This window comes from Pyrus communis, chromosome 3, assembly GCF_041283825.1.
Source record: "Pyrus communis isolate YQ-2024b chromosome 3, ASM4128382v1, whole genome shotgun sequence".
Taxonomy (NCBI): domain Eukaryota; kingdom Viridiplantae; phylum Streptophyta; class Magnoliopsida; order Rosales; family Rosaceae; genus Pyrus; species Pyrus communis.
The window spans coordinates 26,953,429-27,094,216 of record NC_142567.1 but is presented as its reverse complement, the minus strand read 5'-3'; the positions used below and the strand labels follow the sequence as shown (position 1 = coordinate 27,094,216).

Below are 140,788 nucleotides of genomic sequence, written 5' to 3'. Positions count from 1 at the left end.
GAGATACTTTAATAAATTTATAAATCCATGGATTTTTATAAAGTTTAATTATGACATCCCACATCGTCCAGGGAAGTGATCCTTATATGTATATTCTCATCCCTACCTAGCACGAGGCATTTTGGGAGCTCACTGGCTTCAGGTTCCGTTGGAACTCTGAAGTTAAGCGAGAAGGGGCCTAGAGCAATCCCATGATGGGTGACCCACTGGGAAGTTGCTCGTGAGTTCCCAAAAACAAAACCGTGAGGGAATGGTAAGCCCAAAGCGGACAATATCGTGCTACGGTGGTGAAGCGGGCCCGAGAAGTGATCCGCCCCGGGCGGGGATGTGACATTTGGTATCAGAGCCTAACCTTGGCCGTGGTGTGCCGACGAGGACGTCAGGCCCCTAAGAGGGGTGGATTGTGACATCCCACATCGCCCAGGGGAGTGATCCTTATATGTATATTCTCATCCCTACCTAGCACGAGGCCTTTTGGGAGCTCACTAGCTTCGGGTTCCGTTGGAACTCCGAAGTTAAGCAAGAAGGGGGCTAGAGCAATCCCATGATGGGTGACCCAGTGGGAAGTTGCTCATGAGTTCCCAAAAACAAAACCGTGAGGGAATTGTAAGCCAAAAGCGGACAATATCGTGCTACGGTGGTGAAGCGGGCCTGGGAAGTGATCCGCCCCGGGCCGAGATGTGACATTAATTGATTATAGAGATTTCATATAAAATTTTGATTCAATTTCCTCGAAATCTCATGGAGAGATGTGAGATTTGTATATGCTGAAAATACATTATGAAATTTCTCTAATTCCCTCTAATTCCTCAACTTTTTAAAATTCTTTAAAATCAATTTATAATTGAATACAAATGTTATAAAAAATTTTAAAATCTTAATTGAATACTCCTGGATTTATAAGGATTTCAACAAACTATCATAAAATCCTGATTAAATACACCTTGAATCTCAAAAAATTATTTAAAATCCTGATTGAATATCCCCTAAATTCATTAAAAAAAAATAAAATTCCTCAAAATCCCAATTTGAATATATCCTCCTTATTCTAATCGTAACTCATTATCACCGTCCTAGTCACTTAGACTTCTTAACAAGGTTAACATTAAACCGTCTCACTTTATGGTGCAAGAAAAATGGGCGCCTAATTTCAAGTAAGAAATTGTGGGCTTTCTTGTCACAAGAGATCATTATGGGCCTTTTTTAATTTTTATTTTGTGAGCCCAGTATATAAGAACAAGCTCTACTTAACTCTAAGCTTCTAATGACTTTGTTTTGTTGAACAAGTTTGAATTATATATAGTGATGATATTTTAATGATATTGATGTCCAAGTTTAGGCATTGCGTCAATTGTTAAATTAGATTTTAGAAAGAAAATGTGTAAACTATATTTGTGAGTCTGCAACAATTTGCAAATGAATATCTTTCATTGGTGGACATTATTATTCTCGAAAATATTGTGTTTTTACGCTTGGCACAATTTAATGCTATTGCATGCTTTGTGGTGCAACTTCATCTTTTGTGGTTCAGCCCATTTTGGATCCTATTTCCGCCACGAAATAGAAACTTGTTAATCTATATATATATATATATATATATATATATATATATATATATATATATATATGATAATCCATATGGTTCACAAATCAAGCAACCTTTACTCACCACTTGATTTGTCAAACGTCAAAGGTTCCTCTAAGTTGGAATATGTCAAATATATATGTACAGCTGGTGTGTAATCATCTGTTTAATAAGAAATAAAATCTTTGTAAATTACTTGGCGTAGCTATTTATTTTGCTTTCGGAGTATTACTTTTTTATTGTTCTTTTCAATAAAGTAAAAACTGTTAATTTCCTTACGAACACATGATTCTTGTTCATGATTATTTGATGAAAAAGAGCCAAAACGCAAAGGTTAACGTCGACAGTAATGAGACATAAAGACCAATACATACAGTAAAGGAACCAATAAAAAAAAGTTAGAACTTGAAAGCAATTTAACAAATGATAAGATTCATGAGAGCGCATTAAAGAAAGAAAGAACAAATGAACCAGAAAGTATAGACACATAGCTTATAAGCAAAAAAGATTGCAATATTGCCATCAATCGTCATTTTATTATGACTTATTTAAATATAAGCCCTTGCAATTCATAATGACCAAGTACACTCAAGGCATCACGAAGAACCATTCAATTCGAAACGTAAGATACATGGAAACATAACGTAAGGAAAGAACTAGATGTGTATAAACTATAAAGCAAGGGATTGAATATGTCCTTCGCTTAAAGTATAAAGCAAGGGATTGAATATGTCCTTCACTTAAACTATGAAGCAAAGGATCGAATATGTCCTTCAATTATTATGAGAAAGTTGGATCATAAGTTGTCTAAGGAAAAATATTGTGAAAGTATGGATTGAATATGTCCTTCACTTAAACTATGAAGCAAAGGATCGAATATGTCCTTCAATTATTATGAGAAAAATATTGTGAAGGTATTTAAAACCACATCCGTCGTATTGCAGCCGGCCATCGTCATTTTTTTTCCTTCTATCTACTTGAGAGAAAATTGAGAGAACAGTCAGTACTCGATCGGCATGGAAGGGAAGCTTGCAGAAACTGTGTTTACTTTTTCTGTTGAGGGAATACTGTCGAAGGTGACGTCACTTGCTGCTAAAGAACTCAGTCTCGCTTGGGGTTTCAAAGCTGAACTCAAACGGCTTCGCCAGTCATTACTCACCATTCAGGATTTCTTGGGAGCTGTTTCCGACCAACCACAAGATCGGGTCAAGGCGGTGGAGGAGTGGGTGATGAAACTTAAAGGTATAGCTCATGATGCTGACGATCTGATGGATGAGTTCGACTACGAAATGGTTCGCCGTAAAGTTGAACTCCAAAATCATATGAAGAAAAAGGTACTCAACTTCTTTTCACTCTCCAATCCACTTGCATTTCGTTTGAAAATGGCACATAAAATTCAGAAGATCAACCAATCCTTGGTAGTTCTCAAGGGTGAGGCAGCTTTCATTGGTCTAGTCTCCAAGAAAATAGATGCAACCCCTCAGGAAGCTAGATGGGACAGACAAACCAACTCACTCATTGGCAGAGATGAAATAACCGTTGGAAGGGAAGAGGTTGTGTCAGAAATAGTCACAACCTTGACCGACTCAAAAAGCAACCAAGAAAATCTTGCGGTTATGGCCATCGTGGGAATGGGAGGCCTCGGTAAGACGACATTGGCCAAGTCAGTTTACAATGAGGATTCGATACACAAGTTCTTTGAAAAGAGAATATGGGTTTGTGTATCAAACACTTTTGATGTCAATTTAATTCTACTTCAGATTCTAGAATCTATTAATCCTGCAAAAGCTCCTTCAAAAAATAATCAGAATGCAATTCTTACAAACTTGCGAGAAGAGTTGAAAGATAAAATATACTTACTCGTACTTGATGATGTTTGGAATGAAGATCACAGAAAATGGGAGAATTTGATAGAATGTTTGTCAAAGCTTGATTCTGCTAAAGGATCCAAAATTGTTGTCACTACTCGCAGTGGCAAAGTTGCATCAATTTCTGAAAAACTACTTCCACGACGTGATTTGCGAAAACTTTCTGTGGATGAATGTTGGTCTATCATGAAGGATAGAGCCCTCCCCAATGTCAGTGCTCATGTACCTCCTGAGTTCCAGATAATTGGAAGGGAGATTGCTAAAAATTGTGGTGGTATTCCATTGGTGGCAAAGGTACGTACTATTATTATGTATCTTGACATAGAATTTGCACCTTTTTTATTTTTATTTTTTTATATGTTTTCATTTATAAATTAGGACAATACTTGCATCCACACCATGGGATACACCACCCTAGCTATCAATTAAAGTAGTCAAGCGACATAATTTTGTTATGACTCAAATTGGTATTTGTTAGGCTATCTCCAATCTAATAGTTAATAGTTAAAACTTTAAAGTCAATTTTAATCTTAAATTTGACTCTAAAATTGACTTGGCTTGAACTAGGAGTAGCAATTAGTTTGGATTGGACTTTATCCTGTCTTATGTTTGGTGTTAACTTTGGATTAGAGAGAGGATGGTCCTTAAATTATTACCCGAGTGAAAATTAGGTTCGTAATTATTTTTTCGGAAAAATTAGTTCTTAGACTAATAAAAATATGCCACTTACATCCCTAATATTAGATTGGAAGCTATTATATTCAATTTTTCGTCAATTTAATTCATATGACTTGCATGTGATACAAATTTCATGATCATAACCATTCATTTTCATAATCATCATTTAAAGATGTTCATTACAAAATTTCACTTCAAGTCATAGATATTAGCTATATAATATCATGGATATTTTACTTGATACCAATATCGACAATTTGTTCAGTACATATGGATGACTAAAAGATCTTCAATTTTATTGATAGTTGATAGCAAACAAATTAGTAATTGACTTGAGTTTGAATTTTAGTCATACTATTTGCAAGATGATTGAATTGAGTTCGAATTTTGAAAGTACAATTTACGTAGATTGGTGTTCTAGAGGGTGTAAAGACTTCAACAAAATTAGTAATTGACATGATATGTACACATCACTTGTACTTTAGAGGGTGTAAAGTTTTCAAGAACCAACATTAGCAACTTATTGATTTGAACAAGACATAAGCTAGATAAAATAAATTCATTGTCCCAACAAATCAAGAATAAAACATGTTTTTAACTACTAATGGACACAAAAACAACAACAACCAAGCATTATCTCATTCCCACTAAGTGGAGTCGGCTGTATGAATCCTAGAACACCACTACGCTCGGTTTTGCATCAAGTCTTTTGTTAGCTTCAAGTACTCCATATCATTTCATATAGTCTCTTTCAAAGTCTTTCTAGGTCTTCCTCTACCCCTTTGCCTTGAGTCTCCTTCTCATAGTAACAACTACTAAATGGGTATTTTAGAAATTTTGTCAAACACCAAAAATAAGTAAACAACTACTAATATCATTTTGCACACTATTAAGAATTATACTTATTACATTAGATTTTTCCCTTTTAGGCAAGGGGATTCAAAATTAAGTAAACAAAAACTTCTTATCTTATATGAGTCCCTATTTTCTACATTGTTTTATGACACCTTTGAAACTCATTAATCCAATCAACAGGTTTTGGGAAGCATTTTGCACACTAAAAAAAGTATTGCAGAATGGTCGTTGTTTAAAGACAATAAAATATGGGACAACTTACCCAAAGGAGAAGATAGAATTATGCCAGTCTTGAAGTTGAGTTTTGACAATTTAGAATCACCATCACTAAAGCAATGTTTTGCATATTGCTCAATGTTCAAAAAAAATTATGAAATTCAAAGAGATAGCTTGATTCAACTTTGGATGGCTCAAGGACTACTCCACCCTTCACCTAGCGAAAGTAAAGATATGGAAGACATAGGCAATGAATATTTTGATATTCTATTGCAAAGCTCCTTATTTCAAGATGCTTCAATGAGTGACAATGGCATTGTTAGCAAATGCAAGATGCATGATCTTGTGCACGATTTGGCAAAACTTATATCCAAATCTGAAATCTTGACAGAAGACTTATGTGGCACTGGTAATGCAGTTGAGATTCCACATGTTGCTCGGGTTTCTACTTTTATACTAGAAAACATTCTAGAAAGAGGTGCTAGGAAATTGCGATCGTTGTATTTTTATGATGGTGAAGTTCCCAGTAACATTCTTCCACGATTCAAAGCTTTACGCGTCTTAAATTTGTGTAATGCTAATATTGAAGAATTTCCAGTTTCAGTTGGAAGGCTAAAACACTTGAGGTATCTTGACATTTCCGAAACAAGATTCAAAACACTCCCCAATTCTATAGGCAAGCTCTATAACCTACAGACGTTAAGAGCAACAAATTGTGCCCTTAAAGAGTTTCCGAAAGAACTGCAAAGCTTGATCAACCTGAGGCATACTTATTTTGATCAGAATACGAAATTTCCACAGGGGATAAGGTGGTTGACTTGCCTTCGAACATTACCTTACTTTTCAGTGGGTAATGAGATTGGTCGTCAAATTGAAGAGTTGGCTGACTTGAAACAATTGAGAGGTGAATTAATTGTTTGTAATCTGGAGCACTTGAAGAATGGAGAAGAAGCAAAGAAAGCTAAGTTGGTTGATAAGACGAAAGTATGCCATTTAAGCTTCCAATGGACAGAAGATAGGTCCATAACCAACAACAATGAGAAGGGGGATGTACTGGAAGGCCTTCGACCGCATTCTGAGTTGGAGAGCTTAAGTATTGAAAATTTCATGGGCGATCAGTTTCCATCGTGGATGATGAGTAGGTCATTACTGCTCAACAACTTGAAGAAGATTCAATTACTTGGATGCGACAAATGTGAAGAAGTCCCACCGCTTGGTCATCTACCTAATCTTACGGAGCTTAAGATTAGCGGAATGGCTAACTTGAAATGTGTTGGAGCTGAGTTCTACGGTTATGATCATGTCCACAATGTAGCCACGACAAGTAAGGAGATAATTACTTTATTTCCTGCACTAAAAGTATTATATATATCTAGCTGTGGTGATCTAATTGAATGGAAGGAAGCACCAACAATGTCAACACAGAAAGTAGTGGTTTTTCCTTGCCTCGAGAAGTTGACCATCGATAGTTGTTCCAAGTTGAGAAATGCTCCAAGTCATTTTCCATTTCTCCAAAATTTGGAGATAATTTCATGTGATAGCAGAACGCCAATAGAAGAAATAAGCAGTGGATTGACAACTCTCACTTCCCTCAAAATAAAAGGTATTAAGGAGCTTACTTGTTTTCCACAAGGGATGTTGAAGAACAACAATAATCTCTCATCTTTAGAGATACGCGCTTGCCATGATTTAACTTGTATTGCCTCAGATGTATTTGGTTCTTGCGTCTCTCTTGTGAAATTGAAAATTTGGAATTGTAAAACGTTAAGGCATTTGGCGGATGGGCTAGACACACTCCCTCATCTTGAATACCTGAGTATTGAAAGATGTCCTAGCCTAGAGTTGATTCCAATTACACAGGGCATGACATCTCTTCGGGTATTAGCCATTGAATATTGTGAAGGATTGTCAAGCCTACCGAGTGGGTTAGAGTACTGCACCTCTCTCCAGACATTGCATTTAGAAGGTTGCAAGGGTGTAACATCGTTTCCATTTTACACCCTTGCATCTATTCGCCGGTTGAATATTTGGGATTGTAATGGACTATCAGGCCCACTGAGTGTATGGGCCTCTCTCGTGGAATTGATTATAGTTGATGGTAATAATCTGACATCAATTGAAATTAAAGGCGGCATGTCCTCTCTTCAGCGTTTGACAATTATTAACTGCAAAGAATTATCAAGCTTACCTGCTCTTCCACAACAATGTCCTTCTCTTCAGCAATTGGAGATATGGAAATGCCCAAAGGTAGCATGGTTTGGTGTCCAAAGTAGCAGCATTAGTCTACAATCTTTTTCAGATTTGCGCACCTTCACCTCCCTTCGAGAACTGATGATTGAAGAATGTGAAGGATTGGAAAGTGGGGTGAGCGGGCTGCAATTTCCACTCTCTCTTGAGACGCTGGTATTAAGAGGTTTCCCTAATTTAGAGATTCTTCCAAGTTTAGACAACCTCAATTCTCTCCGTCAATTGGGGATTGTAAATTGGAAAAAGCTAAAATATCTGCCGATGGGGTTACAACGGCTCCCACGCTTGAAGAAATTGGAAGTCGGTGGGTTCTGGGAGGAGCTCGATTGCTTCCCTGATTTTCAAGTTGGATCATTAATGCACCTTACAAGCTTAGAGTTGACGGGTTGGCCTAAGCTCAAGTCTCTGCCTCAACAAATTCAACACCTCACTTCTCTAACATCGTTGAGGGTATATAACTTTGACGGAGTGGAGACTTTGCCAGAATGGTTGGGTAGCCTTACATCCCTTACTTATCTGTGTATTGGAGGGTGCAAGAATCTGATGAAGTTGCCTAGTGTCCAAGCTATGCAATGCCTCACCAAATTATATACCCTGTTGATTTTTGGATGCCATCCCCTTCTAAAGCAAAGATGCACCAAGAACAGCGGCATAGATTGGCCTAAAATTTCTCACATTCCAGATATCACAAGTAAGTTTTTAACTTCTCGAAATCATATTATAGAGTTCATGTTAATTATATTTTATATCTCTTTTGTTCGTTTATTCGTCTCAACTACTGCATCAAACTTTAAACTAGTATACCAAATTTTTTTATCCTTTTCCCTCTTCTTTTAAATCAGTTCGCTGAGTCTCACAACAGTTGGAGGGAAGGTAGGCAGCACCTTGTATTCGAAAAACCAAATTTGACGGTGTGCAAGGCCACACTTGTCCGAATGGCTCCAACTTCCACTTTGAAATTAAGCCATGTAAGCTTTTCTAATCCGCACCTCCTCTTCTCTTCTAACTGCATTCTACTCTTGACTTTTCACTTACTTGTATGTTATGTTTTCCAGTGGCATCTATATCTCTTTTGTCATGCTCAATAGTTGCAAATTGAGTACAGGTACTGATGCACAAGATATCAAATTTCTCGCTCAACCTTCGTTTCTCAATAATATACCTCAAGTTATAATACTTATCATGGTAGCAAACCTCTTAATTATCCGTTCATGGTATTGAATCTTTTTTAATCAAATATTTCCAGAACCCAAGTAAAATCATATTCATATAGTATATAGAACTGCTGAAATTTCTTTCTGTTTGTTATCATCCTTATATACGAAGATATTGCACAGATATTTTTATGGTTACTTGTGAAATCTGAACTGATTTTTTAATCGTATGAACAGTAATTACATCGTAAAATACCCTCATTATCGCAGAGATTAGATAAAAGAATCTTCAGTTGCAATGCTAGATGATATTTTCAAGCTCTGTGTACTATCAGTTGAAAAGTTAAAATTTGTTCTGTACTATATATTTCCTAAGTTGTTTTGTTGTTATATTTGACCAGGCAGAATTGGTAGTCTGGTAGAAACTCTTGACCGAACATTTCTAATTTAGACAAACGGGGAAGCACTCATCCCTTTAATTACACTGGATCAACATTCTTTGTTCGATACTTATCAGTTTGAAGGCTCGGCTTTCCATCCTATTCCCAATAAGTGGTGAGTTGTGGGCTACAAATTAATGCAAGTCTCTACTTGAGGGAGTGGAGGCTTTGCCAGATCTGTTGGGTAACCTTACATCCTTGTAGAGTTGGGAATTAGATGAATTACAAGAATTTGATGAATCTACCCTCTGCCAAAGCTATGCAACGTGTCGCCAATTTACTGTCACAGTGAATTAAGCAATGTAAGTTTTTTTAAACTCCAACCCCTTTTCTCTTCTAGTAATTAAGTTGACTTATTATATATGTTGTGTTTCCAATTGGCATGTATAACTCTATTAGCATCCTTTGGCATTTTCATGACACTCTTGCTCAACTGGAACGATGTAATGCAGTAGGTGCAAACAAAGTCCAGGTGCTGATGCAAACAGGTCCTTCTTTCATCCATTGTATGCTAGCATATAACTTCTGAATTGGCTCATAACTTTGTTGTTGAGAAATACATTGAAATCGAAGCACACTTGGTTGTTCAACCATCAGTTGATCACTTTTAGTTCTACATGGCCAGACTAGTTCTCATTATCATTCACATTGTTTTGTTCCAAAATGTTTTAAAGTGGAATTTTTCTTCTGGCCAGGTTGTTACGAGAGTGATACTATTGTTAATTTTTGTGTCTTTCCTAGCATAACATTAAAGATCTCAGGACTTTTTGGGATTCAGTGAGAAAGTTGGTGTGTTCGAATATAAACCAGATTAATGCTTTAGATGGTTATGACATAAACGTACGAATCACTTGTACAAATATATGTAAACCAATTGAACACTTTCGATTGCTATTCATTCTTATTAAAACAAACAATAACTAAACCATAAACAAGAATGTTCTTCATATGCTTACACATGTTCCATGCGTAACACGATTTTTATAGTTGTGTTGCCATTCGTAGTTGGTAATACTTTGTAAACTATATGACATGTTCATTTTACAGCAAGCCCATTAGACCTTGATTTTACTCATGAGAGTCTTCGAGGGAATTTTTTTTTTCGGTCATGGAACTCACTCTGTATCAGCAGTGGCAGGGGATATAAACTTTTATGGCCTAGGAAACGAAAATGCTAGAGGCAAGGTGTTCCTGCTGTGAAAAGTGCAACATATAAAGTATGCAAGCTTTTATGTTATGGTCATGTCAGGCTATCTGTTTTAATTAGCAGAACTAGTTTGAAAATTAATACTCATTGTAATAGTTCCAAGCTTATTATTATCAGTTGAAATTTGTTTTTTATGTTTTCTTAAGTTGTTTTGGTGTTATCTTTGTACAGGGAGAATTGGGATTCCATTCAAAACTCATGCGTGGATCAGTATCATTCTTCAACTTCAGTCATCCTTCCTTTTCATCAAATCCTAATTTGGACACAAATTGGTAATCTTTTATCTTTTCGATTCCAACCGGTCAATATTCTTTGTTGTTACTCGTCACCAAATCGAAATGTATCCTTAAGAGTTTGCAGATATTTGAATTCAGTTGATTTTTTGCGTTGTATGGGTCTTTAGAAGGTTGGGCTTCCTAGCGTCCTTTGTGCCTTGCATTGCTGTGAAAGGAGAGTGCAAGAAGCAGCCAACTGTTGAATAGAGCGAGAGCTTGAGCTTTGAAGCCGAAAAAACTTTGGTACTACCCTTAATTGTAACTCTCTCTCTTCACTTGCTTTCTAAAAGGCTCTCTCATGAGCTTTAAAGCCGAAAGAACTTTTACCACAATTTTCTGGTTTTCTCCATTCATATTCACCATGAACTTTTAGTCCTTATGCCATGATGATAACAATGTCGTAAGAGTCATTTGTGTTGCAAAACAAAGTTTCTCAGTTGCTTGTAAAATAGTAAATTCTTTTACATGGATGGAATGCCATGATGATAACGATGTCAGTGCAGGTCCATGTTGGGTACATTGGGTCATTCTTCCTGATGGTGTTCTGTCTCCGTTGTCTCAACACCTTAGCATTTTGCAGAGATTTCTTCGGGCCTTGAAGGTAACACTGTCTCCTTTGAGCCACTTTCTTATATAGAAATAAAAAATTTATCTTTGAGAATTAATCGTGTTTATATAAACCGTGCGTTGCAGATATGAAGGGAGCAGTCTGAAGCAGAAAATTCAAGCTGCAAACAAGTTACTCCTACAAACATGTGCATTCTCTACCCCAACTGTCTAGGATAAAGTATAACATCTTTCCTTTTTCTACAGCTGTGGTGGAGGACATCGGCATGGGCCTTGCAGCAGCCAAAGTTGCTGGAATGCTTTGTGCGTAATCCTTGCTAGTCATGTATGTCAAATTTTGAGGGCAATCAAATGAGAAACATGTTCACTTCATCTCTTAAAACACCAATTTCGGGTACACAGCTGAAGAAGACTTTCAAAATGCATATGCAAACTTTGACTTCTTTGGAGATTCGCCGGAGGAGCGATTTTACTTGGGAACCTGCAGAAGCCTTTTGTCAAACAGTAACAGTTTATGAATTAAATTCATTCATTCAAAGCCGGTCCTCCATCTACAAAATGTTGGTGAGGAGTCTCATGATCATGAAATTATTGAAGATGATTTCTTGAAGGTTGAAATTTCATGGAGTTTTGCTTAGTGGTTGTATATGATTCTACTTTTGATTGTCGGGGTTTACACTCTGCCCCACCCATTGTATGTTTTATCAAGTAATATAATTTGGGCGTGAGGGCCTAGCCTCCCAGCTTCGACTGGGTTCCAGCCCTCTTTAAATATATTTTTTTTAAATATATGTTTGTGTATTAAAAAAAGGCACGTTTTGAGTCTTTGCAGTGTGCACTAAAAAAACTTTGGACCGGCCTTGACAACACCTTGCAAGGATGGAGCCACCATAGGCGGCAGATGCCATTTAAGATTGTTTACCTTTTTATGGCATCTAATACTCCTAATTTGTCCGTGTAAGTTCTTGCAGCAGATAGAAAAGTGTGACCCTTAAATTGTCAAGAAGCCACTAAAGAAATTAAACTCATCCAAATGATGTATGTTGAAATAAATAAAATTCGTAAAATAAAATAAAATAAAAAAGTGAACCCGTTCAAATGTGAAGGAATGGGCATTGTGACAGTATTTTGTGTACAAACTAAATCTGAGACCAATAGGATCCCTTCTGGATTCTTGTAGTGAGGATTTTAGGAATCCATAAATCGTGTCCGTTCTTCGTATATCGTGCGGTCAGTTTTTGTCAAGTACTGTTTGTGTTTAATTTTTTAAATAAAAATATTTAAAATAATTTATAACCGCACGGTGTATGATGAACAGACATGATAGACGAACGCAGTATGAAATTCGATAGTAATCCTGATGTAGATATTCCTGTTGAAGTACAAATTAGCTCTTCAAGGGCAGTCGTTGGTGAACCTCTGGATGGTGAATTATTACATGGGCTTTTTATTGCCAAGGCAAAATAATTGGGAATCATAACCTACGAATTTCTTCCTCGGTGGATTATGTACCTTATTTCAGGTGTTGTTTTAATAGATTTTCCATCTTCCAGATTTGAGCTTCATTGTTAATTTGAGCCGGGGGTCATCATTTTTCATTCATTTTCATGTTGTTTCTGATGGTTTTTCGACACTCTGTTTACGGTCATCATTTCTTGCTCGTCAACTTTTATTTTTTGTTTCTAATAGTTTCATGTTCCCTCCAACTTATTGTACCTTTAATTTTTGTTTATCAATATATTCACAATAATGTCTTCCTATGATAGTAACAACGGAATGAATATGATAGTAATGACGGAATGAATATGATAGTAACGACGGAATGAATTTGAAATTGTTGTACAATAAAAAAAATTATGTACATTCTTATGGTGTCGTATACTCTTAGTCGACATAAGTTCTAGTGGCAAGATAAAAGTGTGGCCTTTAAATTGTGAAGAGGCGACATAAGAAAGAATTTCCCGCTAAAACAAATGGGGTATCATTAAAACAAATAGGGTAAAGTACAAAAAACTACCTTAACTATTGATGTCACGATACTTTCATACCTTATCTTTTTAAAATGTCAATGTCATACCTCATCTTACGAATTTGTGTCAATGTCATACCTCCATCAGTTTTTCTGTTAATTTTTCTGTTAAGTGCTGACATGGCTAGATACGGAGACCACTCACTAATCCAATTGGATTAAAATATAATTAAATATATATTTTAATAATTAAAATTTTAAAATTAAAAAAAAAACTTATATTAAATCTCTCTCTCCTCTCTCTCTCTCCCCCATCTCTCTCGCCTCTCTCTCTTCTCTCCATCCCCAAAACCCCTTCCCACCCGACCCCTCCCCCCGACCCTTTCCCACCGATCCCCCCCAACCTTCCTCCACCACCCTCTCTCTCTCACCTCTCTCTTCTCTCTCTCTCTGGACACCCACCTACATCCCTCAAACCCTTCCCACCTGTCCCCCCCCCCCCCCCGACCTTCCTCCCCCTCACCCTTTCTTCCATTCGCTCCCCGTCTTCCCCAAACTCAAAACCAAAACCACCCAACCCAAATCCCACCCCGCTCCAAACTCGAAACTAGAACCACCCACCCTGCTCTTGTCTTCTCCTTCTTCCCCGAACGGTTTGGACCACACCCAGATCCGACAATCCGTCAACCCGGTGTACAATGTCCAGTCGTTCGACACTGCCAACGCATTCACGGCATCCTCATGCGCCTTGACCGACTATCCAAGTCCCACCAAATCTTCAAGCTCGACGCAGCGGAGATCCAAAGGCATTTCTCGTGGCCCAATGCGGCATAGAAGAGGTTGTGGTTGACGATGAGGCAGGTGATTGAGAGAGAGGGGCAGCGGGGCGAGAGAGCAGCGAAGCAGAGGTGGGAGATGGAGAGGTCGAGGGGCTCTAGATGGGAGAGTTTTTGGAGGAAAAGGTTGCGCAGAGAAGATGGGAGCGGGGGGAAGAAAGGGTGAGGGGGAGGAAGGTTGGGGGGGATGGGTGGGAAGGTTTTGGGGATGCAGGCGGGTGTCCAAGAGAGAGATAAGAGAGGCGAGAGAGAGAGAGAGAGGAGAGAGAGGGTGGATCCACAAATTTATATAAAAAAATAAAAAAAATTATTTTTTTAATTTTTAATTATTAAAATATATATTTAATTATATTTTAATCCAGTTGGATTAGTGAGTGACCCCAGTATCTAGCCACGTCAGCACTTAACAGAAAAACTGACAGAGGTATGACATTGGCACAAATTCGTAAGGTGAGGTATGACATTGTCATTTTAAAAAGATGAGGTATGAAAGTGTCGTGATACCAATAGTTGTGGTAGTTTTTTGTACTTTACCCAAACAAATATTATAAAATCTATAGACAAATGATAAGGGTAAAAAATATTTTTTTAAATATTCGTCCCTTGACCCGAACTGTATATATTTTACTACAACATTTACAGATCATCTTTACAAAAAAAAATTAGGAAAATTCAAAACTACTAATAGTAAAGAAAATGGACGGATATACAAGAAACATTAAATTTAATCAACGGTCATATGATCTCGAATTTTGATGATTTTTTGTAGACATGATCTTTGAGGTAAGACATAAAAGATAGATGATTGGAATCCTTGAACTACATTACTAAGAGGACTCCACATAAACGTGTGTCAAAATATATGTTAAAAGCGTGTGTCACCGAATCTTAACTCTTACACGTAGATATATAAGAGTAGAGGACATTTGGATAAGGCAACTGGGTGTAATGGTGGGTGTTGTGTTGTACATAATCATTTGAACAAGAATTAAACACGAGATCTCGAATGCATAAATGAATACGATTTAACTATTTTGAGCTACAAGCACTGCTCTAACAATTCATTCTTTTCCAAAATTTTCCCATCAAAAGAAATGAACAAAAAGGAAAATTAATGAAATAATGACCGGCTCTAGATAGTCCCAAAGATTATCCTTTCAATCCGTGTGACACAAGATAAGCCATTTTTCCCATCATCCAATCCAAACAGACCTCATCTTCCTCAAGACCTCAAACAAATGAAACTGATCACTCTTCCTCTTCCACTCCCATCCACCACCACCCTCCTCTCCCCCAAACCCCAACTCCTCCGCTTCAAATTCAAACCCCAATCATCTCTCCAGACAACTATCAACCCCCCAAAATCCCCATTTCCGCCAAATCCCAAGTCCCCTGTTATTATCATCGGCGGAGGACTCGCCGGCCTCGCCGCCGCCACCCACCTCAACTCCCAGAACACCCCTTTCCTCCTCCTCGAAGCCTCCGACGCCGTCGGCGGCCTCGTCCGAACTGACGTCGTCGACGGGTTCCTTCTCGACCGCGGCTTCCAAATCTTCATCACCGCTTACCCCGAAGCCCAGAAACTTCTCGACTACCAATCCCTCGACCTCCAGAAATTCTACTCCGGCGCCCGTATTTACTACGGCGGTAGTTTCCACACCGTTGCCGACCCCCTCCGGGATTTCTGGAACTCTGTCAAGTCCCTCGCCAACCCTATCGGATCCATTCCCGATAAATTGCTCATCGGATTGACGAGATTTCGTGTTCTGACGAAATCCGACGAAGAGATATTCTCCTCCGGCGATGAGGTCTCCACCATGGAGCTGCTGAGGGGAATCGGGTTCTCCGATTCGATCATCGCTCGATTCTTTCAGCCATTTTTCGGCGGCGTTTTCTTCGACAAAGAGCTCGAAACGACTTCCAGATTGTTCAATTTCATCTTCAAGTGTCTCGCCCTCGGCGACAACACTCTCCCATCCAACGGCATTGGCGCCATCCCACAGCAATTGGCCGCGAAATTGCCCTCTGATTCGATCGTTCTCAACTCCCGAGTCGCTTCGATTGATTTCAGCGGCGACGAGTCTTCGTCGCCAAGGGTGAGATTGGAGAGCGGAGAGGTTTTGAGAAGCGAGTTTGGAGTGATAGTGGCAGTTGAGCAACCGGAAGCGGATAAGCTTTTGGCGGGAAGGATAAATGGACTGGTCCGGACCAAACCGGCTCGAAGTACAGTTTGTTTGTATTTCACTGCAGACCGGGCCAACATTCCGGTTTCTGATCCGGTTTTGTTTCTTAACGGGTCGGGCAAGGGCATTGTGAATAACATGTTTTTCGCAACCAATGTAGCTCCATCTTACGGCCCACCCGAGAAGGCTTTGGTATCGGTATCGCTTGTCGGAGGTTTTGAGGATGTGACGGATGATGATCTGACGACTGAAGTTGTTCGTGAGCTCTCTGGCTGGTTTGGGGGATCAATGGTGGGATCTTGGAGACACTTGAGAACGTATCGAATTAAATTTGCACAACCAAACCAATGTCCGCCGCTCGATTCGAAGAGAAACCCTCGGGTCGGGTCGGGTGTGTATGTATGCGGTGACCATTGGACGACTGCCACATTTGATGGGGCGTTGGTGTCGGGAAAGAGAGCGGCAGAAGCTTTGCTTAGAGATACTGCCTTGACCAGGGTTGTTTAGGTTATGATTTCATGTTTTTTTGTATTTCTTATCATACAATGGCTTGTGTTTGTAAAGGGTTGGTTGAAGCGTTTCTAGTGAAAATAGTTTTTGAATTAATCCTTAATAAAATGTAAATAAATTTTGAAAAAGTAAGTGTTTTATACAAGAAGTATTAGTTACATGTTTCTTGCATGAAGCACTTAAAGTGTATTTAGAATCCGAAAACATTTTCGCTAAAAGTACTTTCAGTCATTTTAAAAGCATTTCCAAACGAGCATTAGTTTTTACATAGAGTAAACCATTAATATTGTTGTCTTTTGGATTACAACATTCAATTGAGGGTACATGTATAGTTGGAATATATATCTGGACCCAAAATTTGTATATTCTATTTTTCATAAAATATGGAATTTAAGATTAAATTTTACAAGAAGTCCTATCTTTCTTTTAGTTAGTAGTTTGAATTAGTTTTTCTTGTTGGAAGGAATTGGCTTGAACAACAAACATGCATAATACACTCATGTTATTGGAGAAATGTGAACATGTAATTTTAAACATAAATGTACAATATGTTCTTCTCATTATATAATTGAAAAGGTAAAACATTTAATTTTCTTTTAAAATATAAATTATGGTCAAATATAAATGGAGGACAAGGTTGATACTAATTAATATTTACTAAATATCGTTTCTCATATAAATAGACGATAAGGTTTATAATCCTACCATTTTTTTTGGAGAGAACGGGTGTAAGATAGAATGGCATTTCTTTAAAGTAATTTATCTTATTCCTTCAAGTTGGATGTAATTTTTTTTGTTTCATTCTTCAACATAACTTTGAATACATTTAATCATCCATTTCAACCAGTTGTAGAGACCAAACAAGATTAAATAGATATATGTGGTATCAGTGATGAATCCAAAATTTAAACCTTGGGAGGTCCCAGTGTTAAAGGTTTAAGTTTTTTAGATAGAAACAAAGCGCAAAACGAGCAAAAATAATTCAATTTATTCACTAAAACATTTCATTGAACACTTGGTGGGGTTTGTTATCGTCTACCGAACCAAGTTCTGCACATGTCAAAAGATATTCACATATGCCGAAGCAATATGATGAGTGCTATTGAGAAAATTTGTCGAGAGTTGTAAATGCAACTTGCAAGAGGCATTTCGTCAAACACCTGGTGAATACAAAAATGGCATGTACCAAATATTTAGAAAGTTCTTGAAATACCTTCACATATATATTTCTCGGACTCTAACTAATTTTGGAACCAACTTGGTCCCAATATGCACCCTCCATCACTGTGTGGTCTAATATAACTTCATTGAGTGACGCTATATAGCGGTGTGAACTATCTGACCTTAATGGATTGAGACAGAAATCGGACATGAATTTTCTTTAAAGAAAGGGATTGTAGTGCCTATGCCACGCTCTCTAATCTCTGTCAGACTATTATCCACCGGCTCTTGTAGCTTTGGAGTATAAGCTAAGTTTGCTTCCTGATCAGTCGTTAGTTTGGTTTTTGCCAGATCGATGGCAGCCATGCATTTCAAAATAAATTAAAGCTGTCGTTTAATTCTTAACCGTTCAATATTTCCGTTGGTCCCAATTAATTGACCCTTGACCTTACATCTGGTCACGGTGCTTTAGCCATTCAATATTTCTGCTAATTAGTCGTATTATATTTAAATCAAATATTTATTAACTTAGTAAACCCTGTCGTTATTGTCATTTTGTACTACGGTATAATGCTATTATTCTTTACATGAAAGGTGTTATGCGCTAAAGGTAAATTGAATCACGTTATTGCTAGTCTATTTTAAAACAAACTCACTATTTTTCTTTTAATGTATATAATATCGGTTGTTAAATAAAAGAAGAAAAAACTTGTCATTGTTGCCTTTGACGTGAAGAAGGTTTTGTTTCTAATCGTGGCAACCCGTTATTGACATTGGAATATAATATAATATACAAAAATTGTTATTGATCCTTTAAACTTTTTATTTTTTATTTTGAATTTTTATATTTAAAAAAAAATATATGCTTTTAAAAAGTGCAAAATGAATTTTTAGAATGGTAGCAACTTAATAATATATGAAATATAATATAATGGTCAATTGTTGGCTAAGCTTGTATTTGAAGTACTAATCGAAGTTAAGCAACCAAAGTAGGTGACATGTTATGATCATCTACTCGGTAAAATCTAGCTAGAAAAAAAAGGTGTGAACACTTTCTTAGTGATGGAGGCAGTCGCGAAGCCATCATGGGGGCATGGCTTGCTGGCTGCTGCTCCTTATGCTGGTTAAGGCAAATGAGATAAAGAGACATTTAATTATTATTTTTAAATTGACACGACCCAAAATTATGTCGTTTGTGTCTTGTTTCTCTTAAAAAAAGAAGTTAAACACGCTAATTCTCAAACAAGTTAAAGATTTATTAAACACTCAAATTCCTTTCCACTCATACTTCATATCTCCTGATTCAAAACTTTTTTGGTGTTCAAGTTCGGTTAGGCACCCTACATCACATTTAGTTGTATCACGAAATCCCAATTGTATTGATTGATTGATTGATTTGGAATGAATTGATAATTATAAGTAAAGTATTTTTCTCAACGACTTCTATTTATGACACATACATTGTTTTCATAAACGAAGTCAGAAATCTGTATAGATAGGGCATTCTCAAACAACAAAGTAACAAATTAAAAACAACTTAAGAGTTCACTAAACAAAATAGTTACATATTAATCCATAAGATTTTTCATACAATACATCCACTATCCCTCGACACGTTTTCATGTTTTGAAAGCGTTGCATAACAACTTCATTATCAATATCCTCCACACTTAATCATCATTTGATAGATTATCCAACCCCGAGGTACGTAAAAGAAGCTCAATCCAGGGCTTCGCCCCTGAGTCCTCCCTTTTGCAATCCAACATATGCTTTAATCCTTCTTTTTTTTTATTTATGGTCTTTCTCAAAGCGCTGCCTACCTAAACGTTTGCGGTGGCTCCTAAACTAACTTCTCTCCTACATCTAATTGCAACCAGGTACATCTGGTCCATTGTATACTTCCCTAGCGCTCGAGGCAAGGTAGAAATGTTGGGGCTGAGCAAAGACTTCAAAGTAAACCAATACCATAAAATATATCTTTCTATCAAATAACCATTTTATCATTTATTGATTGATTTTTATTCAAATTTTTAATCGATTCCGTTAAAATTCCATGACTGAAATTGTTCTTTTAACATTAACATTAGCAAGAAGTAAAAAATAGAGAAGGATTATCTATCCTCCTATTCCCATCCCCTCATCTCATACATTGCTTTTTGTTTTATTATCTCTATAAAAAAAATCAATATATAATGTTGACATAGCTTAACCGTGACCGTTCAAATAAGAGGGTATAGAAGAGTAGAGAGATTAGGAGGGTTAACTGAGTAAGGGCTGGTTTGGTATTGCTGTACTTTGAAAAAAAACTGCTTCTGCTGTGCTGTGAGAATAAGCAGCTGTGAAATAAAGCAGCAGAGTGTTTGGTAAACTTTTTTGTAAAAGTGCTTTTGAAAGAAAAAAAAACAGTATTAGAGTGTTTGGTAAACTTTTATGTAAAACAGATGTGAAAAAAGCCGGTTTTTCAAAGCTGGGTTTTGCAGCTTCTTGTTTTTGGCTTTTTTTCACCAAAAAATGTGAAAAAAAGCTGAAGCTGTGTGTTTACCAAACACAAAAACAGCTTACAGCTTTTTTTTTATAGCAGTTTTTTTCAGAATCACCTCAGTACCAAACCAGGTCTAAGAACATCCATCCACAGGCCAGGACTTTCCTAGATTGTATCACGGGATATTAATGCATCATGCCACGAAGGGGGACACATATTGTTGTCCTTTACAGATCGATATTCAAAATATGTTGCATCATTTCAGATGGTCGTGTACAGTGGGAAACATGCAACCCAGACGGCCAACACCTAAACCTTCATCCATGAAGGTTCTCATGCTTTCTACGGTAGAAATTCTACCACATACCGGATAAGATTGTCCTTAAAGTCTGCCTACATGGTCCAGAAAAATTCTAGTGTGTTCCACTCTAACATTATATAATTCAATATTTGACTTGAACCCGTAAATGTATGGTTTTAAAATTTTGGATATTTTTAAAAGCGTATTCGAAAATTTTCGCAATTTTCATCATTAATTTTGAACCCATAAATGTATGGTTTGAAAATTTTGGATAAAAACTAAAATTTTAATGGTTTTCAGCTTTTAATCAACTATTTATGTCTTAGGAGAAAGGTGAATGAAAAAGGGTGATGAAGAGGAGGAAGAAATAAAAAGGCTAAATTGTAGCAAAGGTTATTTATAGCATGAGTTTAATTTTCGTCTTTAGTCGTCGAATGATGTCATGTGTTGTACTAGTAGTCTTTTTCATTAGCTGTGTCAACTTTTCTGTTAAGTTGATGGACAAAGTAGAAATTTTATCCACAATATAAAAATTAAAAATAATTTTTTAAAGAGAAAGATGTGGCTCAAAGATTGAGGAAGAATTCCTTTATAAAATACCTCGTTATTTTTCTACAGAATTTTGTGCTTATGATTAGAAGTCCTTAAGAATTGACTAAAAGATTTAAGTTTTAATTGATTTTTGTAGAGATGATCTTACATAGTGATTTTTAATATAAATAGTCCTGATCATAAGCACAAGCTTTTCGCTTTTTAAAATAAATTAAATTTTTTTTATGTATAAAAAGACCACTACACTCTTAAATTTGACGGAATGACCACTCATACAATACAAAGTTAAGTTAGAGAACGGGAGAAATTAATAAGAGAGTTTAGGAACAAAAACTAAATATGAGGCAGAGTTCATAAACCTTTGTTGCCACGCACTCAAATAAAAATTAAGGAATGAAAATAAAATCGTAAAAAGTATTTGGTGTTTAGCTATCATTTTGTGTGTCTTTCTTTGTCTTTACTTCTAAATTTCTCCCACCATCTTTCATCTAACTTCTTGATCCAACTAACAAAAAAAAGTTAAATCATAAATTTAAAAAAAAAAAAGTTATCAAACGAGTGGTACAAGTTAATAAAAATACTAACCTAATAGTTTTTCTAATCACATTCATACCCTTTGTTTGCCTGGTTCCCATCACACGAGGACCTAAGGGTGGGCACGGTGCGGTTCGGTGCGGTTCCACTCCTAAATTGGAACCGGAATCGAAATATATTAACGGTTCGATTCGGTGCGGTTCCACTTAAATTTATGACTAGAACATTACGGTTCGGTCTACACCGGTTCCGATTCGGTTCTTGCCGGTTTACGGTTCCTAATAATAAATTATTTGAACACCAAATCATTATGCATTCAAATACATCTTCTAAAACTGATTACATAAAGTTGCATACAACAACAACACATCTTTTTTAATGCAAATGTCTTTGGTAGTGGCACCAAGTCAACAAAAAGAGACAACTAAAATACATATACACTGGTCAATCAGTCAACAAACAAAAAAATGATGAAACAAATTGCAAGTTTTCAGACTTCAGAGAGCAAGCAAGAAGCAGCAGCTCCTGTACACAATTTTTCAACCTATTTTTCAACCTATTATACCATGACATGTGTGTGTATATATAATTTATTTATTTATTATTAATAAAACGGTTTGGTTCGGTTCGGCCGGTTCTTGGTCATTCGAAACCGGAACCGGAATCGGTTTGAACGGTTCAGTTCGGTTTTTCACTCAAAGTTGACTTTTCCGGTCAACACGGTTTTTTTCAGTTTTTTTTCTTAAGGTTCAATGCGGTTTTGCGGTTTGGCGGTTTTTATGCCCACCCCTACGAGGACCCCAAAAGAAAAACTCGAACCTGGCCCTCCCCTAGTAAGCAACTCGATCGAAACCCTAAAATAATAAAAAAGAAAGTTAATGAAAACGACTTGAATATTTTGAGTTTTAACGATAATGACAAAATAAAGGGTAAAGTGAATAGTACCAAGATTGATTTTTCTAGTGTAAAAATTTAATTTTTCGTTAAAATCAACAGCATCTTAAGCTTTTCGTTAAAGTCCAAAATAAAATGCAAAACGTGTGTATAAGCCTAAAAAAATATACTTCCCCAAAAGCAATAGGTTTCAAGATGAGCTCGAGTTGTTCTCGAATACAAATTAAGCAAACAATAGGTTTGAATACAATTAGAACTACAAGGTCAAATTCACTTAACGTGTAAAACTAAGCGTTGAAATTTTAAAACCCTAAAAAATTGCAAAACGTGTCTCCAAGCCTAAAAAAAAATATACTTCCGACAAGCGTCAAAAGAATAATTTACCTTGGAATTACAGTTCCACACGTGTGTAAATATTCTATTTTTCGCCGGGTAGAGAGGTAGCCAAGCAAGTGTTCTTACCGAAGTCACCTTTTTTTTTTTTTTTTTTTTTCACGTGCACGTTGGAGTTAACGTACAAACGCGGACGGCACGACGTGTCAGTATTCTACAGAACTGCCGTGTTGGGCCCCCAACCTCCGTCAAGCTATTCACAAAACCTACAACACGTGTACGGCAATTACTTTTCCAGACAAGTCCTGCCTACCACTTATTAAAAAAATATTATTTTGTTTTTCTTAATAAAATAAAACAAATTCAAACAAAAAACCGCCTTTTGCTATTTTTTAATTTTGGTCTCGCAGCAAACCCCGAATAAATAAAAACCGAACAAAATTATTGTTTGGTACAAAAAATAAAATCAGGTATTTTTTTATTTAAAATAGTTTTTAAAAATCACATAATTTCTTATTTTAATTCATGAGATTTAAATTCAACAAAAAGTATCATCTTTAAATAAAGTTAATACAAGAGAAACTAAATGCGTAAATAAAAGTTTGTAAACTAAATGATATGAAAGTAGATGATTAGATTATTAAAAAAATAATATTATTTATACTAAAGGGAAGGAGATGAGTTTAGTCTCACAATGAGCTAGGAATAATGTGGTTCAAACTCGCATTTGACGAGAATCGAATCTAAAACCTCTTACTTATAAGTGAAGAGGAATACCATAAGACCGTAATAATAAATAACATTATATTATTACTTAAACGTTGATAAATATACTCAATCTTATTGGTGACACGTCATTGACTTGGTAGACTTGGTAAATTTAACCTTCTTATCATTATCCCAAAAACGTTGAATGGGTGGTTTTTTTCAAACTAATAGAGAATTTTCCAGAAGAACCAAAATGTTATCTAATTAATTACAGAAGCAATTTCTATAGATTTTAAATTTATGAGATCACAGTAAATAATTATGACAAGCTGCCTATTTAACTAAAAAACCATAAAATTACTCTCCCGCGTATGGAAAAATATCTCCCTTTAAGTTAAAATGCTTCCACCGAAAGTCTCTCCATATTTTTCTCTCCTCCCACTCCTCCTCGTTCCAATTAAAACTCCCAACGTTCCTCCTTCTGACAAAAATAAAAATCCCCAAATTCTCTCTCTTCCAAGCTATCAAAACCCACAGCCCTGACCGACACGATTACCCCGGTTCGATCTCATCTCGGCATCCCATGATGCCGGGGAGCGAAGAACGACAGCCGCTGCTGGTGCCTGCGCCGCCGCAGCAGCAGCAGCGTATCCCCGACAATGCCCTGTTCGGGAAGTACGAGCTCGGCAAGCTCCTCGGGTGCGGCGCCTTCGCCAAAGTCTACCACGCCCGCAACGTCCTCACTGGCCAGAGTGTCGCCGTGAAAGTCATCAACAAGAAGAAGCTCACCGGCACCAACCTCATGTCCAACATCAAGCGCGAGATCACCATCATGCGCCGCCTCCGCCACCCCAACATCGTCAAGCTCTACGAGGTCCTCGCCTCCAAGACCAAGATCTACTTCGTCGTGGAGTTCGTCAAGGGCGGTGAGCTTTTTGCCAAGGTGTCGAAGGGGCGGTTCTCGGAGAATCTCAGCCGGAAATACTTTCAGCAGCTCATCTCCGCCGTCGGGTACTGCCACTCCCGCGGGATCTACCACCGCGATTTGAAACCCGAGAATTTGTTGGTTGACGAGAATGGGAATTTGAAGGTCTCGGATTTCGGGCTCAGCGCCGTGGCCGACCAGATCCGACCCGACGGGCTCCTCCACACGCTTTGCGGGACCCCTGCTTACGTGGCGCCGGAGATTTTGACGAAGAAGGGATACGACGGCGCGAAGGTGGATGTGTGGTCGTGCGGCGTGATACTGTACGTTTTGAACGCCGGATATTTGCCGTTCAACGACCCCAATCTGATGGCGATGTATAAGAAGATTTACAAGGGCGAGTTCCGGTGCCCGAAATGGATGTCGGCGGATCTGAAGCGGTTTTTGGGTCGGCTCATGGATACCAACCCGGCGACCCGGATTACGATCGACGAGATTTTGAAGGACCCGTGGTTCAGAAAAGGTGGGTGCAAGGAGATCAAATTCTACGACGACGATTGTTCGATGGACGACGCCAAAATCGGCGGCGAGGAGGAGCAGAAGGGCGTGACGAGCCTGAACGCGTTCGATTTGATTTCGTTCTCGGCCGGGTTGGACCTGTCCGGGTTGTTCGAGTCGTCGAGCAGCAGCCCTGCGGAGGACGGCGAGCGCTTTATATCGGAGGAGACGGTGGAGAAGGTGATGGAGAGAGTGGCCGAGTTTGCCAAGGCGGAGAAGTTGAGGGTGAGGAGGAAGAAGGATTGGGGACTGGAGATGGAAGGGCAGAATGGAAATTTATCAATTGCTGTGGAGGTTTACAGATTGACGGATAATCTGGTGGTGGTGGAGGCCAAGAGGACGGGCGGAGACGCCGCGCCGTTCAAGGAGATGTGGAAGAACAAGCTCAGGCCTTATCTGATTTGCCCAAATGATCAAAGCATCTCATCGTCCATATCAACTCCGTCGTCTTCTTCCTCCTCGCTCCCTTGCCCAGTCAACGAATGTTGATCGTGGGTGTCGAACGACAGGTCGTTTTCTGGAGTGGCAATTAAAATTAATCAAGTAATTAATAAAAAAAAAATGAAAAAAAAAAAATTGGTGATGGTTTTGTTGTGTTTGTACTGGGAAATAAATAAAAACGCAGGATTACAAGCCGATTTTGTAATCTGGGGTTAATGCTGGGATTAGCGAGAAGATATATGTGTATGTACAGGTGATAATATGTAGCCTTTGATAGGCCTCGTCAACAGAGGATGAAGGGTTAGATTCAAATCGAATCAAAACTCTGACTCTTTTTGCAATGCATCTTGTATAATTGTATTAATTCATTCTTTTTATGATTTCAATTTCTGTGTTTGTATTTGCCTGTTCGTATTAATTTCTTAGTCGTTGGTCTAATGACATGTTTATTTATTTAGAACGTGATCATAAAGTTTTGATTTCTAACTGCTTGTACGAAACTAAAACTAGAAGTGTCTCACAACAAAAACTGAGATTGAACACCGGAAAACTCGTAATGAAAAAGTCTATCAATTAAGGATTTTGATTGGTTAGGGCTGGTTGATTACATACGTTTTCATTTTCTTTCTCGTTCATAACTTTCTCAATTCATGATTTTGTCCATTCCGAATAAATAAACACGATAGCAAGAAAATCTGAATCCCAGCTCAAATTTGTTAAACGTGATGTTCACATATTGGAATGGCCTACCAAGTTTTAAATTGATTTAAATCGGTAGCCTAGCTGTAAATTGTGGGCAAAATGATTGAAAAATCACATGCGGTAGTCTGACCGGACCAATTATTTGGTCCAGACTGGTTGGAAACTTGGAATATTTGCCAATTTGCTAGATTTTAGGACCCAGTTTCATGTGCCACAATGCTATGCATCATTTTATTATTTATTTTATTTGTTGGAGTGACGTTTTGATGCCTTGTTTTGTGTTAATTGCTTCAATAATTCATCAAGAAAGTGATTAGGTCAGCCAGCAATTATACGCAATGATACAAGAAGGGACATAAACAAAATTATGGGCATCAATGATGAAACAAATAATTTCAAGGAGAAATGGCAAAGCAATTTTTTTTTTAAATTGTTTTTTCTGTCACCTTACAGTTTAATGTTAATTTTCGCTTCAACATTATAAAATATTGTGCCAAAACTATGAGATGACAGAGAGTGAATGCATAGAATCCCCTTATCATTTCTCTCAATTCAAGTAAAGAATAGAGGGTAATTGGGAGAATAGAGTTGGGAGGAAGCTAGCTCTAGATTCTATGACGAAAGAATGAAGCTTAATCAAAAATTTTTTGTGTGGACGTGTATATAGGGTACCGCACTTAATTGAGACCAAATAGAGTGAGTCAGGTCTTTTAGTAAGAGATGTCGGACGATTGACGTGGTTCAGAGTGCTGAACCAAGAATTTCTCCTTAGTAAAAGAACAAATGCATAGTATAGTATTATCGTTGTCTTACTTTTGTCTTATCTATGTGAATATGTGCATAGTATAGTATTATCGTTGTCTTACTTTTATCTTATCCATGTGAATATGGAGTTGTGTTTGTCTAATAAGAGCTCGAGGAATCACAAGCAAATGAAACCTCTAGTCGCCTATCAAGGAGAAAATTATAGATCTGTCCAGTTTGAGGACCACCCAATTCCAACCTAATTCGTATTCTCAACCATACAAAATATGTATTATTATTATTATTTTTTTGGTCATTGGCACGTGAATTGAATGATTATGTGGTACCCATTTTTCACGTTTGGTAAAATCAGTAATGAGTTTATCAAACTTGTGATCAGAGGCGGAGCCACGAAGGAGCAAGGATTGTCTTAGGTTTAGTCTGATATTTTTTACGTATAAAAGTGTAGTGTAATACTTATGATTTTCAAGGTTTTTTCATAGACTCAGGGCCCTAATCCGATGTTTTTACTTTAATTACTTTTATCAGATTTGATTTGAGGTTGGTGGCTCCTATGGAGTTTAGGTAATTCGTTGCTTGTGAGCTTTGAGGAAGAGGAAGAGAGGAAGAAACTTAGAGAGGCTTAGGGTTTAGGTTTAACTAAGAGGATGATGAGGATGACACAATACAAATGACGGTGGTAGGTTGTTCACCACATGTCAGAGTAATTTTTGCAAAATTAGGGGAGCATTTCCGATTTACACTTCTAGGCCTCTTTAGGGTTAAAATCGTAGCTCCACCAATGCTTGTGATGGCGGAGAATTTTGTACTCTTGACAACCCTCGTTCATGCAATAGGCAATGATTTCCAATAATTTCTCCTTAGCTATAGGGGCATATGGGAAAAGAACAATTACATAACATGGTACAACTTATATTTGTCCTTGTCTTACTTTTATCAAATCTTATTTTCTTTTAATTTGCACGAGAATATAGAGTCGTGCTTGTTTAATTAGACCATCTAATTAAACAAGCACGACTCCACATTTTAGGGTAGTTCTTCTTTAGTGTTGTAATGCGTATGAGAATTTCATTCTCAAATGGCCCAATTTGTAAATCCAACGGGCCGTAAACAATGTGAGCAGTCGTCACTCACACTCCTTACTTCTGAATCAGGGTTTAGGGTTTAAGCGTCCATGCCAAACACTCGTTTTACAGAGAGAACTGGCGCTGATTGCTGAAGCACTGCTCCAAATCCCAAGTCCCCAATTGGGTCTTTGCAGCGATTACAGTGCCTTTGAGAGGCTTCAGGCTTGGTCGAAAGGAGGAGTCTGGTAAGTCCCAAATGAAATTTCACATTTCAAGTTCCTTGCTCTATCCGAATCCGGCAACTGGGCACATTCGGTATTGAATTACATTCCAAGTGACGGTGTCCAAACGATGGATTCGGCGTGGGAATCTCCCAATTCAAATGCCAAATCCATGGAAACAAACATTGCCTCTGTATTTTTATTCATTTATTGCAAATGCCTTTTCTTTGTCTTTGTAGGTGGTACTTTGTGCAATTAAATTGTGAAACTTTCTGATGGAATTTATCTATCGAGTGTAATTTCTGGCTTAAATTGCTACTGGAAATGGGATTTATTGTTTATTTTGCGTATGTTTTGTAGGTCGGATTCATACATCTGCTTGAATTTCAGTATATTCAGGGTGGTGCTCTGAAGTGTGTGCTAAAATAGGAGGTTTGTCTTGTAATTTTGGGATTGGTTTTGGCTTCTGAATATTTTAAGTTGTTGCTGGGTGGGTTCGATTTTTGAGAATTCGGGGTATTTAATTGAGTGCTAGTGGTTAGAGCATGTCTGCAGAGGCTAAATTAAGGTTTAAGCTCAATAAGAAACTCAAAGCATCTATTGGAAGGCCCAAGTTTCACAGTGATGGAAAAAGGGACGATGATAATAGGAAGGGGAGCTTTAATAAGAAGGGGATAAAGTTTCATAATTCTGAAGAAGGGAGTCGTGGAGATCTTAATAAAAGGGACGATTCTAAAACCATGAATGGTGATAGGAGAAGGAAGAGAATCTATGGTGACCAAGACACAGATCGGGATTCTCAGTCTTCTAGAAATGGAGAGGCATCTTATCGGAAGCCTTTTTCTAGGAAAGGACCGAACCAAGTAAGGGATGGTTTTGATAGTGAAAGGAACGATACTAGAGCTCCTTTGCGTTCTTGCTCTAGGTGGGGTTCTAATGATTTGGGGAACACTGAATCTGAAACTAAACGTTTTTCTCGTAGGAGTCCCAGAGAGTCCAATAGAACCAAAAGTAAGGATGGTTTTGGTTATGACAAGAACGGAAGTGAATCTCCTTTGCGTTCTCGCTCTAGGTGGGGTTCTAATAGATTAGAGAATGCTGATTCTGAAACTAAACGTTTTTCTCCTAGGAGTCCCAAAGTTTCCAATAAAACCAAAAGTAAGGATGGTTTTGGAAATGAAAAGAACGCAAGTGAATCTCCTGGGCATCCTCGCTCTATCTGGGTTTCTAATGGATTAGAGAATGCTACTTCTGAAAATAAACGTTTTTCATCTAAGGATAGAGGTGCGAAAGTTTCCGGTAAAACCAAATATAAGGAGGGCGATAAGATGGAATCTGTTAATACCGATGGTGGTCAGGCTAGTGCACTGAAGAAACATAACAAATTTAAGCCGGATAAGAAAATTTTGAATGAAGAATCAGGGGTGATAGATGATCAGCCAAAGAAGAGGAAGCGAATTCGATTAGATCCTCATGATATCTCAAATAAAAGATTTGATGATACTATTGTTATAAACGGTCAGTTTATCAATTACTTCCATTTTTTTTGTATAATTTGAATTTGTATTACTACTAGTATTTTTTGTGTTTACTTTTTTAACTAAGTGTAGAGTTTTTCATTTTCCTGACACCTCGTATTTTTTGTGTTCCCTAGACAGCAAAAAGGAGAAGGAAAAAGATGAGGAGGAAAAAGCTGAAATCTCAAAAAATGCACAGTTTCGTGCAATACAACCAAGTTCCTCAATCCTATCTTATGTGGAAGATAATGTAATTTGTATGCACAGGTCTTTTGATGTTTGGGATATATGCTTTTCAATTTTATGTTTCTAAGTATGGAGACTCTCTCTATTTTCTAACTGTTCAATTCTTGAAATATAACTCTTGTTTTTTATTTATTTAAAGTTCTTGGGTCGTAGACGCTTAATAGAGTTGAGGAGGGCAGGCTACAACACTGAGCTTTCTGCCCCATTGGATAATATTCCTTTCTCTACCAGCTCAGAAAGAGAGAATATTGAGGAAAATGTATGTTTATACATCTCAATTTTCACATATTTTTCAGAACAAGCTTAAATCAATATAGTGTTAGGGTGACCCTCTGTTTACTGTTTTATGGAATCGCATTAATATGAACCTTTACTACTTTTACAGATATTTAGAAATAAATTGACATTTTTTGCCGCCGCAAAAGTTTCATCATCATTTCCACCTCCTGATCTTCCAGAGATTGCATTTGCAGGTGTGTTTTGTTTCCCTCAATGCAATCCAATTAGCTCTACTTTTGTATCCCTTTCTTAGTAGTTTAATTCTGATCTGATTTATGAGTTCATCATCCTAAGTATGTCAGTGGTTTGATCAGAACTTTTATTGTGATAAGAGACAATGAGTGATGTTGTTGGCTTCCATTTGCTTTTTCAGGGAGGTCAAATGTCGGAAAATCATCACTACTTAATGCACTTACTAGACAATGGGGTGTTGTACGAACATCAGACAAGCCTGGTCTTACTCAGGTTACAAAATAGGCTTTGTTGCTATGATTTCGTTAGCTGTTCAGTTTGTTGATGACAAATGTGCTTTTTCTGCAGACTGTTAACTTCTTCAATCTAGGATCAAAGCTCTGCTTGGTTGATCTGCCAGGGTACGGCTTTGCTTATGCTAAAGAAGAAGTTAAGGATGCTTGGGTGGAACTTGTGAGTAACAACTTTAAGTTCTTTTCTTTTCTAGAGTGGAATCAGTCTAACTCTTATATACGCCAATATAATTATTTTCTTGGACGCTTTGAAATTTGTAGGTGAAGGAGTATGTTTCGACAAGAGTTGGTCTAAAACGAGTGTGCTTACTTATTGACACAAAATGGGGAATGAAGCCAAGGGATCGTGAACTCATTGACTTGATGGAAAGGTACCAGTAGACACTTCTATAAAACTACTATTTTAATGACTGTTGGGATTTCCACAGTGGAAGCAATCACACCTTTATTATCTTCAAGTTTGGTATTCGTATATATATACAAATGCACGCTGAAATACTTGTTATGTGCATTCTGGAACTATATGGCTCGCTCTCAATTTTTTTTATGATGTTTATTACTTGATTTACAGGGCTGAAACTAAATATCAGATTTTATTGACGAAGACGGATACAGTTTTCCCAATTGATGTGGCACGTCGTGCAATGCAAATTGAAGAGGTGAGTGTGGCTTATTTATGCTGACAATATATAGCATATAAGTAGATTTTCTTCCTTAAGACTAACATTTTCAATACAACATATTTGATCTTTCAGAGTCTGAAAGCAAATAAGTCTTTGGTCCAACCTGCGGTATGCTTTTCTTTGATCAGTTGATAAGCACAAGCAGACTATTTATGTGTATCAATTCATAAAATGATGTAGTCACTCCGGATTTGGTTCTTATTTCAGGTGATGGTGAGCTCGAAATCTGGAGCTGGTATTCGATGTTTAAGAACAGTGCTAGCAAAGATTGCTCGTGTTGCCAAAGTCTAATACGTAGTGTCAGGTAAATTTTGCTTCTAGAACCAAGGGCGGATTCAAGTTCTTTCTTAATAATGTGAAATCATCTATGTTAGGTGGTTATGTACTTCTTGGCTGTGGCGGGCTGCTTGTACGATTGTTCTGGCTTGGAAGCCGAAGGTCCCCAACTCATGCAGATGCTGGATGCACGCAGATTGTTCGCCTCCACAGATTGAGCAGTTAAATGAGAATTAGTTTTGTAGATTCTAGCTTTATTTATTTTTTGAAGTTTTGAAGTTGAAGGTTCCACAGATTATAGGACCATTTGATCGCAGACATTTTAAAGATAATTTTGAAAGGCTTTTTTCGGCTGATTGGTGCAAATGGTGCAAAATACAGCCATGGATCACGCATTCTCGAATTATGCCCTTAACATACTATCGTCAGTCGCCGGTCACGACGATAGTGCAGCCATTGATGATCGTGAGTTCCACTGTCATTATCAACGGCTGCGCTATCGGGCGGCTGCACTATCGCTTGATCATTTAAAAAGGATAGAGGGAAGCCAGTGCAAATGCAACATGGTGTGGACTTTATTGGATAATGTACCAAGAGTTGGGAGTTGTAATTGCAAATGTTAAAATAATTTGTGCGGTCCTTTTTGTCCAAAGTGGACTTTGAGATTCACTTTACTCTTTATTTTGATTTGTGACAATGAAAGTTAATGGAAAATTAGAAGTAGTTCTTGAGTTTTTCCACTGTAAACTTTTTAAGAATAATTTTAACCCTTTTGCTTTGCGAGGATATTGACGGATTTTTTACCGAATGACCAAAATAATTTAGACAAATTTATGAATCAATTTTATCGATTTTCATTGTCTAAGAAGTTATGCAATCTCATAAACAATTTTCACTATAAATCCACCCAAAAAACTCAAATTCTTGTTTAAAAAAAAAAAAAAAAAAGATTAACTAAGTTGATTAAAAGGGAATTGGATCCGCTCTGGACTTTAATGTCCGAAGCCTAGAAATCAATTCATCTAGGCCGTACAAATTGAATCCAACGATTTCTATTAACTTATTTTCCTAGCCCACCACAAAAAACGAATAGCTCTGATTTCTTTTACACATCAATTAATGATCCAGATAATTTGATCATTAAATTCTGGACACTAAGGTCCGGAGCAGAATTCTGATTAAAAGCACTCAACCTCGATTCCCCAAGTCATCTTTATCCCTAAAGTCATCTTCAAGCAATTAAAAATAAATAAATTAGAGACATGTGTGTGTGTGTCAGGTCAAATGCAATTATCGCAATGGATCCAAAGTTCCCAACTTTGAATTAGTTTAAATCATGACCTAACCGAAAAAAAATAAAATTGACCATTCCCTCTCACCATTGGCATTCTTCAACTGCACCCTTCCTACTCCCTCCCTCCCTTTTCATAACCAACACACATTTCTTAATCCTCTCTCTCCTCTCTTTCTCTGTGCATGAGACTGAGAAGGAGAAATGTGTCCCCTCCGACTGATTCTGATATTCCTCTCCGCCACCCTCGCCGGCTTCTTTGTCCTCAGAAACCTCAAATCCGACGACCCCAAATTGGAACCGCCGCAAGATGAACAAGAAACCCACCATTTCCAAAACCCCAACAAATCTCCCGACCGGTTCTCCAAGGTTCCCAATCCATTTTCCCCTTCAATTCTTACCCAATTTCAGCTTTTTTCTTCTGGGTTCCTTTCCGTTTTAACAAATTTTGCTTCTTTTTGTGTGCTTCTGCAGGTTCGCTCCGCCGTGGAATCCGGGTTCTGGACCGTCATGGACATGGCCAGCGGACGCTACCTCTGGAGGCATTTGTCGTCGCCGGCGACAGCGAAGCAGTCGGATTGATGCTGTAATTGATGGGAATAGCACATGAGTCCAGGTTTGAGATTGACTCGTATGAATCTAAGATGTTGTAATTTTGGAAGGATCCAATTGAAAAAAATCTGAAATGTTGTATAATGTTTGCAAATGGTGTGCTGTAGCTGTAATTACTAGTATTCAGAAACAATGTCAATCCAATTTGTATTGTAAAATTGGTATTTTACACTATCTGGTTCTGGTTTCTGTATTATCTAATAAAATGTGGTGTGGAGAAATTTCACTAAGACATTATCCACCTCTATAAAACTAAGGCTCGCGAACTTTGGCAGCTTTCATACATTATACTTTACCTTGCCAGTGCTATTTATAAAGAGAGCATGTTGTCAGTATATAAGAAAGTCTCCTGCTTTAATCCATTCGAGTTTCATTAATCGATTAGAATAGATACTATACTTGATCTTAATGAAAAGGCCGAGGGAGGATTTTATGAAACGCACATTTAGAATGTCGAAGTTTGGTATACACGCTTGCATGGACAAATGTAAGGATCATTTGTCTGTTTATGGTGATGGATTTTCTGTGTTTTTCCTCAGTTAGGGATAATGGAAATTGTTGGTTGCTATGGCTGCTGGTTTATGGTTAATTGAGTTTGCGATTTCAGCCCAATATAGATAATCTTTCTCTTACATGCCCACATGCACATGTGTAACCAATGCTGCTGTCGTATCCTATGAACTAATGTTTGTTGACGAGTGTTAGGGCATCTGGAAGGGAGTGTTGTGATACCATTCATATTACTGCTATTTGATATGTGGATTCTTTGTCTTCTCTTTTGCATGCTTGCTATGTGACTATTTAGGCCAAGATTCTACATTTCTGGTATTCTGGTTGCAGACTGTTGATGCGCTCTGCTTGTAATGTGTAATCTTTTTCCGTCAAATGAATTGGAATATGACGCTTTTGTATAGTGGTTTGCTCGTTAATGCTTCTCTCCTTGTATCTTCCCCTCTGTGTCTGTGTTGCCGACCTCAAATCTGATAGCTGTTGTTCCCTTAGTTGATGTCATCTGTGTTGAAAATAGTAATGCCTTTGTTGCAATGAGCTCTTTCAATCTTCAACTCTTCACGAGTATCGGATCATTTGACTTGAGATCATCGGAAAGATGAATGCTTGGATTAGATTTTCATATTCGTGAGTTTATGACGCATTTCTATTAAGTTGGATTGCCATTCTCTTTTCTTTCGCAATCACCATTTCATCTTCATTACATTACTGTGATGGAATGTTTATCTGAGGATAATGTTAGGAACATGAACCAACTAACCAAGTGTAGATGACAAACTTAAGGATAATGTTAGACCTACTTGAGCTTACTGACAGATAATTGACTTTGTATCTGCAACTTTTCACTAGCATGGGTTTGTATTTTCTGTCGAAAAAATGTTTCTTGACGTCTCTACCGCTAAATAGGAGGTTGGCTTGGCAATTTCTATATGGTATCTTAAGATTTGGATGGCCTGGATTTCTGTTTCTGTAATGTTAGCAGTAAGTAAACTCATTATGTACCTGACATTGGTATTGTACTTTCATTCCTTGATGAGCTGTTGGAGGAGGTCCATCAACGAAAATTCAATGGTTCCCCGGAGCATCCTATACTCTTGGGTTTTTTATCGTTAGATATTTGTTAATATATCGTTGACCAATAATCTAACGGTTAAAAGTCTCGGAGTATAGAATTCCCCGCATATACTAGAAGGACTCGACCAACAATCTACAGGGAAACGATGGAGTGAATACTCACAGTTGAGTAGCCTAGTTTTTGTGCTTAAATTGTGCTAGGTTTTCTGACTTGGGGATTTGAATATATTGTTTTCTTGTACTTTTGGGTTCATTATTTCTCCTTATTGGCCAACCTTTTGACGAAATGTTAGGTTGCTATTGGTAACTGATGGGTGAGAACATGACCCGACACATCAAATGTTATAAAATAATTGGCTGATACTAAAAATTATTTTATGACACTTAATTTACTAAATCATATTTTCGGTACACCGAAAACTTTCTCAAAATGGTTGGATGATGCATTCAAGTGAACAGATTAGCTTTTTTTCTTCCTTTTTTTCTTTTTTGGTTGGCAGTGGATGGATTAGGTAAGAGTGGAATAAATCAATTAATGGACTCATTCCCATGGAGGATGTGACACATTCAAATGATCCATCCATCCACGACTTGATTGATTCAGCTCCCTCTCCCTTGAAAAATTCAGAATAATGATCGTTAGAAACGGTGGTCAACTTTTATCAAGATAAAGTTCACCTGTATCAAAATATGCAGTCAACTTCAGTTATTGCGAGAGATTTGTTATAACTTGAGTGAATTGATTATATTACGTAGTTGTCACAGTAAAAAAACTATCTAATTAAAAGAAAATTGCAAATTAAGGGGTTTTTTTTTTTCTCTGGTTCCAAATTAGAGAACAAGGTCATTTATAGTTGATTTGGTGTTGTAACTTGTATCAAAGCATTTTATATGATTTTTTAGAGTATAAAACACTTATACACTCAAGTGTTCTAGAATACTTTGGATATTTTAAGATACTCCGGTTATTTTAACCTTCAAATCTTCGTTTAAAAACACAAAACATAAAAGTTAGTGGTTATAACCTCCTTAAAATTTTTGCTCAACAAATATGGAATAAGATATAAAAAAAAGTATTTGAAGTGGCACTAATCAGCTTATTCTTTTGGCGAATAAAGAAACAGCAAGCCACGTGGTAAAAACTTGGTTTCGTGTTCGTTCATCGTACATCATACGGTCAGAAATTATTGTAAATATTTTTATTTAAAATTAAACACAAACAATACTTGATAAAAACTGATTCCACGATATACAATTAACAGACACGATTCACGAATCCGTGCTATCTTCACCAAAATGATCCAGAGAGAGAGGATCCTGTTGGCTCTTTCAGTACCACCGACAGATCACGACCGTCGAATGACGAGGCTTTCAAACAGTCAAATAAGGGTAAAATATTCCAACGGTCGAATCGTATTCATTCCCATTTCAATATACCTCTCAGTGTGACTCTGTCTGCTTGTGAGGGAGATCGTCTGAGAGATGAGGCAGAAGAAAAAGGCAGGATCAGAAATCCCAGAAACCCTAACGGCGATGGCAGCAGCAGAAGAAGGAGAAGGTCGATTCTTTGCTTGCTATCTGTTGAGCTCTCTCAGCCCTCGCTACAAAGGCCACACTTATATTGGGTAATTTTGCCAATTTCCCCCAATTTCCTTAATTATTTTTTATCAATTTTTAATCTCCAATCAGTTCGGAATAATCATACCATTCTTGATTTGATCATTTCCCATCTGATTTCTTTAAATTTTGAAACTTCCGTTTAGAACTCCGATTAATAATTCAGCCCAATTTCACTGTTTGATTGTTTGTTTATTTGGGACTTTCTTGTTTGAATTTATTTTAAATTTTGAGACTTTCTTCTGCTTTCTTTTATAAATTGGATCAACAAGTGACTCCAATTTGACTGTTTGTTTATCTGGGTGAATACAGATTCACAGTGAATCCGCGGCGGCGAATAAGGCAGCACAACGGAGAAATATCGCAAGGAGCTTGGAGAACGAAGCGAAAGCGGCCTTGGGAGATGGTCTTGTGCATCTATGGTTTCCCAACAAACGTTTCTGCTCTCCGGGTCTCTACATTTTTATTTCCCTCCAAATCTAGTTAATTTATCAATTATGATTGACTGGGATCAAGTTAGATGCTAATTTCTTCAGAATTGTATCCTAATTATGTGCCAATTGAGGATGTTTCCAGTTTGATTGGGACCCACATTGAGTTTGTACTAATTCTGGCATCCATTTGGTCCCCATTTTTTTATGGATTTATTGGATTCAAATTTATATGAAGATTTATTAATCGGAATTTGGGACCTTTCAAACTCCAATTTCTTGAGAATTATGTTGTTAATATGTTTCATTTAAGGATATCTCCAGTTTGATTGGAACCCACATTGGGTTGGAACTAATTTTGAAATCAGTTATGTGTTAATAGTTAATACCTGGTTGGGATTATTTTTGTTTGAGGATTTCCGATTTATATCGACTTGATTTGGGAATTGCAGTTTGAATGGGCCTGGCAGAATCCAACTGTATCAAAGGCAGTTAGGCAGGCTGCTGCAAGTTTTAAAACCCTTGGAGGACTTGTCAGCAAGATCAAGCTTGCATACTCAATGCTCACTCTTCCGCCATGGCACAGTTATCGTTTTATTAGTTTTCATGTGAATTGTGAGTGAATGAATACACATATGCTTTTTTTGCTCGTACTAATGGGATGTGAAATTTTGTTTGTTTGGATCACCAGCTTGAACCTCACTGTGAACTTCTTTTCGAGCCAGTACATCAAACATTCTGTTGGCTGTCCACGCCTGCCGGAGCAGATGAAGGTCAAAGTTTGTTCCATGGATGATCTTCCTTCCTCAACCAAACTGTCTGACGACATTTTCGAAAATGAAGATGATTGGTGCAATGAAAGGGAATGTGATGAAGATATGTGTACCAGTAGTTCACCACAGGAAGACACATTATTGGACATCATGGGTCATAATTCAGCAGGCGATCAGCAAAATGATATCGGCAATAAAGTTGGAAATTATGAGTGCTACAATGAAAAAGAATGCGATGAATTCTTGAGTGACAGCACATTACAGGAAGAAACATTATCAGATTTTATAATTCATAATTCAGAAGATGATCAGCAGGATGATACAGGAATGACAATTAACGACGTATATGGAGACAGTCAAGAAGTAAGAGAAGATTTCACAGAGCAATTCGGTTTTATAACATCACCGGTGAGAATTCCATCTTCGAATGTGGCTACCAGTACTACATCTTCTGATGACTGTAGCGTTGAATTGAGGCATCCTGTAAGGGAACAATTGACAACTACAGTTACAGACGATGATCAGTCACCGGGCAAAAGTTTTCTCAGGCCTTGTGGAGGCGAGATAATAGATTTGACAACTCCAGCTCCCCAATGCAGAGGCGGTTTATGCGGGAAAAAGAGCAGAGTTACTAGTGCTTATCCTCAGATTATTGACTTGACTTTGTCACCAAATTTCATCCAGTTATAGTGCTTGATGATCTTGTGGTTTGGTTGAATAATTTAGAGGAATTATTGTCATCTTTGCCTGATGGCATATTATTGTAATACTTCTGTTCTTACAGTTTTTACTGGAATGAGAGTCTTCTTTTTACCCACTTGCTACTTTTACTGCTTTTTGCTTTGATGGCTTGATGAGAATTGCATTTACTCTCCTGTTTTTGACATTTTATCTTTACAAACTGGTTTGGACTAACTTGCATATCAAGGAAGGATTTCTTTGACTAACTTGCATATAAAGCAAGGATTTCTTAATCAAGCTTTGTGTTGTAAAAGTTTATGCTTTGTTTCTGCAGTGCAATTAATTGAGTCGATTTGAAATGTGCTATTCATGTTTTGCAACTAGCTCTGAAGGTGAGGAGGTTAAGACCAAGTTGGATGACAAGAACTTGTTCGCTCGAGAACTGCACCTACACGATGAGGAACACTGTGAAGGATGAGAAAGAAGATCTCAATTTCATCCATTCATAGAATCTTTGACGCTGTTATAGTTTGGTGCCTGATGGCATATTGTAAGTTGTAAGCGTACTGGTGTGAGCAATCTTTGTTCAAAACCTGCAACTACTGCAAACTGGTTTCAGCTGTCCTACATCTTTGAGTTAGTTTTACTTTCTCCAAAACCTGCTCATTCTTGAACTTCTTGCGGTAATTAAGCTTTGTGCTCGCGCCTAATGAAGTCGGATTTAAATTATAACTAGCTGCAGACAAGAAATTATACGTTTTGAACAAATTGAAAAGGAAATCAAGTTGAATTTAAGAAAGCAGTTCTCCATTATTCGGTCATCAAATTTACAAATCATCAGAAGTAAAATTACTGGAAAAACGGAGACAGTTCATTGATAATTTTATATGATCATACGTAACAAAACACAACAGGCAACTGAGGAACACTACAATTAATAAGAGGAGAAATTAAAGCCGGTGAAAATCGTGTTACAAATCTTCATTCAGTACCAAGTTCTGCAGGTAGTGAAATTAATTACATCAAAATATGTGGCATGAACTGATCTTCCGTAAACGAATAACTATTCAAGTAGCTGCTTCCGAATAATGATTGGTCGACCACATTGTCGAAGGCACTTGGGTGATAAGCTTCCTCTACTCCTCCACCATCAGCAAACATAAAATCCCTGTAGAAACTTGGATTTCGAGGTTCCTCTTCTTGGGTTTCAGAAAGCCAATATTGCTCTAATAAACTTGGATCCCAAGCTTTCTCTTCTACGGTTCCATCTTCAGCAGTCCCAGATGATGCTGGCAAAGGCAGTTCTCGGGTTTCAGGAATAAACTCCCCTGACATATTAGTATACAAAGCTTGATCTTCCACTCCTCCATCGGCAACGACGGATGAAACCAGTAGTTGCACATCTTTCCTTTCTTTATCCAATAACAATTCCTCTGAGGCAGAAGCTGTTGGAAAAGGCGCTTCTACTGCTCCATCGGTCGGCTCTTTAGCCAACACGTCGTCTAATTCGTCAGCAGTGATGGTGAATCTCGGATCATTATCATCATAACCATAATCAACATAATCACCGACCATAAACTCATTGTTCTCTTGATCAGAAAGCACAAAATTACTAGTTAGACAAGAATTGTCTTGTCGTCCTTCCTCGTCAAAAACATTGATCGCATGCATGTCTTGTTCGATCTCTTCGTTAGCCCGCTTCTTCTTCATCTTCGGCACTTCATCATCTTGTGAATATGAAGTCGAACACTTCCTCTTGTTAATGCCAGACGTGTTCCTCAACCGACAAAGCACAAAATCGAAGTCGTAACTTGTATGGCTGTTGCGCTTCCTTGGAGATGCAAAGAGACTGTATTCGTCTAGTTTCCACCCGCCGTGGTCCTCGGAGCCTTCATTCTTGTACCAGAAGGTTCTCCTTAGTCCGATACAGGTAGAATTACCCTCAGTCCCTTCAATCCAAGCGGGCACCGACTTGCCTTCCCAAGTACCTCCGAGCCCCATCATACGATCAACATTGGAACCCATGGGGGTTTTCTTCTTGAGCTCAGAGAAGAAGTACATGGCGGGTTGATCAGTAGCGCCAAGTTGAAGTGCCGCTCCTCCCCCAAAAGCTTCCCAAATCTGAGAGGGTTGGAATTTGTTGCCGAAGAGGTTGCACTTGTGCATGAAGGTGCTGTGAGGAGGCGGGGGCAGTAGCCGCTGTGTCTTCACCAAAAAGTAGTGGAGAAAGCCACCGACGAGTTCTTGATCGGTGGGTTTGAAGCGCAAACCGGGCCGGGCAAGGGAATGGTTCTCCATTAACACCACAACGCAGAAGAAGATGATTCGAGTCGGGCAGTGAAGTAGGTTTGTGCTGTGGTTTTTGATGTGACGATTAGAGAGGGCGTTGTTTGGGTATTTATAGAATGCAATCTCCTGAAGCTATTAGGATTTACTGAATTTGAATTCAGAATTTTAGGGAGAGATAGAGAGAGGGAGAGGGGGAGTGGCAGTGTAGTTGCTTGGAGGGTAAGTAAGAAATTAGAAACCCTAACTTTAAGTTGTCCTGATTGTATTAGGAAATACAGAAAGAAACCCAATTTTAGTAGGATTCTCTTCATTTATGTTAAGTTTAATAGCCGTTAATTCATTTTAATTAACCACGTGCTTAATTGATTTTAATTTAAATTTCTTCAAATTTTTTCGTTAGTTTTTTTAATTCTAAAAAATTGTATATGCTCGTTCTGTTTTCTTTTTTATATTATTCGCTTATACATTTTTCTTTTTTCATTAAAGGGAGAGATTATGGAGAATTTTACTCTGCTCGTGGCCACAGTCAAGTAGATTCATCGGCTTGGAGCATTGAACCCGGGGGCCTCTCATTTTTTGTTTATTAGAGAGCCGTAGTCCGCATCCTTACCACTGGGCCACTTGCTGTGGTTTATTATTAAGAAATTTCAATTTTGGTATGTACCAAACTCAAACTCCAACTTTCTTTTTCACTGCGCACCTTGCCGCGCCAATTTCTCTAGCAACCGGCATTGTGCCATAGGTCCCGCCACAACAATGACTACGGAACTGGAAGTTGGAAAGCCGGGCTGGGTCGGAGATCAGGTATTAACTTAATCTCTATATGTAATTTGGATTGGGTTGTGACTAGTCAGTTGTATGCATGTAAAATGTTTGATAAAATGCCGTCCTCTCCAACTTAGTGGTTGGTTTGCGTTTGCTTTGTTCTGTTTTGTTTAAATATAGCTTCTTTTAGCCTTCTCACAATTGCTAACTTGCATTGTAAGTTCATATGCTTACATTGTTCGTCCGTTGTCACGTACATGGCTTGTGTTTCGGGCATTGCAGCATTTGCCTCGAGACAAGGTTCAGTTGGCTGCAAAATTTGGTCTCGTAAGGTTTGACACTGATGACGTTGTAGTAAATGGCACTCCTGAATATGTCCAGTCATGTTGTTGAAGGTAGCCTGAAACGCCTTGGTGTGGACTACATTGATCATTATTATCTGCAACACGTAGATACGTCAGTCTTCATAGAGGACACTGAAAGTGTTACCTATACTTCCTCGCATTTAGTTGCAACTAGAAAGTGCTACCCGCGCGATGCTGCGGGATTATGATATGTTATAGTAAAAACATATGAAAGATCATGTATCTAATGGTCGTGGAGCTAATAATCATGCACTTAACACTGAACACCTAAATGTCATCAAACCAATGTAAACTTTTATTTAACTAAGTTCTTAGCACTTCAGTTCAATCTTAAGTTAAAAAGAGTAATTTAATTGACTAAAATTACACAAAGGAAGGGAGAAAGACAGAACAAACAGTTGCAGAAAAGTGTATAGTGACATTGATCCTGCAAGTTAAATATGAAAAATGTTCAAAAGAATGTAAAAGCTCAAATTATCCCTAGCATGAGTAGATTAACGATGAAAAAACCAAATTTGTATTAGTTTATATTGCTTAACACTTCAGCAAGAAAAAATGGAAAGAAAAAAATATTTTTAAATATCCAGTGATTAAGTGAATGACAGTGAACATTATACTTAGTATAACATGAATATGCATGTGCATAGTAAATACTAAGCAAGAATATGCATAGGTAAGTAATACCCATCAATTAACCATTTTAATTAACACTTCAAAAAAATTGTTTACGTATAAAAAATCTAAATCCCTTGTAATAACAAATTATTGGTCAAAATACTACACTTTGAAAATATATAATAAAAGAAAAATAGGAAAACGATGCTTACCAATATGGACATATGGATTGCTTCTGAAAGGATGTTATATGCAAGGCTATTATCCGAATGACTTTGTCTGTAATAAGAAGAGTAACTGACTTAAAAAGCATCATCATTGCTACTTGCTACTCTTCCTACATAATCTAAGAATATAATTAATCAAATAGATACGGAATCACATTGACCATAAACTATTACATGTAATTAAAAAAAATAAAGAGGAGAGAGAGAATCGTGAAATAACTCAAAAACTCTAGCCCAAAAAACTAATTGTTACGCAATTAGATATTTTTTAATAATTGCACATGTAAAGTTTTTTCTTAATAAGTAAGATGTCATAAACATGATATTCCACACTTATTAATTTGATTGTCTCATTTTGAAAGGAGGAAAATAAAAGTAGATGTCTTACTTTTCTCAACAGCAAATCTATTGTTTTTGAGAATCTCTGCAATTGTGACAACTGTGGTAATAGCTGCAGTGGTACAATGAGATATTAATCCTTGCATCAGCTTTAATACTAAACGAATCAAATCTAGAATGAAGAACGGTAATATGCATGATAAAAAAATTATTCTAAATGTTGGGAAAAGGGAATGAGAAGGTTACATTTGACTGGATTCATAATGCCCTAGTAAGGGGAGTTGGTATCATGAGACATCATTTGATAATTTAATTTTTTTCAAGAAATGGACAGATGTAATCATCAACTTACACTTTTAAAATGTAATAGTTTATAAAATTCAAGGCTTGAAAATAAAAAGGAATTACTCTGTTGAATAGAGAGGAATCAACATTTAGAGATAGGAAAAGGTTGATCTTTTGACCTGCTAGTCTAGTAATATCAAGCAAGACAACGTCTTCTATTCAAAGGTCAATTATTTTTCTAATAGAAAACTGTATGTTACATAAATTTATTGAATTAGAATCAAACTAATGAGATTAAAGTGAAAATTTAAAACTAATGCACAAAATGGATTTGAGAGGCTAAATTTTTTTAAAAGTAAATAGGAAAAAATAAGGTAAAATTGTCGAGACATTTTATTATACTAAAGCCCTTGGATAGTTTGAAAATCTTACCCTTATTCATTCTTCACTCTCACTCTATTTTGCTATACATTAACACAATAAAATATAATCAGATGGATAATTATTAATCTACAAAACAATAAGAAATTAATATAAATAAAAAATGACAAACCTATTACTTTGCATTCTCATTATTGCAGATACCCGATAATTCCTATCACCAGAAACTCTTACTTCATAAGAGCCATATGTAACGTGCAAGAAAGTAATAAGAAATTAACTAAACTATCACTCAAGAAGAAGTTAGACAGAAGTGTGGAGAATACAAAACAGATATCTACTTCTAGTCTAACAATATGTTAAGATTGTATCAGGTTCAATGCCTAAATGAAGAGTAGAAATAAATTCATCCACGAAATAAGGTGTTATTTTTAAGTATTGTAACACAAACGTAACATGTGTACAACCATCAACCCACACCCAAGGTAAACTACACATACTCGCATAACTCTTACACCCTAAGAAACATGTTATTAAAATATTAGTATCAATACATCATATTTGCTACTATCATTTTCAGGAGTCATGTGGTTTTCCATGAATTGTGAAGCATTTATATACAATGTGAGATTTGCCAATACCTCCAGATATTTCCAAGTGTGCGCTAGTGTATTTTTTCCTTTGAAACATGCAGTTTTTTTTTACCCGTATTATTCCCACCATTAACCAAAAAGGAAGGAAAATTTGACAAAAGAAGCTATCTTAATACCTTTCAGAAAAATTATCAACCACAAAATAAGCACTGCATTTTGAGCCTATGAAAAGAAGAATAACCCAAAATACATTCACAATTATTACTTGACACTTTCTAACTTTCTCTAAAACTTTCTGCTTTGTCAATCCCTTTTCTCTTGCCTGCCTAAATATAAAAATAAATAAATCAATTTCTTGTGAAAATTCAATAATTATGTAAAAGAGCATCTGATTATTTTGAAAGCAGTTGAGGTGGGTTCTATAGCAAGGAATAATTTGAAGCATATCAAAGTTAATAAGTTCTAAGAGGGGTGAAAAAAAACTTAGCAAAGAAAAAAGGTATTGAATGACCAATAATAAGAATTTGGTCACCTTATTTGATCAATGCCAATGATCCTGAAGTGAGTATCAAGTACATTTAAATTTGCATAGAACAAAGCTTGAGAAACACACATCTGTGAATGATAAGAATAATTAATGTTGGACATTTTTTTTCTGCTAAATGGAATGGTGATCATTTGATTCAGTAATTACAAATATCAACACATTTGTAAGTAAAAACTTTAAAGAGTGTAGACAAAGCGTTTAAAATTTATTGAAATACAATGTGAATTCAGTGTACTTATAAAGAATGTAATGACTGACAGAACTATAAACATAATCAGAATTTTGGAAAGGAAATTATCAAATAGCCAAAATTAAGTCCACAAATGGTGTACTACGCAAAAGATGAAAGCTTTACCAAATACCCAAAAGTTAAAAAACAAACACACAGGGAAAAAAAAAGAAGAAGAAGGTGAAAATACCTTTTATAAGATCTTGAGCTCCTCACACGCCCGTTTAAACTTGTACAATAGTTCTCCCAGTCAAATTTGCTTAAGTAATCCAAAAATCTATAAAGGACCTATAGAAATGAAAAGTAATTAAGTTCTTAAACTTATATATGAGCAATGATTGGTGTAATAAATTTCAGCCAATTGTTTCCCTACGGCATGCAAATCTTTCTTATGGAAAAAAATACAATTTAATCAAATCATAAACGAAATCAAACGAATGTTTCCTGCAACCAAAAAACGAAATCAAACAAAAGAACCAGATGTAAAACACGAAGAAATAGAAAAAAACGCTGAGCAAAATAGGTGAAGAGCCGAACTTTAGAACAATCAATTAAAAAAATTTCTTCCTAACCAAACAGAAAATAAAGCAACGCATGAACAAACACACCTGAAACAGAGCGATTCGTTCGTGGAAAACAGCGAGAAAAACATGCCAAACACCCTTCCACACGATCCGATTGGAATCAAAACCGAAAGACAAACGGAGAAATAGAGAGAAACGGAAAGACAGAGAGAAGAAAAGAAAGAGGAAAGTGAAAAATGAAAGATGCTGGAAGCATCTTCCCACACAAAACGCACGCACGGGAACAAAAATGAGAGAGGGGCAAAGTGGCCAATTCATCATACAAACCCACTAAAGCCTAAAACACATGAAGAGAATAAGGGGTAAAACCGGATGGGCACTGTTAATGAACAGTAGTCATCCACCGGCTTTTAGTATATATAGAATGTTAAAACTTTTGGTTAGTTTTTTTTTCCCAAAATTCCTGGTCGTTTTAGTTGATTATTGAAGCTAGTCCAGATACAATAAGGAGGGACATGCAGTTCATCCCATTGCTCCCAAACAGAATAGTGGTTTTGGACTCGCGACATTGAGGAAGAAATCATCTGAATCTAGTCCAGACACAATAATGTGATCATTTTCCCTCCCATTGTTGGCAGGAGAACCATGTAGAGGCACCTCAACGGTTCCCAAAGAAGTCTAAACTGTTCATCGCTCATGCTGCTGAAAATTGGAATGCTGAGTTTTACTCCAGATTCAATGACGATGTTTATGCAACTGTTGATCAGTATTATCATTTATTACACGGACATGAACGCTTTTCAATTTGCACTTGTATGATAATTTAGTCCAAATTAATTCAGGTATAGTTTCTTTTCAGTCCTTTTTTTGTTTTTCAAAATTTGAAATTGCTGGCAGTGAAAATGGTATTTCTTTTATTGAATATAGCTTAGAGTAAATTGTATGATCATATTGTGAATGGCTCTGTCTGGAGATTGCACAATTCACTATTGGCACTTGTGTAGGATATCTGTGTCTCATTCATGTTTTGCAACTAGCTCTGGAACAATGTTTCAAATAAACGGAATCAATGGCACCTTTGGAGTACCAAAATTTGATCTCCTGATGCTGCTTATTGCAATCGTATCTTCTCTTGTGCTAGGGGTTATTTTCCTCTTAGATTAGTGCTAGGACTAATCTCCTGATGCTGCTTTGTAATTGTATCTTTCATGACTCCTATATGCCATTTGATGCAGATTCAATGTGAATCCAAGGCATCGAATGCGAGAGCACAATGGCAAAGCGTCCATGGGAAATATATGGTTTCACAACTGACGCATTGCTCTCCAGGTTTCTTCATGTCTTTTCTTTCCACCTAAAGTTAGTTCTTTTAATCATGACTGATTGGGATCAAATTAGATGCAAATTAATCTTTGTTCAACCTTTTGAGTTTTTACTGGAACAAACAATCTTTCTACTTGTACTGCCCTGCTTTGATATCTGCGAGTACTGCAACCTGGTTTGAGCTGTCTTACATCTTGAGTTAGTTTTACTTTCTTTCTCCAAATCCTGCTCATTCTTTACCTTCTTGCGGTAATTAAGCTTTGTGTTTGCGCCTAAAGAAGTCGAATTTAAATTATAACTATCTGCAGAAAAGAAATTATTCTTTCTGTGCAAATTAAAAAGAAAATCAAGTTGAATTTAAGAGAGCATTATTTGGTCATCAAATTTACAAATCATCAAAAGTAAAATTACTGGAAAAACGGAGCCAGTTCATTGATAATTTTACATGATCATTCGGAACAAAACACAATAGACAACTAAAGAAACACTAAAATTAATAAGAAGAGAAATTAAAGCCGGTGAAAATCGTGTTACAAATCTTCATTCAGTACCAAGTTCTGCAGGTAGTGAAATTAATTACATCAAAATAAGTGGCATGAACTGATCTTCCGTAAACGAATAACTATCCAATTAGCGGCTTCAGAATAATGATTGGTCGACCACATTGTCGAAGGCACTTGGATGATAAGCTTCCTCTACTCCTCCATCAGCAAACATAGAATCCCTGTAGAAACTTGGATTCAGAGGTTCCTCTTCTTGCGTTTCAGCCAGCCAATATTGCTCTAGTAAACTTGGATCCCAAGCTTTCTCTTCAACGGTTCCATCTTCAGCAGTCCCAGATGATGCTGGCAAAGGCAGTTCTCGGGTTTCAGGAATTAACTCCTCTAACATATTTGGATTCAATGCTTCATCTTCCACTTCTCCATGGGCAACGACAACGGTGGAAGAAACCGACAGTGGCACTTCTTGTCTTTCATTACCCAATAACAATTCCTCTGAGGCAGAAGCTGTTGGAAAAAGCGCTTCTACTGATCCATCGGTCGGCTCTTTAGCCAATATTTTGTCTAATTCGGCAACAGTGATGGTCAATCTCAGATCATTATCATCATAACCATAATCAACATAATCACCGACTGCAAATTCATTGTTCTCTTGATAAGAAACCACAGAATCACTAGTTAGACAAGAATAATTGCCTTGTCGTCCTTCCTCCTCAACATTGATCGCATGCATGTTTTGTTCGATCTCTTCGTTAGGACGCTGCTTCTTCATCTTTGGCACTTCATCATCCTGTGAAGATGAAGTCGAACACTTTCTCTTGTTAATGCCAGACGTGTTCCTCAACCGACAAAGCACAAAATCGAAATCGTAACCTGTATGGCTGTTGCGCTTCCTCGGAGATGCAAAGAGACTGTATTCATCCAGTTTCCACCCACCGTGGTCTTCGGAGCCTTCATTCTTGTACCAGAAGGTTCTCTTTAGTCCGATACAGGTAGAATTACCCTCAGTCCCTTCAACCCAAGCGGGCACCGACTTGCCTTCCCAAGTACCTCCGAGCCCCATCTTTCGATCAACATTGGAACCGTTGGGGGTTATCTTCTTAAGCTCAGAGAAGAAGTACAAGGCGGGTTGATCAGCAGCAGCAAGTTGAAGTGCTGCTCCTCCCCCAAAAGCTTCCCAAATTTGAGAGGGTTGGGATTTATTGCCGAAGAGGTTGCACATGTGCATGAAGGTGTTGTGCGGCGGCAGGGGCAGTAGCCGCGGTGTCTTCAATAAAAAGTAATGGAGAAAGGTACCGATGAGTTCTTGATCGGTGGGTTTGAAGCGGACCCCGGGCGGGAAAAGGGAATGGTTCTCCATTAACACCACAACGCAGAAGAAGTGGAGTGGAGTAGTGAAGAGTAGGTTTGTGTTGTGGTTGCTGTGGCTTTTGATGTGACGATTAGAGAGGGCGTTGTTTGGGTATTTATAGAATGCAATCTCCTGAACCTATTAGGATTTACCGAATTTGGATTTAGAATTGTAGAGAGAGAGAGAGCGAAAAGTTAGAGGTATATTTAGAGAGAGAGAGAGAGAGAGAGGGGGGGGGGGGGGGGGGGGGGGGAGTGGCAGTGTAGTTGCTTGGAGGGTAAGAAAATAGAAACCCTAACTCTAAGTCGTCCTGTTTGTCTTAGGAAATAGAGAGAAACCCACTTTTAGTAGGACTCCGACTCTCTTCATTTTAATTAATCGCGTGCAAATTTCCCCTTATTTTCGTTGGTTCTTTTAATTTCAGATAAAACGGTATATGCTCCCTTCCTTTATGTGATGTTTTCAGTCGTTTTAATTACCCACGTATTTAATTTATTTTAATTCAAAATTTTCAACTTTTTTTTTCGTTAATTCTTGTAATTTCAAAAAAAGAAAAAAAATAGTATGTATGCAAATTTATGAAAAAATAGTATATGCAAATTAGTTAATACTTAAATATTTTTAATTTCAAGTGATAATATTTAATTACATTTGTGAGGCCCAGTTATGTGTCACATCACCACATAACAGAATTTTTGTTGATTTGCAACACCCATTTTTAGGAACTACATTGGTTGATTATCAATTTCAGAGACTATCTTGATGTGGTGGGTCAATTTCAGGGACCATTTGTGATAAAAACCCTTCTTTTAATTATGACTGATTGAGATTAGATTAGATGCAAATTTATTGAGAATTGTATCCTAATTGTCTTTTGGGAAATTTTATTTGAACCCCTATAAACTATCTCTACACCCAACTTACTTTCTACACTAATATCATTTTTAATTAAACTATCAATATCTCTTTAAATCCAAATTTATTACCTAAACTACCCTCGCAAACCCAATTCAATATACAAATTTATCTTTACACTCATTATTTTTACATTAGAAGCTACCCGAATCAGTCTCATGAAGATCCATGTTAATTAAATCTATTAATCTAATTAAACACAGTGCCATGAGCCTATGAGAGTCAAACTAAATTAACTAAACCCTAACTAGTTTAACAAATGCATGCATATTTTGCAGGCCGGATTGTAGTACTGGGAATAATATCGAATTATCAGACGGATACGCTTGATTCCCCTTGAGCCATCCTTTTGTCAAAGAAACCCTACTCTTATGGGTTTTGATCTCATATATAAGAGGTAGCAATACTAGTGAAAGCATATGCCAACTCTCTTCTCCTCCTCCTCCACCTTTTCTTGTCGTTGACCTTGATAAGTTGTTGCTTGTTGTTTTGGCAGCAGTAGTAGTAGGGGTAGAAGTAAGTTTCCAATAGGTGACGAGTAGTGTTGGAGATATGGTGGTGGTGGTCGTCATGATGACGATAAAAAAGTTGGAGGATCTAAAACTTCAAAATCACCGTTCATACGTAAAAAAAAAAACGGTTTTTATTTCTATGAATGCATCTTAGGATTTTTGTCATAATAGAACGTCGAAGAAATATTAGTGATGGTTAGTGTTTGATTATTTTGGGGGTGGGAGGGGGTATATTGATAAATTTTACTTTTATAATTAATTTCATCTTGTACATGATAGTAATTATGCAATAGGATAATAAAGACATTTCATATTTAAAATTTAAGTTGCATGTAGAGAGAGGTTAAATGAGTTTAAATAAAATTTCTCGTCTTTTACATATTTTTATAGCATGTACTCTTTCATGGTTTCATTAAATAGAAGTGTAATGCTTTCAGCAGTATGATAAATAGCCACTTATTGTACGCGATGCTTGTAACAATGTCTAATGCTTTCAGCAGTACGATAAATAGCCACAAATTTTAGAACATCGATTTGCACCCATTATCGAACTTCATTGGTGGTATCGTTTTTTCTTGTATAGGAAATTTGAACTTAAAATCTCTTCTAACAATGTCGATTCCATGACATTAAAAGTTGGCGGTACAGGAGATTGAGAAACCCCTATTACCAATGACAAACTCAGGCTGAGAAAAGGAAGAGGATGAGAGATTGTACAGAAGGCAGAGAGGTACAAAGCTGAAAGTGAGGAGGTTAAGACCAAGTTGAATGTAGGGCTGGGCACGGGCCGGGCCGGGCCCAATTTTGAAGGGACCGGACCGGACCTAGGTTCAAAGGGAACGGGGCGGGCCGGGCCGGGGATTACATTTTTTAATATAAGAACCGGACATTACCCGGCGTGGTTGAAACAGGCCGGTTCGGGCCGGGTCCACGGGTCCATTTTTTATTTTTTTTTGGTTGTTTGAAAGAAAAAAAAATTGTACATATTCACAGATTGCAATCTGCACAAAACTGCACAGATTGCAATCTGCACAAAACATAAGAGGCAACCAAATTGATATATCAAAATAAACGCAGCTTATAATTTGGAGAACCTAAAATTTAATCGAACTACTATATCAGAACCATCATAAACATAAGAGCCAACCAAACTGATATATGAGAATACAACATAGCTTATAATTTGGACAACCTAAAATTTAATCCAATTAAAACATGACAAATGAACAGATAAAGATGCTCCCACGTAACAAACTAAACCTCACCCTCGACTGAAAACAGACGATGCACCAGCCAAGTTACCGTCTCCTCTATACAAACAAAACCTGCAAAACCAATCATGAACCAAAAAAATAAAACAAAAAAACAAAGTATATACCATAAGCCTGAAAAACGCTGAGAAAGGAAATTCCAGAGAGAGAAAACAGATGGAAGGCAAAGGCTCTTCAATTTTAAACAAAAAAAAAACATCATATCAGTTTCATTGTCTCTTGTTCAATATGTAGACAAATCGCTGGCTTCAACAGCACAAAATTAGCAAAACCAAACAAAACCCCAAATTGATTTTAAAAAAATAATAATAATAGAAAACATTCCACCCTGTTCATATCCTGCATCTCTTCTATAAGACTATAACTGTTTCCATCTGAGACCACATAAAAACCTCCAAATTCAATTTAACCACCCATGAAAATCCATAAGCGAAACTGGGTTTAAAAATTCACCCAAATAAAGATTCAACTTTTGTATACTTTCGAATCTATCAAAATCAAACTTTTCAGTTTAAACAAAAGAAAAATCAAAAGTTGAAAACCCTTACACTGATTCGGCGTTGAGTGAATAAACGAAGAGCTGAAAAGGACACAAAGTGAGACTTGAAAGGGGACGACCGAATGCGAGAATGGAAGAAGAAAAGCAAAACGCACAACTTGCAAAACGATAGAGATGCAGAATTTGGTATGGGAAACTGAACAAAAAGCAAAATGCGTATAAACTAAAAACCAAACCTCATGATCGCGACGGCGGTGATGTCGTCGGGAAAGAGTGAACAAGAATCGGGAAGATGGGTTGTGCGGGTGCCTAGGTCTAGGATGAGATGTCGAGGAGAACAATCAAGAAGAAGATCGAGGTCGAGGTCGAGAGGGAGTAAAGACGGAGAGGTCGAGGTCGAGGTGAGGTCGGACTTCAGAGACGGAGAGGTGATGTCGGACTTCAGAGACAGTGAAGTGATGTCAGACTTCAAGAAGAAAATCGAGGATGAGAGACGGAAAGGTCGAGGTCGATCGAGAGAGAGCAAAGACTCTATTAGGGCAAAACCTAAAACCAACGGTCATGATTGGAAGGTATGTTTATTTTCAATCTGGGCCGTCCATTTCAATTACAAACGGGCCGGTTCGGGGCCCCGTTTTTCTATAAATCTGGAACCGGCCCGACCCTAGAATGCCATTACCTAGGCCCACCCCGCCCCGTTTCCCCTATTTAAAAACAGAACCCGCCCCGTACCCGCCCCGACCCGCCTATACCCGCCCCTACCCGCAGGCCCAAGACCCGTTTGCCCAACCCTAGTTGAATGCCAAGAACTCGTTCGCTCGAGAACTACACCTACTACATGTGGAACTTCATGAAGGATGAGAATGTTGCTGGGAAATTGGACCCTGCACACATGCCTTTGCTGCTACGGACTAATAGAAAGTTATACCTGTACACCAAGTATTCTGCTGGTTGTCCACACTGTTGGAAATTTTGAGTAGAAATTTCATTGTCCCACATTGGTCATTCCCAAAAGGTTTTCTCACTTTATAAGGTTGTCCCTTATAGAAAGTGATTGGAGTGATAGGCCTTAGGGACTAAAATTGGGCTCACCCTTGGGGTTGAGCTTTGGGGTGTATTAATTAATGTATAATTAATTATCAAAAGATGGGCTCTAATAATTAAATCAATTAATTATTTTCGGATTTAAATAATTATTTTTAATTAATTTCGAATTTAATTAATTAATTTTTTTTTTTTTACCAACAGGCTCATCTTTTCAAATGAAGTTTGAAGTGTGAAAAAACGCACAAAGAAAACACCTCTATGAGAAGATCTCTCCCAACAGATGCATCCCTTCCTCGTACCTGTTGCGAACATGCATAATCATATTATATATACATCCATCTGCATGGCATTTAGAATACAGAAAAAACAATTTTTCTTTTATAATCCAAAACATCCTTACTGAGAGAACCATATCGAAATTCGCCAGAAGTCAATTTTTTCGGTGCTGGAATTCTGACTTGATCGTTGAATCTTGGTGAAGCAGACGTCCGTAGAACTACAAGCACTGAGTAGGGAAGAAATTTCTATTTCAAGGACATTGCGGTACGCAAGCCTCGATCTTCTATATTTCTGTTCAATATTATTTCGTTATTCATACTCTAGTGTTAATTTCCTATTCGCATTCATTATTTATTAGCATATATAATTTTATCACAGATTGTTGACTTATATCCAACACACACCTGCCGGAATAGATGAAGGTCAAGCTTTGAATGACCGTACCTGCAGGAAGAAACATCAGATTTTATAGTTCGTAATCCATCAGTTGATCAACAAAATGATACTGGAAAGATAATAACAATGTATATGGATGCAATCAAGAAGTAAGATGATGATTGCACAAAGAAATTTAGTTTCATCGCATCAGATAGAAGCGTAACTCTGCTGTTCACAGTAGTGTTGAACTGGGACAAAGGGATCAATTACCAACTATAGCTGCAGATAATGATCAGTCGCCCAGCAGAAGCTATCTCAGGCCTCAGACGTGGAGCTGAGGTAATGTACTTACAGCTCCAGCTCCGCTATGCAGAAACATTTTATTGACTTACTACAAAGGAGAAGCAAACAAGTGCATGATTGTTCTTATTGTTTGATCAAATAATTTAGAGGAGTCATCGTCATATTTGCCTGATGGCACATTGTAGGAAACAAGTGTGAAATATTGTTTAAATCTTACCGGCTTCAGTGAAATAATTTTTTCCCTGTTGCCACTCTAATCGCATTGTGTTTGTTGTATGTTACATTCCATCTGTTCTACTTAGGTAGAGGAATTCTGAAATTTGACAATGGCGGTGTATCCAATTTTATGGGGTTGAAAGAATTTCAGTACAATTAGTACCTGACTTGTATTCAATTGAAGAATAAATGATTGATTTCCTGCAAATTAACTCTTTACCTGCTTACGCTTAAATTTTTTGTTATCAAAATGCGAATGCTATGTTTCCTAAACATGATAAATTAAGCAGCCAACAAGAACTTGCAAATTAAAAGGAAACCGTTAACATGTAAAGCAAAGGAATGACGACTTAAGACTCAACTTATAGAACAAACAAAGTTAGTTCATCATTGAAATTGAAGAAACACAAAATGTACTAATAGAAGAAATTAAAGCCGATCAAACTATGGTGACATGAACTGATCATCCATAAACGAATTATTCCAATAGTTGATGTCCAATAATGATTGGTCGACCACGTTCTCAAAGGTACTTGGATTGCAAGCTTCCTCTAAATAAGGAAACATTCCAGTCGTAGTCGGAAAAGGCTCTTGTTGGGTTTCAGCAAGCCAATATTCGTCTAACAAACTTGGATCCCAAGCTTTCTGTCCTACGGCTCCTTCTGCAGCAACTACAGAAGCTGCTGGCAGAGGCAGTTCTTGGGTTTCAGGAGTAAACTCCTCTAACATAATTGGATTCAAAGCTTGCTCTTCTACTGCTTCACCAGAAACGATCCCGGAAGCTTCTAGCACAGGCAATAATTCATCGACGGTGAGTGTTTCATCAAGGAGATCATGATCATAAACAACATCATCTGCATCTGTAAACTTTTTGATCTCTCTCACGGCCACGATCTCACTACTTAAACAAGAACTGCCTTGTGGTGCCTCCTCTTCAGCAAGATTAATCACATTGATATTTTGTGATGATGAACCCTTTGACACCACGTGATCATCTTCTTTTTTCATCTTTTTGTTTGTACTGCGCTGCTTCTTCGAATTCGGCAGTTGATCCTTTGATAATGATGAAGTCGAACACTTTCTTTTGTTAATTCTGGACCCTTCCTTCTTCCTCAACCGACAAAGTGCAACATTAAAATCGTAGCTAAAATTACTCTTGTTATTCCTAGGACCAGCAAAATGACTATATTCATCTAACAGCCACCTCTTGTGGTCCTCCGAACCTTCGTTCTCGTACCGAAATGTTCTTTTTAGTCCGATGTCGGTAGGCCTCCCATCAACTATCCCCTCAACCCGTACGGTGGCTGCTTTTCCAGTCCAAGTACCTCCACGTCCCATCTTGCGATCGATGTTGGTACCCTTAGGGTTTAGCCTCTTGAGCTCGGAGAAGAAATACAAGGCTGGTTGATCATCAGCAAGTTGAGTTCCTCCATAGGCTTCCCAAATCTCTGAGGGTTCTGATTTGTTGCCGAAGATGTTGCACATATGTATTAGGGTGTTGTACAGCGACATTAGCGGTATGTTCTCCAAAAAGTTGTAGAGAAAGTGGCCCACGAGCTCTTGATCGGTGGGTTTGAAGCGGAAGCCGAATGGCACAAGGGAATTATTCTCCATAGCTAAGGTAACACCAGAAGAGACTGAGTCAAGTGAATTAATGTTGTCTGTTTTCTTGTGGTTTCGATCGGACAAGAACCAGCGCAGTTTGTTTCTTCTCCCTGTAGTTGTTTTGGTTTGAGCAAGTGATCGTGAGATTTTTGAGTGGATTGTTACTTGGGTACTTATAGGTTCCGACGAGTACAGGGATATTGGTAAGTTAATCAGAGATTAGGGATTTAAAACTCCTGATGCTTGTAGGAATTACTGACAGGATTAGGGTTTTGGTAAGTTGCTTGGAGAGCAGGGAATAGAATCCTAAAGTTACTAGGATTTAGTGGATTAACCATAATTTTGACGGTACATGAGAGGTCTGAAAAATTAAAAGTTAAATTTTGCATAGGTAATTACGAGTCACTCTATTAGGTAATTAGTATAACTATACTACGAATCCCTAACTCAATTGGTAAGCCTTCATTGCTCAATCTTACACGTCAGATAGTGATAGTTTATGCTATGGTTTCGTTTTATTTTCCTTGTTAACTCCATAAAGTTTTAAAACGGAAATTGTATAAACTACGGAAATTTTTGAGAAACGAAGGGAATAAGCTTTGGAAAAATAATTTTTAACATTAATTTCTGACTTAACTATAAAAAATAGGGAAATAATATGCTTCCCTGAAGAGAAGAGGTTTATGTGACATTATCAAACAGTCAATAGCATATATAGTAGAAAATTAGGAATCTTCTGAAACATGAGGCTTGTGCAATGGTTAAAAATCTTAATTTATTCAAATTTGTTTATCTTCCACTTAATACATGCTCTATTTTTAGTACAAGAAGTAAAAGTAAAATAGCTCTAGCTGTTTGGAATAATATTCAACATCACTTCATGGATTGCCACTTCCTATATAGGATGACTGATAGGATTCTCTCAAGAATGGTAGAAGAACTTTAGAGAACACTGTGCTGAAGGCGATTCTAAATTAATTGTTGATTGTATTATGTGAAACAGTTTTTAAGGATCAAGGAGCGTCTTACAACTCACATCTTTGTTTTCTTAAAAAGAAAACCAGAGTACGCAATAAACCCTGGTTTGACATTGAGGTGCTTAAAGAAAAAGTAGGGATGAAAAAAAGCTAGAGTAAAATTTTTTTTGTTTGGTAACCCTGCTTATTTTCAAAGTCACTGTTATTTTAAGTTGAAAAGTTGCTGCTTCTCAAAACCAGAAGAGGCGGGTGAATACTAGAATTTAATGAAATTTTCACAATCTCAAAAATACCCTCCTCCGTTTCTCCTTCTTGCTGAGTTGAAGATCGAATTTTCATAGTTGATATTCTTATTTCACCGGATATGTAGAGGTGGGAGGGGCGATGAGATCCAAGAGGTCGGCGGAGGAATCGAGGCGGGTAACGGGGGCGGCGCACGTCTTAGGACAGGGGACAGTGAAGGAAGTCATTGGAGTGTGCGGTGAAGCAAAGCAAAAGCAGAGTGAGCTCTTTGTTTTGATTCCCGCAGAGATATGGGAATTGGGAATGGGGAAATGGGGAAATGGGGAAATGGGGAGGTGGGATCTGAAGGAGGAATGGGAATGGTGGGGGAGGGATATGTAGAGGAGGGAGGGGCGATGAGATCCAAGAGGTGGGTTTGTTTTGTTGTTTCGGGATTGAGAAATCTGAGAGAGGGGGGAAATGGGCAGAAGGGAAAGGACTGATTTTGTCCTGATTCTTGCCAGAGAGCTCAAGGATTTGAGTTCTTAGATTTTCTTATCCCCAGCACCCAAAACACGATTCCTGGAACCCAAACTTGGGGTTAAATTCGTAGGGGTGGAGATGATGATAATATGGTGGTGAGATGGTTTGAGATCGAAGGTTTGTGTGCAGGGTTGTCTCGGTGGAGGAGAGAGTGCAGAGAGAGAGAAAGAGCTGAGAGTTTTCGAGAGAGTTCGGGAGTGTAGAGGGAAATGAAGACACGGGGATAAGGGAAATGGGGTGTGGGCCCCACGGCCACACAAAATCCTCACATAAAAATAATAATATTAAATAAAATATCATAATAATAATATAGTATTATACCCTTTTTGGTCATTTCATTATACCCTTTTTGATCATTTCACATGGTCACAATTGTTTTACAAAAAAATTTACTAAACACTATCATACTGCTTTTTTTTTTCTTCCAAAAGCACTTTTACAAAAAAATTTACCAAACATTCTGCTACTTTATTTCACAGCTGCTTATTCTCACAGCACAGCAAAAACAGTTTTTTTTCAAAGTACAGTAATACCAAACCAGCCCTAAAAAGCTTAACCTAAAGTCCAACTCTAATGTCGTTGAAAACAATCTTATTATAATTTTGTTCCTATGTTTCGTATATGAAGTCTCATCCAAAGCATTAGATAAAGCTGATATTGAGATATTGGGCCCTTATGGTATCTCGTATGCATGTATAAAGAATTTTATTATATCATATGGGCATCATGTTTTTCGAAAACAGAAGAGGATTCTTTATTTAATATCATTGTTTGTATAGAACTGTGTGTGTAAGAATTAATGTTGTTAACCACTTTTAACTGCACAATCTCCTTTGCTACTAAACTTCCTCGTCTATACAAGATGGTGTTCGTTGCTTTAATGTACCATATTTTCTAACTCACTGTCCTATAAAACTCTCACAAACTGAAGTGAGCTGGAAAATCTCCAACATCCTTCGGCAAGGAAAGAGGCAGAACCCAGTCAGATGTGGGCTTAAAATAATAACAAGGGAAAAGCAGCCCATTTTCCCATTCCTGCAGGCCTTAAAATCAGAAACATAATCTCTTAAAATCTTAATTACTCTCCACGAAGTAGGGAGAAAAATCATTTTTTTTTTTTTTCTGAAAAAAAAAAAAAAAAAACCCTAAAATCCGATTTCTCTGGAACCCTAATTACCCAAATCTCCCAATTCATATTGTATCCCAACCTACCTTTCGTTGTTGTTGGCTCAGTAACCCCACACCGCCTTTTTTCTTTCAGACACTATTAAATCCGAAAGATGCAATCTTCAACCTCTCTCCTTTGATAAACCCCAGTTTATGGAGATAAAATCCCAATCGACTCCAACCCAACACCAAATCAATCAATTTATCCTAATCCGACCCGAACCCATTTCCAAAACCAAACTTTCCGACGACCCATCTCGCCGGCCGCCGCTTTCTCACTCCCCATGGCCACCGACGCCACCGCCAAGTTCCAAAACCCGGACTTTCACCCGGTTTCGAAGCCGCAGGATTACGTCCCAACCCCCACTGTCTCGCCCCACGACGGCCTACACTACTGGCAGTTCATGATCGCCGGTTCGATTGCCGGCATGGTCGAACATATGGCTATGTTCCCGGTCGACACCGTTAAAACCCATATGCAAGCTCTCGGGTCGTGCCCGATTAAGTCCGTCGGGGTCCGGCAGGCCCTCGGGTCAATTTTAAAGTCCGAGGGACCTGCCGCGCTATACCGCGGTATTGGAGCCATGGGCCTCGGCGCGGGACCGGCGCACGCCGTCTACTTCTCGATGTACGAGATGTGCAAGAAGTATTTCTCGGGCGGGAACCCGAACAACCCGGGCGCCCACGCAATTTCCGGCGTGTTTGCAACGGTGGCGAGCGACGCCGTTTTTACCCCGATGGATATGGTGAAGCAAAGGCTGCAGCTGGGGACTAATTTGCACAGCCCGTACAAGGGGGTGTGGGATTGTGTGCGGAAGGTGTTCAGGGAAGACGGGGTTAGGGCGTTTTACGCGTCGTACAGAACGACGGTGCTGATGAATGCGCCGTACACGGCGGTGCATTTCGCGACGTATGAGGCGGCAAAGAGGGCTTTGAATGAGATTTCGTCGGAGCATGCGGACGACGAGCGGTTGATTGTTCATGCCACTGCTGGTGCTGCCGCTGGGGGGTTGGCTTCGGTAGTTACTACGCCGCTTGATGTGGTGAAAACTCAATTACAGTGTCAGGTATGGTAATTGTTGGCCTTTCCATATTAAGATTCACTTGTTGGTTTGATTTACATACATTCGGATGCAATTGATAACCTTTTAGTTTCATTATACAATCAATCACTTTAATTCCCTGCTAGTTTCAAGCCCACGGTACTAGGCTTGGCGATAATTGATAGCCTGTAGTTACTAAGAAAATGTTGACACTGATTGCTTAGTCGTGTGATCTTTTCGATTCCCAGCATCTAATGGAGATGTTCCATAGCAATAAGGTGGTAGTTCTGTTTTGTAGGTTTTAGCAAAATTTGTCTACTGATGAAATCCTAGGTTATTGTTATGTGGACTGGATGTTTGTGCTTGCATAGTGTGTTTTTCTTTTTCTCATGTAAAGAGGTAATATGGGGCTGAGAGACCAAATAATCTTGTCAAAAGTCGATTGGTTAAAGCGCTCTCTTATGCTATTCAGTGATTGTATCCTTTTTTATGTATAGTCCTGTTTAAGCGGTCTCTTGAAAGTGGGATTCTGTGTCACAATCACGATTAGTTAGTCTGGTTGGACAACATACTATTAAGAATTGGAACGAATGACTGATACATCATAGGCCTTAGTTGTAATGGAATTATGGTAACTGATGATTCATATGCCTGTAGTTGTAATTGAATTACTATATCCGTTGATTCTTCCAATGATTCACATACCTTTAGTTGTGATGGTATTACTAGGCGTTGGATGATTTGATTGAAGGTTTAAATACTTGTATGAATGCAAACCTGTCTGAAGCTTTTCTGCTTTTCTTAACATGGATTTGTTGTACAGGGTATTTGCGGATGTGACAGATTTAAAAGTGGTTCAATAAGTGATGTTTTCAGAACAATAGTGAGAAAGGATGGATACAAAGGGCTGGTGAGGGGGTGGGCTCCGAGAATGCTTTTCCATGCCCCGGCTGCTGCCATCTGCTGGTCTACATATGAAGCCTCAAAAACCTTCTTCCAAGATCTCAATGGTAGTAGTAACAGCGGCACTGTAACCTGAAGAGACCTCTAAAGACAAACGAGATTTTTCCGTTGCATTAGCGATACATCTGTAGCCTGTATAATGGACAATCAGAGTTGCTTCACACAAAGGATGAGTAACAGGGTAAGAAAGTCGATCGGAATTTTTTTCATACCTGACTCCAGTCTAGTTAATGGGCAGTGGTAGTCCGGTGAGTTGGATTCATTGGTGTAGGTTAAATTAATTGTACTACAGCATTGTTATCTGTTTTAATAATTTTTTTCCCGGTCACAGATTTTGTTGGAATAAAAGTAGAAATCAAATGTTTTGTTCTTTCATTCCTCAGAGTGTGTTACATGAACGAAACCCTTTGGAGTCTTTTTCATCATTGGGTTTCTTGTTGTTGTATGAATCAATCAATCAGTCATAAAGTTTTGAATTATATTCGATCTCTCGAAAATAATTTTGGGGGCGTTTTGTTGATTTCTGCTTCATGTTAGAGCCATATCGGTCCTACTTTTCTTGACACTTTCTGTTCAAAAATTCAAGTGCTTCTCGGAAAAGCACTTTGAACACACTAAATAATCCATACTTGCCTTTACATCTTTTTGTCGGGCGTTATTAGAAGTGCTTTTAATTATTTGAAGCTACTAGCCATTCGAAAAACATTTCCAAACATTGACACAAAAGTTGTGCTTGCACAATTTGTGTATGCAAAAGTTTCACTTGCTGTAAGTTTCCGTGGATCTTTCACTGTTACAAGACCATAAAAAAACAGATGAAAATCGACGTGAAACCACGGCTACCCGGAAAAGGGAATGTTTGTATTTGAAGTTTCAATCTCTTGGAGGAGACCAAAATGCTTCATAAGCCTACAACGTGACCAACAATCAGAGTGATATCATCCGGCTTTCCACCTGCACAACAGAAAACTCAGGTCCGTCATGAAATCGAAGATTGAGGTCCTTATCGTCATGGTATAAACCGAGATAGGTCGTGCCTGTAAGCTTCATTCCGAGAATCTTCTTCCATAAAGGAGGCTCGAAACCCTGAAAGGTGTAACGGAGGAAGGGAATTAATACGTAATTATGTTTTGTCGAGAGAGAGTATTATGATTTCGAAGTTGGTTAAGTCGGATAGATTGTCTTACCCTTGATCTAGCCTCCATGGAGTAGGGAGAATCAAAGTTTGAATCCAATGAATGATTGTTTGCCAAATTAGCTAATGCCTTAGCTAGCATTAAGATCAGTTTCAGTTAGAACATAAAACTTACGCTAGCTCTAATCATATTTGCTTGAGTGCGGAAACACATACAAGCCTCAGCAACGTCTCTGTATCCGGCCACTCTCGAAACTATTTCACGGTCGAAAGCGTTGTCAAAAAGTCCGTCGGAGCCCATAACTACGGTATCTCCTTCCATCAGCTCAACATTGGAAACCTGCAAATGGAGAGATTACTCCACAGGCATACTCACCAAAAATCATCATATCACAAAAAAAAAATTATATTTAGGGCAAATCCAAGACGTTTTGGAAATCTGTTTATTCGTTTGTTGTAGGCTCTATGCAACTATGAAGTAGTGATTGTTTTCATACCAGCACTCGAAATTCGTAGATCCGTTATGTTTCAATGTAGGGAGCAGCTAGAGGAGATATAAAGCTCCCTAAGGTATTGGTGTATGTGTGTGTGGAGTTGATTCGAAGTAGAAATGTTGACAGTAATTGTGTACTGTTAGATCGGTGTAAATACCATCGCATCATGGTACGTTTGGCCAACGATCTCCTAACTAAGTTGCTATGGACAATCGAAATAGTGTTCTTGTGGAGATGTGGAAAAATTAATTTTACCTGCAATTCACATTTACATGTCATTTGAAGATAAAGCAGTCGAGAGTTGATCAGAACTTGTGCACAAGAAAAACATCCGGTGTTACCTTCACAAATAACCCTTAATCCGCAATCCCTGACATTAGTAATTTTCAGAGTCCCATTCCTCTCCAGCACGGCAATAATTCTACTTAGATAAAGGAAAGCTAAAGTAAGAATCTCTTGAACAAATGTGGCAAACTACAGCGAAGATTTCTTGATCGAAATGATGAACTTACACCGTAGCAGAACCTGTCAAGGAGTTACAACTGTATAAGCATGTGCCTTTCCTATCAGAATCTGAGGATTGTTGTTCACCTGCTATGCAGGACATGCATAGTGTTTCTTAGCAAACACGAAATTTGCACAAGCTCGAAAATCTACTTAACAAAGTGAAAGTGGTACTTTGGTTTTGAGAGAAACTACCTTCTCATCTCCCACAAGATTTGAGACGTTGGCCATCAATTCTTTGGGGAACAATGAAGGATCCACATCCTGTTCAGCGCAACTGCCAAGCCAAAAAAATGAGAAGATCAGAACTTCCGAAATCAACAGATGAATTATGTGTCCTTGGAGTTTCTTAAACCAAATTTCCCTGGATTTCTTGTTCTTTTTCGAATCGTAAAACGTCATAGGGTAGATAAGCAAGCCAACATAAGCTCCATACGCAGAAACACCATCAGCAATAGCAAGAACTCCCCCATTGTAGCTGCTCACAAAGAAAGCATCTTCCCCACCTTTTTCAACCTTTTTCAACACACAAAAAAATATAGAGTATCAAGTATAGTACACGCAGGTCTCGTTTAGCATCTAGGATTGAACTGAATTAGATAATTCAAGGTAGAAGATGGATTAGACGTCAAGAATCTTATCCCTTCCAATCCCCATAAATGGTAGAATTGCAAGGTGTAAGATCCTTCAATTAAAATCCCTAAAACCTCTTCAATTAAAATCCAAAGTGGAAAAGTACTTACCTTTTTCTTGGGATAATACATGTGTCCATCTTTTAGTTGCACGTCATTGTTCACTTTGTTGTAATTAACGTATTTTTGATCGTATAAATATTAGTTACTATCAAAATTATTAATTTATTTCATACATATACATGATTAAATGATACTAATCTGATTTTTTTTCTTCTGCAAATATAATGTTTAAATGTATATTAAGAAAACAATGATGCATGTTGTGATGTTTAGACAGTGAAATATACGTCATGAAAAAAAAAAAAATTTGTTGTCATAAACCAACAAAAGTATTTTGTAAAATGATAAATACATATTTTTTTAGCTTCTCACACAATTCTATTTTATTTTGGCCGCTGTTTTTATTTGATTTATTCAATTCCATAGGAAAAGACAAGGGAGTGTGTAATAGGCTAAAACGGGTGTGTGAGCATTACCCGAAAGCAATTTAGTGTCTTTTCCTCTAAAGTACCAACAAAGCACCAGTGGTCTAGTGGTAGAATAGTACCCTGCCACGGTACAGACCCGGGTTCGATTCCCGGCTGGTGCATACTTTTGTCCTTATTTATTCTTTATATATATATATATGTATATATGTATCGCTTCCAACTTCCGGTTCACACATATTCCGGTCTGTTTCCCCCAAAACGCTCTCTTCTCACATTTTTGGTTCTCTTCACCGCTGGAAGTTGGAACAACGACGATGAACGCCACAGCTCCGCCTGACGTCATCCAAGGTTTCGGATTTCCCACAAACTTCTCCTTTATTTTTTTTTCACTTGTTAATTTTCCCTACTCGTCGATTATTCTTTACAATTATTATTGGTATGTGCATTGTAATTTCAGTCACAGATTACCAGAACGGAAGCGATTCCGACACCAACATCGACGACGACGACGGCGATGCAGCCGGCGCCGAGTTCTACCAGCCAGTCTCCGCCGTCGACTCCGAAGACGACGAAGACCAGATCGGAAACGACGCCGTCCCGATCCACTCCCAGCTGCACTCCAACGGCGTCACTGTCAATCAGGTCGACGGAGGAATCTCGTCTCTCCAGCTAAACGACGGCGTCGGGCGCAATGATCGCTTGAACAGCAGCAGCGATGACGAAGCGGAAGCAGAAGAAGTGGAGGAGGAGGTCGCTTCCGACTCGGAGATAATTAGGGCTTTCAGAGAAGACGAGAATCGCAGAAACGCGCCGCTTACGGCGGAGAACGCGACGAGGGTCAGGGAGGCCATGCGTGGAATTTCCTTCGCCGGAGCTCCTCCGCATTGGGCTGGTCTGATCCCCGAGAACAACTGGATGGACCGCCTTCGCGGGCTCGGGCAATCTTCGTCCCGGAGGTGAAAATGTTTAATCTTTGTATCTCGTTTTCTCCGATTGGAGTGGATTGCAAATTTTCAAATCTGTTGGATTTGCGTGTAATCAGACTTATATGTAAAATGTAATTTCAATAACATTACCATCCAGCAATTCACATAATTCTGGGGCAATCTACTAAAAAACAAAAAAAAAAAAACCAATTCTTCCAGCTTATTATGCACTACTAATTTTGATTAGTTCTACAAAAATCTAAAACAGTAGTAAATTCCGGCTAAGTTTTGCCGTTGAAGCGGCTTCATCTGCCCCGTGCTCTCCATTTGCCGCCTACAGCCGCCAGGTGCCGCCGTTGGCAAACGTATTACATTGTAATCGGATACCCTTGGAGAAGAAGGTGCATTATGGCCTTTCTCAAGCAGCAATGTTCTCAATGTCTGCATTTCTCTCCATTCTCTTCACAATACCAGCTATAACCTGATACATGATCCGTACAACTTTAGAATCGAAGAAATTAAGCAACCTACGACGGAGATCAACTGAAGTTCTATTAGTGTTCTGTGTAGTGTTGTGCACCTTTCCGGGTCCCAATTCATAACTCTTCTTCAGCCCCTTGCCGAGGAGGGTCTTGACGGTTGTTTCCCATTGAACAGGAGAAGTCACCTGTGATTTTGAGTTTAGGTCTTGATCAGTATCTTGGTCGTGAGACGTGATGGGGAGGAGACTGTTCTAGCTAGCTTACCTGACGAGCCAATATCTTCTTAATTGTCTCAGGATCTGAATGTGGCTGTGCGTCAACGTTGGAGATAACTGGTATTCTTGGTGTCCTGATCTGTGTTTCTGCCAACTTAGCTTCCAATCTTGACACGGCTGGTTCCATAAAACTAGTGTGGAAAGCGCCAGCAACAGCTAGACGCACCTGAGCATAATGGAAAAGGGAAGAAGTGCGTTCGTCATCACTAGGTAATAGGAGAAGAATGAAATTGCATCGAAGTAGGAAATGAAGAATGGTACCGTCATTCGGGCCTTGAATGACTTTGCCTTGGCCTCTACTGCTTCTATTCCCTTCACACCACCAGATACAGCATAATTTCCCTACCGCAACAAAATCATGCCACGGTCAAAATTTTTATTAAAATCGACTAAGATGCAATCAACAAGTCAGCGTTGCTAAGTTGAAGTCCTTACGGTGCATAGATAATTTGCAATTTGAACTTTGTTAGCTTCATCAACTTCTTCATTGGCCGCATCACACAACTGTTGAACCTTGTCTGAGTCCAACCCGATGACACTGACCATGGCACTTTTGGCAGCATCGGCAGCTGCCTGAAGTAAATTGTACAATAGGGAGCATGTTAGTGTACGGAATTATGAACCTATTCCCTCGAGGAGTATGAATCGACACACAACCAAAAATTTACCTGCATGGCTTCTCCTCTCAGTTTGACCAGCTTGAGCCCATCCTCAAAGCTTACATATTGAATCAAGTCAACAAAAAAAATTAGTACAAGAAGGTGGCCAAGTACCACGACTACATTAACATTACTCTTCTTTCCTAAACCAAGCACTAGGTGAACAACGAAAGTGATGCTTCCTCTCCCTCATATTACAAACATGGAAAGGTGGCATAACAGTTAAATTCATGTATAAACTCTTTCATGCTCCTGCCATAACAGAAGTGAGATCACAAAAAGTTAACAAATTTTTCGTTTGGTATGCATCTGTGGATACAGTTGCAATTACAGCATATGTAGCTCAGTTTGACGACTCACCTGAACGACTCAGCAAATGCGAGAGCAGTATATTCTCCCAAACTCAGGCCACATGTGACATCAACTGAATCAATGATCAGCTGACCTCCTTCACGTGCACGTAGTAACTCAACAGCAGCTAGACTTGTGACGTAAATAGCCGGCTGCAAAGAATTAGCGGATACTTATCAACGACAATCAGAAGAAGAAAAAAAAACCTCATTCTCGAACATAGAACATAAATGTTGCATCCTGACCCCGAAAACCATTGACTATAACGTGCACATTCAAAACATACATGGCATAAAACAATCCTGTTTCAGTAGAACTAAACTACCTAACAAGTAACTCAGCACATACCTGGCTTATAACAGTTGAATCTAGCTTCTCTTTCGGTCCATTGATACAAACATCCAAAAGATCAAACCTGCACACAGCTTAGATATTAAATCACTCATGAAAACGACTTCTCGTTAACTGAAAGAAAGTAATTATATCTGATTCAGAGCTAAACTAAAACTAAAGAACAACTATAAAGTTACCCTAAAATATCGTTCGCTTTCTTGTATAACTCTGCAGCAGCAGGAACACTTTGAGCTTCCTTTCCCATTCCAACTGCTTGTGCACCCTGAGTTGCAAAAACAGTACAACATTAACAGAACGAAGCTCAACCCAAAATTCAAAGTCTCTATCTTTATCACCATAACATGATGAAATTCCAAACACATAGGGCTCGTTTGGGAGTGTCCTAAGCTCTTTTGTAAGAAGCGCTTTTATAAATAGCATGTATAAAAAGTTATCAAAAATCTAAGGGCTTACTAGAAGTACTTCTATGTCCCATAAGCGCTTTTGAGTTCTCCGCAAAACGGTGTCAAAAGCGCTTTTGTTTGTTTAGAAGAAGCAAAATTGAAGTATTCAATTACAACCCAAATTACAAACTTTTCATGTCAAACCAGCATTCAAATTTAGAATTCAATTCCTAAATCACAATGACTAAGTTTCATGGTGAATCAGAAGTCTCTATCCCTAGCACCATAGCATGATGACACCCCAAACAAACAAACACGCATGGTCTGTCCGGGGAGGAAGTACTTCTAGCAGAAACATATCAAAGTATATATTAAAACTCCAAGTACGCCTTGGAAAAGCCCTGCACTAAAAGGTATTATGATCCATAACCACTTTTGAACTTCTGAGTTGTGCAGAAGAAGTAAAATTGAACTATTCAGTTACTAACCCAAATTACAAATTATCCCTAACCACAAACTTTTCATATCAAATTAGCATTCAAATTTTGGATCCAATTCGTAAATTAGACTGGAAATTTGAGCAGTAAAGTAACGACATTGTTCACGTTAAAGAAATTAAATGGCGGCGGAGCAACGAACTCACTTGGCCAGGGAAGAGGAAAGCAGAGGAGGGCTTGTAGTCGGCGAACAAGGCGTCGCTTTGCAAAGTCTGTCCGACGGAGGCGGCCATGGAAACTCTAGATTGTCCGAAGTTTCGGACGCCGAGCTGGGCTCCGGCGCCAATCCGGATCCCCGAGAAGGATGAGGAGTTGAGAGAAATAGAGGACGGGAGGGCGATGGAGGCGGCCATGGTGGCGAGTGAGGTGCGAAGGATAAGAGGGTGGTGGAGGTTAAGCCCGAGGGAGGTGTGCATATAAGGAGGGGTAGGCGGATTGAGTGATATAGTGCGCAGAGGGTGTTGAGGTTAGCGGAGTTTACAAAGGTGGACGTTGGAGGTGGCCATCAAAATCAAGAAATACAGTCCAACTGCTTTTTAGTTTTTGTGTCTTGGTTTGGTCATCAGAAATTACTATAAATTTCATCTTTCATAATTAATTAATTAATTAATTATAAAATTCGAAAAAAATAAAATTGACATGAGTTTAGCTAAGTTGAATAGAGCATTGCGATCATTCTTGTGCATTCAATTTCAAATCTTTTTTATTTTTTTATTTTTTTGGTCAAAAAAAGGTCAAATCCTCCCTAAAATCAAGCTATTAGAATATTTATGATGTTCAAACAAATAACAATAGCGAGATGATTTAATGAGCTATCATAGTGTTGAAAAGTATCCACGTCAACAATATCGAGAAGGATTTTCAAGAGAATGCAAAGCCTCTTTTCTGTTTAGTTCATACTCTTTTGGATGACTGCTCATGTATCGCTAGAATTAAACTAATTGTTCTTTAGTGTTTCTTTTCTCTTTTTCTTCCGTGTTACCAAAAAAAAATTCAATTTAAACACCAACCCAATGATTAACATTTGCAATTACAATTCCCAACTCTTGTACAGTAAGAAAAGTTTAATTTTACATAATCTTCAACTAAATCTTAAAGTAAACTAATCAAAGATGAAAATTACAATTACAATTAATCAAATTGAATGGCTAGTAAAGCCAAATCAACTTGATTAAAGTAAGAATTCAAGATTCTTGCTTTAATCAAGTTGATTTGGCTTTACTAGCCATTCAATTTGATTAATTGTAATTGTAATTTTCATTCTTGTGGGATTATATATAAATATATGATACAATGGCATCTTTTCTCTCCATTCTTCTACTATTTTGGTTGAAAACGGGGCACAAGCTGGAAAGAAAAAGAAAAATTACATAAAAATATCACGAGGCCATGATACTCCAGCTATATCTGCAACTAGCAACTGATGACAAGAAAGAGGAGCTTGCTAAAAAAAAACTGGACACAAACTGCATGACAAACCCAAATGAGTCAAATTATCAGCAACAAAATTCTTTTCACGGTAAATATGACGAATTTGAACCAAAAATGGTAAATACATTTCTCCTACTTTGCTTCTGCTCTTAATATGGTAAAAAAAGGCGTCTCCTTTACTGACGTTGAAGTTACTCTTGTTTCTGTACAAACAATTTGAGTCATGGAAAACAACTTGTTTGCTCGTCTAATCGACAACCATTAATTCACTGGATGGATCCTTCTTGCTTCTAATCGACAAGCATTCAAGAAACTAGCATCTGACAGTAATGCACCGAAGCAGCTGAACTTAAGTTTACCTCGGGTCTTGAATTAAGAACTCCGCTGGACATCCCAACATCAATCCGCCACATGCTACAATCGTACTCACTGCAAAGAAGTCCATGATTCAAGAACTGAATCTACAAAAGTACTTTCATTTGGAGCACAAGAACCAAATTGCACAGAAGAACGATTGGCGTCATACCAGTTTGCTCCCGTAGGTTGAGGAGTATGCCCCACAACCATTCCCTTGGCGCCAACTGCTTGTAGCGTCTGTTGAAGAATATAATTTATCTGAAAGATGATTTAAACAAGTCAGTACAAGACAACATTCAGGAGGACAAGAACTCAATCTTGAACCCCAATCTCGTTGGAAGAAGAGGACCGATTTATATGATATCGAAACAACCAAGGATTTCCTAGATATTGTCCAATGCAGTCAATGAAATCTGCTGGCGGTTCTTTTTAATTCTAATCGAGTTATTTTACCCTGAGTATTGAAACAACTGAATATGAAAAGGGAACCAAAACATTGTCATTGACATGCCTGGTTAATCTGATAGTCATCTAAATCTGATGAATCTCTCGAGTACAAGCGGTTCCAAACTACACTGTCATATCCCCTGGTGGCGATGAAAGGGAGGGAAGTGTGGGTTGTCATCACTCTCAACAAGGCCTCTCATCCAGTCAGATACTTCCCTGTTCATCCTCTCCACTCCGTATGCAAGTGTAGAAGGATCAATACTCCTGTCAGGCGATGCAAACAAGAAATATATAAGCTTCTTCTGTAAAAGTTTGAACAGCCATTGACACCAGAAAACCGCTTTGTTCAGATTGTAGTACTATTTTACCATGTTGAGGAACAGGACCACCGTGACAGAAGACCCAGTCATTAACCTTAAGAACAACAGCATGACGTGCTAACTCGCATGCCAGTGGACCTCCTGGCCTTAGAAGGATTGATCTGGCAATCACGTCTTTTTGCTTCTGTCCTAATATTCGGAAAACTTTATCAGAAGAAACATTACGAAATAGTGACGGGAAAAGAATAATAAGTGAAACAGTGGATTTCAGTACCCTCACTAGATTGCATGGACCCAATAATTTTGGGGCATTTTCCTCTCTTCCTTCATCCTTTTAGAGACACCAACCCAGCCAACAAAAGCTTCTTCCCAGTCATCTCGGTTGTCATCCAAGTAGTCCAGGAAATCAAGACACTCATCAAATCCTCCAGCATCCATGAATCGGAATTCCCCTTCCATATTGATAGTCTGGTGATTCCCATTGACATCCAACATCACAGAGAACACCGTCAAGATTACTAACTAGGAAACAATCTACATACACAATTCTCAAAATTACATCAAAATATATTTTTATTGAAGACGAAGTTTTTATGATTAATGCCGTATAATGGATTCTCATCTTTCAAACCAATCGATATGAAAACATTGTATCGGAATGGCTAAACTAATTCTTTTACTATCAAATCAGGGTGGAAATTCAGTGTAATTAAACCATCAAATACATTTATCCAATACCAACAATGAAGATATTCTGATTGCTACACAAACCTGAAAAACTGCTCCGCTTTCAGCTTTTGCCTGTATATCCAAGGATCTCAGCAACGACAAAATCGCTATTTCATCTTCACCTCGATCAAGTATATCTCCAAGCTGAATCAATACCTAAATCAAATAAAGAAAACAAAGTTATCCTCACGTTCTTCAAAAGTTGCTAGCTTTCACAACAGAACGACAAAATATGTGCCTGGTGAAGACAATTGCAAGAACCTTAAGTGTTCCGAACTATATCAATGAAAGGTATACCGTTTCTCCACCAGTCCATACGTCTTCACCATCAGGACTCAACACACCAGCCGTCTCAAGTGCACATCTTGTTTGGCCAAGGTCTCCATGAAGATCCCCAACTGTATATACACAAGCCCATAAAAGCACAAATATTTGTGAATAATGCTACAATGGTAAGCCTACGAGCCGAACCTGATATCGAAAACACTAAAGATAGTGCTGATCACACCAAACATGTTAGCAAGAACCTGTTCATAATATCAGATATCCAATTCCAACATTGGCATGTCTTCAGGCCAATACATACCAAATTACAATGGACAGTCAAAGACTTAATATGTGCTAAATTGCAGCCATTACTAAGAGTTTCGACACAGCGAATGTTAGATCCCACATCGTCCAGGGGAGTGGATCCTTTATGCCTTATATGTATATTCTCATCTCTACCTAGCACGGGGCCTTTTGGGAGCTTATTGGCTTCGGATTCCATCGGAACTCCGAAGTTAAGCGAGTTCAAGCGAGAGCATTCTCAGGATGGGTGATCCCTGTGAAGTTCTCGTGTGAGTTCTCAGAAACAAAACCGTGAGGGCGTGGTCGGGGCCCAAAGCGGACAATATCATGCTATGGCGGAGTCGAGCCCAGGATGTGGTGGGGGCCCGGGCTGGGATGTGACAATTTTGTATCAGAGCCAATCCCTGGCCGAAAGTGTGCCGACGAAGACGTCGGGCCCTTAAGGGGGGTGGATTGTTAGATCCCACATCGCCTGGGGGAGTGGATCTTCTATGCCTTATATGTATATTCTCATCTCTACCTAGCACGAGGCCTTTTGGGAGCTCATTGGCTTCAAATTCCATCGAAACTTCAAAGTTAAGCGAGTTCGGGCAAGAGCATTCCCAGGATGGGTGATCTCCTGGGAAGTTCTCATCTGAGTTCCCAGAAACAAAATCGTGAGAGCGTGATCTGGGGCGTGATCGGGGCCCAAAGTGGACAATATTGTGCTATGACGGAATCGAGCCCGGAATGTGGACATAAAAAAGAAACCCAGAATTCCTTCTCTCTCAGCTAGGTATTTGGGAATATTTTTCTGTGATAGTATTCGAGCTCTCGAAAAGGTGGATTGTCATTGCTTTGTCATGAATGTTCTTTTCGAAAAAGACTAGAAACTAAAGAAAATGAAACTTGTTTCTTTTGCTCTTTTCTTCACTTAATTTTCTAGACTTAAGTTTCGAAATTGAAAATTTCCAAACAAGATAGAAAATCGTAAGTTGAAAATTTCTCATACAAATTTCTAACAAGCTTTTTAACAATTGATCTTTGAAGGTATATACCAAAGATCAAATAAGTTGATCTTTGAAGGTTGAATTTGAGTAAGTAAACAAATTATTTTCTCTATATTTTAAACAGATAATTAATATCAATTGAGGTTTCAATATCATAAACATCTTGGAAACCAAGTTTTGAGATGTTATATATCGGAGGCTAGTGAATGCAAAGTTGCAAACGCTTCATCCTCGTTTTCTCTCACAACTCAACAAAAAGCGTAAGAGTAAAATGCATACTAAAAAAATGTCAGATGTCAGACATCCCTCAAGATATGTGCTATCACTTAGACGGTACGGATTGTGCTTTGAACCATGCATTTACTCTGACCAACTGACCATTTCTATAGATAATTTGAATCATGATGATCTACCTTTACTACTAGTGTGAAACGTCGAGTAGTAGCTATGTGGTTTAGATATCACCAACAATCGAAGCATATTTCATGGGTGGGACTTTATATGTATTAGGATTAAAAGAAGATTGGATTAACTAATAATTTTTTTAATAAGAGGTTTTATGTTTAATTCTTGTCAAAGGTGAATTTGAACCACATTATTACTAACCTATTGTGAGGCTTAGTCCACTCACCCACTTTCTTAGTGTAGACAACGTCGTTTATTTAAAAAAAAAAATCATTTTTTCTTCTGTTGAGAAATTAGATAGAGTACATAGGATTTAGATTAAAAGAATTTCTATATAAAACGGACAGTGGTGGCAAAAGCTTCATGTGAATCGAAAATAGTTGAGTTAGGTTTGGCCCAGTATTGTGTTCTGGACTTAACCCACAGCAAACTAGCTCACCTCCCTTTTATTTTCCAAAAATAAAATAACCCTATTGGGCTCTAACGGGTGAGATTGCCCAAAGCACTAAACCGAATGGCTGCTTTCAAAATTTCACCCAAGTCAAATAAATTTGAGTGGGGGCGCACTATCCACAAGTCATTTTTAACTTAGTGCACACTTCTTTTAATTTCTGACCGTCAGACTAAATGAATTAAAGAAAATTAAATGACATAATTTAAAAATGGGTATGTAGAAGTAAAAATGGGTATGTAGATAGCATCATCCATTTGAGAAAAATAATTGGGTGTTCAGAAATTATTGAATTTTCCAATTTAAAATTGGCCTATACACTTTGAGCTTGGTTTAGAATTGGTCTCTAAATTAAAAACTCGTTAATTAGGGTCCTTGAATTTAACAAAACGTGTTTTATTTAATCCAACACTTGATACGAAATTATGAATGCAAGAGTCACTCAATCACACAAACATTCACATGCCAATAAAATAAGAGCTAGCATATCTAAATCGTCCAAACCAATCATTTTGAATAAATTTGAATGGAGGGACAAACGGTGGGCTCCCAAAGACTGCAGGATCATTCACTTTCGAGATTGAGGATAGACGCTTTGCGTTCTAAATTGTTCTACTTTGAAGAGTTAAAATTACTTAATCCTCATTATTTAAAAAAAAAAATCACATTAGATTGGATGGAACCTTATGCATTTACCCACTAGCCAATCTTTAAATTAGCCATGCAATAGGAATATTTTAGTAGTGCCATTCTCATGTAATTGAAGAAAATATTAATTGACATATTCAGAATCATGTCAAAGTAAACTAGGACAATTTTCACACGTGGTGAAACTGTTAATCATATGAGATCGCATGATTAAAACTAAGAAAATCTCGTACTTTTGTGAGAAGTAGTCCACAAATGTTATGTAGTTAGACACCATACACAAATTTTTACTGTAACCCAATATAGTTTACTTTGTACAAAAATATTTTGGTAATTAACTAGTTTTTTTGTTCCTTAATTATGACTGGTAAACATTTTACTGAAATCATCTTCATTTCCATTCCGATTCCAAGTATATATATATATGCTATCCTAGTAGTACACATGTAAAACCTCCAACACTCCAACAAGAAGATGACAATTGAGTTGATGAAAAAGGTGAAACAGCAATGGAAGCCGGAAAAGAGGGCTTCAAAGAAGGGCTGCCACAATGTCTCGAGTCTCTGCAGATCAGGAAAAGGCTAACGAGATATATGCAGGCGACGATATTATAAGACTTTAAGCCCTCCCCTGCCTCTCGGCGTACAGCATAACACGGACCAATATATGTCCAGTCACACTCACTCAATTCACGTACGTAACGCATGCATATGCAGAGTCTAGGGTTTCAGAAATTGTTATCAGGGCCAGTCCCGACATCGATCCAGCTCTATATATAAAGCTGTATTGGATATATTGTGAAGAACCCTAATCGAATCTAGTGGGTTTTTACTAGCATTTATGTATCTCTTTTTTCTTGATTGGATTAGGTTATTATCGTTCCTTAATGCAGCTGGACCGTTGGTTTAATAAACCTAATTAGCAAATATACAAGGTCTATTATAGAGGTACGCGCGGTTAGAATAGTGAACCTAGATAAGGTGTATAAACATGTGTGGTTTATCATGTTTTTTAATTTGAACAAACGATAGTATCTACATTAGGGGATGGGGGAGTAGACTAAATCTTACAAGGAGCTTGCCATTGTATAAATTTGGTGTGTGGTTTATAATGTTAATAAACCTATTATGAAGGGTAGTAAACTTACGGGTAATGTAGCTAATGTTAGGTAGATTAAATTTGCAAACTAATTGATGCGTTACCGATAAGAAACACTTAAGTAATAATTCAATTATCAACTTTTGTGTCAGTTAGTTACAAAATTTAATCTCCCTAGCATCTTTGTAATGTGATAAACGTATCCATATAGTTTCTAACTGTGATAAAGGGTAGTAATCCATTAATTAGGTTCCAAATTTGATAAACCTATCCATGCTAGACATAACCATGCGAAGATGGCTATACGAATTAGTGCTATCCCATGTTATCATCCTACTTGGTGTAGTATGGTTTAAACTTTTCCTTATTAATTACATGCTACAAAATGTTCAAAAGCACCATAACATCAAGAGTGCACATTAAATAACGGATGGTGCAAGATGCACTAAAAAGGGAGCAAATTAATTGTACTTGAAAAAGTTGTAAACATACACCCTAAAAAATAGGCCAAGTCATCGTTATAAAATAGAACAATTGCTTCGTTAGATCATAAATTAATAAATCTAAAATGATAAGTGAAATCTCCAACACTAATAATTGACTACATAGTTGATCTTATATCTAATTATCTCACTGTATATTGTTACGGGAAGCTAGCTTTTGCTTGTCGGCTACTAAACATTGTTTATTTTAAATCTTGCTATATTATAAAAGATTAGTCTCTTATTTGTAACAAGGTTTATTGTTAAAGTTTATTGAAATTCTAAATCTATTTTTGAAAATGTGGTCCAAAGATCTTAGTGACAATCCATTTCAAGAAAGACGGCTCTCTAATCATGGGAAAAGTAGTCAAATAATGCCATCAAAAGATATCTTACATATTTCTATTATACTTTGGAATATTGTACAATGATAGGATTATTAAAAAGTTTAATTATTATTATGTGGTACGATTGAGAAAACCAAAAAATAAGGGTATATAGTATATGAATGGGAGTTTGACTATGAGCGTCTTGACTCTTGATATGCATGGGGCACTGCATTAGTCCAGCAAGGCCACGGCCATGAATTTGAGGGCAGAGAAGGGGGGACCCGGTGCCTGATCCAGAGCAGTCGAGTGGGAGAGCAACAAATGTAAAGAGACTGTTGGGGCGGAGTCGAGAGATTTTTCATTGTGACGGAAACACGAATAATACATCACATGTTTTTATGTAAATGGTAAGAAATTTTATTTTTTGAGTTATTAACTTTTTAACACATATATCCCACTATTTATATAGTAACACGTGATGTACCATCTTATATAACGGTCATACTGAAAAATTTCTAGACAAAGCCCTCTGCTTGACCTAGTTTATCAAAAGAAGATTTATAAATTTATTTTTAATACATTGTCACTGAAATTGCTTAGCAGTTGAACTTTGTTATATAGAAGCTAGGATAAATTGTTGACAGGATATCATGATGTTTATGTCAAAAATTACACCGTTTTGGTGATTAGGGATAACCATTCTGGACTTAAGCTGTAGGCTTATATTCGATACAAATAAAATGCCAACCGTGAGGATGTGAACAAATCTCACATTGGATTTTACTATACTTTGTTTGTCCTTATAAAGAGTAGTTGAGCTACTCTTGTATTGTCAAATAATTTTGTACTGAAATCTTAATTTTATTTATAATATTCAAGAAAGTTACACATATATGAAACCCAACTGTCACACTTACTACACATCACCAAATTCTCCACATGTAAGTTGGATCATACTTATTTAACCATTAAGTTCTTTGACTAAAAAAAAAAATTTATTGAGTTGAAACACTCATGCACCTATATAATTTTCTCCAACTTAACGACCTATATATAGATGAGATTTAGGCATGATGGATCTCAAGTATAAGTTAATCTCAAAACTCTTCGCAATTAGTAGTGGACTACCTATAAATTGTAGAAAATTGTCGTACTCTACTCTTCATATTTTCCTTAACTTGTATGGAGTAATTGTTCTACTCTAATCTTGTCATTTTTTTTTAGCTTTGTATGGAGTAATTGTTGTACTCTAATCTTGACATTTTTCCTAGCTTGTATCTAGGGGTGGTTTCAATTTCATTCGGTTCATTATTTTACCAAAACTGATATTACTTTCAATTCAATTTTCTTCGGTTTTTGTTCAATTTGGTTTGGTTTTGATTTTTTTTTTTACGGTTCAGTTTCATCTAGTTTTTCTAATAAAACCTAAAAATTGGTTTAAAAAATAAAAACAATAATCTGAAAAATCATAGCAAGGAGGAGCTTAGTGTTGGCATTTAGCTCTCGATTTATTCGAAACCATGTGTTCATAATATTATAAAAAAAAAATTATTTGAACTCATATAACATCTCTTTACACTTAATTTAAACTTTAAATATGAATTATCTTTTTTACCCTATTACAAAATTACCATTAAACACAAAATGAAATTAACAACAAAACTAAAATTTATCATAAACTCACAATCAATAATCAGACCCTACCATTATGCCATTTTTATCCTACGTCCTATTCAAAATTGATTATCTTGATGTGCTTCATGCCACTGTGACATGTTTCCTATGGCCTTTTATGGAAGGGGTCAATCGTGTATCTGTCAGTGCTAGTCTATAGAACAATGGTTGTGGGGTTTTGTCTGTCACATCTTGTATTCCGCTATTTCATCATGTATTGTTCTTGTGTCCATTTAGCATTTTATATGCAGTTTCATGGTTCTTCATTCTTGTAGAAGGGATTTCATTGTGTCCTAGGATTTTCTTTTCATTCCTTGATTATTGTTTAATTTGTTTTTTTTTTAAAGCTTTCGAAACTGTTCACTTTTAGAGAGAGGCTACAGTAAGTGAGTGATGAATTAGCCAATTAAGCCAACGAGCCAATTACCTCTTTGAATGATCGTTCACATATTGTTCTCTTCATACCTTGAATGATTTGGAGAACATTGATTTTGGTTTTTTTTTTCCTTTTTAAATGAGTGTAAAGATAAATTTATTTATTAAATTAGGTTTGTAAGAGTAGCTCAGGTTATATGGGTTCAAATAATTTTTTTTTAATATTATACAAACCAATAAATACACATGTTTGTATCATACTTCACTAACCTCGAAATTACCAAGTATCGGTTAACTTTATACCTTCAAGGCACATTGAAAGATTCGTGTTAAGAGACCCGTGCCGAAGCACAAGAATATTTTTATAATGAGAAGGCCAATCACAATGAGACACATGTCAATGTTAGAATAAAGCTCATAGGCCTCGTTTGGCAGCACAGACTGTACTGACTATTTCTGTCGTATAGGATAAATAGCCACTGAATAGTACTGATTAAATTAGTCGGGCGTTTGGTGAAGTATCGGACTAATGATCGTATTATTTATACTGTGTTTGGTACTGAACCGGATAAGAAAAGGGAGGTTACATCATTGATATAATCTCAATCAGTTCAGTGTAAGTTACATCATTGATAGAAGGCAAGTCATTAGCTGCCAACACAACTTGCATAATAAGAGGCAATCATGTGAAAATGCTCAGCAAGGCAACTCATGCACAAAGCATTCATAATAAATTTCATGCCTTTTGTTATTTGGTAGGAAGAAACAAGTTTGGAAAATACATGTTAAAGAACCAGATGCATTGAACATAAGAACAAGATTTGACAGTAAACATGTGTCCCACGCCAGAGTAATTCTCTTCCAAATGGTAAAATACCCAAAATAATACCATAAATATTTACAGACTTATAGAAATATTTACTATAACTTATCAAATCCGACCCTCCATACGAACCCACTCATCGATTCACCAACCAAAATTAAAATCCCAGATTGAATATTTTCAATGGTAATAAACCAACAGGCTCCTCGTCGGAGCCTAGATCCGAATTGCTATCCGCGTCCTCGTCGGAGCCCAGCTCCCTTCCTCATCAAAACCCAGATCGGAAGGATTCGAATCATCATCTTCCTCCTTCAACCAATGGAAGGTTTTGTTGTCACTTGTCAAATATCGAAGGCGAACGGATGAGGTGGGAGGTGTGTGTGCGTGTGTAAGGAGGAAGGAGGAACAGAGAGAGAAAAGAAGAAGAAGGCGAAGATGAACTTGGGATCCAGACAAGAGAGTGCAGGCGATGTGAGAAAGTGGAAGGAGAGTGCTGCGAGAGAAGGAGAGGGACGAAGAAGAGATAGAGAGGGACGAAGTAAGCGAGGAGAGCCATTCTACCCGACTAAATTATCCGAAGGTTTTGGTTAGGATAAACAAACGGGCAGGAGGTGTATAAAATAAGTGGACCCGGATTAAATAATCTGATGCTTATTTAATACGAAGCTCACCAAACATTCGTTTTGTACTATTAATACTATCCAGTGGTCTTATACCGTGTGCCAAATGAGGCCATAGAGTCCTATAGAGGCTCTTCTCAATTATAAAAGGAGATCATTTTTCTACACTTAATCTCTAATGTCATTATTGTACTTAAACTCGTCATTAGAACTCACTAATAAAGATTATGCTTGAACATATGTATTGTGTAAACTCTTAACTACTAAATTACTAATAAAATTTTCTCTACACTCGTGGATGTAGCCCAACTTAAGGTGAATCACATACATCTTGTGTTTTCTTCCTTATCTCTTTACATACTCATCTACACTTAGTGACCAGAACTTGGTCCTCCGCGCCATAATCATCCTCGAAATTCAAATCAATCCTGATAACCCCATTCTTATCCTCTTCTGAATCAGTCACAAACCCAACTAGCCTCACACAATCCTGTGTAAGCATCATCATCAGCCTACTTAAACAGAAAGTTTCCTCACCAAATTCAGACCCACAAACCCTCATCCCTACAAAGAAATCATCGTATTTGGATCATCAATCCCATCGCAATCCAAACAATACCCAAAATCTCGTCGCCACCAATTGCTCTCTTCTTCCTCCGCCACAAGATCACACGCCACCTCACTCGTGAAATCCTATCTCTCTCAAGTATGTGTTTTTATATGAGGGAGGCTTATAAAGGAAGGGATATTTATTTTTTTTTTTTTTTAAATGGGGATTACTTGTGGTGCTAACACCACATTGAACTTCAATAGTTGGAAACGTCTATTTTTCAAGTTGCACCTTATAGATCCTTGTTGCAAAATATTAGCTAAATCGAAAATATTTAAGACATATAATTGAGACTTACAAAATAGATAATTCGAATTGTTGAAGTTTGATGTGAATTGGATCCACAACTAATCCTTATTTTTTGAAAAAAAAATGAGAATTTCTTTGGATTAAGGGCTTGTTGCATGAGAGAGAAAGAGAAAGAAATCAAGAAGTCGTACACAAAAAAATAAGATGGGAGAAGAGAGAGAAAAGAGAAGTTGTAGAGGAAGAAGATAGGAGGGACACGGCAGGGGATGAAAAGAGATGATGGAAGATAAGTTAAGGTTTTTAGAATTTTTTAGACTTTTTAAGAGCTTTGGGATTATGTAGGCTTGTGTTGACTTAGAATTGGGCTTGAAAAATGAATACTCATCTTAAATAAATAACTTATATTTTATTTGGTCTGGTTTCTAAATCTCTAAAATCAAAATCGAACCAATAACTTTTGGTTCGATTCTATTTTTTCTAAGTTTAGTTTGGTTTTATTTCGATTTTTTTTCATTGAACAATTTTTTTTTCTTCTTTTTCCGAGCCCAACTCTACTTGTAACATGAAACACCCTGACCCAGAATGTCCACCTGGACTCCGAATATAGCTGTGCTGGCTGACACCAGGAGGATGACGAAGCCGTAAAGTGTAGTGATGTGGAAAATGTGAATAAATGTCTAAAAGTGCCTAATATAAGAGTGCGCTTGTGAGTGGGAATGAACTCATTTAACACGTGATGTCAGAGCATAAGTAAAGTATAGTAAGGTAGGATAAGAATTATATCATCAAAGGTAGCCACCTACACTGAGATTTTCCAAAAATCCTCGTTGATACGAAAACTCAGCACTAAAACCTGGAGGGGCAAAAAACAAGGGTGAGTGGGCCTGAAAATAAAGCTTTGTAAAAACCGTTTTGAAAACATAATAACCCTTCGCTGTAAAACAAGTATGTTTCCAAAATATACATACTACGCATAGTAAGAAATACTTCCATAGCCTGCAATATCTCAAAAATTCAATATGGCACAATATTTCGTAAGTAAACAAATGACGTCCGTAATTGCATAATCTTGCATAAACAAATATATCATATCAAGTGCTCATCGACACATGCTAACACACAAGTTCATGCAGAGATATTCTGATATAAACATAACTGGGTGTAACAATGATATACGTTATAGTACTACAATCACGTGAAGACATGTGCTATACGCAGAACATACGAGTCCCAATTGCCTACAACAATCTAGGACAAGATTGGCACGTACAATGGATCTAAAGTGAGCGTACAGTGCGATGTGCACATACATGTGAAAGAATGGCCTTGGCTCGGGGTTGGAACTAACACCAGTGCAGCAAATGATGAACATATAACATAAACATAGTCATGCCACAGTGATTCGATAACTTTAGTCAATATAACATTATTCATAGTTGTAAATTTAGGTAAAGCATCCCGTAAAATTTATAACGATTTACTAATTCTCATCGTTACGTCATTTACCATAAACGTTAGTTTAATTACAGCAGTCATAAAGAAAATTCATTATTAGATGCATATATGGAAACTAAACATATATATGTATATATCAAAGAAAAGACCCACTCATAGATCATGTCGTCAAGGCGAACCCGCTTTGCGGGCATCGAAGGTCCTTGCGATGCGTTTCACGTAGAAACGAGATCATTTATATAAATATAGCATACTAACATAATTAGACGTTTTTGTACAAAGTACGGCTAATAAAGGAACTATATTAAAATGGTCAAATTTCAAAAAACGGACATTAGATTCTGATTCGGCACGTCGAGAAACCTAAGGAGGGACCTCGGGTTCTTCCACTTGCCGCCGCACGCGCCACCATAACTCGACAACCCGATAGGCCACGCGCTGAGTTGAGTTGCTGGCGCCGCCATGTACGCTGACAAAGCACAGTACCTCCAGGACACGTGTCGATACTTATTAGAAGCCCAATCATGGTCCATGTTGGCCGGGAATTTGGTCTTAAAATGGTCGGATGGCTATGGTCCCAAATTTTCCAGAAATCTGGAAAATTATCCCCTTTGTCGAAACAGCTTCTAACCCTAACAAAAAGCATCCAAACCTTGAGATCGTCCACTAATGATGAGAAGGGTAAAGGGAAGAGAGGTCTTAACACTTACCTTGGTTGGGATTCATGGAAACTTACCAGGAATCCATATCCAAAAATGAGCTATGCTTGAGCTCCAAGGCTCAATTCCAGTAACCCAAACTTGGGGCTAAGTTTGTAGGGATGAGATGATCTATTATGATGGTGCGATGGTCTGAAGTTTGCTGGCATGGCGAAGGGTTTGTGTGGTGGTGGTGTCCAGGTGGTTGAACTTGCACAAAAGGAGAGTTGACAAAGGTGAACTCGCCTGGTTTAATGGTAAGTGGTGATGGCTTGAGAACTCGCTGAGGTAGTGTTGATGATGATGACCCGTGTTGCTGCACCTTCTGTGCAGTGCATATAGCTTAGAGAGGGAGGGTTCTTTGGTTTACAGAGAAGAGAGAGTTTGAAAGGGAGAGAGAGTGTGTGTGCTCGAGAGAAGAAGAGAGAGTGAGAGCAGTAGATAGGAAACAGAGAAGAAGACACAGGGAGGGAAACATGGGAGAGATGGAAGGAATGGGGGCGTGGGCCCCACTTGGTGCACAGCCCAAGGACAAAAGACAAAAACAATTTATCCCTATAAACGTGAGATTACTAAAACGCCCTTTACGAACATAAGTCCGTAAAATCTCCATCGTAACTCTGAATTCGAATATGCTTGTGCCTATATGTTCGTATCGTCGAGTACTTAGAGAATATGGTAAAATAGCAACTCGTACGCATCCCAAAAAGGCGGTCAACGAAAGTCAACAGTCTCGCCTCTAGGGACATTTTTGTTAATCCACTCTTTTAAAATTAATAAAATTGTAAAAGTATGGACGGGTTGTCACACAACAAGTCAACTTCTACTAACATAAGAGCATTTCCACTTGGGTTCAAATTGACATTTTTCAATTTGCTATATTTGCCCCCAAACCAACAAAATTGGCTCTAGCAGTGTAAAAAATGGAAGACAGTTGATGCGCTCCACCATGCCTGACTCCTTGCTTGGTGGATCTCAGCCTGACCAACTGCCAACGGACAGTGGTGACGTGGCTTGTTGGATTTCAAATGGTGTTAGTATCCAACAGTTTATATTACCATCTTGTGTACCAATCACACTGAAAAATCTCTCATGTAGCCTCTTTTTTCTCTCTTTCCTCATGAGACCTCTCTCTCCATGTTTTCTCTCTATCTCCTCTCTTTCTTTCTCTCATTTTTCAAGTGACCTCTTTTTTTCTTGGGAGTTTTAACAAAAAACCCATGATACTGTTCACTTTAACGAAAAACCACAATTTTACACTACAAAGTCAATCCTGGTACTATTCACTTTACCCTTTATTTTGTCCTTATTATTAAAACTCAAAATTTTCAAATTATTTTCATTAGTTTTCTTTTTTTTCTTCCTTTATCTAGGGGTGGGCACGGTGCGGTTCGGTGCGGTTCCACCCCTAAATTGGAACCGGAACCGAAATATATTAACGGTTCGATTCAGTGCGGTTCCACTTAAATTTATGACTAGAACATTACGGTTCGGTCTACACCGGTTCCGATTCGGTTCTTGCCGGTTTACGGTTCCTAATAATAAATTATTTGAACACCAAATCATTATGCATTCAAATACATCTTCTAAAACTGATTACATAAAGTTGCATACAACACATCTTTTTTAATGCAAATGTCTTTGGTAGTGGCACCAAGTCAACAAAAAAAGACAACAAAAATACATATGCACTGGTCAATCAGTCAACAAACAAAAAAATGATGAAACAAATTGCAAGTTTTCAGACTTCAGAGAGCAAGCAAGAAGCAGCAGCTCCTGTACACAATTTGTCAACCTATTTTTCAACCTATTATACCATGACATGTGTGTGTATATATAATTTATTTATTTATTATTAATAAAACGGTTCGGTTCGGTTCGGCCGGTTCTTGGTCATTCGAAACCAGAACCGGAACCGGTTTGAACGGTTCGGTTCGGTTTTTCACTCAAAGTTGACTTTTCCGGTCAACACAGTTTTTTTCGGTTTTTTTTCTTACGATTCGATGCGGTTTTGCGGTTTGGCGGTTTTTATGCCCACCCCTACCCTTATCAAATTTATCTCTCCTCTTTCACCTAGCCTTCTTAATTTCTCTCTCCACTCTCACATGTGAGTCAACTTTATTTTATAAAGCTTGACTAATTCTCAAATGTTAAATATTTTAGATACTGAAACCTCAACTAATATTTTAAAAAGAATGATTGTTTTCCAAAAAATATATAGAAATAGTGACTATTTCTCAATAAATATTTTTAAAATAGTGATTATTTCTCAACAAATATAAATATTTTTAAAATAATAATTTTTTCTCAATAAATATTTTTAAAATAGTGATTGTTTCTTAATAAATAAATAAAAAGTTTATGGAATGAAGATAAAAACAAACATACAATATATTGTTATGTACTTAACATGTAAATTATGTACTTAACATGTAAATAAAGGGAGGGTGATGTGATAAAAGAGAAAATTTTCATCACACATACCCAATTATTTATATAGTGACATGTGGTGTATCATCCCGTGTATTGGTCACACTGAAAAACCTCTCCTCACAATAAGCTAGCAATAATATGGTTTAAATTCGTTTTTGACGAGAATCAATGTTCATTTTATCTTAACTATTAAATAAAGTTATTTGAATGCTTTAGGTTAAAAATTAAAGTTTCGAAGTTTTTTTATTAGTTTTTCTTTATTTTTTATACAACAAGAATCCATCATTTTGTGTGAATAGTGTTTTTAATAAATATATTTACACAACTTTTAGGTTGTATTTTATTTTATTATGTATTAAAAAAATATTAGTGAATAATTGTCGCATCCCGGCCCGGGGTGGATCACTTCCTGGGCCTGCTCCACCACCGTAGCACGATATTGTCTGCTTTGGGCTTACCATTCCCTCACGGTTTTGTTTTTGAGAACTCATGAGCAACTTCCCAGTGGGTCACCCACCATGGGATTGCTTTAGCCCCCTTCTCGCTTAACTTCGGAGTTCCTACGGAACCCGAAGCCAGTGAGCTCCCAAAAGGCCTCGTGCTAGGTAGGGATGTGAATATACATTTAAGGATCACTCCCATGGGCGATGTGGGATGTCACAATCCACCCCCCTTAGGGGCCTGACGTCCTCGTCGGCACATTTCCGGCCAGGGATTGGCTTTGATACCAATTTGTCCCATCTCGGCCCAGGGCGGATCACTTCCCGGGCTCGCTCCACCACCGTAGCACGATATTGTCCACTTTGGGCTTACCATTCCCTCACGGTTTTGTTTTTGGGAACTCACGAGCAACTTCTCAGTGGGTCACCCATCATGGGATTGCTCTAGCCCCCTTCTCGCTTAACTTCGGAGTTCCTACGGAATCCAAAGCCAGTGAGCTCCCAAAAGGCCTCGTGCTAGGTAGGGATGTGAATATACATTTAAGGATCACTCCCCTGGACGATGCGGCATGTCACAATAATAATTGTCATGACAATGAAAAATGAGCGAAGTTACACAAAAGCAATTACTTTTCATAGTGAATAGTAACTAACATTGTTATCTCCTTGCCTGGACAATGGAAAACAGGTGGAAGTGCTGTAATGCATATTATTGGGTACGGAAATTTGGTCCTAACTAATTAGACCAGAAAATTATCGGTAAAAAAAAATAGGACTTAAAACTCTCTAATATTTATTACATATAAATTATGTGTTGAATTTTCACATTCTAACGAAACAACTGATGTTGTCCTCATAGAAGATCCTCATTGAACTAGCCACTAAAAATGTGGATGTTGGCCTAGATTCCCAAATCATTATTGTTAGTTTCTTTCTTTCATTCGAAAAGAAGGAACTCAAAATTGTAACCGCTCTTCAACAAAGTATTGTAACAAAATATGACTAATTTAGTAATTATATAATATTAATTCTTTTTCTAAATAATTTTGGTTCAAAATAGTATTGTAATTAAATTAAAAACGATTGCAATTAAGAAATTATTGGTTATGAGTCACATCAATCGAAAGTATACACTAGTGGGTGACAAATATAATCAAAGGAAAAAAAAGATATTGGTTTCAGCTATTGAGTGGGGTGAGGGCCATATTGGTGGTGGTGAATTACCCACACGTGGACTACTTAATATAGGTGAACAGATTTTTCAGTGTGATTAGCACACGAAATGTTACATCACGTGTTATTATACAAATAATAAGATATGTGTGTTAAAAAATTAATTACTTAAAAAATAAAATTACTCATAACTTACATAAAAATACGTAATATACCACTTATATTAATAAAAAATTTATGATATAACTGTGTTCGTTTGATATTCAAAATACTAGAAATATGCAGAATGGCTAGCTAGCTTTGATGTGACAAACGCAGACAATTACAAATGGGCGGGCTGCCAGGGTCTGCCGACTAAAGTTAGTCAAACCCTTTTTAAGAATAAAATGCTTTGTTAATCCTATACACTGCGCATGACGCCCTGCTACGTGTAAAGGTCCAGCCTCCAGCCAGACCTTTCCATATTTGCTGCCTATCTGCACCATGAACGATAGTTCGTCCAATCTTGAATCTAAAGTTGACGATGCTTCCATTTGTAAATAACCAAGATAAACTAATTCATATACACATTGACAACATGTGCCGATGTGGTAAGTGCGTCGTGCCATTTGTCAAAAAAGTGAAGTTTGACAATTATAACAAATTCATTGATAACTATTTCGTCTTATTTTTTTTTGGATATTGAGGAGAAATGCATGGATGAAAAGAAGGATATAGAGAGTGCGAGAGTGATCGATTTAAAATGTAGAAGAAATATATAAGGAAATACACACAAAATAAAAAAAAAAGAAAAAGAAAAATTATTTTAAATTGTTTTTACTTTCAAAATTTTATTTTTTATTCATTCTTTGTTTATTTCTTCATCTCTCTCTCGTTTTTCTTTATTTCTCATTTTTTAATATACTTTTCTTATATATTAGGCACCCAAAAACTATATAAAAAGACTAAAACATAAAAAAATTATCAAACGAATGTTTAAAAAAATAAGAGATATAATACCAAAATTATTGCTTAAAAGACACCTCAAACCTCAGTAATGCTTGACACTATCCACACAATTTGAAGTTGCTTTCTATAGAAGGTTCTTAAACCACACTCAAACTATATATTCATGCACTCCGAGCCTGGCCTAAAATTTTAACTTATGTATACCAATCATAAAATAGTGTTCAAATTTTCTAGCACTTGAGAAATAAAGATCTCCATTACAATCAAAATTTCTAGCACACCGAGTAGAAGCCTAGAAGGTAGAGAGACAATTTGCTTCCCCACATGAGAGTAACACGTCAAAATGATTAGTTCAAGTAGTGATGCTCCATGTTTTTATAATCCATTTAGATCCAGAAGCTATGAGATAACTAATATGAGTATATGAAACAAAACCGAGGAATATTGCCGAATTAGAACGAATGTGACCTCTATACACACCCAAATTAAGGAGAATATAATTAGCTAACACATTTGATTTCAATAGGAGCTTTTCAAATTGACGCTATTTAAGTTGTGAGTTAATTGTCGTGGTGCAGTTGTCATACGTACACCATTTTTTTTTATTATATACAAGATATATAAAGAAATAAAGAATCAAACACCGAATCTCAAATGCTAGTGCGCGTAAATGCTCTTAATAAACTTGAACTACAAAACATCATTCGTATACCAGGTCTAATTTATAATTAGAATACAATTTCTATTAATGATAATTATGATATAAATTATTGTATGTGGTGAACATCTATAGATGTATATAGGTAAATTCAAATATATGAGTGCAACAACCGGATGTGTATGGCCAAGTGCAACGTCCATGCATTGTGGATCTTGTAGGCGTAGGTGGCATCGTAGTAGAACTAATTAAACATGACAACATTTTATTGCCTCTGCACACATCACACACATCACATGCAAGTGAATCTGTCATACTGTTTCATGGGCTCATTAGATTTTACTTTCCCCCGAAATCCCTTTCCCTAGAGTGCTAATAATCGAGAGTTCCAATTTCTGTAAATAATTGTATTTGGCCACTTAAATATGAGATGAGTAGGAGTTTTTATTCAATTTTTTATAGTCAATTTATAGAACTTTATATTTATGTTTTATATTAGTTATATTATAAATTACTTTGCGAAGAAAGTTAAGCTTTCATTATTAACCAATTGGCAATATGGGAGAAACTGAACTCGTTATAAGCACATGCAAGGCCTCTCGTTTCTCCATTGAGCATATGCAAGGTCGCTCATTTCTCCATTAAGGGATTGATGTTGTCAATACGGTCCCTCAAAGTGGTAAATTTTCAGGTTTAGTACGTGGACAACACTAATCGGAGATTGATACTGTCAACACGCCCCCTCAAGTGTACGTGAACAACACAAATCGAATGACGTGGAACACGTGTGGCCGTTGGCTTCGCATGTGGGCAACATGTTCTGATACTATGAAGAGAGTTGAGGTTCCACCATAAAAACCAATTGGCCATTTGGGGAGTAATCAAACTACTTATAAGCACATGCAATGTCTCTCATTTTTTTTGATGTGGGATTGATACTCTCCACATATTGTAAAGATTATTTTTATAATACATTAATTGAAACTAAGGTCATTTTATCAACCTACTATAGCAAATAGATAGATGGTTCGTAATACTATAGTTCACTGCCTAAATGAATCTTTCATTTATTTGCTACAATTAATTGACTAAATAATCTTAATTGTAATTCATTTTTTACGCAAATAATTTTTATATAGTAATAACCTGCATAAAATTTAATTTGTAAATAGACTACAAATAATTTTGAGTAGGAACCTAAGTTGCCAAATATTATTTTGTGAATGAAAACTGAATCGATCCGCATGCATGAGTGGGGTCATTAAGGTCATTGGCCAATCAGACTGCGCACAATTCGTCGAGGAGGAAAAAGAAGAACCAGAAACAGCTTTATAGTTCTTTACAAGAGAAGAATAAAGAAAACATAAAATTTCAGGTATAATTGAATGGCAATTGATTATGCAGGTCAGAGGGTATTAGGGCCAGTCATGTCCTTTTAGGCAGCAGAGAGCCAAGAAAGTTGAAAGAAATTCACTTTTGAGAAAGAAGCTAAAGAAAAAAAGGCTTGGGTTGATGGGTTCGCGAGCCAAGAGTGTTTAGGGTTTAGAGAATATGGGGGACCTGATTCTGTAACTGTCAAAATTGAGCAAATTAACCTGCAACAGGCACTGAAAAAGAAGAAAAAAGAAAGACAGAGATGAGAGAAGAACAACTAATTATATGATAAGGTACACTGTTATTGTGTTGTTTGATGTTATGTAAGTCATTCTCTAGTAATAGAGGGTTTATTGAGTACTCTTTTCTCTATAGTCTCTATTGAGTCTATTATTTACTCTACAAAATAGCTTAAATGACATAAATACACTGTTAATGACGTCTCATGTCAATAAAACTTTTTATGTGTTTTCATTTGATTTCCATGAGTTGTTACCTTAACAAACCCATTAAGTGCTTTTTATACTTCCTGACCCAGTGGGGTTCGTGTGGTGTGGTAGGTGTAGTGGTGGTGGCCTTCTGGGTGCAAGTGCCGAGACGTCCCACAGAGCCAGAGATAGCAGATTTACAGAGGCAAAGAATAAACTGGCCCCATTGCAGTATGCACACCTCTCGTCTTATAATCCAATGTTTACCACAAGACTTGTCACATGGAAGTTTTCCCTCTTTTTTTCCCCTAACCTAAAGACTGTTCTTCCTCATGAGATGGGATGCAGAGCTTAGAATAATTGATTCATTTCCCGGAGGAATTTTCCCCAGCTCTTCAAGAAATATCAAATATAGATTATATACTAAAACAAAGTTAATGGGTAGACATATTATTGAGTAAATTACCTTATGATGGACAGGAGCAGGATGAAATATCTCTGCAAGTCTTTTTTTAATAAAAAAATATGGATTGTCATAGCAAAACCATCCGGCCTTTTATTTTTTTCAAAAAAAAAAAGAAGAAAAAACATATTGTTGAGGGGGACGAATGCCCCTTTACTTGACCGAAACTAAATTAAGTGAAGACAATCGGTCGACCCGTAACATTTATTTATACATATCTCATGCTCACTCTTATTTAAACACTATTATACTAATAACAATATATGTTAGATAATTAGAAAAACGAACACTATTTAATTGAATTTTTTTAACATGGTAGTGTTACGTTATGAATATATTGTGACATCACGCGAGTTAGAATCACACTAAATTTTTCAAGAGAAATGCTTTTCCCCCCCCCCCCCCCTCCCCCTCCCCTCTCTCTCCACCCCAAGGATGAAGAGGAATTCATCTTCAAAACATTTTGTGCTCGATTCACATAATTTCGTGCTTATGATTAAAATCGTTTATATTCTAAAACATCATGTAAAGATCATCCTTGTAAAAAAATAATTAAAATTAAGGTTGTTTAGTCAATCAATTATAACAAGTAGATAGACAATTCGTAATACTTACCAATACTGACTATACTTTTATACAATTCGATGACTAAATGATTTCATTTTTTTACTGCAGGAATAAACTTTACATAATAGTTTATTATATAACGATTCATATCACAAACGTAAAGTTTAGTGACTTGACTACAAAGTGTTTTGAAGCGAAAGGCTTTTTAGCCAAAACGGTCCATGAGATTTGCATAACTCATCAATGATGAGTTATGCAAATCTCATGGACCATTTTGGCTAAAAAGCCGAAACGAAATTCTTCCTTATCATTAACGAGCCTAACATTTCTCAAATTTGTATCCAACCCAACAGGATCCTCTCTAGATCCTTTTGGTGAGGATCTTAGGAATCTGTGAATCGCGTCCATTTATCGTATATCGTATAGTTAGTTTTTGTCAAGTATTGTTTATGTTTATTTTTGGAATAAAAATATTTAAAATGATTTCTGACCGTACGATGTAATATGAACAGACATGATTTACGAATCCACGAGATCCTTACAAAGAAGATCCGACGAGGATAGAAACTCGTATCCAACTTAATCACCTAACCCTAATGATAAAATCCCTTTTGGGATCCTCTCCCTGATTCTGTGGTGCCATTGTTGCCAGGCTGCCACGCACATACAAAATTAAATATACAAATCCCCCTACAAAGGGTTCCTCAGTTCCCCTCCAATCCCCTAGCTCTTTTAAAAAGTGGAGAAAGTATTATTTCACAAATTTTATATGCATTATAAATATTATCCTTTCAAGGGCACATGCTCCACCAAATATAGTAATTTTTCTTTTTAGTAGTAAAAAACTTTATGTTATATTTTGTCTCTAAGAGAAATGTGAAAAGAAAAGGAGTAAAGCAGAATCTTAGAATGGTAAAAAGTCCCCTGAGATAATCATATCGATAGATCGCAATTTAAAACAGAAAAAAATGTCAATAAGGTGTTGAAGCACTTAAACTTGAGGTAATTGCTGGATTTTGAAAACGGGTCTTTCATTTTGGTAGCTCTTAGTGGCATGGAATATTTTTGCTCGTCATCACTGTTAAATGATGGTGATGCTCATTACTTTATATATCATTGTTGGATGAGTTTAAATTTCAAGATTTATGTAGTATATAAACACAAATCTCAAAATTTAAACTCATCAAATAATAATAAATAGGATAATGAACAAAAATACGTCTTTAGTGGGACTGCAATGCAAGAGAATGACTTTATGTTGCCGACTTAGACTGTAGAGCTAATTGCGATTATTAATTAACTCATGATGATTACGAGTAAGTAGGGGGTTCCAAAAGTATAAATTTTCTCACATGTGATGTTAGGATAGTGAAGTGCAGTCATTTGACCAGTTGATACAATGGTTGAACCCACTCACAAGTTAAATTAATTCTTAAGCTATCAAGTAATCAATCAATACCTCAATAATTCATATTTCTTTTTTATAAAAGCGACAATTGGGAGGGGATATTGAATTTAAGTCCTCGAGTACATAAGTAAAGATTTTCTTAGTCAATTGAGTTATGCACAAGTTCCATGCTAATTTTATTTTCTTATTTACAGCTAAACCTTGTAACAATTCATCCTTCTCAAACTAAACAAAATACCTAATCATAGCAAGTGGTCTAGTGGTAAGGGCATCGACTGCAGCTTCTCAATAACAAAAAAATATAGGAGGTCTCAGGTTTGATGCTCTGATGGTGAGTCTGCTTGACTGTGGCCACTGGCATGGTGAAATTCCTCATAGCTTCTCAAGGCCTGGAAGGGGTGGATAACCCCCATAGCTTCTCAAGGCCTGGAAGTGGTGGATAACCGTGGCTTGCCACCAATTGTTCATTTAAATAAAATAAAATAAATACCTAGTGAAATAAGTTAACTAGGAACTAGATTTTGAGTTATAATTTAAGACAAAGTACTCTTAAACATATACTTAGTTAGAAGAATCCTGAGAATCTTTATCCTTGGGGGAGGTAAGGGTGCTTGTAATGCATGAGTTATAATCCTAGATTTTAGGCCTTGAAGAGTGCTTGTAATATGATATATTTAATTTGTACAAAATTGATTTGAAGGAATAAAACTATTTGTACCCTTGCAAATAATCATGTATATATCATCTCACTAATAGCAACAAGACATATCCACATGAGAGATGCAACTCAATCGGCTAGTCATTTTCAAAATATGTTACTCACTTATATTAGAGATGGAATACTAATGGTCAGTTGAGAGTGTACAAATATCGTATATTCACACACACACACACACACACACACACACACATATGGGATGGTACTTGCTAGGTCTTGTCGCATTGCGACCTTCGCCAAGAGAATTGGAGTTTACTTAGGGCAAAGTTGCTAAACAAAGGTTAATTAGTATGTATTGTACCAGAACCTTATAACATCCCAGCATTGAGGATGAGTATAGTAGTCGGCAGCGTATAAAGTAACAACAAATAAAGCACTGTCATGTCAAACCAACAAAATTACACACAAAATAAAAATCATAATTATATATTAAAATAAACCGTCCCTCCACACAAACTCTCTCGTTTTACTTAGTCTAAGCTCTTCGTGTTCCAATAGAAGCAACTCTCAGGTCTCTACCCCTCTTATAAATACACCCTGTTTCCTCACTTTTCTAACCCACCCACCAACAGATGAGCTCTCCCTCTCCATCTCTTGTTCAGATTTTGAAGGGATCTGGCCTTTGATTCCACTATAGCCTTGATTAGGGTTTCTTGAAATGAATGGAGGCTTTTAATTTGATGGTAGAATTATTAAAGTAAGGGAGGATCTGTAAAGCTCAGGAGGGATAGCGCCAGATGAATTAACCAAGATTCTAAGCAATTAAGCGTTTATTTCGTCATCATCTGGCGCTATCCATCCTGAGTTTCATGGCTTCTTCTTACTAATCTCTATCACTCGTGGCTGCTTTTTACTCACCTCTGCAGAGTACGTATAACTTTCCCTTGGTGTTTATCGTTATTTGTTCTCATTCTCTCTGCCATGGAAGGTTCTAGCTAGCCTTCATCCTTTGATTTCAGACTTGTTTAAGGATAAGGGATTTTGCGATTCTGGGATTTTATCCATCGATCTGAGAAAGAACTATATATATTAGTCGTGATTTTTTGTTTTCATTCTCCATCTTCCCCTCCTCACTTTCTTTCTTTTTTATTGATAATTATTTCTCTTTCTTCTGTTCTTGCTCTAGATTCATAGGTTTATTAGTTTCTTTGATGCTAAATTTCATTAAGTACTATCACTAATATTTCTTTGAACTCTGGGGGTTAGTTCGTCTAACTCTGATGTTCTCAAATCCCATCGAATATTATGATCTTATCATTTATGTTTCTCTGGCAGATTTGACCCGAACCCTAGCCATCTGTAACAATAAGCTAACCTTTTTTAGATGTGGAACCTATATTGTTTAATTATAATCATTGATGCTTTGATATAAATCACTATGAAGGTTGCTCAATTTTCAACACGATTACGCCCCTTGGGGTCTGCCAACTTTTAGTGGTGCGTCTGAAACCCTAGTCTTCTCCAGAAGAAGCCTGGACGCCTTGTGAGTTGTGATGAGAACTAGGGTTTCGTGGTTTGACTGAAACTTTCTGCGAGGCAGCTTTTTCAACAACGGAGAGGTTAGTAAATAATAACTGCGAACGTTGACTCTCAACTTCCCATGAGCCTTTTTTTTTTTATTCGAAACACTGCCACGTAATATGTGTTTATTAAAATACATCATTTGACAAGTTTTCAAGATGTAAACATATATTTCTCGAGAGTCACAATCTCGTCCCTTAACAAAGGGGAGGAAATTAGCAATTCATTGCTGTTGCTATTGCAAACGAGATGATGATGGTGAACTTGACTTCCTTCATACGTAATTCAAATTCTTTTATGTGAATTATTTGTTCCCTGTATTTCTCCTGTTCTATGTGCAATGTTAATCATCTGGCTGGCCATTAATAACCACGTGTACGGACGGGATGGATTGTTTTGGGGTTGCTGAGAAACTTGATATAACTTTAGGGTACAAAGTGTGTCCTGATATTTGGGGACAAAGGAACCAATTTACCAGCCATATTTTGATCTCCAATTGTTATTGCTTTTACAAATGATGACGGGAGATTTTCATCTTCGGAGAAGATAATATGTGATCAAGGATTGTGCTTCAACAGGACCCCCACCACCAGCTTTGTGCTACAGCCTGGCCTGTTTACCTTTTTCTCCTCACCTCTTCGTAAAATATATATAATGGTTAATCAAGTAATTAAAAGATTTAAATGGTTAAAATATCCAGGATGTACCTTTGGTTCTTTAGCTTTACATGGTTAACTGGTGAAACCATCAAACTAGCTAGGGGTTTGTTTATTCAATTGGCCTAAAAATGTGTTTCAATAAAAGATAATCCTTGAAATATACAAGGGACATTACGTGCTACTTTAAGTTAGATTAAAAAGAAATAGGAGATTAGAAAGAAAGAGGATTTGAACTCAAACCTAATATATTGAAGGGAAAAAAGAACTTATTTACCAAAGCAATCCAGCATTGACCCTTGAGATACGAGGAAGAAGAGAATGAGAAGACGCACTCTAACCGGGAAAATAAAATCCTCCACAACAGCAGCTGCAAAGATAAAAGCGACAGTATTTTTTAAATTTTGTCTAAGGTTAGATTCCCAAATAGTTATATATAATGGAGCCTAATCAAAATTATAAAGGGATGCTTTATGAATTATGAGACTCATCATTAACAAATCAAAGTATATATCTCCTTGCTAATCAGCAAGTCCATGACAAACAACAGCATTAGCTTCTTGCATGTTCAAGAGCAAATGTAAGATATGTAGTACTACTTGGACGAGTGAAGAATTACTTCTTGAGGTTTTAGGTTGTGAATATTTAAAAATGCCCAAACATATAAACAGAAGTAGTTCTAAATTAACCAAACAAACTATATAGCTATGTACTGGTGGTCCAATTTTGAGAGCAGAGTACTGGAACATATATTAATAGTAATTCGATTGATGGGCAGAATTTTTGTTCCTTTAATTTGTACCCTTATAATGCACCAATACACCTGCCATATATTAATAGTTCCTCTTCGGTTTATCAGTTTTCACGTGCAGGATGCAGCGTAGTAACATAAGAGATAAAACAGTGTCATGTAGTATTAATTCCTTCTTTCTGATGAAATCAGACAATCCTTCTTTCTGATGAAATCAGACAAAGTTAGCTGGGATAAGTTATAGGTATTGTACATAGGTTTCACCGTTTCAGCTGCCCAGCAGCCATGCATATAGGTTATGGGTTGGGCCTCGATTTTGTGGTCGATTGCACTAATGGTTAACGACTTCGAATTAATCTCACCGTACTCGAGCTCGAACCCTCCATTCATATTAATTCCACTGCACTCAGGCTCAAACACTCTCACATCACTCAATACAGTTTAGCTTAGCATTCGATTTTGAAGTAAAAATAAATAAAATTGAATTCCAAAAGGAATTATATTTTCACGCGTCCAGTAATTTTTTTTGTTCTTGGAATTTAACATTGGGATGACTTCTCTCCTAATCGTTTCCTTCTTATAATGTTACTAAAGCATATAATATTGTCATTGATGAAGATCCTATGGTCATGATTTAGTGTTAGTTTTTTTCTTTGCAATTGAAATTAATATTTGTATTAAAAAAAGGTTTCTTTTAAATTAAGCTCTAACGATTTTTAGGGAATTTTAGTTTTAGGTCAATCAAAAATTACAATATTGATCATATTTATCATAATTAGTATGGGGTAATGTTAGGTAGACCAAATTTGTGAACCAAATTATATGGTTGTTAATGATTGAACTATTATTTAAATGTTGATTAATGTGCTTATTTCATATTGGTGACACATCATTTGATATTAATAAGAGGTCAATGGACTTCTCAAGTTTCCTAATGCACCTCAATTAAACAAAAATTACATATTAATGCCAAGACTTGTACACAACCCCTTTCTCATATTTTTGATAATTTGAAATAGGTCAACCCGAACTCAGTCACTGTCGTGCAATTTCTATTCTACAATTTTGTAGATTCATAATCTACGTTGCTCTGTTTTATTATAATCAAATTCATCACATATTATACTTTAATCATTTTGAGAATTTGTACTTTTATGTTTTTTTCTCATTCAGTTGTGTGGGTAGTGCATCACGTTTTACTAGTAACAACTAGAAGATGAGCACACACTCTGTGTATGTGAACAATTTGATGAGCGCAAATTGTATACTTATTTTATCCCGAAAATTACATTTACTTGTCATTTGTATTTTTATGGCTAAAATAACATGATGGAGAAATATGTCATAACTCTTTGATCTTTAAAGCTAGTCAAGTGAGTCTGATACTTATTTTAAATGGTCATTTATCTAGTGCTCTAATTATTTAACCATTTGTTCATTTGAAATATTAAAAGCCAAGACCACCATGTGCTAATTGATTTCAATGTGAATTGGATGCAAGATGAGAAATATAGAAGAACATGTGGCCACAAAGCTCACGAAAGGTTGCTCTTATCGTTTCATCTACATAGAAGAGAGGAAAAAAAAAAAACTGCTGCTATCTTATTAATTTCTAAGGAGCAATCAACAACAAGTAAAAGGCACGAGATTATGTATTTCTTCATTGAGAAATAAATCGAGGTGTGTAAATGCACAAAGTGGCCATCTAGGAATTCAATTGCCGTCTCTTCCTTTACTGTCAACAATAAATTGATGTTAAGTATACGTTGGTTACGGAGAATGAAAGAAGGAAGTTAAGGGGAAAGACAAAAGAAACCAAAAGGAATAGCTGGAGTTCAATTGGCATTAATTTGGAGATAATTGGGGCTGCTCATTATGGAAGAAATGAATGAAAGAGGGAAGAAGAAAAGGAAGAATAAGACATGCAGAAGAAGGAAGCAAAAGTGGGCAAGACAAAGAAGGAAAAAACGGGTGATTAATATAGTTAATTGGCTGGTCGTTGTTCATTAAAGCAAGAGAAAAATAAGAGGAATTAAGGGGAGGCAAACTGATCATCATTCAGCAAGAAAAGAAAAGGAGAAAAAGGTTGCGGCAGGTAGAGATCAAGGGGAAGAAGGCAATGGCAAAGCAAGAGATTTTCAAGCTTTTCTAAACTTAATTTTCTTTTAATTTTATGAACTCAATAATATTTCCGATTATGTTCCGGAACTAATTTTTTTTCGCTAGGGCTACAATGTAGCCTAACTATGAATTCTTAATTTCTTAGTTTAATTATTTATGAAGTTTCATTCACTTTGAGTATCATTTTGCTGTGCTTATGAGCTTGATTTTAATCTTGGTAATTGGCCACCACTTTGGTTTGAGTTGAGTGTATTTGATGCGAGTCAACACAGATATCATGTTGTTAATTCGGTTTTAGCATCTTGCAAATGGTACCTTGAATTCCTTGATGTATATGCCATACACTAGGTTTCATGTCTCTTAAGTAGTTCTCAAATCGTTAATGAACTCGTGTGTGTTTAGTAATCTAGATGCCATAGATTGTTAGCACATATGAGTATACATAGTAATCTAGATGCTATGGATACTATATGAATTAGAAGAACTAGATCGTCAATTTGGATGATTACTCATTAATAATTAACTGTAGAAATTGAGTTGGATTGGTTATGGTAAATCAGATGCTCTACTGTCTTTTGCAATTGATTTATAATTTGATTTCTTTGTTGTTCTTGTCATTTATTTAAGCTCATTTGATTTTTGTTTACGTTTACAATTTCAAAGTTCTTTCTCAAATCATCAATTTTTCCATTTCAATCTTAGTTGGAACAATCTTGTGCTTGCCTACTATACTACTTAACGATTCGTACACTTGCGAGCATTAAAATTTGGACTTGATTGGGTTGATTTCGGTTAATCTAATTTTGGCAACAAGTTTTTGGCGCCGTTGCTGGGGATTGAATTAATTCTATTTCTAACTTATTTTTATTGTTATTTGTGTTGATTTTAATTTTTGTTTTTGCTTTCTTTTCTTTTCAGGTACTTTTTGAAGTTTATGCACGGTCACCGTTCTCGAAGTTTAGAGGTTGTACCGTACGATTCAGAATTTGAGAGAACCTTTTGACACCTACGGAGAGCGCACACAATGCCACATGGACCAACTGCGGAAATAGCTCTCCCTAATCTAAATGAGAACCAAATGTTGATATGCAAATTAGGATCTACGGTGACAACCTCTCTTTCATGCATAGTTCATCCGCAAATTGTTGCCAACAATTTCGAGTTGAAGCCATCATTTATTCAAATGATGCCGTCATTTTATGGCTTGTCAACCGAAGATCCTAATTTGCATATCAATGAGCTCTTAGAGATTTGTGACACTCTTAACATCCATAATGTGATGGATGAAGTCATTAGATTGCGTTTGTTCTCGTTCTCACTGAAAGACAAGGGGAAGACTTGGCTCCAATCCCTTCCATCCAACTCGATCACAACTTGGAATGACTTGGCAAGAAAATTTTTGCAAAAAATCTTCCCTCATTCCAAGACTGCTAAGTTAAGGAATGACATTATGACTTTTGCTCAATTCCATGGTGAGCCCTTTTATGAGAGTTTGGAGCAATTTAGAGATTTGTTGTTGAAGTGCCCACACCATGGTCTACCGGAATGGCTACAATTTCAGAATTTCTATCAAGGTTTAAGCACTGATAACAAGAGGATGATAGATGCTGCTAGTGGAGGTGCTCTAATGACAAAGACCGTTGATGAAGCTTCTGCACTATTCAGTACGTTGATGGCTAATTCTCAAAAGTTGGGGTACCGATAGAGAATTATCGAAGAAGGCCGGAGTACATGAGATTGACACCATGTCGGCTAAAAAGTTTGATAATTTGATGACTATTAAATTTGTGAAATCATTTAATGTTGTTTGTGAAATTTGTGCAGGTATACATTCAAGTATCATGTGTCCCATGAGCAATTATTTTCCAGAGTTTATTCAAGAACAAGCCAATCAAGTGAACAACTTCAATCGCCAATAGTTTGATCCATTTTCAGACAAATATAATCCTGGTTGGCGTCATCATCCAAATTTTTCTTGGAAGAACAATCAACATAATCACATGAACCCACCTATGCCATTCCAGAACAATGAAGCCAAAAAGAATTCCATGGAAGATATGATGGTTCAATTGGCTCAAACTACCAACACTCTTACTCATAACACCAACAATTTCATGCAAGCAACTCAAACTTCTCTACAAAATCAACAAGCATCCATACACCAGCTAGAGAAGCAAGTTGGTCAAATTGCCAATGTGATGGTTGAAAGAGAGAGAAGGGCAAATTTCCAAGTCAAACTGAGATCAATCCCAAAAACCAAGAGCAAGTCAAGGCCATCACACTCTGGAGTGGGAAAATTGTAGAGAAAAAGAGTGAAGGAAAAATGGACTCTGTTGAAAAATTGGTAACTGGCATCACTGAACCGTAAGAGGAAGAATGAGTACATGAGAAAAAATTTTCTCCACCTATTATGTATCCTCAACGGTTACAAAAGGCTAAGAAAGATTAACACTTTTCTGATATATTTGATTTGTTTAAAAAAGTGAATATTAACATTCCTTTGCTTGATGCAGTGAAACAAATCTCGAGCTATGCAAAATTTTTGAAGGACGTATGCACCAAGAAGAGGAGATTCGCTAAACATGAGACGATGATGTTATTTGAAGAATGTAATGCGGTGCTACAAAAGAAATTGCCACCTAAGTTGAAAGATCCAGAGAGTTTCACTATTCCTTGCACAATTGGAAATACTTATTTTGATAAATCTTTATGTGATTTGGGTGAAGTATTAATCTAATGCATTTCGCTATCTTTAAACAATTAGGTTTGGGAGAGATGAAACCAACATCAGTTTGTTTGCAACTTGCAGATCAATCTGTCATATACCCAAGAAGAATTATTGAAGATGTGTTGGTTCGGGTTGACAAGTTAATTCTCCCTGTAGATTTTGTGGTTCTTGATATGGAAGAAGATTGTGAAATCCCGATTATCCTAGGTAGGCCATTCTTGGCCATTGTGGATACTGTAATTGAAGATCGAAAGGGCCTAGTCACATTGCAAGTACAAGGAGAGCATGTGGTGTTTAAAGTTTTTAAAGCTATTAAGTGTTCGAATGAGGCGGAGTGTTTTGAAGTCGATGTTTTGAACAAGGAGGTGAATGTGGATGTCAAATCCGATGCTACCAATTCTGCACCTCTACTCGCTGATCTTGCTTAAACTGTTCTGTAGTCCGGTTGAAGATTATAAATTTAGCGCTTTTTGGAGGCAACCCAAATTTTCTTTTCTTTTATTTTTCCTTTGTTTCCTTTTATTTTTTGTCATTTTATTTAGCTTTGAATTTTGTTTCTCTCTTGCTCGGCTACTGATCATTTCCTTTTACCCTTTGTTTTTGTGGGTTCATGTTGCTGCCATTCAACACAAGTTAGAACTCTGAAACATCGAAGTTTGGGGTTGATAATTTCTTTGGAAATTGCATTTACGAGTTGGAACACAATGACTGCCATGTGGGGCATAAACTAGGGAAGTGTCTTACTCCTAATGCTTTTCCTCGTTCATGTCATTTTCTTTTTATTATTTCATGTGTTGAAAGACATTAGGGACAATGTCTAGTTTAAGTTGGAGGGATAGCTTGTGATGCAAAGTTCATATTTTCCAATCGAAATTGAGATGGGATGCTACTGTTTTTGGCTTGCTCTAATGTATACTTTCTCAAAATTTTTGAATTCCATATCCTTTCTTTTAATAGCCAATAACCCTTATCCCCATTACAACCTGACAAAAGACCTTTTGATCCAAGGTATTACTTGAAATTGACACCGAATTAGGTTGATAAGCAAGCATATAGCGGCATGTTTAATGAGATCATTAGAGTGAAATACATAACCCAGAAATATGTGTGAATGACTGTATGCCCTATGAGAAGGTCACTTGTTTGCATATGATGATTTTAATAAGCTTGGAATTGCATTGGCATGGCTATTACACACACTACACTACAAGGATGATTGAAAGGTTTCGGCTAACACTTGGAATATGGTTGATTCACTTGCTTTGCGCTTACGAAAATTCTTGATTATTATGAACTCTTGATTGAGATTCTTTAAGATCATAGGAGGAAGCTAACATTTTCCATGCTATTACTTTTCATGTTTTTCATTCTTTTGCTTAGGGACTAGCAAAATGTAAGTTTGGGGGTATTTGATGAGCACAAATTGTATACTTATTTTATCCCGAATTACATTTACTTGTGATATATTGAATTTAAATGTAAGGAATTACATGTCATTTGTATTTTTATGGCTAAAATAACATGATGGAGAAATATATCATAACTCTTTTATCTTTAAAGCTAGTCAAGTGAGTTTGGTACGTATTTTAAATGGCCATTTATCTAGTGCTATAACTATTTAACCATTTGTTCTTTTGAAATATTAAAAGCCAAGGCCACCATGTGCTAATTGATTTCAATGTGATTGGATGCAGGATGAGAAATATAGAAGAACATGTGGCCACAAAGCTCACGAAAGGTTGCTCTTATCGTTTCATTTGCATAGAAGAGAGAAAAAGAAAGAAAAAAAACCGATGCTATCTTATTAATTTCTAAGGAGCAATCATGTAATATCCCGAAAATATTAAGTGGATTTTGGTCCATTATGATCTTTTACTTGAGACCAACCTTTGGAAGAAAAAAAAATATATATAACAGAACTTCCATTTCGTCTAGTTTCCCAAGTAATAAAATAATTTTTAAAGGATTGTGCCAATGTTTGTCGGATTAGGTAGATTTTCGTATCCTAAGAACATGTGGTGTATCCATAGAAAAAAAAAAAGAAAAAAAAAAGAAAAAAGGGATGCTTACGTGGGTAAGAAAAGGATAAAAGGGGAATGAGGTTTCTAGAGAACTCTCTCTCTTCTTGCTCTTCTCCAGCTGAAGGAGATGAAGTGATTCATCTCTTTTAGCTCTTAATTTGCCAAAAAGAAAATTTGAGGAGGAATTAGTTTTCTTTTTCTCTATTTGGGAAGATTAGGTCAAGTGAGGATCCTTCTTTTGTCTCCATTAGAGGTATCTATTTCTTACCTTGGAAATCTATTTGATATTTGGTTTGATAACCTATGAATTAGTTTGGGTGGGAGTAGGAAACATGAAAGTATCATATTGCATGTTATAGTTTTAGAGATGAGCACCAATTGCTTGATTAAAGTCCCCAATTAACCTTGAATTAGGGTATGTTGTCTGGTATTTTGTATGAACAGTGTGTGATGATTTTTCTTACTTATAGATAAGGAAGAGAAGAACAAGGTGACTATTGAACAAGTCGACGAACACCATGGGAGTTGAATATCAAGAAATTGTGTCGAGGTAGGGGGATTTTCAACCATAAAAATATTTAGATTTTCCATTCTTACTTGATAAAGAATTGTTGGCATTTGAGCACTATTTCAACCTTACTTTAATGTTTTCCATTATTGATTATGTGAAAGAAGTGAAACAAATGTTTTTCTATGGGTTGATTTCTAATGATTTTAATTTTCTTCCTACAACTTTGGGGAAGTTTAAAATGATTTGAAGGGTTGTCAAGATTTCGTTATTAACGTGCATGCCTTTTATGTTACTCATTATGAGATTCTGAAGCATGTTGAGATGAATGTTTGATTTTGAAAGTAGATGGAAAGTAGTATAATACCTATGCTGTTGAGAATGTTGAGAAATGTATGAATGGGCACAATGACCCGTGAAATTGTTAGATTATGAGCACAATGACCCAATGTTCCCCGGAGAAAGCTCCATGTGTGGGCTATAAGAATGAATTATCAATGTGACAAATATGTGTGGTATATATGTTGGCCAGGTATATTACGATTCTTTCCAATCTGCTAATCACTTGTTTGGGATAAAAGAGAAATTTTGTGATCAGTTGTGCTATTGTTCTTTTAATGACAATGGCTCTATTGTCTTTATGATGAAAGAAGTGTTTTTGAACTATGTGTTGTACCGTGTTGTTATCAAAGCTGTTTATGCTTTGAAACTTTGGTTTTCCTATCGTCTGTTACTTCCAAGCATTTTAGAGTATAATTCCATTGTCGGATTACGTAGTGGTGGATATAAACTGCTTCGAATCACTGTTATCATTTTTCGGCATGCACTAGAAATTTTAAATGACTACGGACTTACCGAAAAACCCCTACTGGGCATTTTATGCTCACCCGTTTTTCTAAAAATGTATTTTTCAGGTGGTGTAGGGTTGACTAGCTAGGTTTCGAGTTGCAGCTCTATTCTGGACTAGTAGAAGGGAGTCCAGACGTATCTTTTGGGTGAGCTGCCAAAGTATTTGTATAGTTAATCTTAGACTGTAAATGATCTTTTTGTTGCGTTGTAGACTAAGAAGGGGTAGGCCAAAATGGGTTAGTGTCTCTACTTACCTGGGCAATGAAAACCATGTGTATATATAATTACCTATCTTTTGGTTTGTATAAATTATGCTCATGTACATTTTCATCAAATGACTTGAACACATTTTTCTTGTATGAAACCTTGAAGGTCTTTTGTGAACTTATTATAGTCTGTAAGGCTTAATGAATTGCCTTTGGAGAATCACTATGAACTGGGTTATGTTTAAAATTGTGGGTGATTATCTACTATCTAGGTGACATTTTGAAAATTTTAAATTTGTACCCTTTGGAACATATTCAGCTTTATTTCCAAAGTGACTTGGTGCTGCTAAAACTGTTTTTTAGAAAAACAACAGCATGCCTGTTTTAGATTTAACTTTTTCCTAGACTTCCCCAACTCAAAAATCAATGAAATTTTAAAACAACTTAGTTTTATGTGTCTATTTTGGATCTGGAAATTTTCACACTTTTTGGTTGAACGAGTTATTTTTGGTGAATTTTACGGTTCATATTGTCTTTGCAGTTTGTATTACCACAAGAAGTCTTTAACTCTATTTCTTTAAGTTAGCTTTGTAGTTTTGGATTAATGTATTTGTTGAGTTTAAATTTTCATTGACAAAATCTTAAGCTAATATTGTTTTACACCCTTAAACAACCACTTTGTCCTATTTATTTCTCTTAATCTCACACCTCAAGTTTTGGGGTGTGACAAATCAACAGCAAGTAAAAGGCACGAGATTATGTATTTCTTCATTGAGAAATAAATGGAGGTGTGTAAATCCACAAAGTGGCCATCAAGGAATTCAATTGTCATCTCTTCCTTTACTATCAACAATAAATCGATGTTAAGTATTTGTCGGTTATGGAGAATGAAAGAAGGAAGTTAAGGGGAAAGACAAAAGAAACCAAAAGGAACAGATGGAGTTCAATTGTCATTAATTTGGAGATAATTGGGGCTGTTCATTATGGAAGAAATGAATGAAAGAGGGAAGAAGAAAAGGAAGAATAAGACAAGCAGAAGAAGGAAGCAAAAGTGGCAAGACAAAGAAGGAAAAAACTGCGGATTAATATAGTTAATTGGCTGGTCATTGTTCATTAAAGAAAGCAAAAAAGAAGAGGCATTAAAGGGAGGCAAACTGAACATCATTCAACAAGAAAAAAAAAAGGAGAAAAAGGTTGCGGCAGGTAGAGGTCAAGGGGAAGAAGGCAACAACAAAGCAAGAGATTTTCAAGCTTTTCTAAACTTAATTTTCTTTTAATTTTATGAATTCAATAATATTTCCGATTATGTTCCGAAACTGATTTCTTTTCGCTAGGGCTACGATGTAGCCTAACTATGAATTCTTAATTTCTCAGTTTAACTATTTATGAAGTTTCATTCACTTTGAGTATTATTTTACTGTGCTTATGAGCTTGATTTTAATCTTGGTGATTGGCCACCACTTTGGTTTGAGTTGAGTGTATTTGATGCGAGTTAACACCGATGCCATGTTGTTAATTTGGTTTTATCGTATTGCAAATGGTACCATGAATTCCTTGATGTAAATGCCATACACTAGGTTTCATGTGGTCTCTTAAGTAGTTCTCAAATCGTTAATGAACTCGTGTGTGTTTAGTAATCTAGATGCCATAGATTGTTAGCACATTTGAGTATACATAGTAATCTAGATGCCATGGATACTATATGAATTAGAGGAACTAGACCGTCAATTTGGATGATTACTCATTAATAATTAACTGTAGGAATTGAGTTGGATTGGTTATGGTAAATCGGATGCTCTACTGTCTTTCGCAATTGATTTATAATTTGATTTCTTTGTTGTTCTTGTCATTTATTTAAGCTCATTTGATTTTTGTTTATGTTTACAATTTCAAATTTCTTTCTCAAATCATCAATTTTTCCATTTCAATTCAAGTGCAATACAAATTAAGTTAGATAATTAGAATTATTTCAATCTTAGTTGGAACAATCTTGTGCTTGCCTACTATACTACTTAACGATTCGTACACTTGCAAGCATTAAAATTTGGACTTAATTGGGTTGATTTCGGTTAATCTAATTTTGGCAACACAATTTCATTTAATTTTTTTGTTTTTGATTAAGGAGTGTGATTAGTTTTTAATTTTTTTTTAAAAAGAGTATGGGACAATGATGATGAGGCAGTTTCTCTTAATAAGGGCATATTTTTTTCTTAATATAGGGTAAAATAGGGATATGATTGTTATTTTCTCAAAAGGTACATAATTACTATTTTGTCCTCCTTATGCAAACGTTGTGTATCAAATGTGACGATAAAATAGGAAAAATAGAAATATGATTGTCATTTTCTCAAAAGGTTGACAAAGAGAATTTTCTTAATAATAAAAAATAATTAATGTTTTGTCTTACGAGGGTAAAATAGGAATATGAATGTCATTTAAAAAAAAAAGGGTAAAATAGAAAAAATAGGGATATGATTGTCATTTTCTCAAAAGATACAAAATTACTGTTTTGCCCTCCTCGTGTCAATATTGTGTATCAAAAGTGAGGGAAAAATAGAAACAAATGGGATAAAAATTTGACAAGAGGGGTTCTCTTAATAGAATAGATAAGAACAAACAACTGCCAAGAATGACAAATACTTTAAAAATAAAATAATCAATAAAGGTTATCCAACTTACCAAGCTAATAAGAACAAGAAGAAACAAATTCAATTTTCAATTTTTCATTAAACCAAATGTTCCATAAAAATTCATTCTATAATTCTATCAAATGACTAATTTAACCATGGAACTGCACTGCAGATTCTACATTGGAAAATGGATACTGCAATGTAGAACGCATAAATTACAACAAAAGATTACTCCTGAACTGAGTGGGAGCCTAGCGGCTAGCAAGGACAACTTTAAAGCCAACCTCAACTCAAATCTGGGGTTGTCTCGCATACTTGAGAGAAAGAGAGAGAGAGAACCAAGCCGTCCCATCTCTCTCTCTCTTTCAGTTTTCTTCTACTCCAAATTTTCAAGTGGCAATTTCCAAATGCCCAATTCCAAGTTTCTTTACTAGTTTGAAAAACACAATCTTTCTTTCATATTGAAAATTCAATGACCAATTTACACCAATTAACACCAAACCCACAAAACCAAAACAAAAAGAAATCAAACTTTCTTGGGCATTGGTTCGCAAAATTTCCTAAAGAAAAAAAAAGTCAAATGGAAGCTGAAGACGGGCAGATACATACAGCAGGGAAGGTACGTGGGGGTCAGTGAGTGAAGAGTGTTTTTATTATTGGAAATCCTTTTCTTGAAGCTGATAGGAATCACGTGATCGTAACTGGTCATCGTACATCGTACGATAAAAAATTATTTTAAAATTTAAAATTTAAAATTACATATAAATAGTACCTAACGAAAACTAACTGCACGATATACGATAAACGGTCACGATCACGGGATCCCTAGAATTCCCAGGAAAATGATCTCGCGAGAATCCTTTTCCTTTATTATTATTAAGGAGATGAGAGGATTCAAAACTATTATACTAATTTAGTAAAGGGAGAGTTTTGAACCTGTGATGCATGATTGGAAACCAACATCATATCGATTATGATATTGAACCACATGTGACTGAAGAGTACGTAAACCTATGAAGCGCCGATACTTTAGTTTGGTCACGTATCCTGTATCCTATACTCTATCAAATAGATACTTGTTAAATTCTCATCGGATGCATATTATGGTCAACAAATACAAATTTGACTTCACTTTTGGGATACAAGTATATGGCTTTTAGCTAGGATCCTTTTTCAGATGAGAAACTAAGAGGAGAAAGTAATATAAAACAGAGATTTAATTGAAAGTTGATTAATCGAAGAGCGTGCCTCTATTTGAAACAATGAATATAACTCGCAATTCTTCTTTTGTATGTAAGGAAGTTTAGATTTCCAACTTTTCTTCTTCAACAAATCAAATGAACTAGAATTTGGATATTTTCATGTTAAAATATGTTTTAATTTATATATTTTTATTGTTGTATCCATGGCATATCGTATCCTTTAGAGATTTTTTATAGTACCGTGTTGTGTCATATCGTATCACCATCCATGCTTCATAGATGTGAATCATCACTTGGAGACGCCAAGTGTGGGGTTCCATCCAGAGCTTGGAACCCTAGAAAAGCTTCAGAAAATTGAAGATGCCCCGCAAGGCTTTCTGGAACAACCGTTTCGATAAGCAGCGCAACTCTGACATACATGGATGGAAAACAGGTACCTTGAGGCTTGGCCAAAACCCTAATCTGAAACGTTAGGGGTGAAAAATCAAGAAATGTGCAATTGGTTATGGTGTACAGCTTTTAGATTAGGAGAGGCAAGTAAGGGCCTGAAAATATTTTGTTGATTAAAAAGAACTAAAATATGTTTTGACACATGCCTAATTATTAAAGTTTTCATTGATTTTTATGCTGAAAAATCGTAAAATTATTTTGTGATTGAAACAATTTTAGATATTAGGATTATTATTTTTTTGTTTGTTAAAATAAAACTACATAAAAAGGATTCTATTCTTTGCTCCGCTCATGTTTAAATGGTTTATTTCAACATTTTTATATCAATTTTTAAATAGAATTGTAGAGGTAACATTTGAACTAGTAAGGAAATGGATAATATTGTGTTCCCACAGGGAATGCACAAACTATCGACAACCTCACAAACTATATGTTTTTTGTTGGCAACCTCTCAAACTCATGAACTTCTATCCCTTATTAACGCATGTCCACACCCCTCTTTGCCTTTCCTCTCTCTCTCTCTCTCTCTCTCTCAACATTTGCATGGTCAGGGTTTCCAGTCACTTCTTTTCATGGTTAGGGAATTCCCACTTTACCATCTCCCAACCCCTTGGGATGGAAGTTCAAACAGATTTCAGGCGTCCTTGAAAGCTCAGTCCGACAATGGATCCATAAATCTCAACAATGTTTACCCTTCAATTATTATTTCATGTGGAAAGGCTCGAGAGGCAGGCTCCTTCAGCTTACTTTATGGTCAAAATCCATTGAAAAATTCATTCACACTTTTGTTGTTAGAGTTTGCATTGGTCATCATCCTCACTCGTATCCTCCGTGTTCTTCTCAAGCCATTCAAACAACCCAGAATTGTCTCAGAAGTCATTGTACGTTCCTCTTCTCCCTAAGAGATCTTGCATATTAATTTGTTACTACATATATGCATATATAAAAATGTTCACGCACGCACTCTCTGAGCATTCAAAGCTTTGATTCGAATGCCCAAAGAGTCATCTGCAGTCTAACCTTCATGTATGTGTGCATATATACCTATATATCATTCTAAAGTTCATATATTCTTAGCTAGGTTTGTATGGAATTCACCATTTTGGTATTACAATTGACTTGATTAAGTTTGTTTAGGGTGGTATATTCATTGGACCGTCAATTTTAGGCCGCAGCGAAAAATTTACCTCAATTATGTTCCCCAAAAATTCACAATTCATAGTGAAAAATATTGGAGCAATTGGATTCACTTACTATTTTTTCTTGTCCGGAGTGAAAATGGACATTTCCCTAGTGAAAAAGGCAAATAAGAAACAATTGTACATAGCATTTGCTGGAGTGCTCCTCCCTTTCATACTTATATCAATTGTTGCATTCACTTTGCGCAAGTCCATGGACAAAGAACTAGCTAGAATTTCTTCACTCGGATTCATTTCCTCCGGCTTGGCCCTACCATTGTTTCCAATCATCCACTCCATCCTCAAAGAGCTCAACCTTCTGAGCTCGGAGATCGGACGACTGGCATTGTCGATATCGGTGATAAGCGATGCAATGGGAGTTGGTGTAATGATTGTATTTGAGGCAGCTAAGCAAGGTGAGGGCAACCACCTGGCTGTGTTATGGTACTTGATTTCTTTGGTTGTTTATCTGGCCTTCATTGTGTTTGTGATAAGAAGAAGTTTGGTGAGAATTGCTGAGACCACCCCAGAGGGGCAGCCAGTGAACCAAGGGTATGTGGTGATGATTTTTTTGGGGGTTTTAGTGATGGGGGGTTTGGCTGACATAACCGGGATCGCGATCGCAAACGGTGCATTCTGGTTGGGTTTGGCAATCCCGGATGGCCCTCCGCTTGGATCAACAATTGTGGAGAGGAGTGAGATGGTTATAGTGGATGTTTTGATGCCATTTTCTTTTGCATTGGTTGGTCTTTCTGTGGATGTGAATGCCATGAGCTCTGCTGGTTGGTCAAGCTTGAGTCCCATGTTTGCCATCACTCTGACTGCCTATGTGGCTAAGTTGCTTGGAACCCTAATCACTTCTGCCTTCTTTGAGTTGCCACTCAGAGATGGTGTTACGCTCAGCTTCATGATGATCCTAAAAGGTCAAGTGGAGATAGTGGTTTTTCTCCATTGGATGGACAAAAAGGTAAACGTCATTGGCATGCATATGAAAGAAATGTTAAATGGACTTATAGAAAGTATCAGGATCATGTTACATGGCAGTTAATTTGTACTTCTTGCAGTATACGACATTGTTAATAAACACAGTAACTGCTATAGTAGACGGTAAAAAAAAAATGACTGTGATCTTCCATTAATTGCATAAAGTTTCTTAGATTTGTTGCCAAGACATTTTATACCTAATAAGTACGTGTGTGTAGTCTCTTGACAACTGTTAATGTTATTGAGAGACACTTCAAAATAATCAAACTAGAGAAAACTTCTTACGTATCATTTTGGTGTTTTTAACTATAATCGAGTTTTGATGAGCTTATTTGTGAAGCGCCTACTATTTCTTCATGTACCGGCTTGTGCTTATATCTAAACTACATTGCTTTTGAATTTAGGGTGTAGCATTTTTACTTTTCCTAGAAATCATAAATGAAACATATTTCTCCTCATCCGAACTCACTTGCTAGCTGTTTTGTGTGTGTATATGCACAGATAATGGGGATTCCAGGGTTTACAATGATGGTGCTATCCCTCACTACAATGACTGCAATATCCACACCCTTGATCAGCATCCTCTATGATCCAACGAGGCCATACATGGTCCATAAACGGAGAACCATCCAGCACACTCCTCAGGCAGACGCAGAACTTCGCATAGTCCTATGTATATATGATGAAGATAGCACAGGTTCCCTCATCAACCTTCTTGAGATTTCCAATCCAACTCTAAGCACCCGGTTCATAATCTTTTCTCTCCGTCTCATCGATCTTGTTGGCCGGGCTTCACCTGTGCTTATAGACCACGAAAAGCAAGAAGAGCATGATTCAAAATATGCAGTTTGTCACACAATCCACAATGTCTTGCAGCAATACCAAGAAACCAAAGGTGAGTGTGTTAGGCTCCATCCCTTCACAGCTGTAGTGCCAAATAGAACAATGTACCAAGACATTTGTGACCTAGCTCTTGTGAAAAATGCCACAATCATAATCTTGCCTTTTCACAAGGAGTGTTGGGATACTGTTGGACAACAATTAACAGGAATTGTGAGGCATGGGGTTGGATCTGTCAATTCAAATGTGTTGGCCCATGCACCTTGCTCAGTTGGAGTTCTGGTTGACAAGGTTCGTGTTAGACATAACCAACTGGCAGTTAGGAACAGGGAGCTACATTTTGCCGTGCTATTTTTGGGCGGAGCGGATTCTAGGGAGGCATTGTGTTATGCAGATAGGATGGCCGGGAACTTAAACGTGTCGCTGACTGTGATTCGGTTTCTTTCGCATAATTTTGTAGGTGATGATGAGATGGAGAAGAAGTTGGATGATGGCGCTGTGACGTGGTTTTGGGTGAAGAATGAGAGGAATGAGAGGGTGAGTTATAGAGAAATGACGGTTAGGAATGGGGAAGAGACAATCTCAGCCATTCAATCAGTGAATGATGATACTGAAAATAATTATGACCTTTGGATTGTGGGGAGGAAACAAGGGATCAATCCTGTGCTTGTATCTGGGCTCTCATATTGGAGGGAAAATGATGAGTTGGGAATAATTGGGGACTATATTTCCTCTCTTGATTTTTGTTGTACTGCTTCTGTGTTAGTGGTACAGCAGCAGATTTTGAGAGGGCAAGGGTCAGATAGTACAAGTGGAAGGTTTGCATGTAGCCCTAGCCCTACTCAAAAGGTGAAGGATTTGTTGATTTCATGGTGTAGTTAACCAGAGTTTGGTATTTCATAAACCAGTGTATGTATTGCTAGCTAGGTAAAGGCTTTGAAAAATGGCATTTGAAGAGAAATAGGGAATTGCAACGAGCTGAGGTAGAATTAATAGAGTTTAGGTGATTGAATAAAATTGGTAAGCCGGTGCCCACATGATGCTGCATGTTTGAATCGTATAAAATATGTAGAAAATTCTAAATATATATACATATATAGGTAATACCATTTACATACATGTGATTCATGTAAAAGCTTAAAATTATGTCATATAAACTTCCATAAAAAATAAGAGACTTGTTATTGGCACTCCAAAATTCTCATCGTGCACACCAAAATTTCTATATTTAAAAAAAGAAAGTACACTTGTAAGAAGTGCAAAATGAATTTTTGGAAAGCCAATAACAATTCTAAAATTAAAGAGCAAATTAACTCCACATATTCAAAAGAAAATTTGATAAACCCTGTGGACTAACAGCAGTAAAATGAAACTTAATTTTGTTGCATCAAGATGAGTGGACTCATGAATTATATTCTTCATGGTCAGAATATATATATGATTAAACAAAGTGCCCTGTTGGATAATTAGTAGAGCCATTCAAAGAAAAAAGCAATTAACTTCTTTGGTCCTAATTACAAATCTATTAGCATATGTAGGCTTTGATTAAAAGGTTAATAGTTACCCAAATGTTCCAGTTGCAATATATAATAATGCATGGAATATCTACGAAGTTTCTAACAAATCCAAAGTTCGTTTCTTTCTCTTCCTCCGTTTTCCTGCCCAAACACAGAAAAACGATAATCTTAATTAAACTCACGATCTCAAGAGGTCGAAACCATGTTGAATAACAGTTTCAAAAAGAAAGGATTTAGACGTAAATATTGATAGGAATAACAAAAGGATTAAGACGCAAATTTGCTATCGAGAAGAGAGAACGACAACTCAGGAAACGCAATACTAGGTGACCCCACGAGTCTCAAAGGGGTATTTTTGTCTTTGTGTGAGCTGAAAAAAATAAGGGATAAGACCAGTAAAAATGGGGACAAAATTGTGAAAACACTATGTTTATGAACAGTAACTCTTTGATTGGGTTTTATATAGAATGTGAAAATTTGAAAGCGCATAAAGAGAGAGAAAACACAATTGAGGGTAAAGTTAGGAAACTTACGAGAGGGATTTCAAAAGAGGTGCAAAGAGGAAGAAATCTGTGTGGCGGATTGAAGCTCGAAGCTTGGTTCGTGTGCTGTTTTTTCTCAAGTCGAGGGCGTAGTGAAAGAGAAAATTTGCACGTGAAAAAAGTAGAGGAACAAAGAGGCTGATAAACAAATTTGATGTCGAGAAGAGAGAATGAAAGCTCAAGAAACGCAATACTAGATGACCCTACAAGTCTCAAAGGGGTATTTTCGTCAATTCAATGTGTGAGTTGAAAAAAAAAATTGACGGAGAAGAACAAGAAAAATGGGGGCAAAATCATCAAAACACTGTGTTTATGAACAGTAACTCTTCGATTGGGTTTTAGTATGTATATAATTTTCATGTATACATAGTGATGTAACATACGCTATTACATGTACAGATACTTCATATCATGTACTCATTTTATATTCTACTTCAACTCAAAACATAAACATAATTAAGCATCTATTCTCGACTCTCTAACAAAGTTAATCATCTTCACTACAAAAGAAATTCTTATTAGCACTTCATAAAAGTCATATCTTATGTTCATTTCTAATGTTTCCATAGGGGAAGGACTACACTTTAACAACTGCGCCATAAATTTTTCAAAGTACCAATAATTGTTTGTACAATTAAAAAGAGATCCAAATGAAACTATGAACTTTATGATGGAAGTCATCTTGTATTTTGTTTATTTTGCACCTACGTTGGGGATTAATGCTGGTAACCTCTTAAGCTATAACTACCTTGTAATGTCAAAAAGAAATTTTGATTCTGAGTGTGCTAATCAAATCTTTGGGTGAATAATTACCTGGATTTGCAAAATTGGGCTCATCATACCAATTCCCAATTCCAAGGTCCATTTACAAATGAAAACAAAGAAATTACTTTCTATTGGAGTCCAAGCCCAAATCTCTCACTTCCTTCCATGCCCTCTCCTCCTCCAGGACCCTCCACTCGCTGCAAGTTCCTCCATTGTTGTGCTGTAACTCTCTCTCTCTCTCTCTCTCTCTCTCTCTCTCTCTCTCACACATATTCTAGCTGATACAATTGTCTCTGTTTTATCTGATATGTTTCGCTAATTGAGCGACTACCCAAATCTTAATTTCATAAAAGACGACTTTTAGCTGAACCACTCGCAGTGAGCTCCAGATTAATCCGACCCAGAAAGGTTTTTCTCATTCCAACCTTGCTTTCTTGATCGAAAGCCATCGCTGTCGATTTTTCAGCACCAGAATTTTCGTAAAGAAAACTCCTTTCAACTTGTTCCTGCAGCAATGGACGACGATGGGTCCAACCCATTGCGCCGAATGTCGAGTCGAACTCGAAAGGTTGCTTCGAAAATGACTGCTGCCCTCCAGAGCAGTGACAACCGCACGCAGGTAACGTATATGTATTTTATAATATTTTGGTGATTTTTTTCTGTGAATTTGCATAAGTTTATTAGTGTTGATGGGTTATGCTGGTTGGTTTTAGGCTGCCCTTGCTCGGCTTGAAGCTTTGGAAAATGATAATGCTGGTTTGGAGACGGTAGAAGTTAACGACGATGATGAAGCTTCTCTTGACGATGATGATGGTAATTTTTTAATGCAACTTCTCTTTTTCCTCTCTGTTCTTGTTGGTTTTTTCATTTTCCTATTTGTTTTCGAAAAGAAGTTATTATCTTGTATTCGGCAGTGGGATTTGGACTCTCTTGAATGATTTTGCATCTGAAACCGAAGTGCATTGTGATTTCAAATGTAGGCATTTTAAGATTATGTGGTTGGGAAATGCTTATTAAGTAATTAGTTATGGTGTATAAGTATGGCCATCAAATGGTATGTAAGGACGGAAGATATTTGTGATCAACCTCTCTCCCCCTCTCTCCCCCTCTCTCTCATCACTTGAAGTTATTTCAGTAAGTGGTCAATCAAAGGCAATTGTAGGTTAGGTAGTCTTACTGGGATTTTGTTGTTCTGTTCCAGTCGAATTTGGTTAAGGTAATAAGTTAATAACTAAACGTTTAGGAAATTCCTTCTGCAATTATTGATGGAATGAAGGATAAGAAGTAACAATTTGAACTGCTGCTGCAGTGTTTATAACAAAGAAGCAGTCTAAGGGTACCAAACGTAAAACCCGGCAGGCAAAAGCTCTTGAGGCCAAGAAGGCCCCAAGAACATTCCTTGAGCTTCTACATGAGGTAACAGGGATTTTGCTACACATATTCTTTTAGGATTTGAATTGCCTTGATGTGTCTTTCGTTACATAATTTTTCTCATGGAAACAGGCAAATCTCGACTCCTTGCCTCCTCATGTTCCTTCCTATCTGAAGGCAGCAGTGGGACCACCAAGCTCTACCTCCCGCCGCCATTTCTGCACTGTTTGTGGTTCTGCTGCCACCTACACATGTGTGAGGTGTGGGGTGCGCTTCTGCTCGGGTCGTTGCCAGAATATACACAATGATACTCGATGTTTGAAGTTTGTTGCCTGATTGGTGAGTGGTTTTAACCAACACATGCAGCTTTAGTGAACTGGATGCTGATTCATGTTGATAATCCATAACTATCGTTTCTATGTTGTTAGTAGTTACCGTAATCTTGTTTACATTGACGTTTTGGTTTTAGTCTCCCTGAGAAGTAGGTGTACCATTGTTTACGCTAACATTTTGTTCTAAGGCAAGCGGTTCTGAAAAGAAAAAAAGAAAGAAAAAACCATATTTATCCAGTTGTGGTTAATTGAATTTTTTTCTCTTGCAATCGAAGAAATTGCATCTCCTCACTACATACCATATGCTTTGCATATCATGCGTCTTTCCTGCTTTTTTCTTTTTATTGTTTGATAATAGATTATGGAGGATTAGTCAACTTGGTTGTGATCTTCATGTTAGGAGTTGAGTTTGCTGTAAGAGTTGCAGTAGTTTATTTCTATAACGGTTTTATGTAGACTGGACAGTGCACCCTTTGGGGAAGTTGGCACCATCTCACAACATATAAGCTAGGTTTATCTCAAGTCATGTTTCCTTCATATGTTGAGCTATCAACTCATTATCTGAAAGCCGGTGTTGAGAGCATGAATCCCGCATCGGGAAAAGAAGGGACCTTGCATGTGCTCATAAGTAATTGGGCTACTCCCCATACTATCTTTTGGTTTTATGGTGGAACCTCAACTTCTTCAGCCGGACTGAATAAGATATGTATTCTGAACTGTTCAAATCTAATATTCCTTTACTTGAATTTGGGAACAAATCATAACATGACAACGTAGCTGCTTGTTGGAGCACTGTCCAACTCTTGACTCGATACTGGAAAGGAAATCACAATGGGAACTCATTGACAAATTCAACCTAATAAAACGACAACAACAAAGCCTTATCCCAGTAAGTGAGGTCGGCTGTATAAATCCTAGAACATCATTGTGCTTGGTTTTGCGCCAAATTCAACCTAATACTTAATAATCTAAGAATGCAAGAGAACAACAAATCTTTCAATTTCAATAGTGAAATCCAACTACTAGTGTGATCTTCTGCTGATAATTTAGCATCGTGGTAGATCTACTGGAGGAGGAATTACAGACTGTAGTGGTCCGTTTCCGTTCTCGACTAGAAAAGCCATTGCCAAACCCAGGAAGAGATGTGCATCTAAGTGACAATGCATCAACCAGACACCTATTTGGATTAAGAAGTGAAAAAAACATCAAAATAGTGTACAAAAATAAGTTAGAAGAAAGCTTATGATACGAGATTAGCATCTTACCTGGATTATCAGCCTTAAATCGAATAGCTACCCATCCTCCTGGAGGTGTTCCAATGGTATTCCTTTGTGGCGGGTCAACGAGGTTGAATTTCGCTGGATCTGTTCTGGGGTTGTAGTTTCCAAATCCTGATCCAATCACGTAGAAATGGTACCCATGAAGATGCATAGGGTGGTCCTCAGTTGTCACAATACTGGTGTCCTGAAGCACTATTTGTACATTAGCATCATACTTCAATTTGTAGAGCTTAGTTCCACGACGAGGTGACCATAGTCCCCGGGGCACATTTCCGGTATAGTTGAATTGCACAGGAGGAACAGGTGGAAAGTCTGTGGTGAAGACACCAGGTACACCACTGTAGGCGGCTTGCATTAAGGAGGTGCTTCTTGGGAATACAAAGGAAACATTGTTCATGCTAGCTGCAAAGCGGGTGTTATTTGGTCCTTGACACCGAGGGCTGTTAGGAACTGTGCAATTATTCAGTCCTAAACCCACAATGAAATACAGGTTCTCGTCAATCTGCATGGGGACTTTGACCTGGGATGGGCTCTTTAGCTGAGCAGTGAATGCAGTAGAAGTTGCTGTGTCGTTGTAAGCTGGCAATCTAGGCAATAGTGGTGCTAAAGGTTTCCCATTCTTTGAACAAGCAGCATTCTTGTACTCAAGGATAGCAGTGGTGGTGGTATTGTCGAAGGGTGCATTCTGGGCAGTCTGATAGGCACGAGCAGCCACGTAGTAGCGAGCTGGGGGCTGATCAGCAGTAACCAGAACATCGGTTGTTTGGCCAGGCCCTAGCATGATAACTCTGGTTGTGAAAGGTTTTGTGTAAGCTGCGTCAGCGCTCACAACAGTCAGTTGGTGGTTGGCAACAGTAAAGAAGAGTTCTTGATTGAGTGCAGAGTTGACGACTCTCAGGAGAAGTGACTCGCCCGATTCAACTGGAATTCGAATGGTTTCTGCATTGCCATGTTTCCTTATGTCAACACATTGTACATCATTTTATTTTTGCGTATTTAAGCAAAGTGGATTTTAGCAAACCTTGTTTGGAACATCTGTAAAGATCACCAGGCTGGCCATTAATGGTGTATGCATCAGAGACATTAGGTGCTCCTCCTGTGAAAGCCGCAAGCCTTTGGACATCAAGGGGGTTTCGATCAAACCATTCCCCAAGAAGAAGGGGAACTTCTTGTTTCGGCATTGAGAAGGGGTAGGGAGAACCCAATCTAGGGTAGATGATGAGGGCTCCGTAGACAGTGGCTCTAAGCCATCTGCTGTGAGCATGCCACCACAAAGTGCCCTCTTGGTCTGTGATTGTGAACCTGTATGTATAAGTAGCTCCTGGCTGGATAGGGCACTGTGTGACGTATTCAGGACCATCAGCCCATGGATTTCTCTGCTGCTTCAGTCCATGCCTGAAAGATATAGAACAATAAGCATTGTAAAAACTTGGGGCGAACACTAGACAGACATACAGACATTAAGCAGTGTATAAACCACGGTTTAGTGCCCTGTCTTGATACGATATTGATCGTTAGAGCATTGTTCTCCTGAGTTCTCTAAAACGCGCCAAACTCTCTTTGTTTGTCAGATATAGGTTGGACCAGAGCCTCATTAGCAGCGGAAAATTCAAAAGAATCGTAAACTATGATGAAAGAATACCAGTGGATGGTGATATTGTATTTTGCTCTGTTGGTAACTTGGACGGCAACGGAATCTCCATTTCTGACTTCCAAAGTTGGTCCCGGGAACTGACCATTCACTGTGATTGTGGTGTGGGTTCTGCACAGCCTCCTCACTGGCTTTGCTTCAACCTATTTCGAAATTTCCACACACAAATCGAAGGCGTTATGAATACGAATATACAAATATGAAGATGACTGTGTATACGAATGAATGAATACGTACTATGAATTCATGGAAGTGATCTTCTGCAGCAGAGAAAGAAGCTAAGAAAGTGAGGAAGGCAAGAAGGCCAAGCAGAAGGGTAAATGTGGAAGCCTCCATTGCTTTGTGAATTAACTTGTAGTAGCAGCAGTAGTGATGGTGTGAGCTTAGACTTGTGAGGGAGGACCTATTTATATATTTCTGGATTTAGCGGGAAAGGGAAGAACAAATTATCAATATAATTTTTTTTAATTTTATATTTGGAGGGATTGCCCATGTAAATTAGGTTTGTAGGTCAAATTGGACACTTAAGATCTTTGGGACATATTAGTCCAACCATAAAGGGAATTGGTTCACCCACTATGCCCTCTTCAACCAAGTTTGAAACAAATGGAGACTCTATGCTTTGAGCATGTCAATTCCTTGTGACTCTCAAGGGATAGAGAGTTATGCTTTACTTGATGTGAACAATCGAAAAGCTCGATGATCGGAAAATGTTAACTATTGACCGTCAAGTGTACCTTTATGCCATACCTTAAATTTAGACCATTTATTTAGATTGACGGAAACAAACAACGTAATATGCTAGACTATATGTAATATGAGAAATGATCATTGTCGTTCCTGTTTCATCATCTCCATGCATGGAGAGTGAATCACACTACCACTTGTCCATCATCTATCTTGCCTTGTGGACCAAGACACTTTCAAGCATTCTAAATTTTCTCATTCACCCAATTTTTTTGTATTTTTCTTGTATTGTTCAAACCTATAAATTATATAGGGAGAGTTAAAGGGAGGGGTTGAATTTTGGGTTGATTTGGTAGGGAGGAAGAAGAAGAAAGGAATAATTTTTGTTGCATTAGTTGACTAATTTTTTCAGTTATGAAATTCATGCAACAAAATTCCACCTTTGGAATTCCATCCATGGACATAACAAGTTTCTTACCCTTATCACCTCCACCATCTTCGCTCAATAATTTCAATCCTCCTGCTTAATTATTCGAACCCATATTTCTTTTTTATTTTTAAATTATTATTATTAAGGAGAGTCAGTTGAGGTGGTTTGGACACATGAATCGAAGACATACAGATGCCCCAGTTAGAAGATGCAGTTGTGAGATGAAGGCTCATGACAAAAGGGGTCGATGAAGTCCTAGGAAGACATTGAATGACATTTTAAGAAAAGATATAGAGTAATTGGAGTTAATGGAAGACATCACCCTATCTATTAGGATATTGGACCACATGTGATTCGAATCCATATTTCGTATCTCCATAAAATTTCCAAAAATGTATTCTACGGATGATTACCGTACAAAACAAAAGGGTTGAACAAGATACCTCGAAATGTCACTCATTAGCTGAAAACCTTAGTTCTTCTTGAGTAAACCATTGATTAGTGTGGCTAATCCCATGTTTATTAAAACTAAGATTTGTTAGTTAACCCACAAGGATTAAAAGTAATAAGTTCCGAAAGCAAAGTAGGATCACAGTAACACCCTTGAACAGCTTCACGAAGTTTGGATATTTCTTTGATGATTTCTCTTTCAAGGCACTAATTAGCATGATGAGTAGTTAATCTTGTGTATTTCTTAATGATTTGAAATGAAGTAGGTTCTCTCCGGAGTTTATTGTAGCAGAGAGGATCTCCGTCTTGGATGCTCCCAGCCAATTAGAAAAATTTAGAAGAGATATATTAGGTAGCCTGCCAACTGACTTTGGAGCAATCAAATCATCTATGATTTTTTCGGTTCCTAATCCTAATCTTAGAAACTTAGACTATGACATGACAAATAATACATTTTACTCATGTTGCTATTCATTGTGGTTCATGAGATTTGAACTCACAGCCTCCAAAGTTTAAATCGGAATGCCGTTAGACTGAAGACATGTATGAAAATGTTTTTATAATGGGAATTTTTATTAGCATATCAAAAATTCCGTTAGACAATCCAAACTTTCTATAATTAGAAAGAAAAATACACTTGTGAGGAGTGTAGACTGAAATTTTTGAAGTGTTAATAACAGTTCTCTTTATAATAACTAAAAACGTTTTCAGATCTTCAAAACGCTTCTAACCATGTTTGGCGTAAAAAGTTAAAAAGTGTTTATGGGTTCAATAAAGCACTTGACAAGCGCTCGAACTGGAAGCACCTACTATACCTTCAAAGTGCTTTTTCAAGAAGCGCTTGCACCAATATACTTTTAATGGAAGCACTTTTACAGAAGTACGTCAAAGAATAAGTGCTTTTATAAAATAAAAAAATAAAAAATAAAAAAACAGTTCCAAACGAGCCCTAATCACATGGGGCAACATGAACCAACAAACTAATACTTTGATCAAATCCATTTCACAAAAAAATTGACAAATTATGAGAGAAAAAAATACCAGACAACAAAAATTGGAAGATACATTGTCCAAAATTTTGTGCCCAAAAAAATATTACTGAAGTTACAAGCCTGTGCCAACTCTCAAACACACTGAGGAACAAGTAAAGAAAAAACTGTTGTACACTGCCCAACAAGAAAATAACGGCACAACTGTTAACAGAACCACCGCTGGCGTAAACAGCTAAAAAAATATATAAAATAAAACAGTATAAAAGTTTTACTGACAAGGGAAACGCCAGTCTCCTTCGATCTCTTGCCTTGCTGGATCACGAAAAATTGGACAGCACATGAAACATCATAGTAACTTTGACAATCGTTCTTCAGACTTGAGCCATCTGTTGTTTCAATGTCTGCAACACCTTTAGTTTGGATCCACAGATCCTTAGAAACTCAGACAGCACCGTACATTTCCCAGTTATTAGCTTCCGTGCAACATCAGGAGGACTCCAAGACTTCAATGCTCGGGAAATTCTATCACCGACCTCTGTGTCATCTACGGATGAGATATAAGTTTCTAGGATATGGAAAACCTGCCCAGGGCCTTCATTCTGTCCTTTATTCTGCAATGAGGAGAGTAAAGTGTCTAAACTTTCATCCTCTGGCCTGTTGATCTGTTCTCTTAACCATTTCATAACTTTTTCCAGAGTATTACACAGAGACTGGACAGAATCCCACATATGGGACAGACTAGAATGATCCACAACTCCAGTTTTCTTCTTCTTCTTTCCAGACGGATGAGATGACCGAGTACAAGATTGAATTACAAGAGCGTGCCAGGCCAAAGGTTCGGTAACCAACTGAACCAGAAGTGGAACATCAACCCAGGGAGAGCTAATTAGAGTCTCCATCGAGCTAACTTTCTCCGAAACATACTTCTCCAACAGCGAATCCACACAGTGCCATGCTAGAGACAGACCTGCATCACCATTTGCTTGCCCAATTTCATGGGAACTCAAGTTCCATGCATTCAGAAACACAGAAAAATTTATCCAGTCAATCAAGTCCGCACCAAAGACCTGCAATAAAAGTTAATTTATCGAGTCAATCAATGTCGTCTGATACATTGTTAACATATGGGTGCTCTCACCATTATGCATGTGGGTGTAAATCTTCGCAGGAAGAAGAACATAATGCCAAAATGAGTATAGAATAAAATTGGTTTCACAATACTACCTCAAATGACTTTAGGCCACTAGAGACCCCCAAAACCGCTTCTATAGCATCATTTAGTGTGAATCCCAACATTTTTGCATAGCGCTCAAGCAAACCCTTAAGTTCTGAGGGGACTTTAGAGCCAGATGTTGTTCCATTGGCCTCGAGATTTTCTTTGAGTGAAGTTGAAGCATTCTGTATGGACAAATAAATCATCCGAGGGAGAAGAGACTTCCTCTCGATAACTCTCCTTACATTTGCTTCCCTTTCTTTCACCTAAATTTGTTACAATCAGAAAAAAAGATAAGAAAAAAAAAATTGTATTATAGAAGGCAAAGAAAAAACTCAAAAAAGTAAGTAGGGTGTCATTGACACAGGGTAACTTCATGGAATTAACTTCTCCAAATCACATAAAATCCATTGTACAAGACAGAATTTCATACCGAGTTCTCTTTTGGACAATAGGATACTCCTTCAAAAGGACCTGATACCATTGATAAATCTCAAGTCAGTTCTAGAAACTATTATCAGAGGCAAAGACAAGACCAAAAACAAGATCATAGTATCAAGAGCATGAACATATATATTGATAGATACTAATGCTCTACTCTTCAAAGATTGAACAAGAATCAGGCAATAGAATTAAGATTGGCGAAATAAAAATTGCCCTTAGTTCTGTGAATCCAACACTTAATACATTCCAGTTATGCAATGTATCAACAGGCCAACAATTGTTGCTCATATTTTTTTTGTAGCAAATTTGTAATGACTAATAAATAAAGCTGGAGACATGGCCCATGTGATACTGACCTAAAAGATAGTTTCTTTCTGCAGTTGGTGTCCACCATGGACGGGACTGCAAATCTTCATTGAAGGTCAACGATTTGGATCCAATCTCATTAGAGAGTTCAACAAAGTGAACACCGCATTTCAAGCTCTCAAGAACAGTCTACAAAAAATGAACACAAACATGTTAGCTATCATATGAAAGTACATGCATCCAATGAAAAATTGCAAACAAAAGTTACCTCTTCATCATCGATTTTATCTGCATTCTGCTTTAACTGTAGAATGGGTCCTTCAACCTTCGCCACTAGATACTGATTGGATTGTTGTAGTCTTTCTTTAAACTGGATAAATTCAATTACCTGGAATGAAAAATAGTTTATCATAATCAAAAGTAAATTTTGATAAGGCAGTATCTATAGAGAGAGAGAGAGAGAGAGAGAGAGAGAGACGTGTATCATGTGTTATTAAGAACAAGGTAGTGAAATAAAGAAATGCATAATGATAAATACATTACGTACTTTTGAGTAATTTCTATGACGATAGGCAAGAAATGTAAGGTCTGCTGATTCTCTTAAGTGGTCATCCATAAACTTGAGATAATCCTTTAGCAGATTATTTAGATCTGCCCATAGGGGAGACACCAACATCTGGGGTAAAATATGGTGTGAAACAGTTTCCATCAAGATATTTTTCACATCCAATGATCGGAACCTAAACAAGAACAAAACAGAAGGAGGCACTGACACAAATTTAGTAAATGTAACATAAACAATAAAGGCCAGTCATAGCCGCTAATCAGCAAGTGATTGGCATGGCATAACTGGACCAACAACAACAATCTTCGGCATAATAAGTTCAAGGTTACAAGATTAATTGTTATTTACCACTCATAAGCTAACGAAAGGGCACCTAAGTGGGAATATAAGTGCAGCAACAATATCTTGTACTCCCATACATATCTGCAAAACAAACCAAATTAATAATGTTACATAAGCAGATAGAATAAAGATTCCTATGGATACAATAATGCAAAATATTCTCCACGGATACAAAACCATGCACAATTCAATTAACAAGGTAATAAGATCTAAAGCAAATTATCGTGTTGATTAAGCACATTAAGCCATAAAGCTAAGAAAATGCATTAAGACTCCGTTTGCTCAACTGGAAACAAAATCTTGTACTGACATACACATTGGTACCATAGTGATTACGCTGCTATATCTGACAGAAGATCAAGAAAAGAAGAAAATAAAAATTCGACTTGATGCCATGGTGCACAACATCAAGTTAAAAATAATAATACCCATAATAATGATACTAAAAATAACAGGGGACCCTCACTTCCGAATGGTCAAGCCGAATTCCAATACCATAATTGCTTCAAAATAGTAGCCGAAATTCCTTGTACGCCAAAATAACTATACCAAAACCAGAATGGGTGTGAGACCAGCCTCAATAAGAGTATATTAATAATAAAAAATCTTACAAACTGAAAATTGGCTTTAGTAAAACAAGCCAAGAAATGCGTCAAGTCACTACAGAAGAATACGTTTGTAGATGTATGACATACCTGAATCAACGCATTGCATGCCATTGAGAGCAGCTCCTCACCATGCATACTCTCTTGTGAATCCAAGTCCTTCGAAAGTGGAAGGTTTTGACAATACATCTCCACCATCTGCAAAGCAGATCCCTCAAGTTCTGAAGAAAAATGGCCAAAATTAATATTGTATGACTCAAAGGACAGCTTAATAACATGTTTGCATTGTTACACTCATGGTAGATGCAACAAGTATACAAAAACTAAAGAAAAAAAGGACACCAAGCCAACATTCAAGAAGAGCTACATTTGACTAGGCACCACCAACCAACTGAAAACTAAATGATGTGCACACAGCCTGTGAAGATTAACACTTACTGAAAGCCTCCCACAAACTGCATCCCACTAAGGAAATAAACAACACTTAAGGGCTTAAGAATGCCCTGTGGAAAGCCAACACTCTTGCCTCCTCTAAATTAACATCAAACATACAACTGCAACTCATCACCCATCCTGTCCTATCTACTACTTTTCATCTGTTACTGCTCACAGAAAAAGAAGACCATTGAATGTGACAAATGGACTTGGTCATATAATATGCAAGCCCTACATCCATGCTATTTGCAATCTGGAAAAAGTTTGTGAAAAGAACACTCTACGAAGACTCCCCACATCATAAATCATCGCAAAACTTGGTCTAAGGCCCATAACCAATCTCATCGAACATCAACTTAGAGAAATAATACCACCACTTTCAGATACGACTTATAAGAGGTATTCCTTAGGCACGTCATAAAATGAAGTTGAAGAAAATCAACAGATACAAGATTAAGAGTCGCACCACCCACAGGAAGTTTGAATGTGTTCCCTATCAATTCTTGAAATTTAAAGAGTGTTATTGACTGCCCAAGAACTTTTGTTGGAACAGCTGAAATGGAGTGAGAGCTTTCCTTTAACTTCCCCAGCAATTGTGCCTTCTTATCAGGCGTTAAAACTTCAAGAAACATCTCGACATCATAAGTGAAGCAGGCCAAGTGACCACACCTGAGGTTGAAAGTAAATCAAACAACCAATTTGAAACTGTAGTTTTATAAATTTGGTTACAATGAAGTACATATCATTATCAGCAAGCCTACATTTGAAAACAAAATGACTGCAGCTTTATAAATTTTGCCAGGTCATTAAAGTTAATAAATTTTTCAGAAGTGAACAAACTTCATCCTTCTAACCACATAATGAACAACACAAGGAATACATAAATAGCACACTCAAAAGTGAAAACTGTAGAGAAGATGGGAAATTCGTAATATACCTTAGAAAGTACTGGACTAGAGACTCCATTAACTTCTCAGCATCCCCTTTGCCATGTAAGTGCCTCCTCCTTTCAATTTCAATATTTGCCAAGTATGGAGATCTTAGAAAATTATCACCGATGTTTTCTAGTAACTTCTGTACAAAATCCGATGCATTTGACATGCGAGAATCAAACTGCAATCCAATAAGCAAAAATCAAATTATAAAGAAAACATTGGCTCTGCTAGAAATATGGAACAGACAAAATATAACACAGAAATAGAAAGTCAAATTAACTAAGGACAAACATGAACCACTCAACTCTCTAATAGCAAAAAAAATAAGTTTGTACCACTTCATCTCCCAAGTTTAAAATCTTGCACTCAATGAATTTTGGAGGATGAAATGGATCTGTGTTGGCCAAATTGCACCAATTGCTGTCATCCTCCAGCAAACAACCGAGGTAATGTAGGAAACAATCCCAATCATCAGGACTGCCAGATGAAAGAAACAATACTAATAGTCAAAATCTCTGTAATGAAAATAAAGTGAACCGAAAGACAGAAAAGGCACATCAAAGGCCCTGGATAAAAACAGGCAATCAATACTTGAATAACTTATCCTTCAGGATACTTAAGTTCACTGTGCAGATAATGTGCCAAATATCAATAAATACTACTGTGAAATATATATGGAAAAGGCTTTCTTAAAAGAAAATATGGACAGGGTACTGATCCAGAAGGCATAAAAATCAGAACAAATAAAAGGGAAGGGGTATTGCCTAGCATGTCTTGGATGCTGCTAAGAAGCATCACTAACTTGAATGGAGGGCATCAAAACCCCCTCAATTACTTGAAATAAAGACAACATCAATATGAAGTTATGAACATATCCCATATAGACCATACGATTAAAGGCAGTCAAGAACAAACTAGTCTTGCTAATACTTGAAGATTATTTTCATAATGAAAAAAGTTGTCACAAGCATACCATAATTCTAGGATTTTTTGAAATATGCTGGCAGCAGCAGTGTAGTCACCTGCCCGAGCATGAAGCCTTCCCTGTCAACTTAAAGTCAAAGTGGACAAGTTGATAAGAAAAGCAAACAAGTGGCAAAGAACCATTCAAGCTAGTAAATACAGGAGTTAAAAGTTTTGACCCAACAAAAGAGACTCAAACAAAGTAAAATAATTATATGCAGTCGTATATCCTATATCGAGGCTTTCATTTGTATGCAAATGAGTTATTTCTTTAGATAAAACTAATTTATTCATCTATTCATAACTAACCTTATTAAACTAATTCCTAGGGAAAGCAAAACTTGTTTAGCAGTTTAATTTTCACAAGCATTATATATTATTTCAAAGCAATGTTATCCGTCTGTCTTCCTTGAAAAGAAACAAAGGACAAAGGGAAACAAAATGTGTTTTCCATAGAAGCTTCAATATCAACAAACAATAAGCTGATGAATTGCAAATCTCAGTACTGAAAAACAGCAAAAATAAACTCTAATCCAATCTAATCAGAATAAGATGACTGATACCATTGCAACAAACCAAAAGGATGCTTTTGGAGGACTTTTTCCAGCACAACTTCTTATTCAAATTGAGTTTGATATCTTTTTGTATTTGCACGGAACATATCTTGTTTCAAGATTCATCCACTATAATTCTAATTTATTGGATAATTGAATTCAATAATAGATGCAAGTTGGCAAACAGGCACACCGGTTCATCTTTGTTACCAATTTGATATGTGATCTCAACCTCTGAATTCTCAATGCGTTTTTCTAATCATTTTCAAATTGAGTCGTTTTACTTTTTTAATTTCTTTTTCTAGTTAAAACTATTCCTAAATAAAAGAGAAAAAAAATGACAAAGACACGTGGAAACATCTGTGAGTACATAACATAGACATTTAGATTCAAATCCGAGCAGTAGATTACTAATGGCAGAGCCTCAAGAAATGAAAGCTTTAGAAAGTACCTGTATGCGTAGCTTATCAACTTCAATCATCAAAAGCGATCCTAACTTTCCAGAGAGAATTTCCAGAGCATCCCCATATTTGGCTTGTTGTTCCAATATGGAAACATAGACCATAAGAGCTGAAGCCAAGTACAAACTTTTAGCATGTGAATTTGAGTTGTCCACCAACATAAAATTACGATTCAACATAGACCATGACAAGTAGTGAAAAAAAAATGTATACCTTCAGGCTCATGCAAGCTGTGGGAGGCAACGTGTTTCTTAATCAAACCTTCGGCTAAAGCTAATAGCTTCTCACTCCCATTGCCACAAAAAACCTAACAAAAATTCAAGCCCATAACATAAGCAAATGCATAACGAATTTTTCTTTCATGTTTTCCCATTTGGTCAACGAGAATCAAATTTGTATACATGTAATGAGAATTCGAGTAGAAAGATCGTAATTTTAATAGGAAACAAAACAAATTATGCTCCGTGCTTGAAAAGGTTTGTCACACTGATAATCCTTTCTACAATACACAAAAAATGGCGCAAAGAAAGCCGGTGTTACCTGTAACTGGATGCTACACACTGCCCATAGCAAAAACCTCTCCTCCCCAACAAGCTTGTACATTTTTATAGCTGTCTGATACAAACATATATAATGATAAATTACACGAAAACAAAAGATACAACGACGAGGGTAAGTAGAGAAAAAGAAACCTGTTGCTGCTTTACAAACGAGTATTCGCGAACATAGCAGTTGAAGAGGCCCATCATGAGCTCCAAATTGTTAGAAATTTTTCCGCAAGCGTATTCGTAACAGTTCGTAGCCATTTCCACTGGTTTTACAAACAAAACAGATAAGAAATTCGGCAATGTGTGCATTCTGTGTTGCCACAAGAGATTCAAGAAAGGTAAAATGTATATATATATACTGACAGTGATCGAGCCGTTGGAAGACGATTTGCAAGGTGCTGAGAGTGAGATCGTCCATCAAAACGGAGTCGTTTGAGTGCAGAAGCTCCTTGGCGTTCAGGCAGACCGACAATGCCTCGTCGGATTTCCCCATCCTATCCAAGACGAGAGCTTTAAGCGCCTGCGAAGTGAAAAAGCCGCCGAGAAAGTTACCGGATTTACGAAAATACAAAGAGCAAAACGACGTCGGATAAGAAGAGGGGGGAGCGAGAAATTACCAGGCAGTAGGGCGAATTGGGGTACTTGGAGAGGAGCCCGGTGACAAGCTTGAGAGCGGTCTTGAATTGGCGAGAATCGATGGCGTCCCAAATGGGTCGGACCCGGCGCTCCGGTATGCCTCCGGCCAACCCGAACTTGGACGCCATTGGAGGTCTGGCTTTTTGGGGTTAGTGAGATTGGATTGAAGAGAGGGAGAGGGAGAGAGGGAGAGAGAGAGAGAGAGTTTGGACACTTGTGCGCGTTACTTTGAAGCTTTGGAAACGCCCAACGAGTAAGACGCGAAGTATAGAAAGTAAACGAAAACCTAATCTGAGTGTTTGGATGCGGTGTTAGTGGAGTCAAAGGTCATAAAATTATCCGTATCGGATCCATCCTGCTTAGGATCCGAGTACTGTTCTCCCGTTTAGATGTTTTATTCTTAGTTAAATTACATTTTCATACCTCAGGTTTTGGTTTTATTTCAATTCATTATAACATCTTTAAAATATTTCACTTTCATACCTTAAGTACTATTTTATTTCAAAATAATACCTCTGTTACATTTTTCATTCATTAATCCGTTAAATGCTGACGTGGATGCCACATATATGTCAAGTAGCTGCCAAATGTCTGTCACGTGGCAAAAATAATAATTTTTAAATTTAAAAAAAAAAACCTAAATTTTTACGAAAAAACACTAGCAACCCACATCTGCAAGAAGAAAAGGAGGGAGGAAGAAAGAAAGAAAAAACCACCAAAATCCCACCCGAGCCACCCTTCCCAAAAATCCCCCATCACCCACCCCCGAAAATCTCACCCAAGATTAGGTGGATCTGCTACAAAACCAGTACAAAAATCATCTCAAAGTCAAAGTATTTTCAAAATTCAGCCGCACTGAAAATCACTAGATCGCAGAGGGAGGAAGGTCACCTAGGGAGAGGGTCGGGGGGGGGGGGGGGGGGGGGGGGTTGGTTTTTTTTTTTTAGGAAAACTAATGAAAAGGCTTGAAAACTTTGAGTTTTAACGATAAGAACAAAATAAAGGATAAAGTGAATAATACCATGCTTGACTTTTTAGTGTAAAAATATGATTTTTCATTAAAGTGAACAGTACCGTGGATTTTTTGTTAAAACTCCTTTTTTTTTCCCTTCTTCTTCTTCTTCTTCTTCTTTTTTTTTGTTGGGGGGGGGGATAGTTTCAATTTTTCTTTCTTTCTTTCTTCCTCCCTCTTCTTCTTCTTCTTCTTATTGTTGCAGATGTGGGTCCCGCCGGCGAGGGGGGGCGGGGCGGGGGTCGCTAGGGTATTGGTTTTTTATTTTTTGTGTGTAAAAATTCAGGTTTTTTTTTTTAAAAAAAAATTTATTATTTTTGCAGCGTGGCAAACATTTGGCAGCCACGTCAACATTTAACGGATCAATTGATGAAAAATGTAACAGAGATATTATTTTAAAATAAAATAGTATTTAAGGTATGAAAATGAAATGTTTTAAAAATGTTGTAAGAAATTGAAATAGAGCCCAAACCTAAGGTATGAAAGTGTAATTTACCCTTTATTCTTTATTGGGCAAAATCCCTTTTTGATGTTTGGGTTATGATAAAAGGAATTGGATCCGCTCAGGATCTTATTGTTTGGAACTTAAGGATCAATTCATCTAGACCACACAAATTTAATCCAACGGTCTCTATTAACTCATTTTTCTAACCACCCTACAAATTCAACAACTCTAATTTCTTTTATACACCAATCAACGGTCCAGATGATTTGATCTCTAGGCTTCGGACATTAAGGTCTGGAGCAGATACAATTCCCTGATAAAAGGAAGATTTTATTGTAACCTCAAATTAGTTGCCATTGAGTACTATGGTTTAGTGGTATTTCTTTTTACTTGTAAATAAGAGGTTTAGGTTCGATTATCGGCAAAAACGAATTTGAACCACATTATTGGTAGCCCATTGTAAGGCTAAATCCACCCCCTCTCTTAATGTAGATACTATCGTTTGTTAAAAAAAAAAAACATCTGGTCATTTGATATAGTGATAGGAGCATATTCATGCGACTTAAATGGCTTGTTCTCGTGCATTTACGTTATGTTTCTTTAGTTATTTTAGTACTTTAAGCTAATTTCGTGTGTTTGTAGGTCCAAAGGGCTAAAGGAGCAAAAAGATGCATTTTGGAGACTTTTGGAGCACTTTTGGGTTAAGGATGGATAGCTTATGCTTGGAGCCAAAGTGTTGGACGAAATTGAAGACCTAATTGGAGCCAAAGTGTTGGAACCTTGTTCTCTTTAGTTTTAGGACATTTAAACCTTTCCTAATCCCAATCATGCCATGCATAACACACATCCATTCTAACACATTGTCATTGCACATGCATTTCCTTCATTAGTTAACCCACATGCACTTATCACTTATCATCACCACATATCATATCACTTAATCACTTATCACTTATCATCACCACTTAACCACTTATCATATCATAACCACATATCATATCACTTATCACTTATCACTTATCACTTATCACTTATCATCATCACTCTAGCTTTAATTCACATGCACATTCACTCACCACAAACATTTCACATGCATACCTATTCCACAAATCAGCCACACATTCACACCTTTCTCCCTAAAACCGTGCACATGCAAACACATTCACCCACATGCACCCTTTATTCTTTCATCATTCCATCCACTCATTCAAACATACATTCCCATTAATTAAACCATTCAGCCCATAATCATTCAACAACAACCCATGCCGTGGGTTCCCTTGCCTTTCCAGCTTTTCCCTTTTGCATTTTCAGATTTCCACCCACATGCACTCCCACTCTTTAATCACATGCACTCCCATCATAATTCCACCACCAATTCAGCCACAAAACATTATCATTGCACCACATTCAACCACTCCACAAGAAATCATTCAACACATGCATCCATAATCATTTCTTCATCCTTGCCGTGGGTTCCTATCCCATTTCAGATTGTCATTCCATCATTGCACATGCATCTACAAACAATTCAGCCAACACATGCACTTTAATCATCCACCACATATTCCCTTACACACTCCACCTAGCCGTGCACATTCATACATTTCCATTTTCCATATTTTCCCCCATCTTGGCAGATTTCACATGCACACACATACCATTCCAACATTTGCACATGCAACCTAGCTGTCATGTTCCCCCCATTTCACCTATAAATACTCATTCATTCATTCTCATACTCACTCATCCATTGCAGAAATGTAGACATCAAACCACCCTTGTGTCGTGCCTTCCCCTACAAATCCAAACACCATCCTTCCATCTCCACAACTCCTCTTCCATTCCTCCACCACTCCCCAAACCATTCACACCATCAAATTATCCCTAGACCTTGTGCTACAACGAAGAGGAAGAGAAGAGTGCCGAAACGTTCATACAATTCAAGTTTGAGTTGTTGGAATGTTTAGGTGCTTCTTTGATTTCAATGTTTAAATTCAATACTCTTTGTTTTGTACGAATGAGAAGAGGAAGAGAAGAGTGCCTAAACGTTCATACAATTCAAGTTTGAGTTGTTGGAATGTTTAAGTGTTTCTTTGATTCTCTTTATTTTGTACGTATGAGGTACTAAACCCCCTTGGCTAGGGGGAGGATTTGAAATAAATGTTTATGATTGCATTTTGATTTGATTACTTCTAATTGCGTTTCATAAGTTTTTGATTCAATTTGTTTAACCGTTTGATTGATAACTTATTTATGTATGTGTTATTAAGAATGCGCGCTTAATTTTCATGCATGAATATGACGCTAGAATATAAGTGAGTTTCACCTAATCATTATGAACTTATATTCACAAGTAGTGGAGGTTGCTTATAAACAATCGCGTTAAATGAATTCTTGGCACGAGTTTCATGCTCATCATAGTAACGAATGCCTCGTCAACACTTATAGTTTTCATAATGCTTAATGATCTTTGATTGTATCTTTATTGTGCTGTTCACGTAAAGGACTTTTGGAGAATGTTGTGAATTGCGTTGCGCTAACCCATCCAATTCATTAACTTAAGGAAAACTTGACGGTTAATTTAAGCGGACCTAATTAACCCGGGGTGATGAGTTTCATAATTTATTGAAATGCAATTGGAAATCTTTTTATTATGTAAGTGTAACATGTGTGGAGAAGAACCCCTTAGCTATTCTATCATCCATTCATTCCATTTCATCAATTTCGTTTTTATAATCTGTTTTAATTAGAATCTGTCCATTTAGTTTATTTTCGTCCAAACCTCAATCCCCATTTATTTTAAAGTGTTAGATTAGTTAGAAATACTTTTAGTTTGTGTTTATAAGTGTTTTGATTCAATTTGTTAAATAAATTCGTCCAAATTTGTGTTTGTGCTCAAATCTGCCCAGAAAGTGGTTTTTAGGCAGATTTGAGTGTGTTTGTGTTGTTTTGAGTCTTTTGGTTTGTTTGAGTGTTTTAAAGTTTAGTTTTGCATTCTTTGAGTCTAGTTTAGTGTTTTATATTGTGTTTTTACGTTTTTGAGTCAAATCCAAGTGATTAACAATCTCTCCTAATCCCCGGTCTAGAACGATCCCTACTTATACATATACTACAATTTGACGAAAAGAGGGTTTAATTTGTGTGCGTATAAATCACGCATCAAATTTTGGCGCCGTTGCCGGGGATTAGAAAATTTGCTAATCCCTTGGATTGTTTTATTTTCGTTTGTTTTTATTCCAGATTCTTAATGTTGTTTTGTTTTTTGTTCTAGGTACTAGTTTATGACTCGGAGTTCTCATCCGATTCGTAAACATATCCTGGAGTGATTGGGTTCTTCGTCCGGCTGCAAGACGTAAAAGAAAGCGCTACTTGGAAGGCAACCCAATGCATTTTGAAAGAAAAAAAAAAAAAAAAAAAAACATGGCAGAACGATGGAGGCTTCACAAAGGTGGCTTCACAAAGGTTGTTTACTTAAAGACCCACTACGTGGCAAAACTCTTGAAGCGGAAGGCATCGAGACGGAAGGCATCGGGGCAGAAGACATAGGAGCGGAAGGCATCGGAGCTGGAGGCATCGAAGATAGAGCATTCGAGGCCTCAATACTTGGCCAAACGCTGGATGATCCAGGAAAAATGTGCCTCTAGAGGAAAGACGAAAACCTTTGACGGTCACTTTGAATCTGACCTTCAGACTCTTGCAGTTCATCAAGCTTCCTCTTCATGCCCGTCGAATAGTTGTTGGCAAGCACGTGCAAACTTCTATTCTCATGCTTAAGCAGTTTGATCTCCTGCTTAAGACTTTCCACCTCTGCCATCAATGATTCCACCTGACGGGAGCGGGCAAGCAGGCGTTGGCCCATGTTGGACATAGAACTCGCACACTGAACACTAAGTGCGAGGGACTCTTGAACGGCCAACTCATCGGACTGTCCTGACAGCAGCCTACTATCTTTTGGAGTGAAGAGGTTCCTAGCTACTATTGTAGCTGTTGTGGCGTCCTGCATCACGGAGTCTTCACCTGTGAGAGGACCGTTAGAAGATAAGAAAGAAGGGCGCCATACGTTACCTTGACGCGGCGCGCCCGTATCACTGCTGAGACTCAATTCTAAGCTAAGGTTCGATGGGTTTGCCATTTTTCAAAAGTGTTCAAAGAGATGGGGTGGATGGAGTTAATTCTCAAAGGGCCGGAGTCGATTTTCAAGAATGGGAATTCTTCAGAGTGTGTTTGTTGTGGTGATCGATAGCTCTATAAGAAGCCAAGGCGACGCGTCCACCAATTCAAAAAGCCGGAATTTCCGGCGTAAGTTCGGCGACGCTTTCTCAGCTTTTCAGAAAACGCGTTCAACTTTGTCAAAAGATTTCTAACAAAGCTGAAAACACGTGGAGGCCATCATCGCAACTACACATCTTTAGCCGACAAGCGCAAAGTTCGGCGACGCTTTCTCTGCTTTTCTGAAAACGCGTGCAGCTTTGTCAAAAGAAGCCGCATCTGCACTACCACGTGTCGTTCAGAAAGCGAAGGGGCGTCGTTCAGAAATCGAAGGGGCGCCTGCTCAGAAATCGAAGAGGCGTATTCAAAGATCGAAGAGGCGCCACTATTTCAAAAAGTCGGATTTGCGGGATCAAAACGTTTGTCGACAAGGGTAAAAAGTACCACCACTTGATATTATCTCTATATATGTCGACCTTCGTCTTTTATGGCAGGGCAAACCTGAAGAAAATGCCCAACTCTCCCTCACCTCTGAGGGTGCACTCCCAGCAAAGCCTTTCGAAATACTCAATTATTTCTTCTTCCCCAATGATGATACCAGATGCCTGGAGTACATATGACCCAGGAGGAAACGGCGGATTGAAGCATGTGCTGATTCATTCACCGCTTCTTCAAAGCAAAGGTATCTCATATCATCAAGGTCAAAAGCAAAAATATCTCATATCATGCTCTTTCCCTGTCTTTTTCTTTGTCCTTGTTCTTACTTGCATGGCAAAGTAAAAGAAGCAATCAGCCGGCACTTGGAGTCAGTCTACCGATCTGGAGCCAACTGCCTGGAATATATTCCTGATTGCTTACCTAGCGTTGCTCTCGAGTAGTCATCTTCAACGGTTGATACACTTCCAGAGAAGGGACCACTCCTGCAAAGATTGAACAAAGAAACAGATAGTAGGAGGAAGCTCAGACCTTCGGGGGAGACACTAAAGGGAATCCTGCTGCCCAGTTCAAGAGTAGCACAAAGGAAAATCAACGATGGGCGGAAACCAGTTCAAGAGTAAGCCTGTGGAATCACAAAGATCAAAGCCTCAATGCAATCACCAAGGAGAAGAGGGAATTTATACTCCATAACCAGATTTGCGTCCCTAAACTCTTCTCTTTGTTAATTACATTCTGCCATGTTTAGTATGTTTAAATGTTTTTTGTGTGTTTACTTATGTTTTGTGTGAACCATATGCTTAAAACATTGAGGACAATGTTTGATTTAAGTGTGGGGGGGGGTAACTAAAGTGTTTTGATGCAAATTCGTAGGGTTTTATCCACCATAACTTCTAATGTTGTTCCTTGCTGTTTTAAGGTGTTTTTAAGTTGTTTCTAAACTGTTTTAGTGTGTTTTGTTTTATAACTCCGAAAATCACATAAAAATTTGAAAAACTTGTTTTAAAAACCCTAAAAAGAGTGTTTTGAGTCGTTTTTTATTGTTTGTGTCTTAGGGTACCTTCCAACACAATGATAAGGATTTGGTTTGTAATTGCATGACGGTTAAAAAGAGTTATAAATATAGAGAAAAGTTTGATTTACTCTTGGTATATGCTTGGTTATGGTTATAATGTATGACTTCACATGCAATCATAAAAGAAAAATTCGTTTTTGTAACATGCTTGAAGGAAGAAACTCATAATAACGCTACATCCGTGTGAGACTCGAGCCATTCTTTCTTTGGAGAGTTATTTTCTGTGATTCTTTGTTTTCTAAAGTTGTTGCATGATCTCATTATTCCTTGCTTGGTTGCTACTTAAAATGCAATTGTATCATGATAGAACTAAATGCTAGAACTTATATCCGTTTCATTCAAAGCATGACATTGAATTGCATAACATTTATCAAGATGAAGTTGTGTAGTTGCCACCATAACCAAAAAGCCTTACTTCTCATATTTTGTATTTGTTGTAAGTTTTAACCCCGTTGAGCCTTGTTTAGCCTTTATTCTTTGTTTACCCACATTATCCTTACCTAGCCTAGAGTAGGACTTTCCTATACCCTTGTTCTTAAAGTATAGTGAGCATGGCTTAAATGAATTCCTTTTGAGTTACATTATGCAAGAAAATGAGTGTGGGGGAGTAAAAGTTTGTTCTTACGTTTATATGTATGTTTTGAGATTCAAAAAGAAAAAGAAAAGAATAAAAAAAAAAATTGTGAAAAAACATATGAGAAAGAAAAACAGAAAAGAAAAGAAAGAGCTTGTTATCCCTTTTTGATCAAAAGTTGAGTTTTCATTCAAAAGTGAATTCTAAGATGATTCAAATGCTTTGCTCGCTATTTCTTTAAGAACCTTTGTTTTCCATATCCCTTCTTTGTTAGCCACACACCCCAAGCCCCATTACAACTCGTGACTTCTATCTTGAGTGTTATGTGTTTCAATTTGTGGAGTTTGGAATTGATATGAGCTTATGGAATCACTGGTTCTCATTCTAAGTAGTAGCATTCCATTCATGAGATCATATTCATGTCATTATCGTATATCCAGAAAATGCTTTCTTTGATATAACATATGTGAGATACTAGTCTTTCATGTTTACATCAATCTCTCACATATAACTAGTGTAGGGTGTGTAGTCAGAAAATCTGTGTGAAAATTGAATGCATATCTTGTAAGGATTTGAGCAAATTCTCTAAAGCATGTTACTACATTCAAAACATGGTTTTAAATGCTTAATTGTGAAATAGTATGTAGTGACTATGATTAAGAATGTACTTAAGTGTGAAGATGACTAAAATCTATGGGACTAATGATTTTTAACTTGTCATATGCTTTGGAAATCCGTGAGACGATTGTTGGAAGGTGTAGGTGGTGTTTTGTTCGTTTTGTCTAGTTTCATGTTCTTCTTTTGTTTTGTTTTGCTCGAGGACTAGCAAAAGATAAGTGTGGGGGTATTTGATAGGAGCATATCCATGCGACTTAAATGGCTTGTTCTCGTGCATTTACGTTATGTTTCTTTAATTATTTTAGTACTTTAAGCTAATTTCGTGTGTTTGTAGGTCCAAAGGGCTAAAGGAGCAAAAAGATGCATTTTGGAGACTTTTGGGGCACTTTTGGGCTAAGGATGGATAGCTTATGCTTGGAGCCAAAGTGTTGGACGAAATTGAAGACCTAATTGGAGCCAAAGTGTTGGAACCTTGTTCTCTTTAGTTTTAGGACATTTAAACCTTTCCTAATCCCAATCATGCCATGCATAACACACATCCATTCTAACACATTGTCATTGCACATGCATTTCCTTCATTAGTTAACCCACATGCACTTATCACTTATCATCACCACATATCATATCACTTAATCACTTATCACTTATCATCACCACTTAACCACTTATCATATCATAACCACATATCATATCACTTATCACTTATCACTTATCACTTATCATCATCACTCTAGCTTTAATTCACATGCACATTCACTCACCACAAACATTTCACATGCATACCTATTCCACAAATCAGCCACACATTCACACCTTTCTCCCTAAAACCGTGCACATACAAACACATTCACCCACATGCACCCTTTATTCTTTCATCATTCCATCCACTCATTCAAACATACACTCCCATTAATTAAACCATTCAGCCCATAATCATTCAACAACAACCCATGCCGTGGGTTCCCTTGCCTTTCCAGCTTTTCCCTTTTGCATTTTCAGATTTCCACCCACATGCACTCCCACTCTTTAATCACATGCACTCCCATCATAATTCCACCACCAATTCAGCCACAAAACATTATCATTGCACCACATTCAACCACTTCACAAGAAATCATTCAACACATGCATCCATAATCATTTCTTCATCCTTGCCGTGGGTTCCTATCCCATTTCAGATTGTCATTCCATCATTGCATATGCATCTACAAACAATTCAGCCAACACATGCACTTTAATCATCCACCACATATTCCCTTACACACTCCACCTAGCCGTGCACATTCATACATTTCCATTTTCCATATTTTCCCTCATCTTGGCAGATTTCACATGCACACACATACCATTCCAACATTTGCACATGCAACCTAGCTGTCATGTTCCCCCCATTTCACCTATAAATACTCATTCATTCATTCTCATACTCACTCATCCATTGCAGAAATGTAGACATCAAACCACCCTTGTGCCGTGCCTTCCCCTACAAATCCAAACACCATCCTTCCATCTCCACAACTCCTCTTCCATTCCTCCACCACTCCCCAAACCATTCACACCATCAAACTATCCCTAGACCTTGTGCTACAACGAAGAGGAAGAAAAGAGTGCCTAAACGTTCATACAATTCAAGTTTGAGTTGTTGGAATGTTTAGGTGCTTCTTTGATTTCAATGTTTAAATTCAATACTCTTTGTTTTGTATGAATGAGAAGAGGAAGAGAAGAGTGCCTAAACGTTCATACAATTCAAGTTTGAGTTGTTGGAATGTTTAGGTGTTTCTTTGATTCTCTTTATTTTGTACGTATGAGGTACTAAACCCCCTTGGCTAGGGGGAGGATTTGAAATAAATGTTTATGCTTGCATTTTGATTTGATTACTTCTAATTGCGTTTCATAAGTTTTTGATTCAATTTGTTTAACCGTTTGATTGATAACTTATTTATGTATGTTTATTAAGAATGCGCGCTTAATTTTCATGCATGAATATGACGCTAGAATATAAGTGAGTTTCACCTAATCGTTACGAACTTATATTCACAAGTAGTGGAGGTTACTTATAAACAATCGCGTTAAATGAATTCTTGGCACGAGTTTCATGCTCATCATAGTAACGAATGCCTCGTCAACACTTATAGTTTTCATAATGCTTAATGATCTTTGATTGTATCTTTATTGTGATGTTCACGTAAAGGACTTTTGGAGAATGTTGTGAA

At 37.2% G+C, this 140,788-nt stretch overlaps 15 protein-coding genes, 1 long non-coding RNA gene, 1 other non-coding gene and 2 pseudogenes across 44 annotated transcripts; 13 read left to right on the top strand and 6 right to left on the bottom strand.

Annotated features, from left to right (window-relative positions):
- Positions 1–2,535: 2,535 nt before the first annotated feature.
- LOC137716391 (putative disease resistance protein RGA3) lies at positions 2,536–11,864 on the top strand. 26 transcript variants are annotated; one of them, XM_088691536.1, is made up of 12 exons: positions 2,536–3,747; positions 5,167–8,140; positions 8,312–8,417; positions 8,505–8,554; positions 9,005–9,345; positions 9,496–9,531; positions 10,176–10,260; positions 10,422–10,522; positions 10,654–10,768; positions 11,029–11,126; positions 11,219–11,263; positions 11,339–11,864. In XM_088691536.1, exons 1-3 carry the CDS (start codon positions 2,602–2,604, stop codon positions 8,356–8,358), a joined length of 4,167 nt encoding a protein of 1,388 aa, XP_088547662.1. In that variant the 5' UTR covers positions 2,536–2,601; the 3' UTR covers positions 8,359–8,417; positions 8,505–8,554; positions 9,005–9,345; positions 9,496–9,531; positions 10,176–10,260; positions 10,422–10,522; positions 10,654–10,768; positions 11,029–11,126; positions 11,219–11,263; positions 11,339–11,864. The 26 variants fall into 26 exon arrangements, with proteins under 26 accessions (XP_088547662.1, XP_088547675.1, XP_088547658.1 ...); XM_088691549.1 differs by having other exon boundaries at positions 10,657–10,768; positions 11,219–11,864; XM_088691532.1 differs by having other exon boundaries at positions 11,219–11,864.
- A 3,046-nt stretch (positions 11,865–14,910) lies between these two features.
- On the top strand, positions 14,911–16,748 carry LOC137716590 (FAD/NAD(P)-binding oxidoreductase family protein). The gene has a single exon (XM_068456037.2). The coding sequence runs from the start codon at positions 15,136–15,138 to the stop codon at positions 16,585–16,587; it is 1,452 nt and encodes a 483-aa protein (XP_068312138.2). The 5' UTR covers positions 14,911–15,135; the 3' UTR covers positions 16,588–16,748.
- Positions 16,749–23,829: 7,081 nt separating this feature from the next.
- Positions 23,830–25,865, top strand: LOC137715470 (CBL-interacting serine/threonine-protein kinase 11). The gene has a single exon (XM_068454811.2). It carries the CDS (start codon positions 24,139–24,141, stop codon positions 25,525–25,527), a length of 1,389 nt encoding a protein of 462 aa, XP_068310912.2. The 5' UTR covers positions 23,830–24,138; the 3' UTR covers positions 25,528–25,865.
- A 2,082-nt stretch (positions 25,866–27,947) lies between these two features.
- LOC137716081 (P-loop containing nucleoside triphosphate hydrolases superfamily protein) lies at positions 27,948–32,372 on the top strand. Its single transcript, XM_068455475.2, has 12 exons — positions 27,948–28,258; positions 28,595–29,752; positions 29,889–30,001; positions 30,137–30,256; positions 30,383–30,470; positions 30,650–30,741; positions 30,817–30,921; positions 31,023–31,132; positions 31,333–31,420; positions 31,517–31,552; positions 31,652–31,748; positions 31,819–32,372. The coding sequence occupies exons 2-11, from the start codon at positions 28,780–28,782 to the stop codon at positions 31,733–31,735; spliced, it is 1,809 nt and encodes a 602-aa protein (XP_068311576.2). The 5' UTR covers positions 27,948–28,258; positions 28,595–28,779; the 3' UTR covers positions 31,736–31,748; positions 31,819–32,372.
- A 704-nt stretch (positions 32,373–33,076) lies between these two features.
- Positions 33,077–33,853, top strand: LOC148698250 (uncharacterized). The gene is made up of 2 exons (XM_088691531.1): positions 33,077–33,380; positions 33,486–33,853. Exons 1-2 carry the CDS (start codon positions 33,216–33,218, stop codon positions 33,591–33,593), a joined length of 273 nt encoding a protein of 90 aa, XP_088547657.1. The 5' UTR covers positions 33,077–33,215; the 3' UTR covers positions 33,594–33,853.
- A 2,764-nt stretch (positions 33,854–36,617) lies between these two features.
- Positions 36,618–38,845, top strand: LOC137716427 (uncharacterized). Its single transcript, XM_068455884.2, has 4 exons — positions 36,618–36,832; positions 37,137–37,275; positions 37,708–37,841; positions 37,947–38,845. Exons 1-4 carry the CDS (start codon positions 36,690–36,692, stop codon positions 38,716–38,718), a joined length of 1,188 nt encoding a protein of 395 aa, XP_068311985.2. The 5' UTR covers positions 36,618–36,689; the 3' UTR covers positions 38,719–38,845.
- An 8,829-nt stretch (positions 38,846–47,674) lies between these two features.
- LOC137715670 (NAC domain-containing protein 66-like) lies at positions 47,675–49,164 on the bottom strand. The gene has a single exon (XM_068455005.2). The coding sequence runs from the start codon at positions 49,049–49,051 to the stop codon at positions 47,831–47,833; it is 1,221 nt and encodes a 406-aa protein (XP_068311106.2). The 5' UTR covers positions 49,052–49,164; the 3' UTR covers positions 47,675–47,830.
- A 9,721-nt stretch (positions 49,165–58,885) lies between these two features.
- On the top strand, positions 58,886–61,461 carry LOC137716229 (uncharacterized). Its single transcript, XM_068455654.2, has 2 exons — positions 58,886–60,043; positions 60,843–61,461. The coding sequence occupies exons 1-2, from the start codon at positions 59,261–59,263 to the stop codon at positions 61,056–61,058; spliced, it is 999 nt and encodes a 332-aa protein (XP_068311755.2). The 5' UTR covers positions 58,886–59,260; the 3' UTR covers positions 61,059–61,461.
- A 236-nt stretch (positions 61,462–61,697) lies between these two features.
- On the bottom strand, positions 61,698–63,879 carry LOC137715672 (putative protein phosphatase 2C 26; annotated as a pseudogene). The gene is made up of 9 exons (XR_015960399.1): positions 63,859–63,879; positions 63,552–63,658; positions 63,311–63,392; positions 63,124–63,202; positions 62,953–63,032; positions 62,769–62,866; positions 62,334–62,457; positions 62,170–62,252; positions 61,698–62,068 (listed from the first exon to the last, which is right to left on the bottom strand). The product of XR_015960399.1 is annotated as a putative protein phosphatase 2C 26 (transcript).
- A 449-nt stretch (positions 63,880–64,328) lies between these two features.
- TRNAG-GCC (transfer RNA glycine (anticodon GCC)) lies at positions 64,329–64,399 on the top strand. Its single transcript has one exon. It is a non-coding gene; the product is annotated as a tRNA-Gly (tRNA).
- A 40-nt stretch (positions 64,400–64,439) lies between these two features.
- LOC137715256 (uncharacterized) lies at positions 64,440–65,333 on the top strand. The gene is made up of 2 exons (XM_068454511.2): positions 64,440–64,586; positions 64,696–65,333. Exons 1-2 carry the CDS (start codon positions 64,553–64,555, stop codon positions 65,196–65,198), a joined length of 537 nt encoding a protein of 178 aa, XP_068310612.2. The 5' UTR covers positions 64,440–64,552; the 3' UTR covers positions 65,199–65,333.
- On the bottom strand, positions 65,266–68,812 carry LOC137715255 (uncharacterized). Its single transcript, XM_068454510.2, has 10 exons — positions 68,312–68,812; positions 67,462–67,547; positions 67,280–67,346; positions 66,941–67,083; positions 66,590–66,638; positions 66,357–66,494; positions 66,183–66,263; positions 65,911–66,087; positions 65,745–65,831; positions 65,266–65,645 (listed from the first exon to the last, which is right to left on the bottom strand). The coding sequence occupies exons 1-10, from the start codon at positions 68,579–68,581 to the stop codon at positions 65,583–65,585; spliced, it is 1,161 nt and encodes a 386-aa protein (XP_068310611.2). The 5' UTR covers positions 68,582–68,812; the 3' UTR covers positions 65,266–65,582.
- Positions 68,813–69,610: 798 nt separating this feature from the next.
- On the bottom strand, positions 69,611–70,664 carry LOC137715673 (shewanella-like protein phosphatase 1). The gene is made up of 3 exons (XM_088690276.1): positions 70,465–70,664; positions 70,123–70,211; positions 69,611–70,025 (listed from the first exon to the last, which is right to left on the bottom strand). Exons 1-3 carry the CDS (start codon positions 70,576–70,578, stop codon positions 69,902–69,904), a joined length of 327 nt encoding a protein of 108 aa, XP_088546402.1. The 5' UTR covers positions 70,579–70,664; the 3' UTR covers positions 69,611–69,901.
- A 28,944-nt stretch (positions 70,665–99,608) lies between these two features.
- Positions 99,609–101,740, top strand: LOC148698249 (uncharacterized; annotated as a pseudogene).
- Positions 101,741–103,367: 1,627 nt separating this feature from the next.
- On the top strand, positions 103,368–105,126 carry LOC148698248 (uncharacterized). The gene is made up of 3 exons (XR_015961016.1): positions 103,368–103,586; positions 103,804–103,883; positions 104,756–105,126. It is a non-coding gene; the product is annotated as an uncharacterized LOC148698248 (long non-coding RNA).
- Positions 105,127–109,705: 4,579 nt separating this feature from the next.
- Positions 109,706–113,297, top strand: LOC137714789 (cation/H(+) antiporter 24-like). Its single transcript, XM_068453925.2, has 3 exons — positions 109,706–110,059; positions 110,316–111,323; positions 111,842–113,297. The coding sequence occupies exons 1-3, from the start codon at positions 109,751–109,753 to the stop codon at positions 113,060–113,062; spliced, it is 2,538 nt and encodes an 845-aa protein (XP_068310026.2). The 5' UTR covers positions 109,706–109,750; the 3' UTR covers positions 113,063–113,297.
- A 1,899-nt stretch (positions 113,298–115,196) lies between these two features.
- On the top strand, positions 115,197–116,944 carry LOC137715961 (SWR1 complex subunit 6). Of its 2 annotated transcripts, XM_088691529.1 has the most exons (5): positions 115,274–115,412; positions 115,517–115,623; positions 115,718–115,817; positions 116,314–116,420; positions 116,508–116,944. In XM_088691529.1, the coding sequence occupies exons 2-5, from the start codon at positions 115,519–115,521 to the stop codon at positions 116,709–116,711; spliced, it is 516 nt and encodes a 171-aa protein (XP_088547655.1). In that variant the 5' UTR covers positions 115,274–115,412; positions 115,517–115,518; the 3' UTR covers positions 116,712–116,944. The 2 variants fall into 2 exon arrangements, with proteins under 2 accessions (XP_068311431.1, XP_088547655.1); XM_068455330.2 differs by having other exon boundaries at positions 115,197–115,623.
- A 480-nt stretch (positions 116,945–117,424) lies between these two features.
- Positions 117,425–120,032, bottom strand: LOC137715960 (laccase-3-like). Its single transcript, XM_068455329.2, has 5 exons — positions 119,876–120,032; positions 119,630–119,781; positions 119,009–119,382; positions 117,973–118,926; positions 117,425–117,884 (listed from the first exon to the last, which is right to left on the bottom strand). Exons 1-5 carry the CDS (start codon positions 119,972–119,974, stop codon positions 117,754–117,756), a joined length of 1,710 nt encoding a protein of 569 aa, XP_068311430.2. The 5' UTR covers positions 119,975–120,032; the 3' UTR covers positions 117,425–117,753.
- Positions 120,033–122,259: 2,227 nt separating this feature from the next.
- On the bottom strand, positions 122,260–130,496 carry LOC137716344 (N-terminal acetyltransferase B complex auxiliary subunit NAA25). Its single transcript, XM_068455782.2, has 19 exons — positions 130,186–130,496; positions 129,932–130,088; positions 129,713–129,831; positions 129,561–129,635; positions 129,234–129,327; positions 129,011–129,129; positions 128,016–128,086; positions 127,378–127,519; positions 127,045–127,220; positions 126,574–126,776; positions 125,763–125,893; positions 125,534–125,610; positions 125,074–125,148; positions 124,708–124,900; positions 124,429–124,548; positions 124,211–124,349; positions 123,844–123,884; positions 123,422–123,676; positions 122,260–123,264 (listed from the first exon to the last, which is right to left on the bottom strand). Exons 1-19 carry the CDS (start codon positions 130,330–130,332, stop codon positions 122,569–122,571), a joined length of 3,030 nt encoding a protein of 1,009 aa, XP_068311883.2. The 5' UTR covers positions 130,333–130,496; the 3' UTR covers positions 122,260–122,568.
- Between the last annotated feature and the right edge of the window lie 10,292 nt (positions 130,497–140,788).

Bases quoted from the DNA above. Each gene is read 5' to 3' on its own strand.
- LOC137716391 (XM_088691540.1), top strand. From the start codon at position 2,602: ATGGAAGGGAAGCTTGCAGAAACTGTGTTTACTTTTTCTGTTGAGGGA. The intron at 3,748-5,166 runs GTACGTACTATT...TCCAATCAACAG, and splicing joins GTATTCCATTGGTGGCAAAG to GTTTTGGGAAGCATTTTGCA. The intron at 8,141-8,311 runs GTAAGTTTTTAA...GTCTCACAACAG, and splicing joins TCACATTCCAGATATCACAA to TTGGAGGGAAGGTAGGCAGC.
- LOC137716590 (XM_068456037.2), top strand. From the start codon at position 15,136: ATGAAACTGATCACTCTTCCTCTTCCACTCCCATCCACCACCACCCTC.
- LOC137715470 (XM_068454811.2), top strand. From the start codon at position 24,139: ATGATGCCGGGGAGCGAAGAACGACAGCCGCTGCTGGTGCCTGCGCCG.
- LOC137716081 (XM_068455475.2), top strand. From the start codon at position 28,780: ATGTCTGCAGAGGCTAAATTAAGGTTTAAGCTCAATAAGAAACTCAAA. The intron at 30,002-30,136 runs GTAATTTGTATG...ATTTATTTAAAG, and splicing joins TATCTTATGTGGAAGATAAT to TTCTTGGGTCGTAGACGCTT. The intron at 30,922-31,022 runs GTGAGTAACAAC...TGAAATTTGTAG, and splicing joins AGGATGCTTGGGTGGAACTT to GTGAAGGAGTATGTTTCGAC.
- LOC148698250 (XM_088691531.1), top strand. From the start codon at position 33,216: ATGTGTCCCCTCCGACTGATTCTGATATTCCTCTCCGCCACCCTCGCC. The intron at 33,381-33,485 runs GTTCCCAATCCA...GTGCTTCTGCAG, and splicing joins CTCCCGACCGGTTCTCCAAG to GTTCGCTCCGCCGTGGAATC.
- LOC137716427 (XM_068455884.2), top strand. From the start codon at position 36,690: ATGAGGCAGAAGAAAAAGGCAGGATCAGAAATCCCAGAAACCCTAACG. The intron at 37,276-37,707 runs GTCTCTACATTT...TGGGAATTGCAG, and splicing joins CAAACGTTTCTGCTCTCCGG to TTTGAATGGGCCTGGCAGAA. The intron at 37,842-37,946 runs TTATCGTTTTAT...TTGGATCACCAG, and splicing joins ACTCTTCCGCCATGGCACAG to CTTGAACCTCACTGTGAACT.
- LOC137715670 (XM_068455005.2), bottom strand. From the start codon at position 49,051: ATGGAGAACCATTCCCTTTTCCCGCCCGGGGTCCGCTTCAAACCCACC.
- LOC137716229 (XM_068455654.2), top strand. From the start codon at position 59,261: ATGGCCACCGACGCCACCGCCAAGTTCCAAAACCCGGACTTTCACCCG. The intron at 60,044-60,842 runs GTATGGTAATTG...TTTGTTGTACAG, and splicing joins AAACTCAATTACAGTGTCAG to GGTATTTGCGGATGTGACAG.
- LOC137715256 (XM_068454511.2), top strand. From the start codon at position 64,553: ATGAACGCCACAGCTCCGCCTGACGTCATCCAAG. The intron at 64,587-64,695 runs GTTTCGGATTTC...TTGTAATTTCAG, and splicing joins TCCGCCTGACGTCATCCAAG to TCACAGATTACCAGAACGGA.
- LOC137715255 (XM_068454510.2), bottom strand. From the start codon at position 68,581: ATGCACACCTCCCTCGGGCTTAACCTCCACCACCCTCTTATCCTTCGC. The intron at 67,548-68,311 runs GTGAGTTCGTTG...TTTGCAACTCAG, and splicing joins CTTTCCTCTTCCCTGGCCAA to GGTGCACAAGCAGTTGGAAT. The intron at 66,639-66,940 runs GTGAGTCGTCAA...TCAATATGTAAG, and splicing joins GCATTTGCTGAGTCGTTCAG to CTTTGAGGATGGGCTCAAGC.
- LOC137715673 (XM_088690276.1), bottom strand. From the start codon at position 70,578: ATGACAACCCACACTTCCCTCCCTTTCATCGCCACCAGGGGATATGAC. The intron at 70,212-70,464 runs GCATGTCAATGA...ATCATCTTTCAG, and splicing joins ATGACTATCAGATTAACCAG to ATAAATTATATTCTTCAACA. The intron at 70,026-70,122 runs GTATGACGCCAA...ACTTCTTTGCAG, and splicing joins CAACCTACGGGAGCAAACTG to TGAGTACGATTGTAGCATGT.
- LOC137714789 (XM_068453925.2), top strand. From the start codon at position 109,751: ATGGTTAGGGAATTCCCACTTTACCATCTCCCAACCCCTTGGGATGGA. The intron at 110,060-110,315 runs GTACGTTCCTCT...AAGTTTGTTTAG, and splicing joins GAATTGTCTCAGAAGTCATT to GGTGGTATATTCATTGGACC. The intron at 111,324-111,841 runs GTAAACGTCATT...GTATATGCACAG, and splicing joins TCCATTGGATGGACAAAAAG to ATAATGGGGATTCCAGGGTT.
- LOC137715961 (XM_068455330.2), top strand. From the start codon at position 115,519: ATGGACGACGATGGGTCCAACCCATTGCGCCGAATGTCGAGTCGAACT. The intron at 115,624-115,717 runs GTAACGTATATG...GGTTGGTTTTAG, and splicing joins GCAGTGACAACCGCACGCAG to GCTGCCCTTGCTCGGCTTGA. The intron at 116,421-116,507 runs GTAACAGGGATT...TCATGGAAACAG, and splicing joins TCCTTGAGCTTCTACATGAG to GCAAATCTCGACTCCTTGCC.
- LOC137715960 (XM_068455329.2), bottom strand. From the start codon at position 119,974: ATGGAGGCTTCCACATTTACCCTTCTGCTTGGCCTTCTTGCCTTCCTC. The intron at 119,383-119,629 runs GTATTCTTTCAT...TATATCTTTCAG, and splicing joins TACAATATCACCATCCACTG to GCATGGACTGAAGCAGCAGA. The intron at 117,885-117,972 runs GTAAGATGCTAA...TAATCCAAATAG, and splicing joins ATTTAAGGCTGATAATCCAG to GTGTCTGGTTGATGCATTGT.
- LOC137716344 (XM_068455782.2), bottom strand. From the start codon at position 130,332: ATGGCGTCCAAGTTCGGGTTGGCCGGAGGCATACCGGAGCGCCGGGTC. The intron at 128,087-129,010 runs GTACTTTCTAAA...TTAAGTTGACAG, and splicing joins TTGATAAGCTACGCATACAG to GGAAGGCTTCATGCTCGGGC. The intron at 127,520-128,015 runs GTATGCTTGTGA...TTCATCTGGCAG, and splicing joins CAAAAAATCCTAGAATTATG to TCCTGATGATTGGGATTGTT.